The 142,631-nt window shown below is 39.4% G+C and overlaps 12 protein-coding genes across 24 annotated transcripts; 4 read left to right on the plus strand and 8 right to left on the minus strand.

Annotated features, from left to right (window-relative positions):
- Positions 1-13,073: 13,073 nt before the first annotated feature.
- Positions 13,074-22,605, minus strand: LOC143146651 (cytosolic 10-formyltetrahydrofolate dehydrogenase). Its single transcript, XM_076311124.1, has 7 exons — positions 22,420-22,605; positions 21,791-22,130; positions 21,465-21,699; positions 18,659-19,338; positions 17,308-17,722; positions 14,558-15,216; positions 13,074-13,789 (listed from the first exon to the last, which is right to left on the minus strand). The coding sequence occupies exons 2-7, from the start codon at positions 21,924-21,926 to the stop codon at positions 13,212-13,214; spliced, it is 2,703 nt and encodes a 900-aa protein (XP_076167239.1). The 5' UTR covers positions 21,927-22,130; positions 22,420-22,605; the 3' UTR covers positions 13,074-13,211.
- A 796-nt stretch (positions 22,606-23,401) lies between these two features.
- Positions 23,402-25,507, minus strand: LOC143146652 (protein Red). Its single transcript, XM_076311125.1, has 2 exons — positions 24,799-25,507; positions 23,402-24,721 (listed from the first exon to the last, which is right to left on the minus strand). Exons 1-2 carry the CDS (start codon positions 25,288-25,290, stop codon positions 23,660-23,662), a joined length of 1,554 nt encoding a protein of 517 aa, XP_076167240.1. The 5' UTR covers positions 25,291-25,507; the 3' UTR covers positions 23,402-23,659.
- Positions 25,508-25,682: 175 nt separating this feature from the next.
- LOC143147675 (N(4)-(Beta-N-acetylglucosaminyl)-L-asparaginase-like) lies at positions 25,683-28,170 on the minus strand. The gene is made up of 5 exons (XM_076313142.1): positions 27,024-28,170; positions 26,779-26,935; positions 26,472-26,697; positions 26,108-26,406; positions 25,683-26,036 (listed from the first exon to the last, which is right to left on the minus strand). The coding sequence occupies exons 1-5, from the start codon at positions 27,151-27,153 to the stop codon at positions 25,778-25,780; spliced, it is 1,071 nt and encodes a 356-aa protein (XP_076169257.1). The 5' UTR covers positions 27,154-28,170; the 3' UTR covers positions 25,683-25,777.
- Positions 28,171-28,995: 825 nt separating this feature from the next.
- Positions 28,996-32,476, plus strand: LOC143147676 (thioredoxin-related transmembrane protein 2 homolog). 3 transcript variants are annotated; one of them, XR_012992317.1, is made up of 7 exons: positions 28,996-29,507; positions 29,597-29,777; positions 29,861-30,047; positions 30,126-30,321; positions 30,411-30,623; positions 31,686-31,902; positions 31,999-32,476. XR_012992317.1 is itself a non-coding variant. In XM_076313144.1 (5 exons), exons 1-5 carry the CDS (start codon positions 29,364-29,366, stop codon positions 30,507-30,509), a joined length of 807 nt encoding a protein of 268 aa, XP_076169259.1. In that variant the 5' UTR covers positions 28,996-29,363; the 3' UTR covers positions 30,510-31,659. The 3 variants fall into 3 exon arrangements, 1 of the variants encoding a protein (XP_076169259.1); XR_012992318.1 differs by lacking the exons at positions 31,686-31,902; positions 31,999-32,476 and adding an exon at positions 31,100-31,658; XM_076313144.1 differs by lacking the exons at positions 31,686-31,902; positions 31,999-32,476 and having other exon boundaries at positions 30,411-31,659.
- Kz (putative ATP-dependent RNA helicase kurz) lies at positions 30,650-35,854 on the minus strand. Its single transcript, XM_076313137.1, has 16 exons — positions 35,634-35,854; positions 35,380-35,559; positions 35,027-35,308; positions 34,315-34,947; positions 33,900-34,251; positions 33,582-33,819; positions 33,336-33,516; positions 33,037-33,269; positions 32,751-32,974; positions 32,446-32,691; positions 32,183-32,372; positions 31,977-32,117; positions 31,691-31,894; positions 31,401-31,619; positions 31,236-31,333; positions 30,650-31,168 (listed from the first exon to the last, which is right to left on the minus strand). The coding sequence occupies exons 1-16, from the start codon at positions 35,706-35,708 to the stop codon at positions 31,092-31,094; spliced, it is 3,573 nt and encodes a 1,190-aa protein (XP_076169252.1). The 5' UTR covers positions 35,709-35,854; the 3' UTR covers positions 30,650-31,091.
- Positions 35,855-36,313: 459 nt separating this feature from the next.
- On the plus strand, positions 36,314-38,391 carry LOC143147677 (uncharacterized). Its single transcript, XM_076313145.1, has 4 exons — positions 36,314-37,052; positions 37,126-37,261; positions 37,337-37,393; positions 37,579-38,391. The coding sequence occupies exons 1-4, from the start codon at positions 36,694-36,696 to the stop codon at positions 37,729-37,731; spliced, it is 705 nt and encodes a 234-aa protein (XP_076169260.1). The 5' UTR covers positions 36,314-36,693; the 3' UTR covers positions 37,732-38,391.
- Arp8 (Actin-related protein 8) lies at positions 37,361-40,507 on the minus strand. Of its 3 annotated transcripts, XM_076313138.1 has the most exons (9): positions 40,411-40,507; positions 40,099-40,327; positions 39,848-40,015; positions 39,295-39,786; positions 38,875-39,219; positions 38,648-38,794; positions 38,366-38,585; positions 38,165-38,293; positions 37,363-38,085 (listed from the first exon to the last, which is right to left on the minus strand). In XM_076313138.1, exons 2-9 carry the CDS (start codon positions 40,126-40,128, stop codon positions 37,913-37,915), a joined length of 1,704 nt encoding a protein of 567 aa, XP_076169253.1. In that variant the 5' UTR covers positions 40,129-40,327; positions 40,411-40,507; the 3' UTR covers positions 37,363-37,912. The 3 variants fall into 3 exon arrangements, with proteins under 3 accessions (XP_076169255.1, XP_076169253.1, XP_076169254.1); XM_076313140.1 differs by lacking the exon at positions 40,411-40,507 and having other exon boundaries at positions 37,361-38,085; positions 40,099-40,134; XM_076313139.1 differs by lacking the exons at positions 40,099-40,327; positions 40,411-40,507 and having other exon boundaries at positions 39,295-39,789; positions 39,848-39,988.
- A 378-nt stretch (positions 40,508-40,885) lies between these two features.
- 128up (GTP-binding protein 128up) lies at positions 40,886-43,101 on the plus strand. The gene is made up of 8 exons (XM_076313141.1): positions 40,886-41,101; positions 41,172-41,337; positions 41,412-41,542; positions 41,618-41,857; positions 41,934-42,102; positions 42,173-42,302; positions 42,379-42,501; positions 42,573-43,101. The coding sequence occupies exons 1-8, from the start codon at positions 41,060-41,062 to the stop codon at positions 42,673-42,675; spliced, it is 1,104 nt and encodes a 367-aa protein (XP_076169256.1). The 5' UTR covers positions 40,886-41,059; the 3' UTR covers positions 42,676-43,101.
- Dila (centrosomal protein dilatory) lies at positions 41,944-48,003 on the minus strand. Its single transcript, XM_076313146.1, has 11 exons — positions 47,718-48,003; positions 47,564-47,657; positions 47,372-47,474; positions 46,705-46,824; positions 45,989-46,316; positions 44,721-44,938; positions 44,100-44,259; positions 43,767-44,023; positions 43,529-43,700; positions 43,309-43,472; positions 41,944-43,219 (listed from the first exon to the last, which is right to left on the minus strand). The coding sequence occupies exons 1-11, from the start codon at positions 47,976-47,978 to the stop codon at positions 43,081-43,083; spliced, it is 2,016 nt and encodes a 671-aa protein (XP_076169261.1). The 5' UTR covers positions 47,979-48,003; the 3' UTR covers positions 41,944-43,080.
- An 810-nt stretch (positions 48,004-48,813) lies between these two features.
- On the plus strand, positions 48,814-66,026 carry Drep2 (DNA fragmentation factor-related protein 2). Of its 5 annotated transcripts, none has more exons than XM_076311512.1 (5): positions 48,814-49,853; positions 52,501-52,597; positions 56,104-56,340; positions 64,298-64,656; positions 64,984-66,026. In XM_076311512.1, exons 1-5 carry the CDS (start codon positions 49,842-49,844, stop codon positions 65,917-65,919), a joined length of 1,641 nt encoding a protein of 546 aa, XP_076167627.1. In that variant the 5' UTR covers positions 48,814-49,841; the 3' UTR covers positions 65,920-66,026. The 5 variants fall into 5 exon arrangements, with proteins under 5 accessions (XP_076167627.1, XP_076167626.1, XP_076167629.1 ...); XM_076311511.1 differs by having other exon boundaries at positions 48,815-49,853; positions 64,981-66,026; XM_076311514.1 differs by having other exon boundaries at positions 48,816-49,853; positions 56,167-56,340.
- A 16,425-nt stretch (positions 66,027-82,451) lies between these two features.
- LOC143146856 (transmembrane protein 19) lies at positions 82,452-84,740 on the minus strand. The gene is made up of 6 exons (XM_076311554.1): positions 84,415-84,740; positions 84,216-84,326; positions 83,599-83,886; positions 83,387-83,491; positions 83,102-83,317; positions 82,452-83,025 (listed from the first exon to the last, which is right to left on the minus strand). Exons 1-6 carry the CDS (start codon positions 84,563-84,565, stop codon positions 82,871-82,873), a joined length of 1,026 nt encoding a protein of 341 aa, XP_076167669.1. The 5' UTR covers positions 84,566-84,740; the 3' UTR covers positions 82,452-82,870.
- Positions 84,741-87,396: 2,656 nt separating this feature from the next.
- Spoon (A-kinase anchor protein spoonbill) lies at positions 87,397-99,972 on the minus strand. Of its 5 annotated transcripts, none has more exons than XM_076311929.1 (7): positions 99,813-99,972; positions 96,740-96,917; positions 89,345-90,178; positions 88,759-89,271; positions 88,401-88,616; positions 88,198-88,328; positions 87,397-88,127 (listed from the first exon to the last, which is right to left on the minus strand). In XM_076311929.1, exons 3-7 carry the CDS (start codon positions 90,132-90,134, stop codon positions 88,032-88,034), a joined length of 1,746 nt encoding a protein of 581 aa, XP_076168044.1. In that variant the 5' UTR covers positions 90,135-90,178; positions 96,740-96,917; positions 99,813-99,972; the 3' UTR covers positions 87,397-88,031. The 5 variants fall into 5 exon arrangements, with proteins under 5 accessions (XP_076168044.1, XP_076168045.1, XP_076168043.1 ...); XM_076311930.1 differs by having other exon boundaries at positions 96,736-96,917; XM_076311928.1 differs by lacking the exon at positions 96,740-96,917.
- Positions 99,973-142,631: the final 42,659 nt, after the last annotated feature.

Here is a 142,631-nt window from a genome sequence, read left to right on the forward strand (position 1 = left end):
GATTCGTTTTTTAATAATAAATAAGTATCGCGAGTGTAGTGATCGCTAAGTGAAAAGAAAATTTGGAAGATTTTCGTGATTGTGGAAATTCGCGAGAAGAACTTTTACGTGCAGTAGAACCTTCCATATTCGAACTACGTGACAGAGAGACGTATAAGGTGTTCGAATAATAGAACAATCATTCATCTGATATTAAACTTTATTGGAATAATAAAGATTCTTCTAATTTATGGAAACGAAGAGAATCTTTGGAATTGCTGTATCGCGTAAATAATCGCTGTGTAAACGAAAAATTTGTTTCAATATTTAGGAATCGTCTTTTCGCGAGAGCTACGTTACCTAAATAATCGTTGTGCGAAGAAAAAACATTTGTTTAAACATTTAAACAAATCCTGCGTCTTCGAGAAAGTTATTATAGCACGCAAATGATCGTAAGTTGGAGTATTCGGATACGAGATGCTCTATTGTACCATACGAAGTGGAATAAATGCGCGAAGATATCGAAGTCTGATCCATGGAGTCTGAAATAGACACGTGGTACGAATGATCGATCATCGACCACAAAGAACGCATTTTGTCGTATAATAAACAGGAGTGGAACTTGATTTTCAGTGTCGGAGCACATTGGACGAGAATACCAGCTATAACGGCAATAAAACGTTTGTACAAAGAATCCTCTTTTCCCGTCGATAGTAAACAACACTCTACACTGTAATCATCGAGCATCGTCGACTCCTCTGTTCGCTTGGCAAACGTTTGATCGCGCGATCGTATTCCACGCGAGACCTTTCAAATGTATTCGGTCGCCTCGCACAGAGGACCACCTGGTATGTTTGTGTAGAGTTCCCGATAAGAGTCTCCAGCTGCCTCGGGGTTACGAATAAATGAATCACAATGAAAGAAACACTGCGACACCTTTTTTAAGAGCCGATCGAGCTAAAAATACAAGAGGAAGAATCACTTCATCGTGCCACGCGCAGTGATTTTTATACAATCCCTAAGTTAAAACAATCCAACGAGAAGAACGATACGTCCTCTCTTTCGGATCTCGAACTTTTTATATCCAAGATCACCGGTAAGTTTACTCGTCTAACCTCACGATGGTTTTCCGTGGTACAGGGTGTTCGTACTCTTTTCGGAGAAAGAAACAAGAGAAGGTAAACTTGACAATCCAATGAGAAGAAAATCCTCTCTGTTTTATCTCGAACCTCTGTATCCAAGATTATCAGTACATCTGTTGATCTACTCTCCTGATAGTTTCCTCGAGCTCATCGAGCCTACAGTATTCTTTCTCTTTTGGAGATTGGAAACCTAGAAGCTAACACTAACAATCCAACAAGAAGAATATCTCTTTCAGATCTTAATTCTCTATATTCAAGATCACTAGTATATCTATTTATCTACTCTCCTGATAGTTTCCTCGAGCTCATCGAGCTTACAGTATTCTTTCTCTTTTGGAGATTGGAAACCTAGAAGCTAACACTGACAACCCAACGAGAGGAAAATCCTCTCTTACAGAAATCTCGAATGTTTATATTCAAGATTACCAGTACATCTATTTATCTACTCTCCTGATAGTTTCCTCGAGCTCATCGAGCCTAGAATATTCATCCTCCTTTGGAGATTGGAAACCTAGAAGCTGACACTGACAATCCAACGAGAAGAAAATCCTCTCTTTCAGAGATCTCTAACCTCTGTATCCAAGATTACCAGTACATCTGTTGATCTACTCTCCTGATAGTTTTCTCTCTTATTTTGGACGATGGAAAACGTGAAGGATGCGTGCTCGACCATCGTCCGATGGATAGGGATCGTACTTTGAATTTCAAGTCGGAAACGCCACGAAGGTCCCTCGGCAGAGCGGAACGGGAATCACTTCAAGTTAATGTTATTGTTGCGACCCACCATGACTCACGCAGGCCACGCCGCGGTTGATTTTTCTCGAGTGGATCAACGAACCAGCGTCGATGCATCGCGTTATACGCTTGGGGTCACGTTTTCAGCGTTCTGGGCGCAAATCCAACAATGCACGACCGATTCGAAAATTTCGCTACCGAGACTCGTTTAACGAACCACATTCTAGACCAGGTGCGCATTGTTAATCCCCTCGTGGGCGCGCGCAATCTACTTGGCAGTAGAACGATCCAAAAGGAACAAGAACGGTCAGAGGCAAATTGAGTCGCTCACGAAGCCTTGACCTGTCTGGAAAGTTAATTCGTATTCGCGCTATAATTACAACACCGCGACAGCTGCTGGTATCCGGAATCGTTTTCAAACATAATTGAAAACATACGTCGTTGATGTATCGTCCCACAGCACGAGTAAAATTCTAACAGTCTGGAGCGTTGTATTTCGATGCGATAGTGTCTCACGATCGGGAAGTCGAATCGAGCCGAAGAACGAGTTCAGAAAAGAAACTAGAAAAATTGTCTTTTTTTTTTTAATATTTTAACATTTTAACATTTTTAATATTTTAAGTCCGTCAAACGTCACGTTTCGAGATATTTGAAAAAATAATTCTTCGTCGAATGATTAATCGTAGCAATCGTTGAATTGCGTTAACTATATTCTGGATATAGTTTCCAGATTATTTGAAAGTACTAATCTTGTACTTGTTCTAATAATCTTTCGACTCGAATCAATTTTATTTCGGCGAAACACGGCAAACCTGTTGCACCGTTCCGATAGAATTCAAAAGGAATAGAAGATTCCTCTATCGTAAAAGATAGATAGAAAATGTGGTATGTATATTTTTTATATAGATAAATTATATCGAAATCAACGACGACTATTTCGATCGATAAAAGTTAGTTCCAATTCCCTTAACGCTATCTTTAATCGTTGAAGATAATCTGTAATTGTTAATGATTGTCTGTAAGCATTGATTATAATATTATTGAATATACCATTAGCGAACGAATTTTTTATTCAATTATCGAATCAACGACTCGAGGAACGATCCAAGTAAAAAACTACAAACGTTTGAGACGTTTGATAAACTGTTTCTTGCACTCGTTGAACTCGAGAAACCTCTTTTGCGTTATTCTCGATTCCAACGCGAAGTTGGAACATTTTTCGACTAATTTTGAACTCGTCGATTCAACTTATGGCGATCGAAGAGTACCGATTGTGATCAAGTTTCACAAAATACACGGAAATCCGGCTTGGAATCTTTTCTGCGATCCTCCTGCTTCCGAAACTGATGTATTTGCGCGCAGTGAACTTGCACCGGAATAAACATTGTTTATAATTTCCCTTTTGGACTGGTCTCGAGACGATCGAAGCTCGCGTACGCTCCCCGAGCATCGACACATAAAAAATCCTTTCTGGAATCCTAATCCTGCCCAAATACAAAAACTGGGTCAAATTATGAAGCAACGACATTTATGTTGTTCGGTTCCTGTTTAGAACGCGTACAGAAATGATCCAGGTGCTGGAGGATACCATTCCAGAGTAATTTGAGCTTTAAAGAGACTCAAGCTCGCAAAACATCCTTTCTGAACGAAGGATAAACAACGGACAAACTTATTAATCTTTTTTCAAATTTTGCCCATCTTTGTACAAAAACAGGATCAAATTGTACGTGGAATCTTCGCTACTATATTGTTATTTAAGGAAGCATATTAATCAAGAATATTATTTAAGCGTTATTCGAAGCTTCTTGAGCATCCACCGTGGACAAACCTACCCATCCTTATCCCAAATTCATTCTCTCCTGATAGAAGGAATTGAGCCAAACTTGAAACTTTCGTGAGTTTACTGAAAAATACAAAAACATGGGTTCCATATTTTATATTACTCGACGAAGCAAAATATATTATTTAAGAATACTATTTAATCCCTTCGAAGTGACTCGAGCTTACGAAGAGTTCTCTCGGAACATTCACCATGAATATACCTACTCGTGCATTTTCAAATTCATCCTCCCCTGATACAAAAACCGTGTCAAACTATACTCGAAACTTGTAACAAACTATTCTGGGACTTCGTTACCGTGTAAAACGGTTCTCAGAAATTTTCTACCGAATCGTAGATAATTATCAAACCGCCTGCCAGCGAGTAATCGAGTGGTATCATCGTCCACCGAGTAGAAGACATCCGAAGATCGCAAAACGTCGATCTAAGCTTCCTGGAAATATCGAATCTCTCGAAGTGCTTGCCCTCCGAGACACGGAAGGGTGGTTCACTCCGATCGAGATAAACTACGATCGGATCGAGGAGATAAGTACCGTGCTACGAGCAGATATACGTTCCTCGTGGAACACCCGATAGATCGCTTTAACGAACCACGCGTGGCCCACAAAAAGATACTCGTTTCCGCCCAGCGCGATATTCATGGAATCGCAGGAAAATCGTGCGCGCCTCTGTGTCACGATAACTGGCGGCCCGTTTTCCTCTTTCGAATGGATCTCGTTCCAACAACCATTGCTGTCGTCGGTGTTCAATTTAAACAACTTAGACCACCGCGATTCATCGAACGAAACGTACAACGTTAACGAATGGTTTTCGAATTGATTTTATTTATTATTTCTTTCTTTCTTTTTTTTTCTTTTTTTGGTGCACTTCACTTTTCGATCGGTTTCTCGTTCTGTGCACGCGGAAATCGTGAACACTTGGATCGTGCGAAAATGAACCGCAGGAGGTGCACGAGCACCCTGTATGCACGATATCCCGAGGGCGACTGAACACTGAACTTGATTTGCGGAACAGCCGGAGAAGGGAGGATTCCTGGAGAAAGAGAGAAACACGTGGTGTGCTTCTCCGTGAAGAGGGGACCCACGACACTTGTACAGCGTGTACGCCGGTCTCTCCTCTCTATCGTTTACGGCCAATGGAATCGCTAAATAGATCGAGAATCTAACTTTCGGCTTCTCGATTTCGTAGCGTACGCGACTCCCGGGCTCGTTGCTTTTAGCATCGCCCGATGCAAACAAACCTCTTTGCTCGGTCGAGTCGCAGCGTCGAAACCGTGGACTGTTTTCTTCGTTCGCGAACGAAGGAACGAGCCCGAAGGATCGAGCTTTCGTTCATTTTACTTTTCAAACATTATTTTCCCCGTGGAGTGTTACGCAATATTTAACGAATCGATACTCGAGTCAAACGATCGAGAACTTCGCGGATAAAAATTGAAGAAATTCCTTGGGTCGAGAGAGACCCGTTGCGTTCTCCCCTTGCCATCGTTCGACCTTTTATTTATTTTATCTTTCAAACTTTATTTTCTCCGGAGAATGTTACACGATATTTAATGAATCGATACTCAAGTTGAATAATCGTTCTCGAAGAAGAAACAGTGCGCTCGATCGAGAACTTCGGGAATAAAAATTGAAAAAATTCCTTGGGTCGAAAGAGACCCGTTGCGTCCTCACTTTGTCATCGTTGAAACGATCGCAGACAGGTGAAAGTGTCGTAGGCAAAGTTAAATGGTTTAGAACCGTTCCGATATTAATTTTATGCATCTTTATGCATTACGAAGCGCATTCTGATATTAATTTTATGCATTTTTATGCATCGACGCTGGTTGCTTTCAGCATCGTCCAATGCTAATTCATTTACTCGTGGACAGTTTTCTTCGTTCACGAGCGGAAGAACGAGTCCGAAACGTCGTTTCTCGAATCAATTGTACCTCTTTCGTACAATTGACCTTTTATTTATTTCACTTCTCGAAAATTATTTCTCGGTGAAGTATTGTATTATACGACTTTTAATAAATTAACCTTTTGCGTTCGAAGTAATTTTTTTACGCGAGAAACCTCGGAGAAATCTTTTAAATCGAAAGTGAGAATAAATGCTAGAATTACTTGGAATCGTAACTCTTTTCCCGGAATATTTCATACATTGTACAAAGCGCGTTATTTTCAATCTCGAGGCATGAAGTTTTCCTTAATTAGAAAAATTCCAGTGCATTAATTGGCGACCGTGAGTCGCCTCTCGAGTGCAAAAGGTTAATATTCCAGTTAAACAATTGTTTTCGGAGAAGAAAATGTGTGCTAGATCGGAAACTTGGCGAAAAAAAGTAAATCTCGAGTCTGATTCTTCGGGTCTTCTTCGACCCAGCGCGTTCTCATATTATTCTTCCACAGCTGTACCTTTAAAACACTTGTAAATAGAAAGAAATGTCATTAGGTTAAGTTGAATGATTTATAACGAACCGCGTTCTGATATTAATTTTGTGTATTTTTATGCATATAATTAACGCATTAACGCGTTTGAAAAAATTCAACATCTATTTCTTATATCGGTACACTTTCTTCTTCTTTGCAAGAAAGTGTCGAGAACTTGTTTGGAAGAGATATAGAAATATTTTGAGAAAAAATATAAGAAACTTGCCGAAGGATGTTTAATTCGTATCTTAAATATTGTAAGAAAGGATGAAGAAAATGTAGATTAGAGATTTGTAGATAGAGAAATATAGATAGAGATTTGTTCTGTATTTCTAATAACGTCGATCTTTGATGATATCATCTGATACGTGTAAATTAATTTCGTGAGTAAATGATCCAAGGAAGCTTTAAATTGCAACTTGAAATTTCTAAACTAGTAATTTTAAGGTACAAATCCCTTAACATTTTCTTGTCCCGAAAAAAGTGCATTCATCAGTGTATTTCAAAGTATAAAGTGCAATATAAAAACAAGCCCAGTTAAATTTGTTATAAGAATGCATAAAATTAATATAAAAATATCCTTTATTTTAAACCGTTCAATTTTACCTTATGACAATTTTTTAATTTAGGAGCGTTTTAAAGATATAGCTTGTCTCCGTTGCTTGGAGCACCCTTTGTAGCTATTATATATTACTAAATGCGATTAGATGCTTCTGTATTTCCTGTCCCCTCGTGGTATTATAAAGTTAAGAACACGAGTGCCATACATTTGGGACATTTTTTGAAACAACGATTTCGAGTGCGTTGTTCAACGAAATTACGCTTTAAAATTCATTTTCTAACAATTAGAATTCCATGGAGTAATCAGCGTAATTAAACGACGATACAAAAGTTTCTAAAACAATTGTTTTTCGAATGAACTTTGAGTGCACAGTTTAAAGGAATCACTCTTTAAAGTTAATTTTTTAACAATTAGAATTCCATTGAGTAAATGACCAACGTAATTAAACAGCGATACGGAAGTTTTTTAAAGCAATTGTTTTTCAAATAGAAACACAAATGGTACATTCTGCCACATCACAGTTTAGTCTTTCCAGAGCGTTTTATTTTCTCACAGTGTTCTGTATTCGCACTCCATGTCGGCCAACGCGCAAATTGATCAATCTGAACGCATTGGTTAGATCTTGATTCGATACGTCTTAACAACACGAACAAATTTTGATTTCCTCGGCAAATTGTACAGCGGCCTATTTTATTGGCTTCTCGATCGAACATATTATGCAATAGGTGATTAATGGCTGCTTCGTGTTGAGATCAATTTTACGGTTGAAATTGTAGCGAAATCACGAGTTATCATTAGTTTGGACTCGATTTTTTCAATCGTTTAATTCTTTACATTATTTTAATCTCTTGTTTTCGAGATCTTTACGTTCATTCGACTTTTAATGCACAACACTAAATTTGTATTGTAAATTTCATTTTTTTATCATCGAATATACGAAGACGAGCTCGCAAAGTGATTTCTGGTTTCGTTGAAAACCGATCGCCAAATTTTTATCTTTCGTTCGGTTAGGTTTCAATACCAGAAGTAAGTACAATTAGGCTTCTAAAAAATTACAAAAACGAATCGAAGAAATCTTGATTCGCTGTTCCTAAATTTTTGTAATTTTTCCACCGTCAACGACAACCCGCTTTGTAACTTTAGATTCGTTTAAACGTTCTTCGATATTTTTATTTCGTAACCTGTTTAAAATTGATCGCGTATTCAACGGAAGCCAATAATGTACGGTGCGAAGTTAAGAAATTGACCTTTGGAAGAAACTGAGAATTATATCGGGTTAAACGGTGAAATTTAATCGGTCTTGGAAGGCTTGCAATTAAGTATAATAAAAGTTATTCGATGTTGTCTACATTTGCCTGTAACGTGGTACATTCTTTTTAATCTAGGAGTCATTTTTCCAGCTTTCGACTGTACACGATCTACTGGATAGATCACAAAATGAATTCGAAAGTATTCGTGAAATAATAGGTTGCTCATTAAATTTTGTCGTTCGATAAGAAACGGAGCTATTAGGTTCGTCGTTTTATTTCTCCAAAGATGATACTACTGTTTAATAAACATGTGTGAAGTTTCATGTAGATTTGTCGACTCGTTCGTATATTTACAATTTAAAGTTGAAGTGTCAGTATTTTTTTACAGTGGTTAAAACGACAAAACTTATCGAACAACCTATTACCTATACGCTAACGATCCAAACGGTTTAATTCGAATAGAATGGGTACGTATCGGTGATATACGTATATTAGTCGAAGAGTTCACGAATTCCACGTCCACCGAAAAATCAGGAACGTTATCGGGCATCTCGAGGTCCTGCCCGAAAGAAAAGCGTCGCGCGTCGTACGAAAAGAGAAGAAGAAAAAAATGAGGCGAGATAAATTCAACGGGGGAAGGAGAGAAGGAAGCCAGGGGACTGGGAAAGGGTCAGAGGGCACTGTCCTGAGCCAAAGGGGGCACCACGGCCGGGCCACAGAAAAATTTGCATTTCCTGTTCACGATGAATAATGTCGGGCGGAGGAACCGCAGAGCGTCGTCGTCGTCGTCGTTGAATTAACACACCGAAATCCCGAAAAATTTTCCTCGCTTATTGCACCGTGTATCACCTGGTTCGTGACTTCACCGTGAAAAGCGATCTTTTTGTCCCGGAGACGTTTCTTTCTTTTTTTTTTTTTTTTTTTTTTTTTACTAATCTTTTTTTCTTTCCGGTAACCTTTGATCTCCACCTCGAGGGGAGCCCCGAATACGTGGCTCTGCCACTAGGATAACGGTTTTTACGTGCAAAGCTGAATCGTGGCTCACCCCGATGCCTTGACTCTCCCTCGCGTGATATTTCCAACGAACGGGGAAAGAAACCCTCATCCCTTTGACTGCGGTGCACCGTGACCCAGAACCATCGGTAACGTGCAACGTGATATTCGCACGACGGTTTGTACGGTTGTTACGTGACGTGTAACGATACGTTCAATATTGTAACAGTTTAATAAAACGGTAAATGCGTTGTAGCGGGGAAAATTTATCGGTGGTACGTACACTTTCGTGTACACGTATTAATGGATCTATGAGAGCGTATACGAGTATTAATGGGTATACGAGAGCGTATGCGAGTATTAATGGGTCTATGAGAGCGTATGCGCGTATTAATGGATCTACGAGAGTGTATACACGTATTAATGGGTCTATGAGAGCGCATGTGCGTATTAATGGACTTACGAGAACGTATATACGTATGAATGGATCTGTGGGAGAGTGTATAGGGAGATCCAGAAATACATGTACATATCGACTTCAGAGGGTGAATCTGCACGCTAAGATGAGTAAAAAATTGGCTCGTGAATTGTATGATGTGTAACTTTACTCGTCGCTACCGACTCGGTAAATAGAATTTGCATGCTCGTTAACAATTATTCGAGTAAACTAGAATTTTTGGAATGTGAATAGAGGTCAATTTTTTAGCCAGATTTTTTTCCCAGATTGTTAGCTTCCGTTAAATACACGGTAGATTTTAAACAGTCCCGAGTGCGGAATTAATTTTGTATTCTGTATTCGATAGACAAATGTTGCACATTACGGTTAAAAACTAAAGATGATGTATGTCACACAGGTTACAAATACTTTCTTCATAAATTCGTATAATATTAACATAAAAATTCAAAAATTTACTATTGCGTTTAAGTTACCGCAATCTCAGTGACACGTAACGATCAAAATGGATCTTCTCTTTCTCCTGAAAAAATTAGATTCGTGACCCTCGTATTATTTTCTACAAAGACTCTTTAAGTGTGATTCTCGTTCTACTGGTCGTCCCGCAAATTCATAAAAATTGTTATATCGTCATTTTTCTATTCATCGCTTCGGTAATAAATCGATAATTGTTTGTTTCTTCCTAGAGTACGACCACTATACTTTATTTTTTATTCTTTTTTTATTTTCAATCCCCTCCTTGTAATTCGTAATTTCTTTCACAACATTTTCTTTATTAATAGGACCTAGGTATTTTCCCAGTGATCAGTACCATTTATCAACACGTGAAATCTACGAAGTATTTTTTAATTAATCTTCCCAAAATAGGTCGAACATAAATTTTGTTTACGATTACCACGTCGTGTAATTACTTCTTCGATTATAAGTTCTTTTCTCAGATCCTTCCTGATGTAACAAGGTGCGTTTGTTCGCAGTATGATCGATTATAGGAGCCTCCATTCTTTTGATGTGTCACTCTGAACTTAAACCCAGGTTCTCACCTTGGGTCTAATGTTTCATCACTTCAACCGTAGGATCCTCACCACGTGAAATCTGTTCTTTTGGCAAAACGAGGCCAAGGGAGAGCGAACCTTCGCCCATTGCCAGGGGTGTTCCTTGCAGAAGGTTCCGGTGGGATGCGGTAACGGAAGAACGAGGAGGAGGAAAACGTAGAGGGAGAAGGAATGTTTATGGGGAACAGCTGTTCCTGCCCTTGGGGTTGTTGACCATGCACACCTACTTACGTAGGGGCCTTTTATGGAGGTTCTTACCGGTGCCCCCAGGTACAAGCAACACGTGTCCGTCAGCCCTGGGGGGAGGGAGTTCCTTTCGTTTATCTTTTGGTCGATGTTACGCGCGCTGTCTTCGAAGTTATTTTTTTTCACAAAGAGTCGAGTGTTGCACAGCCTAACGAGGACATGACTCGAGTAATTTAATAACTGTTCGTTGTAATCCCGTGAAAATTATCGTAAGTATTCTTCTTACTTGCAAGGATGTCATATAGCCTAACAAGAACATTGACTTGAGTAATTTAGTAACTGTTCGTTGTAATCCCGTGAAAATTATCGTAAGTATTCTTCTTACTTGCAAGGATGTCATATAGCTTAACAAGAACATTGACTTGAGTAATTTAGTAACTGTTCGTTGTAATCCCGTGAAAATTATCGTAAGTATTCTTCTTACTTGCAAGGATGTCATATAGCCTAACAAGAACATGACTTGAGTAATCTAATAACTGTTCGTTGTTATCGCATGAAAATGTTATCGTTGTATCGTACATATTCTTTTTGATTACGAGAGACACTCGTCAACTGATAATTCCAAAAATTCTAAAACGATGTATACACGTAGCGTGAGTTCCCAATAACACAAAACTATTCTTCTTCTGTGCTAAATTTCATTTTAAGGGCAGTGAAATCAAAGATTCCGCATTTTTTAGTTTTTTTAGTATAACTTCGTAACAGTATGACTTACAAACCAGGCTTTCGATAGATTTAACCCAGAATATGTATATATTTTTTTATACTGTAAAAGCTTCAAAGCAATTGCAAGATACTGCTAAGTGTATTTTCAATTCTATACTTGATCAAACTTCAAGTAAGTAGTTTCAAAGTGTTTATAATAATTTGATCAACTACTGTGTATCATAGTTTCGAGTAATTTTTCTCTCAGATTGTTTGAAACAACTTCGATATATTATAAGAAGAGAAAATTAAAAGTTTCGGTAATATATATGAAATAAATTCATGTATTTTTCGATTTTCCATCGCGTGTAAAGTCGACTACTGTCTTTAGGGTCATTTCTGTTTTCTCTTACAAATCATTTGCCGGTGCATGACGAAAGAACTTTTTTATAAATTTTTGTCATTCTTTCTGCGTTTAAATTACCCGTAAACAAGTATAAATTTCCAAATCCTCATTTTAAGAAGCAGCCTCAAACACGCACCTTTATCTGGTGCTTAACTTGTCCTCTGGAGAAATATGTCGATCGGTGATGACCAGGCACAGCGAATTGAAGATTGTGCCTATAAGAAGATTCATCCGAGGAAACAACTTTATCCAAATCACGGTCGATATTCGAGCATGTCCAAGTAGTCCGTTTTTCAATATACTTTCGCGACAAAAGTAGTTCTTCAATGGTAACACGGAAAATTTCACGTTATCGTTGATTAATCGTCTCTGAATAGTTTCACAGGATATATCTGTCCCTTTTTCTTTTAATTTTATCCGTACTTCGGGCAAAGATAATCGAGAATTCGAAGAAAATGTTTCAATTTGTCCTCTTTATTTATCATTTTTCATCTACATTTACTGTCTCATTAATTAAATCTCATTATTACAATTTATAGAGAAGATAAATAATATTCAACAAACTGTTCCTTCATTTTCTTCACTTTACTTTGTTTCTTTCTTTCTTGACAATGGTCTTTTTCATTTTTATTTTTGTATAAATAAAATTTGTGCGATTTTAATCTCGATCGAATAATGTTCTTTATAAACTCATTGAATACATTTCATCGTAGCGTCGAAGAGACATTTTTAAATTACTCAAAATCGTTCGATTTCCAAAAATTGCTTCCTTTCTTTTATAACATGTTTAATTTTTAAATTTCCAAAAATTTGTTTCTTTCTCCTTAGTCAATGGTTTTTTTAATTTCTATTTTTCTAGCTATCGTGACATAGATTTTCGAATTGTACAAAACAAATGTATCCAATTTTGATCTCGAACGAATAATGTTCCTTATAACCACATCGAACGCGTTTTGGTCGTCGGGTCGAATATTTGAAACGAACGTTCGAACTAATTCTATAGCCAGGGGAGAAGAATGACGAACCGTCTGAAATCATCCGCTAAGAAAATAGATTAACAGTAGATCGTGGAGGGGAGGGAGACCTATGAGACGTTTTAGGGGTGAGGGGGAAGAAGCGAGGAAAGTTGAATGGCGTAACGGCCGGCTGCCCACAGAAGCAACGCACACTTGTCTCCGAACAAAAAACCAGGCCCAAGCATCTGGAGTTTCGAAGGGAGACCCTAGGGTCCCGGGTGTAAAAACTGTTTATGTGACTGGCATGCGTGGGAGCGAGATTTCGCGTCCGTCTACACCGTGTCTCCCTCAAAGATAACGATTATCTTCGCCCGGTCGAAATGATGAAATTGGCGAATAAAACGAAACTTACAAATGTGTAAAATTTATTTTTAAAATATAAAACGATTTACAAACACGTACACGGAACATACACGATGAGGGGCGAGTGATGGTTATCAAGTTAAAATGGAATGTACAAACAGAATGAATGCTCAAATTTCTCCATCAATATTCTATGGTAATCGTTTTCACTTTTAGGTACTCGTTCAGTGCTTCCTGACCAAGATCTTTACCAAAGCCCGACATCTTGAACCCGCCGAAAGGCGCGGCTACATCCGTTTTATTGTACGTGTTGATGAACACAGTTCCAGCCTCGATTTTCTCGGCGAATCTCAATGCTTTCCCGATATCCTTCGTCAGGACACCGGAAGCCAGTCCGTACTCCGTATTGTTGGCCCTGGCGATCATCTCGTCCATCTTCTTCGAGGTGAACTTCGAGATTATCATCACAGGACCGAACGATTCCTCTTTCGCTATGTACATGTTGTCCTTCACGTCAGTGAAGATCGTCGGTTCGAAGTACCATCCTAAACGATCCAATCGTTTGCCACCGTACACCAGTTTCGCTCCCTCCTTGATACCGCGATCAACGAATTCCACGAGCTTGTCCAGATGAGCTTTATGGTTTTGCGGACCATGAGCCGTCCTTCTGTCCAACGGATCGCCCACGGTGACCTTCTTGGTCTCCTCGATGATCCTCCTCACGAACTCGTCGTGTATAGACTCCTCGACGAACAGTCGACCTGTTCAAAAGAGCACAAGTGTGAAACTTTACGTCCAATCGAATCAAGAAAGCTTATTATAGCTATTTTTTCATTGATTATCGTATGTATATATTATTTGTACACTCAGCTGGAGCACAGTTATCGCTAGCAGTGAACGTAAATAATCGGACGTATGAAACATATTTTCATCCTGTCGAGAAGAGTAAGTATTTCTTGCAAGTAGAAAGAGTTAAAAAGTTGCTGTATTGCGATGCATATTCGATAAAAGGTACTGTCGGTCTGCGACAAGAAGGCAAACGAGTCCTCACACACACACATTCTAGTCTACCAGTTCCCCTACCATTGCGCGCATCATTGCTATTGGCCGAGAACGGTGAAGAAAATCGACAGCGGCCAATAGGTGCGGTGATAGGGGAACTGGTAGACTCGAGTGGGGATGTGAACACTCGTTTGCCTTCTTATCGCGAACGAACAGTAGATAGAATTAACATTTACAAACTATTGGGTTGTTCGGAAAGTCATTTCGTTCTGTATTTTTTTTTTTGTGAAAATGAAACACGATTTTTTTAGAGTGTATAAACATCTTATTAAATTATATATCCTCCATTTTGGAAAACGAAATGACTTTCCGAACAACCCAATAGTTTACCCGATCTTTTGTATTTTCAAATATTAAAGTTTCCGTAGCTAGGTGCGTCGAAGTATTGGTCTTCCGTAATGGAGGACTCGAGACTCATCTTTCAAGACGAGTGTCAAGTACCTACGCACACGGATGTTAAAACCTACCAGCGGCTATGCAGTTTTCTCCCTTGTTGAAGAACACGCTGCTCATTCCGATCTTGACCGCCTGTTGAATGTCAGCATCCTCGAATATGACCAAAGGACTCTTGCCGCCCAGTTCCAGCGATACCTTCTTCAAGTTGCTGTCGGCGCAAGATCTCATTATCAACTGGCCGATCTGCGTGGACCCGGTGAAACCGAGTTTCCTGATCAGTGGGTGATCGCAGATCGCGTTTCCGGTTATAGTACCGTTCCCCGGGACCACGTTCACCACCCCGGGTGGGAAGCCAGCTCTGACGACGAGCTCCGCGAACTTCAGGGCCGTCAACGGTGACGCCTGGGCTGGTTTCATCACCACCGTGTTCCCAGCGGCTAGGCAGGCCGCCATTTTCCACGAGAGCATCATCAGGGGGTAGTTCCAGGGTGTGATCAGACCGCAGACACCGATCGGTTCTTTCCGCGTGAACGTCAGGTTGCGATTGGGCCTTGCGTGGGAGATCGGTATCGTCGAACCTTGAATCTTATCGCACCAACCGGCGAAGTACCTCCAAGTCTCGATGGACATACCCACGTGGGTCTTCAGAGCCAACGTGTACACAGCACCTGAGTCCAGGCTCTCGATCGTCGCCAACTCCTCCTTGTGCTCCTCCATCAAATCGGCCAACCTACGAACGCATCGGTATGTTAGTTACAAATTCTTGAAGAAACGACTTTTATCGAGGTACTTCTTTAAAGTGTACAGAACGTATCAAAATAGGTGTGCAAAGACCACAACTCGACTTCGTACCGTTGGATCGGTGGAGATTTGTTTGTTGACGATTGACCTTGACCGGGTTTTTTTTTTTCAAGATCGAATTTGTTTACCGTTGCATCGTACACGTCGAAGTGATAAGGCTCGAAGATACTGGGGGGTCAAAAATGACCCTATCTTTCGGGGAAAGGATGTCGTATCTCTAATAATTCTTAAAGTCGTCTTAGATACAGGGTGTTCCAAAATGTGTGGACGTAATTGTGGAAGGAAATTTCGTATACTAAAATAAACAGAAAAGTTTGTATAAACGTATACCCAGTATGACCGTTTTTTTTTCAGTTACAGGTATTTTTGTATTGTATAGTCGTACCAGTTGTTCGACTGTGGAATTTATTCGAAGGGGGTATCTTCGGTTCAAATATAGACTTTTGAACATTTTATTTATCGCAAAAATTATTGAAAGACGATAACGTCTTTAACGGGGAAATAAAATCGTATTGGGCATATGTTTATAAAAACTTTTTTTCTTATATTTGATATAAAGATATACCCATAAATTGTTGCATACCCTATATCTAAGAAGACTTTAAGAATTATTGGAAATAAAAAAAATTTCTGTCATCCGAAGCTGATGATCCTTCCGTAGATAAGTAAACATGTACACACGTACACGCATAAGTACGTACGTAAATTGCATTTTATCTAATCTCAGAGACATTGACATTCTAGCTTATCTCGTAACATATAATATTCACTGTTGCTACATTTCTATTATTTTGTTATATTGTGAATTGTGTCTTATTTTACTGTCAGTTATGGCCGATAACAAAGAATAATAAATAACGTGCGCATTAATAAAATATAATGCATAAGTGTGTACAGTATACAGGGTGTTCCAGTAAAAATTAGCAGTTAATTTTCTTTTAAACTGTAGGAGCAACGGAACAATTTTTCAAACGAAAATGATATGCTATTAAAAAGGTCATCGTATGGTAGTATCGATTATTTTATAAGTGGAATCACTTAATAGATACGACGGTCGTTTCTGTTATTTATAACAGCAGCTTATATTTTTCAGTTTATCGTCTGATAACACCTAAGACCGTGCAAAGGTTTCCAATTCCTTTCACGTTTTATATCTCGAATCTACCGGTTGGAATCATTGGCAAAGCTTTGCCCTTTCTCAGACTATGATTAATTACTTACGGAACCTTCCAGTTCGAATAGTTATTCGAAGGTGACTAGTCGAAGCGATCGAAGAAGTATTTACATCTGCAGCTTGTAACGTACACAAAGTTTCAAGTTAAACACTTATCGTAAACGTATAATATGTAATGAGAATCGAGGTAAAATCCTTGTCAAGGTTAATGTGCCTAGCAATCGACACTTTAAACAAGACTCGACATTTCTAATCGAAAAACGCGTTAGGTCTCGTCTTCTCCGATTAAAACGAAACCGAACACGTTACAATTCGAATTATATTTCGCTTATATAATAACTCGTTAAATATTGTTCGTATTATACAATACATTAGAATATCAAATTCGTCAAATTTTATCATATTCCACCTTAATCTGGATACTAGGTGGAATTATTGGGTCATAGAATATTCTTTGAAAGTTTCGTTAGAAAATAGACGTAAATAAAAAAGTTTCATCGACGTATTAAGTGTCACCTACATATTTCACCGATATTGGAACTCGGATCGGGTTACGTTGCTCGACCGCCGAGTTTTGAGATGTATCAAGGGGAATCCCCTTTGTAGTGGGGAGGGGATGAACAGACAGTTGCGCCGTAAACCGTTTCTCGCTGTTATTCGACCATTGTTGCAAGTACCAGGTATTTCACCCTATTTGAAACCAAGTTATACGTTTCGTTCAACAATTTCAAATTGTCCGAAACTTTTTTTCAAACGTACGAAAATTTTATGTCGATGTGTCCGTCGATCGATCGGACTTCTTCGAATATTTTTTTTTTTCAATTATCACCATACCGCGTTACTTACTTGAAGAGAAGACTGCCACGTTCTCTGGCGCTGATTTTGCTCCACTCTCCCTCCTCGAAGGCTCTCTTGGCAGCTTTCACCGCTTTGTCCACGTCCTCGGCGTTGGCACTTTCCACGGAACAGATGACGGTTTCGTCATGTGGGTTTATCGAGTCGATGGGTTTTCCGTGACCGTTTACGAACTGCCCGTCGATGAACAGTTGTTTCGGGAACTTCAAGTCCATGTTGTTCGCTCGTAGCTCCACAGCGTCGTATTTAACCTCCTTGGACGAGGTGACGCCCCGCGTCACCAGGACCACCGTCGTGGCGAATTGTAGAAAAACGGGCGCCATAAAAACGTCGATGTTCTGCACCGTCACCCCTAAATTGTCCTTGATTTCCTCGACCAACCGGACGACGTCCATGCTTCCAGCCCCTGAACGTGAAACAGCCGTTCAAAATTCACCATCGAATCGTCGCCTTTAACTCTCGTTCGTTGGGCTCCGGGTCAATTCTGACCCCGTGTAATATTTACGCCACAACCGTAGCCAATGACTCGCTTTTATGCTCGTTGAAGTAAACGAACAATGAATTTACGATAATCGTTTGGAAGTTTGGCCTCCTCGCCAATTTCGATTAAATTGAAATACACTATCAAGGTCATCGTTCTGAACAATTCTCTCCTATACACGTTACCGTCGCTCGGCTTTAGTTTCCGAAATATTTGCAAAACAATATTGATGCTACGATATCGAGGGTAAAGTCGAGAAAAGGTATCTACTAGTGGAAATGGGGTTAGTTTCAAAAGTATTTGGAACAATCTAATCAAATTTGATCTATTCCAATTTTGTCCAACGACACAAGAATTTAGAACGATTAGGTCAGGGTGGATCAGATTTGATCGCAAACGGGGATGCAAGTATTGAGATTCTAAATTCCTCTGTAGTCGCTTTAGTATTTACTCAGAAGCTTTCCGTTGGTAATTCGACGAAATAATACGCTTAGAAAAAGTAGGTGTTAAATATCTGAACAAGAATAATAACGTACAAAAGAATTCCGATTGTCCGATGTGTTCGGAACTCGGAACTATTGTAACGGACACAATGCAATATAAACTGTCGCGCGTATTTTCACGCGTAAGTTCGTACGAGAAAAAGTTCTTCGAAACGATGACCTTGACAAGATATCTCAAGGTCGTCGAAAATCGGTAACGAGGATCAACTTCCGAACAATCACCGAACTTACAAATCTAACAAGGTGGAACTTCGATTCGAGACTCGCGTGCAGTAAAATTCAAACCCTCTCGGGTCAAAATTGACCCGAAGCCCGCCGTTCGAGGATCGCAACGCGTACAGATCCATCGTTCGCTCACCGAGCGCGAAGAAATCGGTGTCGTCGTCGATGTCCGTGTTCAGGATGCCTTTCCAGATACTCTTCAAAGTGTCCTTGGTCTTCAGTTCCTCCTCCGTGAACTCTATCACGAGGTCCTCGCTTTTCTGACCGAATTTGCTGGCATGCATCATTTTGGTGCCGATTTTTATCCTCTCCACGTTCACGTACTTGCCGTCACCGGCGTTTATCAACAATCCACCCTCGTGGACGATACCCACTCGATTGTCCACGGTCACCTCGGTCTCGTGGTCCGGCAGTTGATCACCGTTCCACAAAGTGGATCCATATAGACGAACCTCCTCACCGTTGATCGTTGTCCAGGCACCCGGGTTGCTGTCCAAGCCGCGTATGAAGTCGTGAATCTGCTTGGCGGGTTTCGAACAGACCAAGCGTTGAAGCTCCTTTTTGTTCATCATCGGATCATAGGTAGCTCCCTCTTTCGGCTGGGGAATCATTGGCGCGGAACCTTCCGCCACGAGCTCCACCGCCTCACCCATAGCTTTGACCCCCTCGGGGTACAAGAAATTATTGTACAGACTGTCCACCGTGTCGTTCGGGTCCACCGTGCAGGATCTCTGGATCAAAATCGGGCCAGTATCGAGACCATCGTCCGCCCAAAACACCGATAATCCAGCCGTCTCATCTCCCTCGATCAACGTCCTGAAGATCACGGGAGGAAACGTCAACATATTACTGAGATAACGCACTCGGTCGCGCCTCGTCTCTCGAGCGGCTCATGGGTGTGTTGCGTGTATGTATAACACACCACGAATACACCCGTGCTGCACGTAAGAGATAACGTTATCGCTTACGCAACGAATAAATATTTACTCGCCCGTCCTCTGTTACTCGAATAAGTATGTTACTGGTTAATTAGATGAAATCCTGGTCAATACTATTTCTAGCGATCGTAAAGGCGTGTATCGTAAATGTATTTTCGATAGTTCGTATTTAAAGTTGCACGGACGTTATCGTTTCTCTACGATGTTTTATGGAAATAATATCGTTCGAAACGTATGGAAGTATCTATCACGTTTCAAGATTTTTCGATAACTTTAAGAACTTTCGATTTCGGATAATACACGAACCGATTTGAGACTTCGTACTCGCGAAAGATTCGAATCGTTTCGAGAGGGAGAATTCGAACGCCCACCATCACTCGCGAGACAAACCAGTTCCTTAATCCTTGTGTCAATAACCGGGTACCTGGACACTACGTTCGTACGAAAATTTTCTGCGTTCTTGTTGAAATATTGCAAAACCGTTCGTCAATTTTGGGTTAATTTACGTTCGCGGAACAAAAACATAATCGGAAGGTTTTTAATACGAAAACTTCAAACTTATGTACACGTATACTTCTTCGATAACCGGTTACCCGGGTACCCATATAACGAAAGTCATAATTAAATGGACTATAAATAAAAGTATATATATATTATGGATAAATTATACGAAATGCAAAATGCTCAACTGAAATTTATCGATTAATTTATTTGTTTCTGTACGACTTGTTCTCCGCGACTATTCTCTCGATTTGGTCATAATTTTTCCAAAATAAATTTCACCGGACAGTGGATAATAATTATAGGAATCGCGTGTCTTCTATATTTTTATACAATATTTAATTGGCTTCGAAGGAAGTTACCGCGTAAATTTTTGTTCTACTTTTGTAAGGGAGAAGCTGATTAATTATTATTAGATTTGCAGAAAGTTTGTATAATTTTACTAAATTAAAATTTAAGATAGCCCAAATATTTTAGAATCTACTCGAATCCGTACTCGATGGCTATAAAAAAGTGAAGTTACTCCCGGGTAAAGGTTTTTCACGTTTCTGGTAATTATGTTAAAGATCGTTATTTTTTGCTCGAATTTTCGATACCGGCACTTGATAGATTGTAAAACTGGCTAAAAGATAATTAAAGCGAAAGCGTAGAAACAAAATTGTTACTGTGCGTTTGATTTATCTAGGCAGGAAACGCTTGGAGTACTCGGATACAGTAATTAAATTTAAGTAAATCGAGTGTCGGTGTTGAAATTATTGGAGTTATCGCGGAGCAAGTAGCGATTTTATTCCAAGAATTGTTTCGGGCTTGAGTCGCAAGGCTCTCGACACTATGTATGTAAACATAGTGAAAGTAAACGAGAAAGAAATATTGTGCCGAGTGGAGATGGACGATCTCGAGGACTTCAAAGGAACACCGCACGCACTATAATGAATCATCCGATTACAAGGATTAAAATTTTTTATTTTTCCACTTTATCTTTATCGTAACGATATTGGTGGATTACCGAGGTTCTCCCGATCAAAATGAGTCCAAACACAACGTGAAGGAAACAAACTTTATCCCTAATAAAAAAAAAAATTAAAATAAAATTGAAATTTTCGTAAATAAGCGATTTGACGCAACGCGTGCGAAGTTTCTTCGAAGCGTTCCAGTTCGATCGTCGCTGCACGTCATTCCTTTCTCCCTTTCTCTCGCTACGTCTAATCACTCTCTCTGCTCATAGGGATCGGATTACGCTCGGTCCGAGACACCGAACAGTGGGAGAATGGTGATTACGGGTCGTTGAAATTTCAACGAGCATTACTCCGAGTACTTGGTTATTGACAAACGTAGAAAAAAGTTAGTTATCGACGCCAGGATCGATTGTATCCAATTAACATTCACCGATAACCGCGCTCGTACAAATAACCGCATCGTTATGCCCATCAAACTCCCTCCCGTTTTTATTGTATTGCAACTATCGTAAATCGCGTTAATTGTGTTAATTTCGATATGACTGACCAATTTATGGCGCTCGCCCCGCGATGCCTCGGCAGTAACGACGGATGATAGCATATGGTCTTGTAACGGGGATGATTGATCACCTCCATGGGAATAAATTGGCTGCAGAACGGAAGAATGTTCAGATCGACCTCGATGCTTTTGTACAACTCCAACACTGCCGGTAAGGTCACGCCACCGCTCCTCCATGATTTGATCTTGAACACCGGGATGTCGTCTGCCTTCGCTGAAGCAGCTGGGTTCGAACACAACCAATTGCTTTAGCAAACGCATTATTATTGACGAGACGACAATGTTCGATCAAAGGTATTTTCCCGAAAAATTACCTAAAGGATCCTCCCGGTTTCCTTTATCGGGAATAGTGAAAATCCCCGTGATCTGATGGCCGTTTTGCCTAACTAGTTTGTATACCTCACTCGCGAATGGACTCTGTCCGATTATTGCCACCTTAAGTCGTGCCATTGCCGTCTGGATATGAAGAAAATGTCACACAATCTCACCGTGAAGATTTGACAACGCTATCGCACTGGTTTAGCTCAATTCAACGAAAGATAGACCGAACATGCAATATCCGTTGTTAGTAAACAGTGTACGTCTTGTACATATCCAGTTGCAACATTAGTCTGGTTTGTCGAGAGTAGGTGTTTCTCTGTGTTTTTAAGCAAACTGCAAAGAAAATAGATTATGAGGAGGAAAAGGTCGTGAAAAGCTTGTGCAGGGAAGAAGAGGAAAAAATAAATAAATAATAATGCGTGTTGTTTCTACGATGGACATTTTGTATTGTCAGCTGTAAAGCAAGTTCAACGTCGGCACTTCTACCATATGTTTTGTCCGGACTGTCATCCCGCTACTGTCTACCATTGTTACATAGCTCGGAAAGGGTCGTAAACACTACTGGTGACTACAATATTTATGCCATTATTTACAACTGTATAACCTACGAAGAAAATCTTACCGAGTTCACGGAGTACGCCCGCCAAGGAAGAAAGTATTTCAGAAAAAGCATCGGAGTCTGTCCAACGTTCACTTTTCCAGTCACTCTGATCACGAATTCTCTCGCACTTATTTGACACTATGGTGTACTCACGGCTGTGGATTGAACCGTGCTATAATGCGTCACTTTATATAAGCTGACTACACCGCGCACGAAAGCCGAGAACGTCTCGAGAGTACGCCACCGATTCTCCAGGCGACCTCCTCTTTATCTACGAGTTCATCGATTTTGTTGTTGTTAAATGACATGCGCGTTTCGTTGTATTTCCCCACTAGATTCGAAGAAATCTCGTCAAATAGTGGAACTATGACAGAGCATTATTATATATTTTGTATATTCGCGAATCAACACTGATTAATTTTTTATGTCGAATCCGGCACTTCATTTTCAAACATATTAAATTATTAGAAGACTAAGCGAAATATAACATCCGTAACGATAACTTTCTTGTATAGGAGATAATATTGATTTACTTATCGACTGACTAACGAAAATTGATAACACGTTCTAAAAAAACAAACCGCGAGACAATTACGCCATTGGTAACCTTGTCCCTTAATGTAACGTAAAGTTTGTAGTCCTTAATTTTTTCTATAGGTAATAGAGATTTTCCATAGATCGATCAATTAGGTATTCAACCAGAGTATGTACTTAACATCGGCTATAATAGAAACTGATAACACATTCTAAAAATGTACTGTAAGACAATTATATAATTTTACCCTTGAATTTTAACGGTAAAAAAAATTCATTGATCGGTAAGAAAGCCTAACTGGAAAATTCTAAGGAAATGCACATAACGGTTACTTAAGATTTGCGGAGCTGTTTTGCCAGAACTGGTTATCGCAAAATGGACCAAACATAACCAGTATGAACAAGTTTAATAAAAGATCTTCTATCGATCGGTCGTAGGTCATTGATAAGATGTTTATGCGACCAACTTTATTGCTTGATGTTCACGAAAAAAAAATTATGCAATCATATATCACAGTCAAAATATTAACAACGCAGTTTTAGATATGCATAGAAGGCACACCATTTTAAAAATAATGTACAATCTTTATTACATTACCAATTTACATACAGGGACGATATGAAGAACAACGATGAATGTGTTATATATTATATACTACAGCATGTACATTTATTAATTTTAATAAGATAAAATTAATTGCAAATAAATGAACGATAAATCGAGCGTTCAATATCTGGGTACTTTAAATTCCGATGCGCCGTCCAACACGGTGGAAGGTTTTCTCTTGTTCATAATATTTTGTATCTTTTGCCATTCTCTGTCCAACTCTGCTTTCTCGTTTTTTTCTTTGTTATACTTTCTCGTCCTTCTTCCATCAGCCATCTTTACTCCATACTGGAATGCTGCTTTCGGCAGGGCTTCTTTATTGTTCATGTATTCACTGTATTCCTCGGGCGTGTCGAAGTCCCACCTACCGATGGGACCCTTTTTATTACCAAGGTCCATTTTAGTGTAATCTACCTCGTCGTCCGAATCGTCTATAGCATCCTGCATCTCATCCAGGCCCGGATAACATTCTGCATAGCCTTCTGGCTCCGCGGCTAACTTATTAAGAAGTGCTCCTTTTTTGGGAGCATTACTTTCAAGATTAGAGGGTGCAACACTTGGCAATTGTGGAGCGTTTGCTTTGTCGTCCGTGTCTAAACTACTTTCTGGTTTGTCGAAATAAGAACCTTTCTTCTTATCTCTAGATTGAATCGAGTCCTTTTTACCAATCGTGGGCACGTAGTCACCGATATCACCGTAAATGCTCTCATCCTGAGGCCTTGGCGCTATGTCCATGTCGTTCATGTCATCAGGCCTCGATCGTCCGTCCTTATTCTTCTTTCCTTTTTTCCCATGACGATTACCTTGCCGCAAATAAGACAAAATTTGTGCTAGTTTGTTTATTACAATATCGTTTGTCGTCAAGGTAGGCGTGTTGTCTATCGTGGGTACGTCTGCTTTACTCCTGATCAAAGTCGTCGGTATATCTACGTCTGCATTTTCGTCGTCCAATTCTATTACATAAGCCATACGACCAGGTGTAAATAATTCATTTCTCTCAATAGTTTTGGATTTCATAATCATAACAGTTTTGTAAACATTGCGTCCTATCTTGGTTTTGAATTGCATCTCATCATCTTTCTTTTCAGTTTCCTTCTTATCCTTCACCTTATCCTTTGGCTTTACCAGCTTCTCCATTTCTTGCTCCTGTTCGTACTCCTTTGCCTCAATTTCACTGCGTACCTTTAAAAGTAAACTTATTTTAGTTAGCCTGTATTACTATCAACTAACTTAATTCTTCTTTTATTTCAAATTCTTACCTTCTGAAGAAGAGCATAATCTAATCCTTTCACTAAATGAGTATGTTCCATATCACCACCCAAGAATTTTGACTGTTGGATCATTTGTCTTCTGCGTTCGGCTGCATCCATTCCTGACTTCAAATCTGGTGCAACAGCTCTATATGCGCTTGCACTATTCATCGGATCCTCTGCCTGATAATCTTGATTTGTGCCATCTCTACGTTCCCTAGCTCTGTCTCTGTACTTCTCTGCCAATTCTGCCATTTTATCCTCTTCTTGCTTTTTTAGTTTAGCATAGAAGCTTTTTTTCTTTCTGCGGAGCTCTGCTCGACTGCCACCACTTACATTAGGTGTTTGTGCAGTCTTTGCACTGGCATCTCGAGCAGTACCAGGTACAGATGCTGGTGTAGCCGATGGAACTGATGCCCTTGGTGTCATCAACAACTTCCGAAAGTCATCGTTAGTTAAACGAACGGACATTCCCATGTCCTCCTCCGTTGTTTCTGGCATTTTTGCGTTTGTGGTTTGTTCTCTTTAAAATTTGAGGTTAGTTTATTAACGTAAACGAAATTCCTGAGAAAGTGAACGCCCAAAAACGTATTGAAATGCCAGATCGATGTATGTACACTACATACAATTAATATTGCAAAATTCACAATATTCACTTAAGAAAAATTGACAAACGTCATTTGATTGTTTGATACTAATGTCGCTAAATAAAAGTCAGATCCATCAACATAACGCCGTGAATGTTCTGCCATCTAACGGAGGCCAACGATTTAAAATATATATAAGACAGGTCATTTACCTATATTTTATATAGGTAATACTATATTGTTCTAATTTATTATTATAGTAATATAGTAAATTGTTTATTATAATATAGTAAATGTATATTGTATTCTATTTGTTGTGCATACAATTTTATTCAAAGAATGGATTACAACTTTTTTATAACAGTATTTACAATAAAATAAACAAAATTAGATAAGTATCATCAATTATGTACATCCAGAACATGATAATGAACGTCTATGCAGTCTACATATTTCATTGTTGGCTCTCCTAATTGAGGATTGGCAATGTAATGTGCAAAGCGAGTAATGCCATTACATGCAGCTCCATACTCTCCTTTCTTATTTAATGCAATCACTGCACCAGTGAAGGTCGGATAATGTTCAGCAATTCTGTGAACCGCTGTTGTTGCGGCTGCAGTTGGGCTAGCACCATGACGCATCTCTTCCACAGCCAAGAAACTTTAAAAATATTCATAGTTTGGAATTTTGTGAAAGGTCTGTTTAGTTAACCAAATAAAATTGGCCTTTACCTTGGTAAAAAGCGCATCATAATATCACCTTCACCGGTAGCAGCGGCTGCACCGACATTTTGATCAGCGTACGCACCTGCGCCTGCAATCGGGGAATCCCCGATACGGCCAGGAATTTTATTTCTCGCACCGTTTGTCGATGTACCAGCTGCTATATGACCGTTCAAATCTATAGCAATGACACCAATCGTATCGTGGTTTTCCTCGTTCACGTACGACTTGTGCTCCTCAATGCTATTTTCCATTACACTCATTGAACGATATGGGCCACAACTCGTTTTCGGATCTGGTGCTACATTCTGAAACAAGCAGCATGTAGGTTTTATTAGAAAACAGTTTATTAATACCATTTGAGATGCTTTACCTTCCAAAAATTAGGCTGACAGTTATTGTTTCTCCAATTCATCCACATTTTCCTAGATTCTTCTGTCTGTAAAGACTCTTCTTTAAATCCCATAGTTACAGCAAACTTTGTGGCTAGTTCTCCACCAATCAAAGAGTGTTTTGTATTGTGGAGGACTTTGCGAGCAACAGAAATTGCACTCTTAACATTTCTTAAGAGACCTACACCACCTACATCCATTGTGACTCTGTCACAATAAAATAATTTAATATTAATTTGTAGTTTTTTATTTCAGAGTTGACACACTGTGTATAAATAATCACCACACCCGTCCATAATTAGAGCATCCAATGTAGTTTCTCCAGATTCATCTGGGCTACCTCCATATCCCACTGTTTTTCTGCACCTCTGCTGTTCACAGAGGCTGCAACTTTCTTCTACTGCATCCAGAGAACTTCTCTTTTCATTGAACAATACATTCCATGCTAAAAAAAAATTTAAATCATTAATGTTAGTGTAATGTTCATCTATTATAAAGTACATAATTCTAAAAATTTTATAATTCTAATCTACCTCTTTGTGTTGCATCATGATAATCCCAGGTAATGACAACTAGAGGAATGCTGTTGTTCGAGACAAGTACTGCTTTGCAAGTTATTAAGTAGATACTTGCAAAGAAGCAGATGTATAATAGGAACTTCATACTTAAAGTTTTGCCTTAAGACTGTTGGTCAGTATTGATAATTTGCAGTGTAAATGATCTTTGTCCACAGATGGAGTGGGAATATATCTCTAATGTTATTTCTTACTAACACAGACATCTGACATGTAAGTGTATAATCATTTCATTGTAATTTTAACGTCGAAACATTTTCATTAGGTAATCTAAATTGATATAGATAAATATATTGACGAAATTAAATTTGATTTTAACAATAATGTTATCTTATCTAGCTTATGGGAAAGTTCAACACAATAGTGACTACAGTAGATGTATTTGATGAAGTGCAAACACATTCTTATCAAAGATACATTTATACCGTTGTGAGTTTCAATTTACTTATTATACGACAATTTATCAAATATTATTGGAAGTCAGCATTTTAAATTATCGACAAACTGAAATATTATTTTATTGCACACGTTGTTCATTAATCGTTTCTGTATCTCCCGGTGGGGTATGTAAGGAAAGCTAAAATTCAGATCTGTAAGTCACATTATTACATGTTGACTGCGGATTTATGGCCTAATTTTACTCGGCTTTCCGTTCAAGCGACATGCAATGGCGGGATGTACAAAGTATCAACAAAAGATAACACGATTTTGTTTTATTTTCCGTTTAGGCTATGAGAATGGCACGGTCAATGCCAAATATACGAAGTATACACAAAAGATAATTAGATGGGGAACAATAAAAAAGCGATCATCAAAAGACAATCGGTTAGAAAAAATTACGAAAGAGTGAAGATTATTAGAACAGAAAGAAGTTCGTTGCTTATTCAAGTTTTGTTTTACAAACTTAAGTAATGCATTAAAAACGTATATACATATTTTTTTATATTAAATTAATTACAACATTTATTTCTTAATTTTGATACTGTTGGTTTCTACGAACCAATACTGCCTAAGTGGAAAATTTATTGTTGGTCCCTACAGCCGACATTGCGCTCAACGGTTAAACGCTTATAGGTGTTAGCGCTCGTACTACCGAGTCTAACTGAGAGTTTATACAGGCTTACGCTATTCAATCTATTAAATGCTATAATTTGCCAACCAATAAGGTAATTGAATTATTTTTATCAATAAGGATTGTTCAATAACTTAAAATTCTGTTTCATTTAAACCTTTCTCTCTTGTTATATAGTGAAGTACTTAACGAAAGAAAATATTGATCGTACACAACAATCTTGATAACGATTTTGAAGTGTCGAGTAATGATTACGATACTTGCAAATTGTATCGATACGTATTACTATCGAAACTATCGATATATATAAAATGAAATATATCGATATTATCGGTAGTGATATTGTTGATTAAATTATGAAAATAATTAAATCCAAACATTAATAAAAAAAGTTATTTAAAAATATATATATGAAAGGGAATATAATTATAAATAAAACTTAATTTTAAGAAATGACTGTTTTATTCAAAATGCTAGTCATTGACAGATAATGATCTAATGATCTTAAAAATAACACTTGTGCAAATGCTTTTTATTTAAACTGTGTCGTTTTGTTTAGGATTTTACCTGCTTTAGAAAATAATCATGCAGATACCTCTTGCAATGTACGATTTTAAGTGCCATAACACTGTATATAGCATGTGATACTAACTTTATATTAATTTTAAATTAATACATAATATGTAGGAAATTTAACATGCATCTAAAACAATCAAGAACAAGCACAAAATTAAAAATGGCCATTATTACTTTCTCTCAGTTCTTATATTCTATAACTAGATGTTTATTGGAGCAGATTCTTATGTAACACATTGAAAAGGAAGTCAATGAATCATAAATTTAATGGGCAGTTTGTAAGTGATTAATTTTTCTAATGATGTGTTACGCCAAATTGATATAAATATCGAAACAGGAATATATCAACTTATTAAATATCGATACAAAATATCGATATTTGCATTGTAAAGTATCGATATACGTCGTCCATCACTAATACCGAATAAACATGAAAGAAAGTTCCTTGCTCGAGCAATTCGTAATTTGTCTACAGAGTTTCGTTTGTTTTCATTGTAAAATAAATAAATATTGAACTCTAGTAAATTATAAGGAATACTCTGAAAGTCACGTAAAATAAATTTCATTGGAAATTAATCATCGGAACAAAATCATATAATCGAACTCGTCTTTCGTCGTGGTTGTAACCTACACACATTTGTCTCTTAAAAATGCCTTTTAAAAAAGACTTGCGGCTTCTGTTGAAGCCTTATTATTTAATAAACATTTTGCTCAGCGTTTCGTACATCGTTTCGAAACGTATACCATTTGTTTGTCATTATGTGTTTGCACAAGCTGAATGTGAACTTGATGGAGTAAGTGATAAACAGAATATTTAGGTGATAATATAATAATTATTCGTATGAAACATACGCTACATAGTAAGTATTTTTTTTTATTTTAGAGGGAGACAGAAATCTTATTTTTCCTTATGATAGTCATAATGATAAGATCACGAAAAACTGGAAGTGTCACTATGATAAACTATTTATCATCCAGTTTTGTTTACACCAAAGTTGCTAATCTGATTCTTTGGTTTTATGCAGATATTCGTATGGGAATATTGTTTGCCATTGTATTCATTTGTATGTATATATTGTATAATGTACTACAACAAACTTTTGTATAACGTGTAATCTTGATTTGATGTGTAATCTTACAATTGTAGTATGTGGTTTAATATTTCCTGAACCGACATATCAAGGCCCGGAGAATATAATTTACCTGCGTGGTGCGAATGGATTGCAGGAGGAACTGCAGCATGATAAAAGAATTGTTTGGCTGGTCGCATTTTATACAGCATGGAATCCAGCTTGTGTTAATTTTGCACCAATATTTTCTGAGCTTTCTGCAGAGTTTGTTGCATTTATTTCATGCATTATTTATAATTATATATTCTTCCTCAAAGATAATATTACATACAACATTTTTAGATATGCTTTAGAAAATTTGAAATTTGGGAAAGTAGACATTGGAAGATATCCAGATGCTGGGGCAAAATATCATATTAGTGATGCCAGCACTAGCAAGCAGCTGCCCAGTTTAATTTTATTTAAGGAGGGCAAAGAAATAGAAAGGCGTCCTCACGCAGATCATAAAGGCAAACTGATTAAATTTCTTTTTTCATTGGTATGTTTAATGCAGTTTTTTATTTTTAGATGGGTTTATATATATATATATATATATATATATACATAAAAAAATGTATTATTTTGTAGGACAACATAAAGGCGGCATTTGATCTTAACAATCTTTACAAAGATTGTAAGAAAAGTCCTCTCAAGAAGAAAGAAAGGAAAACAGTGAAAGCAGAATGATGTAATCAGTGTTTCTAGATATTTGTTAAAATGTTACTAATTTCATAGCACTGCCAACAACTTCGATTGAAGGATAACTTCTACTATGTAGAAAAAACATTTAGAATACATATGGTCAGTATCTCGCGCAAATTTTAATTTATAACAAAATACAAATGTTTGTAAATATTATACCTTTTATCACCACGCGCAGTTTCATGCACCACTGTGTTCTGTTAGTAAGTATCAGATCCTAGTGTTAGGATGAGATGGTGATTTATTGAAAGGTAGACATCGTTACAAATAATGATATTGATGTCACATAACATAAAAGTGCCACATGTCGAGTATAATTTACACGCATAAAATGTTTTGCATTATAATATATTTATTCAAAATGAAATGTAGCTTCTAGTTACGTTATATATATATATCTTCTGCAACGTTACAATTTTCATTAAATAAGCGATCGTTGAAATATACGCTTTTGTAAGGCTTTCATGTATAAATCGTATATCAAATTAAATTTTCGTATATTACAAAATTCAAAATATGTATATACAAATACACAATCGTAATTACATAATTTATGTAGTTAATTTATTATACAGGTGGCCAAATGACCGTGACTTGTCTATAAGCCGATTCTGGCAACCATTTTTGATAGGCCGATAGAAGAACTGAAATTTATAATAATTTATTTGTAGTTGTTTTAGTGAAATATCCACATATGAAAAACATACTTACAACGTCTATCTGTCTTCCACATTTCTAATAATTTTTCTTTTGACATGATTGCATGAGACAGTAAAGGCTGAATTATTTGGCGCGTCCTTGGTATTAATCTGAAACAATTATTTTAGTTAAGTTCCTATTATTATAATATAATGTAATAATATAGGAAAATCTTACTTGGCCCACGACTTGTTAATGCTCTGCGGTGTAGACAACAGTGACGGGACAAATTGCTTTAGTTTCGGGCAAACTTTGCCTTCCAAAATGAAACATGCAAACCATTTTACTCCTTCCACAGACAGAGGATGTTCCATGTTCATTACTGGCAATTTCCAACCACCTCTTCCTACTGTCCCTGTTATGCAACACATAACTTTTCCAGTCTCTTCATCATACCTATATAAATATGCACAATATAAACGAAGAGCTTTTAAAAATAATGAAAAGTATGTAATTGTACAGTAAACCTTGGTGGTGGATCAGTCAAAGGTTCGCTAAGCTGACACAAAGATGGAGTAAACTTGGGTAACCATTCTGGTTCTATGGCTGTGACGCCTCGCATGTACATTTTATTTGTTTCATATATTTCTTGGTAAATCACCCACTCAGGGCACGACTTTCGAAGAACGCACGAAGAGTGCATAAATACTGGATCTTCCATATCTAAGGTTCTAAACAGGTAATATGCAATGTGTAACTTTGTATAAAGATAAAAGTCAAATAATTAAAGAAGATATATGTTTTAAATCCTACTTATAAGCATATTTCCATTTAGTCTTATCTTGATCTTCAGTAACTTCATCTGGCATAACTTTTCTTGCAACTTGATCAGCCATTCCAGCAAGGACTATTTGTCTCATCAGTTTGGCTTCCATATCGATTGGTGGTTTCAAGCTGAATCAACATATAAGATTAAAAAAATAATTCTTGGATGTAAAAAGCAAGTACCGAATACGTACTGTGGATCAATAATGACATTTAAATCGTGTACGTTTAAATTAATTTCGTTCGTCAACTGTTGCCGAAGTTTCCTAATTTCTACAACAGCTTTGTGTCGCAAACCATATTCTTCGCAAAACGAGAGAAGTTTCCCTTTGGTCCCTGCATATTCTGCGGCTCCTACAGCTCTTATCAAGACCATTGGGTCACCTTTACGAATAGTTTTATTGTTTGTATTTAATAATATTTAGATTGTAAATAACAAGGTATCCAATCAATGTACCAAGAAGTAAACTGTTGGAAGTTCCAGCCCAGTGGTGTCGCATTTGCTGCCACTTGCTTTTGTAACCTCCATCCGTCTCGTATGCTTCCACTAGCAGTTCTTGAACAGAAAGTGCAGCAACCATGCACACTGTGTATTGCAAGAGATTATGTTGATGAGAAAGAGCCAGCATCTTTCCATAACGGGGGGCAACCGGAAATGCAGCGATGCTGTGACCAAGCGCTGTGACTTTGGAGCTATATAAACCTACAAGGCGACGAAAATATTAAAAATCTATATTAAAAGTCAATAACGAATATTCGTACCTTCTTTACCAGGCGAAGGCTGATGCAAAGCACCCAGAATTAAAAGTCGTTTTTCAGCTATTTGCAACTGTACAATATCCGGTGGTGTTGGAAATGGGAAATTCACAACTTTATCAATATTCATTACTTTCATTTGTAGAAGCAAATCATCCACAGGTTTCCTTTGAATTTCCGATTGACTAAATGATTCAAATTGGTCATTGAATACTGCCGATGAGTATAGTCTAAAAATAATATCTGTTAATTTATTCTTGTCATACGTAAAATTATACATATTGATAGGCACCTGTAACAATGGCCAGGACCAGTTCTACCGGCTCTTCCTGCACGTTGATCAGCAGACGCTTTGCTTGTGTAACAAATTCGATACGTACTGACACCCGTTACTTTATCGTAGATTCTTGTTTTACAACGTCCGCTGTCTATCACGTACTTTATATTGGGTATTGTTAGAGAAGTTTCAGCTATATTTGTAGACACTACGCACAACCGACAATTTTCTGGCGGTGTCTCAAATACCTGAAAATGAGCGTGTTTTAATTCTTAATCGTCCACACGTGTTTGACCATACGCATTCTTATTTACTTTTGCTTGTTTGTGACTCGGTAATAAAGAATAAAGAGGTAGAACCCATAGAGATTGTGCACTTGCATAAGTTTTTAAATCAATCATATCATCATTCTCATCATCATCTAACTGCTCTTCTTCGCCGTCTTCCATCCCAATTAAATCCATGTGCGTATCATCGGTAGGAATCACAGAGTAACTATGAGTTGAAGATATTTTATAGGTAACAATTTTGGAGTAATTTATGAGGATACGTCTACGTACTCGTCTAGATTAATGTCCGGCAATTGAATTTGTTTTTTCTGTCGCAATTTTGCGTAACGTGTAGCTTCCTTGCAACGAAAATCATCGGAATCATCACTATTATCTGAAGTGTCTTTTTCTTTCTCCATTGAGTCCACGATTACATACGATTCTTGTGATTTCTTTTGAATTTTCTTTTTGTTTTTTAAAGGAAATGCTTTACGTAATTTTCGTATCACAAAATTAACTTCCCGTTGCCCTAGATATTCATTAACAATAAGCTTTTAAACACAAAAAGATACACAAAATGTATAGGAATTAAAGTTAAAAAGGTTGTACCTGTTAAAAATATTAAGATACCACCATCTGGAAGACAAGTATGAATCTTTATCGCTTTCCGCAAAGAATCAGCAACATAGTTGGTGCTTGTTCTTCGATTGAAATGTATTGTAACTGGAAATTGCCTCGATTCTACCGCCAGTACCGGCGGTTTTACTTTAAACAATTTACTATTTTCTACAAATTCTTCTACTCTCAAAGTAGCCGACATTATCACAAGTTTTAGAGGATTATTCTTTTTATTACGCAGTGGTACTATCCGTGATAATAGACCAATTAAAATATCCGTGTACACACTTCGTTCGTGCGCCTCATCCAATATGATTACCGAGTATTTTGTTAGCAGAAAATCCTGAAAAGATAATTAAAATTAGATCTGAATATTCTTATTTGATTTATAAAAATAATTACATACACTTTGAATTTCTTTTAGTAAAACACCATCGGTCATGAATTTGATTTTTGTCTCTGATGTAACATTTCCTTCATAACGAATCAAATAGGAAATCTCATTCTCTGAGAGATTCATCTCTTCAGCTACGCGTTTACTCATCGACATAGCAGCCACTCTTCTGGGTTCGGTTACACCAATTAATTTATTCTGGGCATAACCAGCCTCATACAGAAACTGAGGTACCTGAGTGGTTTTACCACTTCCCGTTTCACCGGTAATTATTACAATAGGATTATCGTTAATCGCCTCTACGATAATTTGCTCCTCCGCAACTACTGGTAATTTCAATCTAGCTGCTTGAATCTCTGGTTTTCTCTGTAATGCTACAAAAACAGCAGGTTTTTTATTCATTGGTTTCTGTGACTTTAAAGAGTTTTCATTTACAGTAGCAACAGGTAATTCTCTTTTCTCTTCAACATTATTCTTTGTTAGATGATTATTATCTGAAGACTGCTCTCCTTTCTGCCAAGAATCTTTCTCTGTATTTTTTTTTATATCTTTAATCTGGTCATGAATTTCATTCTTTAAAACATTTTCCTCTTGTTCAAGTTCATTATCCTCAGCAGTAGATTTTGAATCACTGTCACTAGATTCCTAGAATTAGGAATATAATAGGTATATTGGTATATACTTATTAATAATTATGACATTTTGACTAATATTATTAACTTACATTAAATCCAACAACATTTGGATCAGAGGAAATTTCACATTTTCTATCATCTGCTAGAATGGTTAGCCTCTTCTTTCTCCTTTTAATAGCATTTACAGTTATGTTCATTCGATCATCTTCATTGTCATTAATTTTGTCATCATACTCTTTTATAGGCAATTGTACTTTTTCTCTGAAATGACGCTTTAAGCCTTTGGTTTGCACAGTTGTCAAAGATGTATATTGCTTCAATTCATGTTGGGGTGCTTGTACCTTTGCTAATTCTTGTAACAATACAGCCCTCTATTTGCAAATAAAATATGTATAAAATTATCAGTCAAAAAGAAAATAAGCAACTATACAAAGCAACTTACACGCAACTTTTTTTCTTTTTTTTCCACAACTTTTTCCAACTGTTTCCTATGTTTTTTGGACAACAATCGTGTTACAGTTACTTTTTTAACTTTGTTCTTTGTTTTTCTCTTCTTACTGGGAAGGACAAGGGCGTTACAATTATCATAATTATCAGCATGGTGTTTGATATCTAAAACAATCTGTGCATAAAAAATAATATTATTCAAATTATATAAGGTGTCTATGATAACATTCTATGTTTCTATAAAAATACCTTTGTAGTCCCTGAGTTATCAATTTCAACTTCTGCAACACTTCTTGCTTTCCAATTGTATCTTTTCTTTCCCATTTTTGTTTCTATTTTAAAATTAAAAAATTAAACAAATATATCCTGTTCGATTTTCCTTTTCATACAATTTAAATATTTATAATTGGTAATTATTTTCATATTTTGACACATGTATTTTTGTATTTATACAGGTTACGTTGATTTGAACACGTGCTTCAAGTTACGGTTCGAAAGAGACATCTAATATTAATGTTTGGCAACAATTCACGGTGACTGAATACGTACAGTCGATAAAATATATTTTGCCTTAATCGTTAAAAATATATTCAATATTTTTTGTATGAATATATTTACGAGCTTTTGTAATTCAGTAGTTGTAAAAATATTTTTATTTATATCTCATCAATGGGGAAGTCGAATACCCTCTGATTTCGTCATTACGATTATAATTGTTATTAGTAATGATACTTTTGATATTATGTACAAGAAAACATTTCACGATTGGTAGATTTCTGAGTTAAAGTAACATATTTTATACACTATTTACATCTTTTGAAAAATTTACTTTGACAACAGAATTGTTTGAGGGAAGTTCAATATTTTAATTAATAATTAATCTTAATCTTTATTTTGTATTTTCTTCTACGTTTAATCAATATTACAAATTTAAATTCATATCATTAATAGAAAATGCCATTTAAAGTTTTCTCCTGAAAAATCCACCCTGCGATGCAACGTCATAAAACTTATAGGACATCCGTTATTTCGTCCTCCATCACCATTTTGCTATAGTATGAGCCATGGCATTGATTATGCTTGAAGTTTTTCTACTATTCGTTTTATGTAATTTACCGCCAATTCTGCTCTAGCCAAATGTTTGTCCGAAGCAGTAAATGTAAATACACTAAATGCAAGTAAATTGTGTGATGTTTAGTTAAAAACGTATTTATTCAATTTCGCGCGGTTTTTATTGGATAATTGTACAGTCTCCGGTTTTAAATATTTTTCATAAAATTTGTACACACGGATATTGTATTGTGTAGTAATGCAAAACAAAATGCAGAGAATGGAGTACACTTTAAACGACGCTTTCCAAATGTTAACGGATGCACATACGGAACGAGTACAGGAAATAGAAGATTTAAGAAGTGTATTGTCAGAGAATCATTCAATAGCTTTTAAGAATACTATTGCATCGTACGAAATAAGGAAAAAACAACACAAATTTTGCCAAAATTTATTAAATCAGGTTCTTAAGGAAAAACCTAAAGATTATCCTGTACTTATGACATCTGATTTACACATTGAAGTTTTGAAAGAACTAGAAGAGGAAGTTCAGTCAGCGAAAGAGCTTTTTCAAAGCATAGAAAAGCACCTATTATTTATCAAAGATGATATATCTTAGTGTGTAAAAAGAACAAGTAATTTGGAAACACTATAATAAATGATCATCTAAAATCTATCACTTTTGTTGCAGTTTAGAAAACAAGAAAATGGGTTTAGAGAAAATGAAACAGGCTTATTTAAACCATAATGAAATGGTAGACAATGCAAAACACGCAGAAGAATATGTTATATTGAAACGGATGTTTCATAGTGTAAAGTCAGATTTGGTAAATTGAAAAGAATATTATTATAATAATATTTTATTTGTATTCAATTTTATAATTTGTATTTAAATTTTTTAGCACAGTGTGGTAAACATACTGTTTCCCGATGATGATAACTTAATAAACTTCTTAGGGGTAAATATAAAATCTATTTTAGCATTAACACGTTAAGCACCAGGCTTGTTTTGTCTTCGCGTCAGTCACCGGTGACTGACACAGACTGAACGAAAAATATAGTGTCAGTTACCAGTGACTAACATGGCGTTTAATGTGTTAATAAAAATTGCTCAGAGGAAAAATTTAAATAAATAAATTTTCAGAATCTAACATCATCATATTTAAAAGGTGGAGATGATTTGTATGTGGATGTTACACCAGATGTTTTGGACTTCTCAAATTTTTTAATTGAAGCTGACATCATTGTGTATCACAGGAATGATAAAAATAAAGTTAAATTAATGGATATGTTATGAAAAATAATATATTTGTAATGGAAATTTAAGATATAATAGCTCTGTAGTTAATATTTTAAGTTTGAAAAGTATAAAAGAGATCTAGTATATAGTATTTACTGCTAGATAGTATGTAAGTGTAAAAAATTAAAGATTCTTTTCTAAATTACACTTACAAACAATACTTTGGTTATTTATAATTTCACCACATGAAGGGTGCTCTTTCTCGCAATACCCTAACACCAATGCGTTCCCATTCTTGCCGACCAATCCATAATTCTTGAGCAGATTCTAAACAACTCAAAATCGCAGCACCCTTCCAAGCCGTCATGCCGGGATCCATCTCTTTAGGCTGTGTTATGATATCAAGTTGTTCTGTAATAATATAGAAAAAAAAAAGGATTTGTCATATATATTTCTTGTAACAGCTAAATTATCATGTAAATAAACATACCAGCTCTATACATGTAAGGAATCTGAAGAGAGATCCTATTGTGTAACCACATACCAATGCCTTGAAATTTCATACCAGAACCCACAACAAGCACACAACTGTACATCTTTCTTTTCAGATCTTCCGTAGCTATGAAATATTAATGAAATAAGGTCTTATTACGTGTTTTCATTATATTATTGTGGTTCGTCAAATACATACGACAACGATCGATGCTTTGTAAAACAGCATGATCAAGACCTAAAAGTTGTTGAGGCCCGACAACAAAATCACGTGGAACATCCAGATCACGGTTCGACAAAGTAATCGGAGCAGAATCTACAGCATCTACTACTACTTCTTCTTCTCCTCCTGCTGTTGGAACAGTTGCTTCCTCTTGCATTTCAGATGTTTGTTCCAGATTTTCTTTAATGCCCCTTCTCTAAAGTAACAAATTTAATATTTAATAGAGTGGAAACAAATCAATATATTCTGCACACTTACACTTGTTTCTCGTAAGTAATTTTCATCATGTGGATCTTCTGGATCACCCATTGATCTCTTCTGTATATGTACACTATGTGTTCCAGTGACCTTGAATAATTCTGGTTGAAACAAACTAAGTGGTGCTACTAAACACTCATCACCAACCTAAAAAAGATACTTATCAAAATTATCAACATTTTAAACAATTTCATGCCTATAACATAACAGTGGAGAGTTGTTTATACCTGAAGAGTATATTTTTCTGTTTGTTGTTTGGGCTTTCTAACGACGAATGTCTTTTCCTGAGAGCCACATACATTCAAATCAACATGACAAAAATCTTTTTTAAGTTGATTTAAAAGTAATGCATCCAATTTATTTGAAGGATCACATGTCTTGTATGGAAATGCACATTTTTGAAGTAACCAGAAAAATGTCTGTGTAATATCTCCTCCTCCATAATCCATACGCACCCTCGTGTTTCTGTGGGAAATTCCATCTTCTACACAAGAAACTGATGTTTTCTGATCTCCAACATCAACAACACATGCATACCCTAATCCTGCACCAAATGTAGCTGCTACATGATCCTTTAAAAAAAAAAAATAAACTAATCATAATAATTTACTTCTTACTGAATATTTAAATTTATTACATATACTAACTTGTAAAAGAAAACATGCTCCAAATCCAATATCGCAAAGCATCAAAGTTGTAAATTCCTTCAAATATTGCCTGTTATAAATGTCTGGTATGATGAGAACAGCTCTGTAATGTTTTAAGTCTCTTAAAGGAATGTCCATTTTCTCTGTGAGAACATATTCCCAAATTGTTTTCAAATCAGCCATAATAGCTCTTAAACTACCACCAGGCCCTGAATGTACATTAAGTTCTCCTCTCCTATATGGAAAGTGAATATTAAAATTATCATCTGGATTTAAAGACAATACATCGTCTCCAACCACTATATCTTTGTTTGTTTTTATCCATTCGACACTACATGGAGAGGATATTTCTGGATTTGATCTACGATTAAAGGCAGCTATCTGCTGTGGTGGTGTAGCATATCTTCTTCTTCCATCAGATTGAAGGCAAGATTGTAAAGTGTGTGACACTTGGAGACGCGATTCCTCCATTGCTTGTGTCAATTCTTTTGTCTACTAAAAGCAGTAAACAATAAGACATCTTTGTAAAAATTTTATCTATGGACAAACTTACACGTGGAACAGTAAGTGGTAATAAATTATCTTTATATGCAAATCCTCCAGGTAAACGTCTTCTTGCAACAGCATTTAATATAGTGCAAGGGTTCAAGTCAGATGCTCGACCCATTCTAAGGTACACAGAGCCAGGATGTATTATAACAATTGTTTGCGCTTGGATTTGCTGAAATTTAAAAAAAAATTGCAGGATATTTGTATACTTAAATTGCATGATGTATGTTAATAGTATATAATTTAAAACATTACTTCCGCGCAGGATTCTTGAAAAACTGGCATGATTATATATATCTTTTTGAACTATGTTATAGTTCGTAAGGTTATGTGTCATTGATAAAATACTCAATTTATTAATTGAGTCTCTATTTCAGTTTAAAAATATGTTGCGTCTTTTTCTGGTGTAACGAAGCAGTAATTGAAAGACTTGTATCAGGTGCATTGAATGGTTTGTGTACTATTAAATTTCAGGTTAACATATCTGTCGAATAAAATAATGTGCTTATATTTCATACGTTATATATTATATATACACAAACATATATACTTCTTTTTATATATTACTTTTATATAATAGTGTATAATTACACCTTATTTAAGACACAAGTGTTTAGTCATATGGTATTATATAGTAATTTTACAAATATAACTTGTAATACTATATTTCATTATAATTATTTTAATAAAATAAAATTTTTATTTATTATATATGAAATATATTTTCAAAGCAACACAGAAAGAGACTGTCAACTTTCCGTGCACATTATTTGATCGAATTCTATATTATACTATAATCTGCTCTTCATTAGAAAGCATTCTAAACATTTGAATAAAGGAAGATTTGAAGGTTTATAAATTAATTGATTTATGTAAATTGATTTATGAACTGCATTCTTTACAATAATGGTTTTTAATAATGTCTCAAATTTAGAATAATTTTAAATCCATAACTATGTATTTGAGAACTAGCTTAAAATTCGGAACAGAATTTTTGTATTTTGTTTAGAGGTAGCAAGATTGCACGTATTTGACCGCTTCACTATGTAAATGGTGTATGATGGTGTGTAACATGTGCATATAACTTGTCAGCACGTGTAAGCCAACGTAGCGAAGTATTCGCGTAAATTTGTAATGGAAGAACGTGAAAGATCTTAAATAAGAACGTATTTTAAATAAAAATTAAAGAAAGTTCAGTAAATCATATTACTCCAAGATGAGTACAATACTGGAAAAGATTGCTTCAATCGAAGCCGAGGTAACCTCTTTCCAATTGTTACATTGTTTCATTTGTACGCTTTTTTTTCAAAAGATGACTTTTTTAACAGATGGCTCGTACTCAAAAAAATAAAGCCACGTCTAGCCATTTAGGTTTATTGAAAGCAAAATTAGCTAAACTGAGGAGAGAACTCATAACTCCAAAAGGTGGCGGAGGTGGTGGTGAGCAAGGTTTTGAAGTGGCTAAAACCGGTGATGCTAGAATAGGTTTTGTCGGTGTGTATTGAGATCTAACTTTGAAGCATATTCATAAATGACTGATCTTTAATTTGGTCTTACAACAATTGTAGGGTTTCCATCTGTGGGTAAATCTACGTTATTGAGTACTCTTGCTGGTGTATACTCCGAAGTCGCAGCATATGAATTTACAACTCTCACAACTGTTCCGGGTTGTATCAAATATAAGGGTGCAAAAATACAGGTTTCTATGCTTGTTTCCCTATAAACACAAGTAATATATCTATTTTATGATTAAATATTATTTATTTTTTTTTAGTTATTGGATCTTCCTGGTATTATTGAAGGTGCCAAAGATGGCAAGGGACGTGGAAGACAAGTTATAGCAGTTGCTAGAACTTGTAGTTTAATATTCATTGTTCTGGATGTATTAAAACCGCTTGGACACAAGAGATTAATCGAACATGAATTAGAAGGCTTTGGATTACGATTAAACAAACAGCCACCAAATATTACCTTCAGAAAGAAGGATAAAGGTGGCATCAACTTTCAGACAACGGTAATTAAATGACAAGTAGAACGATAAAAAAAAATTATACGCAATTCACTTTATTATGTTGATTTTTATTTGTTAGTGTGCGCAATCGGAACTTGATTTAGAAAATGTGAAAACTATTTTGTCGGAGTATAGAATTCACAATGCAGATATTACTTTGCGGTATGATGCAACGTCCGATGATTTGATCGACGTTATCGAGGGAAACCGTGTTTATGTACCTTGTATTTATTTGCTCAACAAAATAGGTAATCGTCGGTTGCGATTTATCGGTTAGAATATGCAACGTTAACTGTAATTGTTCGTATTTTATTTTAGATCAAATCAGTATCGAAGAGTTAGATGTCATTTATAAAATACCGCACTGTGTGCCTATTTCTGCCCATCATAAATGGAACTTCGATGATCTGCTTGAAAAAATGTGGGACTATTTGCAGCTGGTTCGAATGTAAAGTTTCAAAGCGATTAATTTTATTTATTTACAGATTACTCATTTACTTATTCTATTTTGCTATTTTCTGTAGCTATACTAAACCCAAAGGTCAACTTCCGGATTATAATTCTCCTGTAGTATTAAATAGAGAGAAGCGAGCCGTTGAAGATTTTTGTAACAAACTTCATCGATCTATCGCAAAAGAATTCAAATAGTAAGTTTACCGTTTCGCTACATTTATATTTCGTATTTACACTACAATCTTTTTTTGTTTCTTATTTTCAGTGCTCTTGTATGGGGATCGTCCGTCAAACATCAGCCACAGAAAGTAGGAAAAGATCATGTGTTATGCGACGAAGATGTCGTACAGATTGTGAAAAAAGTATAATTCTTAGTTTTATGCGCAATTGTAATAATTCATATAAATGAACTTTTACAGTTCATTTGGTCATTTATAATTGAGAATATCGAAGCTTTTAAATTGATTTCTTCTCTGCTTCTTACAAACCTATACAATATTTTCAGTATAATACAAAATAGAGTGCGCTAATACAGATAATAAATGTATAAAACAATTTTTCACTACATATACAAAATCAAAGAATATTTGTTAGGAGTGGTCAAAAATTAGTTTTTTATCAAATAAATGTGTAAATTACTTCAAAGTTGCGTAAACGTTTGATAGTACTGTGTTTATTTCTTATGAAATAAAAATGCAAGATAGCCGAGCGCACAACAAAATAAAGATAAAAACAAAACACGTAATCAATATATGTTAGTCAACTGTTGACGTTTATAAACTTTTCAAAATGTACTCCCTTCGTTGTTGATCCAATAATTTTTCTAAATGTTGACACCTCGATTTAATGTCGTTGTTCTGTTTGGTAAGATTTTTGATCGCCAATATCTTTTGAGTCATTATCAGTTTAATTCTGAAACGTAAAACGATCATAAATAAAACGAAAAAAAGAAACAAGAAAGAACTGCGTTTAATACATCTATTTAGAAATCGATATAGAACCTGCTGTGCAGCTGAGCCATAGAGGCATTCCTGTTTGAATTATTTCGAGCTATTTCTTGATAAAGCGAGGCTATCTTTTCTTCCAGTTCTCTTTTCTCTACTTCGATTTCTTGCCTCGCCAATTTCATTGCATTATCTCTTTCCATACTTAACCGCATTATCGCCTAAAATTACTATTATTAAAGTATATATACCGATTGAGCTCCGTGAAACATATTACCTCGTTTATGTTGTTTCGGTCGGACAAACACTCTTGTAATTTTTTCTCCGTTTTCTGCAATTGAATTTCGGTTCTGTCGAGTTTATCTGTCGTCTGCGCTAACTTATTTTTGTGAAACTGTTCGTTATCAATCGCAGTTTGCAAATCCGTTTCGAACTTCTCCCGTAAGGATCTAAAATAGTACGAGAGTGTATTCAAAGATCAGTTGAGTGGTTAACTCAAGGTCAATTTTAGCTACCTAAATTTCGAATCAAAATTTTGTTGAAGCGTCAATTTCGTGTCTCGGCAATCTTTTTCGAGACGTTCGATAGCGAGTTCGATATGTCGATCCCTTTCTTTATAGCATTCATCCCGTATCTTGTTCTCGGCTTTTTCAAGCTTTAGATTCTGTTGCCTTTTATAGTCAGCGAGCCAAGCCTCCCATTCCGTCTTTAAAGACTCCTGAATAGCTTTCGTTTCGTTCGAATGCTGTTGTTTCAGAAACTCAATTTCTTGCTAAACAAAATTCCAAGTCTCTGAAATTGATGACCGACGATTCTTCGCTCGATAAATCCCAATTCTCCAGTTCTACCTGACATTGACGACGAATCCGTTGCAACATGTCCTCCTTTTCAGCATCGCGTTTCGCTTGTTCCTTGACGAATTTTTCCCTGTCGCAATGCAATTCCTCCACGAGCTTTATTTGTTGCATTTTGAACTGATTCTCTTGCTCTTCGAACTTCTCCGCGTATCTGACGAAAGGGACAATTCGTACGTTAGAAGTCGTTGCACAAAATGAGGAATGGAATTAAACAGAGAGCCAAGATTTAGAAATTTGATGAACGAGTTGTCGATAGAATCAGAAAATACTGAGAAAAATTAAATCGTCGAGGGAGATGAGTTACAAGGGATAAAAATAATATTAAAATATTTAGAAACTTTCTAGGCGGACCAGAAGTAAGTAAACAATAAACGAAATGCAAACAAAAATATTTCGTGATTTACAGACATTAAAAGAATAGAATATCAAAATTTGATTTAGATTAGGTAATACATAAAAGAACTATAAGCATTACTCAACACCAGTATCGCTCTAAGTCGCAATGTTCTTTCCTTCTGCGGTAGTTTATTGTTTTTCGTTTCAATTTATTTCGAGCTAAATGAGAATAATCGAGTTCTGAGCGAAAGTAAAACGTAAAGAGTACTTCCGTACCTAGAGGACAAGAGATTCTTTTCGTTATTTAGCATCCTGTCGTAACTATCCGAGAGCTCCAATCGGAGTTGTTCCAACTGTTGATTCGATCTGCGTATTATCCGCAATTCCGAGTCCTGCAGTTCTTTCATGTGCACGTTTCTCAGTGCAAGGATCTCTTCGGCGTGTTTCTCCATCATGTTTCGCAACTCGGGTTCCAAACCTTTCACGGTCATTTCCTAAAAACAGGTACCATCGTTTACAAAACGATTCCAAAGAATGCAAAATGGCACGTTTTGGAATTTCGAGCTATCGAAGTGTCTTAATCCTTTCGTTCATAGAGTGTTAAGTCCAGCAAGTCAAATTTCGCGCATCTTCGAATAAAGTCAGATTCGTAAAAATTGAAAAATTGAAAATAATTCTACGACTATTGTCGAAGAAAAATCGAACAATTGAAAATAAGGTATCGGTTCGAAAAAAAGAATACAATTCAAAATGTGGTTATCGCGTGTACGAGTAACATTTTTTTGCGCAATTGATACTATCAACTTCGATGATAACGATCGATCTACATCTGGTACTTCGACATCGTGAGATAGCGATAAAATAAACACTAAATATAGTTTACATTTTTTTTCGAAAAATTATTCCAATACTTCCGATAATACGGAATAAAATTATTTACTTTAGGGTGAGAATGCTCCTATGACCTTGATTTTCGCATATATTGTCAAGGGCACCATTCTGAACACCTTTTTCCTCTAGATCAATTGGCTAACGAGCGGATACCTCATCAGCTTGATTAACACGAAAAAAAATCGTTTCGTTAAAAAATGAACGGTTCTATAAACCCAAATAATTGTATTTTCGTGTGTCAACCAAGTTGATGTTAACCAAGTCGTGACAAAAGCTAGTCAAACCTAAATTTAATACGTAAAGAGTAATATTACCATTAATACTAATCACGCGATATTATTTAGAGCAAAGTACGCAACACGGAATTCAAAATCGAGTATCTCTAGTAAACTAAAGGCTCTGATATTTTTTTTTCGTTTCCGTTTACGTGGAAAGTGCTAATTTTCGATCTTTAGACGTATCACGAGAGTTTCAATGTTTTGAAAATTGTAACACCGTGATCATTCAACGTACATACCTGCACCGGTTACAGGGCGATTATAGAACTGGGATCGGCTATGCACCCGTCTCGAGCAAAGATAGAGAGGAAAGTCGAACGGTTTAACGTGGATAGGACGACTTCTCGCGCGGCCATTGTTTACCGTTACGGATACCTTGATCTTCGTCGTCCTAGCCTCGATCCAACGCTCCCGTTTGATCTTTTCAGCCGCGGCGCAGTGTTCCTTCGCCCGTTGCAGTTCCACCGTGTGTCTGTCGGCAGCGCATTTCAGATCGCGTTGCATCTTTATCTCGATCTCCTTGACCCTCGTCGCCAAAGAGTTACATTTCTCGGTCAGATCGGTTTTCTCCGAGATGAGTTGCTCGACGAACTTTTGATGCCTCTTCACGATCCCTTTGTACTTCTCTTCCTGCGCCAACAGCTTGGACGCGTTGCTCTTACTTTGGGCGTTCAGCTTCTCGCAGGCCAGCTTCCTCTCGGACCTTACGGTGGATGATCAAATTATTACGAACACTTTGAAACTACTACTTATTTGAAATTTGGTTAGTCGAGTATGGAATTGGAAATGCCTTTAAAACGATACTTTGATTATTTTTTTAAATGTGTCGTTGTATTTGTAAGAACATCTTACAACTATTTTAAAGCTTTTAGAATAAAAAAACTTTATATATATATATACACACAACAATAACAATAGAAATATATATAACAATAGTAATAAAACAATATATATATATATTTTTTTTTATTATAAAAGTTTTAAAATAATTGTAAGACGTTGCTACGATTAAGTGTATTTTCAATTTCATTCTTGATCAAACTTCAAATAAGTAGTAGTTTCAAAGTGTTCATAATAATTTGATCACCCACTGTAGTTGTTCCTTTAGAAGCGTTACAGTGGCGATTTTCTCTTCGAGCAGCAATTGCACTGTGGCCAAGTCTTCCTCGAACGCGCGAGGAACGTGATTTGCGATATTGGCGGGAACGGTGCTGGAGAGATGAGAGAATTTGACGTTTTGTCTTGTTCGATTTAAGTAAATCTAGAGATATAACGTTAAAATTATCGCGGAGCAGATGGTGATTTTATTCCAGGAATTGTCTCGAGATTCGAGACTCGGGACAAAGAAAGAGAATAAACACAGCGAACGTAATCGAGAAAGAAATAGTATACAGTGTAGAAGTGGTCGATCTCGAGCATTTCAAAGGTACGCCGCACACACTACGATGAATCATCTATTACAAAAATTAAATTCTTCAATTTATCTTCGGTGTTATGCCCACTTTGAAACCAAGCAAGATCGGTCAGACGTATCTTTTTGATTTATAAAAGTAACCTTAACTTTAAAGCATTTTTCCATTCGATTATACATTCAAGAATTTTATAATACAAGGAGAGGGCTAAGAATAGAATGAAAGGACTATTATAATAGCTTTAATTATAGTAGAACAATACGACTACTTGTCGGTAAGATCGATCGAAGTATGCACCATTATATTTGTTACTTCTATACGCCTCCCACTGTTTGTGAATTCTCACCTGTCGCAGTCAACGTAAGGCAGGGGTTGAGAATTGACGAATATCTCTTGGAGCATCACAGGGTCCACCTCGGGTACATTCACCTTCATTGTGTCCAGGGAACCTGTCGCGTTTCGAATCGATCAGTAGAAACACGAGAAAACGATATAAAAAAAATTCTAACATCGAAAAAAATTAGTGGGGGTCAGCTACCATCTTCCAATTTCGCTAAGAAGGACATTATGTCGTCGTAAGTGGTTTCGTTCGATCCGTGTTTCTCACTTGAGTTGTCTTTCTCCGGTTCTAGCTACAAGAGGGAAAAAAGATTAAATTCACAGCTTCGAAATTCGTAGCATTTCGTTTGAACCTGGAGTCGATCGATCTCTGGAATCTCGGTGGTAATATTCTTCTCTAGATCGTTGATTATGTCGCAGAGCTGCTCGAACGAGCACGCGGTTGTTTCGATGATATTTTGGTTATAGTCGGCTTTTTCCATTTCGAATTCTACTTTTTTGTAAGCGTTGGTTTCGTTCGCGATTTCACAATGCTTCGAGTCGATATCCTTTGCTGGGAAGGTTCTATTGACGGGTGGTTTCCCGTGTATCTTCGGATGACTGATATTGATCATGTTTATTCAAGGGACAGTTGCTTTCACGGACAAGTAGGATTGTACTAAACGTTCGAGAGCTCTTCGTTCGCTAATATTTAACGGTGTGTTTACGGTTGTCCAGACAACGGAAACGATAACGATCGTAAAATAGCTGCACGCCTGTTTTCGAACGCGTCATGCAATCACGTGGTAACGCAACGTAACGTATTACGGAATCGAGTGTTGTGAAAACAGAGCTGGTTACTCTCAACCTGTGAAGTAATATGCTGTAAAAAGTCATCGAGTCAATGCGTTCGTTTACGCGAAGAATGACCAAAGCTAGGGCTCTACGAGCATTTTGCAGGCCACGTGTCATACATCGTGTTTTCTTCACCGAAACAGAAATCACGTGTTTCAACACAGTCGGTTACACGATCGTGAAACACGTTTGAAACACTATAGAAACGCTATCTGCCGCGTGTCGAACGCGGTGCACAAAACACACCCATGGAATTCCGGCCTAAGGTTTATTTACCGGTTTCGATGTGAATTCCCCCAATTGGTGGGGATGGCATTGTACGAGACGTTATTGTAATCGGGCATTATCATACCCGACAGTCCCTACTTTATCATAGCAAGAGAGCAAGTTTTTCCGTCGACCGTCGATCGCAAAGAAATCGCGCAGCAGAGTTATCGACAGAAACTGGTGGGTAACGCGGGCGTGTTAGTTACCTTCCACGGGGTTGTCAACGGGTTGTCAAGTTGGTAGGCAGCACCGTTTGGAACGAACTCGGGAACTGGGTAGCTCGGGAAGTGATCGTGGGGGATACGAGGAGGCAGTGGTCGTCAGTCGGAAGAGAGAGGCGCGCGTGGGGCGAGGTTGTTGCGGGTGAACTCGTGGGGAGAAGGAGAGGCCGAGGGTGAGAGAGCGAGGGCGAGGGTGAGGGCGAGGGTGTCTGTACGTACACCGAGAGAGAATCGATCTAAAACTAGGAGTCGCCGCAGTAACCGCTGGGAGGAAGCCACTGTTACAATTTGCCCCCATATGCGCTAGTGAAATCTTAGATCGGGTAATTGTACGGCGAGGGCAGCTAGAATGAGGTGTTCCCGCGAGGAGGTGGTCGCTCGCGTACGGCCCGCGCGTTGATACCGGAGGCTCCGCTCGCTCGCTCGCTCGCGCGAAACGCCACGCCGATACCACGGGCTGGAACACACGGAGAGTGCCAGGAAAATCCAGAGACGGACTCGGAGAACCGGAGAGCAACCGGATAAGAGGGAGAGAGAAAGAGAGAGAAAGAGAGAAAGAAGGATAGATAGATAGATAGATAGAAAGAAAGAAAGAGCGCGCGAGAAAGAGAACTAGAGTGAAAGAGAAAGAAAGGTAGAGAGAGAAAGCGCGAGAGAGAAAGGGAGCGGAGAAAGAGAGAAAGAGAGAAAGAGAGCGAGACGTCGCTAGCGCGCGAGAAAAGGGGATCGCGGGAGAACAGATATACATATATACATCGGAGGGAAAATAGGGAGAGAACGGGAGAGAGTAAACGGTGTCGCATCGCGAGGTGTTATCGGTGTACGGTGCACGGTACGGGGAGCGAAACGGTTCGCGAGAGGATCGGCCGTTAGGAGCGGACTCTCACGAGAAGAAACGGACGGAAACGGGAGGAGAACGAGGAAGAGACGCACGGAGGCGAGAGAAACGGAGAGAAACGGGCCGCGAAAGAGAGGGAAGCAACGGGCGCAAGGGGGGAGAGGGACACAGAAAGACTGAGAGCGCGAGCAGGGTGGGCGGACAGTAGTGCACGAGAGCATCCCGTCGCCGCGATAATGCGACGTGCAGCTTCTTTGCTCGTTCCTTCTGAATAAGTGCTCGCTGGGACGGTCCCTTACCTGCAGGGATATGACGTAATGGCAAGAGAGGTACGCTATTTCTTTGCATTGCACGTTTACCGTGGAGCTCGCGCGAAACGTACATAACATATTTCCGTACACACGACGAACGTCGCCCGTGGTCTACCGTCCCGTCGACGACCCGTGTCCGTCCACGACGTCGACCGTCCCTGGACGTTTCGTTTCACCGCGACCCCCCTCTGAAACCGGAGACGTTCGTACTCGGCGGTGCCCGGCCGGACGAACTCTCCCTCGCTCTTTCGTTTGCGCGTCTCGTGCCGGACAGACCGCGCACGCTTTGCCCGCGAGTGCATCATCCTCGTCGGGTAGGTCGTGCGTCGGTTCTCTCACGCGTTCGTACGCATCGACGACGGGAACGACGCGGGTCGAAAGTGCCGCATACAACGTCGCGTTACCCGTCGACCGGGGACACTCGCTAGACATCGTCTCGCACGGGCGCTACGCTCGGCTCCTCGACGTTCGTTCTGGCCGTTTCGTAGCGGTATCGTCGAGCCGCTCTCTCTCCCCCACGTCCAGGCTGCGACCTAGACTGCGTTCGGCGCAGCTCCGCTCCTTTTTTTTAGGTTATACGCTACCCGTCCCCGTTGGAAGTGATCGCTCGGGGATCGACGTGGCCTCGATCCACGGTGTCTAGGTCGCTCGTCTCGGCGTATCGCGGCATTGTTTACCCCAAGACCTTACCTACCCGAGGATACCGCATCGCGTGCGTTCCCTGTTCCGGGATCAACGGTGCAAAGCACGTACGAACCTAGGAGAGCCGCGCAGAGTTCCTCGTCGTTTCACGCGTTCCTTCGACGACGTCGCGAGAACGGTTTTTTTTTTCTTTCTTTCGTTTTTTCTTTTTTCGTATCTTTCAACGCGTGTCACCGCGCGTTTCGATGCGTGTCTTCTCGCGAGATTCTCCCCGTTTGTTTGTTTTGCTTTTTGCTTTTCTTCGCTCCTCCTCTGTGTTTTTCTTTCCTTTTTTAATGCCGTCTTCTTTCCTGATCGGTTACCCGAGAATGATTGAATCAGGTCAGTGTTTTCGACCATAAGTTGCGCCCGCGTCTGCGCAACCCCCGTTCGCTTTGCGCCTCCCTGTTGAAAACTAGGGACAACCCAAACATAATAATTCCACTCTTTGGCTCGCGTTATTTTAATATCGTTCGCGGGTTCCAGCGGCGCATCGTGTCTCTCGCTCGACCGCTCCGGAGACCCGTTAACCTCGATGATCGACTGATCGCTGCCCTCTTGACCCCGCGACCCTGGACCACCCGAGCCGTGTTTCGTTTTCTCGGTCGTTCGTTCGTTCGTTCTTTCTTTCTTTTTTTTTCCCCCTTTCTTCTCGCACATTACGGGAGGAAACGAACACGACGAGCGACGAGACCGCTGGACGCTTCTCCGTGTCATTCGATTTCTTCGCGAAAACGTTCCCCCCCTCCCCTCCCCGCCCCACCGAAGGCGTGTATAGCTCTTCGATTTCGTTTCGCGCGACGCGTAGTACCGTTCTCGGTGACGGATCAGGTTATCGGAAGCTTCGACGTGCGCGCAAACGGACTTAGGATACTGTTTTTGGTCCTGTACGTCCCGCGTGTCCAATAGGGACCTCCTCTCCGGTTCGAAAGGACGTAAGGAAGATTTACTATTCTCCGCGAGAGCGTTTCCTTCTGTCTCGTCGTTGCGTCCGCAACGAGCGCCGAGATAGCACCCCTGCCTCCCTACCAGGTGAGGATGCGCGGAAAAATAGCAACGAAAACGTTGAAGAAAGAATACGGGTGAAAAAAACGAACCGTCGCAAGGATACACGGGTACTCGATAATAATTTCTCACTCGAGACGCGCGCGCGGATTGGCTTTTGTTTATAGTACGTTCTACTTGGTTATCGCGTATAAAACACGTAGGGGCGGAGGGGAGTGGATGGGTGAGAGGGGGGGGGGGGTAGAAATTACTTTCCCGTTGACCCGGCGCGCAGACACTCCGGTTCGTTTAACATCTAGGCGATAAGCATTTTCCACGGCGGCTCGAACGATGGTTTTACGGTTTCTTTACACGCAATTACGTTCCGTTTCGAGCTATCCAACGCCCATTGATACTTTGTTTTTTTTTTTTCTTCGCCCCGATACCGTTCGGTCGCTGGGTCCCTCGTGTCCGCGTTCGGGAACCCGCGAGGCTTCCACGCCGCGAGTTTTCCCCCACCGCTCGGTTCCGATTCCGTTTGCACGGAACGTTCGTATATTTTCTACGGATGCTAATTTCGTCGACGATGCGGAATAAACGGATTAATTCGTCCCACGGGGGGACGAAATTTCGTCCCGATCGGGTTTTCCGGCACGAGTACACGTTTGGATACCAGTACTCGCGCAGCGACGATCGGTAGCTACGAATACCGATACTCGACGATTCACTGCACGTACTCCGCGCCTGAAACCGACGGAATAATGTTCGCCGTAAAGTAACGCCGTAAAATAACACCCCTACCCCGCCTCCCCTCCCCACTCCTCTTCTCCTTTAACCCGTAGCTTCTACGTCGAGCGATACACCGGTAGGTAAAAACGCTTTGACCAAGAGCACGCGTCCGCTGGCTGCGTTAGACGCCACCTACCACCGTTTCCGTCTGAACCTCCTACACCTTTCCCCACGGCTCAATCGAAAATTGCAACGGTTGATTTCTGTGCAGGAGTTACGGAGCAAGAGACCTTTTAAGATATGGGACAGCTGGCGTAACGTAAGAAAGGGACTGGTCGTTAGCAATTTCGAGGAACTGATACACCGGGGTAAGGAACGCGTCCATCGATAACGATAACCAAACTGAGAAACCGTAGCGCCCCGCTGACTCCCTTTTGGGGGGGAGCTACGGTGCACGCGTACGTGTACGTACAATCGGTCGCGAAAGTATCCGTGCGCTCTTTCACGGGAACACTCCTCCGAACCGCAGGTCCGATTTTAGCGAAAATTTTCGCACGCTACGGTTGATACACGAAGCAATTTTTTTTCCACGCGGAAAATCTCTCCCGGAAGGTGATATAATATTTCGAAAGTTTTCAGATTTTTTTTCAATGTATTTCAACGTAACTTCCCTTGGAATTACGGAGTACTCGAAAGTGAACATTATTCGCGTTTTGCTCCGTTTCGTACGAGAGCTTGCGAAGAGTTTCATTTTCCTCGCAAACGTGCGAGATAGAGCAAAAATCTTCCTAAGAAAAATGTTCAATTCTTAACGCTTCGATGGTAAAAAGTAGCGGTAAAAATTGTATCGAAGAAACGAAGAAAATTTGGAATTTTCAAAGTGCGATTTCACCCTCTGGAGATCTAATCAACACTGGATTCACCAACCGGTCGAAATGACTATCGATTGCTTTTACAAAGAAATTTACTTTAATTTTCGCAGCATATTTTCACAAGACCTTATCACTTTTTCTATTTTATAAATATAATCAACTTCCATAGTTCCTCTTTTAGAAAAAAAAAAAAAACGCAGAGAATAGAAACTTGGAAAAAAGTTCCTCTTTTTCCTCGATCATCGATTTCCCTGAGTATACGTACGAGGAACGCTTTAACGTATCGAAATCTATCGGTAGTTTCGGTGTTAAGTGTATCCACTGTTGTGCCCTCGGAACGTACAAATTTTCGTATTTACGGGCTAGGAGAGTATCCTTGTAACAGAGCATACGGATACTATCGCGTGCTACTGTATATCGGGGCTAATGCCACGTGTCTTTTTTTTCACCCTCCTTTTTTTGTTCACGAGCCCGGAGTCGCGTTGAGTTCGAAGCGCGTAACGGTATCCGCGCGATCGGAAGTTTGAACGTTACGCGTCCACGTGCACGCGTAACGTTGGAATCGACGGTCAGGCAGGCAGCCAGGCAACCAGCTCGCACAGAGAGAACGGTTTACACGCGTTTGATACCGCGTAACCGAGTACCCACTCGATTCGCGTCGAACGGCTCCGTTGTAAACGACGGCGTATCAAGTTGGCACGGCACGAAGAAGGCGTATCGAATTAAAATAATGCGCGCATTAGAACGTTCTCGCGGCGCTGTAAACACTCGTGCGCTCCGCGAAACAGCCGTGTCAAGGTTGACTCGCTCGTCTCTCGTAACAGGTACTTCAACGAGTAACTTTGGGTATCATTGGCTCGTTCGGAAAGTCATTTCGTTTTCCAAAACGGAGAATATGCAATTTAATAAAATGTTTATACATTATAAAAAACTCGTGTTTCACCGAAAAAAAAAAAAAAAAACGAAACGACTTTCCGAACGACCCGATAACTTTAGTAATTTCACGAGTTTGGAATATGGAAAAGTTTGAGAAATTTGCACCGATGGGTAAATATTGTAATCGATTAACAATTTAACGGTTACACCTCGCGATTCGACGACCGGGTTATTTTAAATCGAAAGTTGGTTTTGGGTAATTTTAAATTTTGAACAATTTCAATCGTTCGTAATTTATCGTCTTGTTTCTTTTCTTTTTTTCTTTAATCGTTAATAATGTGAAGTTTAGATCTATCGTGTGGGAGATTGTAATTGTGTGTGTGTGTTTTTTTTTTTTTTTTTATCACTTATCGCATAAAGACGTAACACGTTGCGTGCTCGTATACTTTATTTTTAGATATCTTGTTCGCACCTTTTATAAACTTGATACGCTCGGTGTAAACGTTGCCGTCGTACGGTGTAAACGTAGTCGAAATAAACACCTGGTGCGCTCTATTTTAGCTCGCGTATAAAAAAATGAGCACGGCGTAAACTATGTCGGCGTGTTCTATTCGAATCGAACCGTATAATCGCGTTCGATGCTGATTCAAGGGGTCTGTTCAGTTTTCGAGTTTGGAGAATTGAACGGTATTTCAAATTTTTCGCCGCAAAGACTGCGGGGAAACGTGTAAATTTCAAACCTCGTAGGGATATTTATTCATACATCGTCAAATGATAGCAACGTGTTCTAGGTACGAATTTTGTCAAATTAATGAATAATATCGTAGAACTTGTTTCTACATTTGCTACGATAATTCTCGTCTCGGAACGAAAAATTCGAAAGGTTCTTAATCCTCGTGAATTGAAACAAAAAAATCCGATCGCTTCGTCAAATTGTGTTGCTCCTTCGAACGGTAAAACTAATAACACTTATAAAGATACAGAGTCCATTTTAGTTCGAGCGATAGAGATTCATTTAATTTCTACCCGCGTGGAATCTCGAATCAATCGGTCTATTGGTTTTCGAGATATCGTGCTCGAAAAAACATTATTATTTCGAGAAAAATCGGATTTAAAGTTTGGCCTACATTACAAGGGTACATATATATAGTGCACGGTCGAACGTCCTATTAATATTACTAATTTTTCCAATTTCATCGATAATCCTTTCGAGCATAACGTTTCCCAAGACTTTAAATTCGAAGAAAGTGTAAAGAGGAAAAAATCCATTTTTTATCTCGAAACCAGGGCAGATCCCTCGATCTAAATCCGTATCGAGTTGCGATCGAGACGACAGCGTTTGCTCGACGATGAAAAATACATAGTGGATGAAAATTTCTGATACAAACGTGGCTAGGGAGATTTCACCCCTCGAAATAAAGTTTTCGTGAAAAATGCATATGAAAATCAATCTAGTACGCGTACACCTAATCGATGATCGACTAGGATTCACTACACACGACTACTGTGATTGTTTTTCTATACGATATAATCTTACACACTGTTTACCGTCAATATTAACCTATTAATACGTTACTTTATTGGAGGATACTTTAAACGTCTACATCGATTAGATGCACGAAATTGATCTTCAAATATATTTTTTTCGTAAACGAAATCTCGGGTGCAATTTCATTAATTTATATTCTCGTCTTATCATAGAATTTCTTCAACTTCATTTGTACCACGAATTTTTACCCACACTGTATATATTTACAATTACGTACGCGTACGTGAAATTAATTTTCGAACGCATTTTTCTAAAAATCGAAGCCTCCGGTGCAATTTTATCATTCCATATCTTCGTCTTATTTTAAATCATGGAATCTCCCCAACTTCATTTGCACCACGAATTTTTACCCACACTGTATATATTTACAATTACGTACGCGTACGTGAAATTAATTTTCGAACGCATTTTTCTAAAAATCGAAGCCTCCGGTGCAATTTTATCATTCCATATTTTCGTCTTTATTTAAATCATAGGATCTTCCCAATTTTATTTGTACCATTAATTTTGATCTACGGCGTGTATTCACCCTGTTGGTAGCAGTTTTGCCCCGGTCTGTATCTACCTTCTTTTTTAGCACTAGCACGAAATCGACGCATGAGATATCTAATCGCTGTCTGGTGCTGTTGTTCCTCTCCAGGCAAGGAGAAGTTGGGCGTGCCACAGAACGAGAATGTCTCTTTAGTGTTGGAGTCGGACGGGACGCAGGTCGAGGACGGCGAATACTTCAAGACCCTAGCGAACAACACGATCCTGTTGTTGCTGCGGCATGGTGAACGTTGGTGTCCAACAGGAGTCGACATCATACGCGCCGGTATCTATTTGTCGAAAGAATTAACGAGTGTACGAGGCTTTCGCGGTCACCCCGATCTCGCGAGCGTGGAAAGCTCGATATAAAGCCACGTTTACGCTGAAAGCGATTTTGCGCGTACCTGTGATCGTTATCGACACGAAATGTCCACGAAGTGTTCTTCCATCGAATTTTTCTGAGAAACTTGTAGAGCGGTGAAAAACAAGAAACACGTATTTTTCTTCGGTCTCTGTAACTCGAGTTTAAGAGGTGAAACTGTTTACCGAAAGTTTCATCCCTGTATGCTATCTGAAAAACCATCGATTGTACGAGGAAGTTTTTTTTAAACAGAAAAATATGGTTCATGGCTCTGTATGGTTTTCGATGAAAAATAACACGTTGTATCGGTGAGATGGTATTAATAGGAAAGTGAAGGTCTCTTGTAAATGTTAGTTTATATTACGCGTGGAAGATTTTTTAATTTTCATCATTTAAAGAAGATTCAATCGATCGTTTTATGTTTTCGATCGTCGATGTACGATAGTGGTAGAGAATAAGGGCATTTGCGGTTAATTGTAAATTCGAAATACACATACTTCGTTACAGTGTGTTTTAAAAAGAGTTTGAGTATAGGGTTGTTGAAAGTGATTTTGAAAATGTATGTTATGTAGGTATACGCGTATAGTAAGACACAAATTTTAATTTACACCGTGCATTTACAAATCGTTCATAATTGTATTGAAAAAGTTATCACTTTCAAAAGGATGGCAAAATTTCCCCCTGTCTCCGATAGTTTTCAAGATAGTATTAGTGGGTGAAACTTTCGAGGGTAGTTTTATCCGTTAAACTTGGATTGTCGCAACTAAAAAAAAAAAAGAAAAAGTACGTACTCATTAATTTTTAGCGTTATAGAAACCAGTAAAGTTTCATTAAAATAGAAGGGGACGGAGAAGGATACTTCGTAGATGGAACAAATTATCCTGTGTTCGCGCGAGATCACGCCTGTCTGAACTTACAATCTTCAATAGCTAGAACGAAACATTGTTCGTATAATCGCGGCAGAAACGAGAACAATTTTTATTCGAATGAAAGTTTCGAATAAAAGGTAAACAATTTTAAGCTAAAACCAATCTACAGTAATGCGGGGTTAACTTTCACTGAAACTTGTACAATTAACTTTCCACGATTTATCTCCCTCAATCAACATTTCGAGCTCAAGGAAATCCGATCTGGCAGAAAAGAAAAGATACATTACATATCGCGTAACACTGCATACATTAAGTCGATCAATGTACTCCGATTTATGCCGTGTTTGGACTCATTTCGATCGAAAGAATCCGAAGTGTGCACCATTTTTAGAAACGGGAAGTAAAATTTTCTAGATTGCACGATTGTTTTTTTTTTTTTTATCATGGCGGCACTTTTTTGAAGCACCGAATCTTGGTCGTCGCAGCTCGACGTACTTATGTCTACTGTATCTATCTTGCTTCCTCTTGTGGTAATCATTCTCTTTGTCGAGCAACGTTCGAGTACGCTTTCATTGCTGGGTCTGAAATTTTTCGAAAGTTAATCGTACATACTGTACAAATTTATTCGTTCAATCGAGTAAACTTTGCGATCGCGAATGTGTCGGTTTTGTTCGTCGTTTTTTATTCGAATTTTAATCCGAAGAGCCACATTTCATTCGAATTTTAATTCGAATCGTTATTTTTCACCGAATTTTAATTCGAATAATCATTTTTAATCGAATTTTAATTCGAATAGTCATTTTTAATCGAATTTTAATTCGAATAGTCATTTTTAATCGAATTTTAATTCGAATAGTCATTTTTAATCGAATTTTAATTCGAATAGTCATTTTTAATCGAATTTTAATTCGAATAGTCATCTTTTTCGAATTTTTCGAATCTTTTATTTGAATTTTAATTCGATTCGTTATCTTTTATTCGAATTTTAATTCGAATAGTCACTTTGTATTCGATCAAATTTTACCCATCTCTGGATCGATGGTGCTGTTTTGTTCTAGGGATCTACGAGCGATTCAAGTGGTGTGGCTGCGGTGTAAGCGATTTCTAGCGAACTGACGATCGCGCGAATAGACGAATGGTGGTTTTGTTTCAGCAATCTATGAGTGTTTGAGCGCAACTTTGTATTCAATCGTATACCGGAGAGTCGAAGAGAATGTCCCTTGGTGTTAGCGATCAGAATCTTTCGAAAATATTTGCATGACTATTGGTCAGGATTTATGGATGACAAGAAGGATTTTAGTATCGGTGTGTAACAATTTTCGATGCTTTACCGGTATTGTGAACAGTAAAGGGTAATTTTAATTGTTATAAAGTTTCAAGGCGACAAGAGTTAACGAAGAAAGAAAAATACGAATAAACGATATATTCAGAAGCAGATAAAAAGAATTGTGAATTGTTCGAAGAGTTAAACAAACAACAATAAAAGAATGTGGTGAATATTTTGGTATGTTTTTAGAAACGTATAATTGTATTATATTCAATGTAACAGAGGGCGGAAATAACAAAATTGTATATTAAAGGAGATATATTCCATCGTGCAAAAAATTAATAACTTAGGGGAAAAGTGTATTTATGAATGACTTTAATTTCTAAAATTTCCGACATATCCAATTAATTGGATAAATAACGAGAGATCGAGAGTGGAATCAGCTGACAACGATCTATTGTCGTGTGTCGTGAATTTGAGAAATTAAAAGAATTATTAATACGCTTATCTTAATGTTATTGCTAATCTTGTTGTGTGACGAAGTTATAATTGTGGGTCTCCAAGAACATATAAAAGTATTCGTACAACTTCTGTTGTTGTTTGCTTAACTCTGTTTAACAACATGTAGCTAAATTGGAGTCAACTTTAAAAACAGTTTCAATGATGGTTATAAAATTTATATATATATGTGGGTAACAAGATGTTACACATACGTATATTTAATTAAAAAAAAATATATTTGTAGCGTTCACTATTCGAGTTAAAATTTCGGAATATATCATTTTCATACATTCTTTCTTTTATTTCTTAACAGCTGTTTTAAATAGAAAGCTTTTTGGTAAATAAAATTCTTCACAGAAGAATTCTTTACTAAAATTCTGGAACAGAAAGAATGCAAAAAAGAATGCATCGTTCGCACTAGTGTATCGTAAGACGAAAGAAAGATCAATCCTGAAAGGAGTTACAACTCGTACTGGGTCAGACGTTTTACTAGTAGTCAGCCTTTTAGTCAGCCTTCTCTGCAACTACGCGTAAATGATTCCACACTGCTCATTAATGGTGTCGCATTCTCTTTAACTCCACTACCAAGTTTGTGTGTACATTTTTGTTCATTTTTTTTAACGAAACTGGTACAGTTGCGTTTTACAGTTAATGATATAAAAACAGTACTCGAGGATACAAATTGATATCTCGAGACCAATTGTTCCGAGTACTATCGTAACGTGCAGTACTTGAGTTAACATCAAGAGAATGCTTTTTAAAGTATATTCCAATCCCTCGCTGTACGATCAACGTATCTAGTAAAAGTAAATTATCGACATATCGACGCTATGCATTAATAGGTTAATACGTACTTGCATATGCAAATTTAGCAGATGTGGATTAGGTCAGGGTTAATTAAGATTGAAGAAATTGTATCACGTTGAAGGAAAGATTCCATTGCTTCGTGAAATTTTGTTGGTTCTTCGAGTGGTAAAAGAACTGTATGCATTAATGAGTTGCCCTAGGTAAGATATTTTATCCGCACTAAAATTCACTATACAAGTGATCGTGTGTCGTCAGTTCGCGCGAATTCGCTTCCACTGTGATCTCACCTGACGCTCGAGCGACGTTCATGTTGAAAAGAAAAAATTATAACATTGTTTTAGACGCATTCACACTAAAGGAGACGCTCCGCTGACGTTATGCTTACAAGGGGAGTCCACGATCCGGTTGAACGCTTTTCGAATGGAACAGGGCACAAATTGTAGTGGTAGATGTATTATAAACAAACTGCAGAGCATCAAGAGTGTTTCTGGTTAGCCGTATACATAGAAACTAGCTTTGAACATTTTTGTCTTCAAGAACTTTTGCAAAAACCGATAAACGCAAGTGGTTCGCAACAATTATGTTGGTTAACGGGCTGGGGTCAATAATTGCCATAAGATTTATCGTTCTAATTTAATTTGAAGTATATCATTTTTTTCCATACTATATGAAATAAATATTAAAATATTTTTTTTTTTATACTATATGAAATAAATATTAAAATATTTTTTTTTTTATACTATATGAAATAAATATTAAAATATTTTTTTTTATATTATATGAAATTGATATGTAACATACTTAGCCACGTAGAATAATAAAATATGTACCCCGTCGATTAATTATAGTGAAATATTGCTGGTAATTTGAAAACGAAGAAATGCAGATTATTAAATTTAAGATGTGTCAAATAGTGAATCTTTTGTTCCGGATTTATTAGTCTATATATGTTTATATTTTATATTATTTTTGTAACAAACAATTTGAATCAGAAGAGTGCATCAGGGTAGAGAATTTGTAGTAAGAAGATGGTTCGAATTTCGAATAGGACAATTATTTTTATTCAAACTTTTCGTTACTTTTCCATTTTCTCGGTTAACGAAGATTATTAACCGATACTATATTCATATTGTGTGAGTTTGTACCAAACAATAAGATATTTCGCCGAAGAATAAGAATTGAATATTATTTTATAATTTTTAAATATTGTGTCATTAAAACAAGAAGGTAGGAAAGTAGAATAATAAAAAGTAATTTGAAGAAAGGTCAAAAAAAAAAACGACAAACCCAAATCGAGATTCGAATCTACAATTTTCTTATTACGAGTATTTGACGTTAATATAGAACCTAACACAACTGTTAAAAACCATGCGAATCTCTCAGAACTCAGGTTCGTGAATTAGGTTCACAGAGACAAAAATGTTTAAGATTAATTTTTCGTAAAAATAGCTAACTAGAAAATCCTTAATGTCACACAGTTTATTTACATTTATTGACGTTTACGATACGAACCCAGTTTCGTTCAAAACTGTTTGTGCGGATCGTAGATTACTGTTGACTGTTGACAGCATGCAATTTGGGTCGACAATCCTGGAGCGTCATTGACAGTGAGCGATACGTAATCAAGATTTCCGCCGATTATATTCTACTGTTTTTTTATATAATAATAATTTATAATTTTCCATTTCATTCTTGGTGCCACAGCCTCGCGAAACCAGTCGGCCCAATTATTTAAGTCGCTTGTTTCAGTTCTTAAAAATAAAACTTCATTTATTTCCAATCGTTCGAAAATATTCATAGAATTTCGTTTCGTCATCGATTAATTCCCACGAAAGAGTGAAAAGCTTCTTTTTCGTCTACGTTTTGAGAAAAACAAAAAAAATTCATTTATCGCTGATAACTTCGCTAAATATTTGAATTTCGAAATATCTTTTTGACGTAACATTCTACACACTTTAAACTTTAAGAAAATAACGGAAAAAAAATACTCTATTTTTTGGCTCGTCAGGATGGTGTGTCCTCCCTTAAAAGGAGGAAATAGTTCGAATAATTTGAAAAATCCAAACGTTTCCCCAGCTTTTGCTAGAACTCGTATAATCGGTGTAGAAGAATCTCCTCCGCGGCTAGATGTCGCGAAAAATGGACAAATAGTGTCCAATGAAGTTGATACGCGCTGATTCGTCGAGAAGCAACCCGCGGCGCTAATATTCCAACGGTTTTCGTCGCGCCATCTTTCATTAAATTCGCGCGGGAGTTCCCCCGTTTCGCGTCGATCGCGATCGACGTTGAAGTGGAATCGGAAGACGTGTTGCGCGCGCATTGTCGGACGACTCGGCACCTCTTCTCTGTGCGCTCGTTCCATCGTGGACGAGCAAGCCGCGGAATAAAAAAAAATAAAAAGAAGAAAAAAAATATAAAGCACAGGAACGGGAACGTGCGACGCGACGCGGATACTTTGTAAGGTATAACGCGGCTCCACGGATTTACTCCCCGGGGCGTCGTGAGGTATTTTTATAGAGAAAAAAAAAAATGGGGGAGTCGTACCTTGGAACTGGTCGCTGCGAAGCGAGCAGCGACAGAGGAGGCGTCTTTGATTGATTCGTCGCTCGGTGCTCGCGTTAGCGTGAAGCGTGAAATTATAGATCGGAGGTATTGCGCGTGTAAGGATAGGCGTATCGAGGGGAGGGCCGCGTAGTCTCGTGATTCTGTAAACAACGTGAAATATGTAATTTCGCGTGGCGCGTTTCCCGAGTAGCAGGTTTACGACGGTTCGAAAAGTGGGCAATTTTTGACCGACAGTCACGTACAGCCACGAAAGTATTCGCTCCGGTATCAGATAATTCTTAATCTTTGTGTATAATTTTAATGAAAGTTTGCGTGCACGTATAGAATGTAGCATCTATAGTTAACGATTTGCCATCTGAATGGTGGTAGTAAACGTGTTAATCATAGTTTAATAGTGTGTTATTTATTAGCGTAAGCTAATGGGGGTTGTCTAATTCTAACAGTTGTTTCCTTTCGAGGCTAACAGGCGTTTGGCCCATAAAAAGTTTGATATATCGAAATTGCGGTGGTATGGTCAGACAATTAGACAAAAAAAAGGGTTAATAAATTATTGGTCAGATTGTCGCATAGATCAGTCGTTTGCCATTCAAACAAGCGCAAGAGCAACAAAGTGAGGTGATTTTTAACGCAGTTATAACCATTTAACGTGACCCTCGTTTTTTCAGTCCTCGCCTTTCCTTCGTTACTCGAGGACAAGTAGAAGTGTCCTCGCCTACGGCCAGACAAGTAGTATTACCCGTATATGACCAGACAGACAGTATTACCGCCTATGACCAGACAAGTAGCATTGTGCGCCCATGACCAGACGAGTAGTATTGCCCGCTCGTGCACAGACAAACAGTATTACCGTACCTAGCCAGACAAGTAGTACTACCCGTACCCGGTCAGACAAGTAGTATTACCCGTACACGGCCAGATAAGCAGTATTACCCGTATGGTCAGACAAGAAGTATTACCGTATATGACCAGACAGGTAGTATTACCGTATATGGCCAAATAAGTAGTATACCCTCGCATATGGTTAGACAAACAGTATTGCCGTATATGGCCAGACAAGTAGTATACCCCCGCACATGACCAGATAAGAAGCATCACCGTAGATGATCAGACAAGTACTATACCCCTGTACATGGCCAGACACGTAATATTACTGTCACGTCCAGACAAGTAGTATGGCCCCGCATATGGTCAGACGAGTAGTCTGCGCAGTAGGTGGCTCTCTTTTCTTTTTTTTTTCTTTTTTCCTTTTGACCATAGTAGGTGGCTATAACATCGTTAAAAATGATCGCATATTATTACTCTCGCGTTCGTTTGAAAGGCAAACGTCTGCGCTATCCGACAATCTGACCAATAATTTACTAACTCTTTTTTTAACCGTTTGAGTCTCAAACAACCCGATCGCGTTGTTCAGATTTTTAATAAAATAAAAGCAGCGCTGTCGCGCCGCTTGGGTCTTCTCGTACTAACTTAGAAGAAGCGCGGTTGCGCTGTTCGGGATTCTTCGACAGTGTTTTTCCAATACCCCCTGGGACTCGAACGATTACACGAGACGAGACGATTGGTTTGCAACGTTCTCGAGCGGATCTCGTGCCTATAGTTGGTAACTATAGAAAGATCGATCAACACGAGACGGTGTTGCTTGTGGAGATTGCGGGGCCCGTTATTCCGATTCTAATATAATTAAAAAATTTTCAGGTGTTGCTATAGCGTACAATGTACCGTGTACGAGCGACAAGAAGTCCCACGGAAGGAATGCGGGTCCAATCGTTCCCCTCGCGTCGCGGTAGCCCCACCCCCGCGAGAGCGAACCCTCACGGTCCCCCGTCTGTACCACGGAGACCGCCCGAACTCACGTTCTTTCCACTGATTGCAGCGATTTCAGCTATACCGAAAATAGTTTGCGAAACGATCCACGCCCTGGAGCTGCACGATGAGACGCCGTCGTGGAAAATCATGGACAATAAGGGACGGGTCACCGTTGTGCTCCATTGGGATCAACGTTCGTCCACGTCCTCGCAGGTGCAGCAACAACAGAAGGGTCCGGATGCGCAGACCTCCAAGTATTCGCCGACAAAGAAGGCCGATCTGAGCGGTATCCAGCGGCCGTCGTTGGTCATACAGACCAGCTTGGACAAGCTCAACCATGGCGGTAAATCGGGACACCTGGCGGCCGAGATCGGCCCGAGTCGCTACACCAGCCCCCAAATCACTGTGATAAATCATGACGACATGGTACGATAATCTCTACCACTTCGAATTGTTTTTCTTTCCTTTCTATTATCACTCCACCCGTCCCAGTTACGATTCTTGTTGACTGATCAACGCGAGGTTTCCGGGTGTACAAGTCGGTACACTCCGACGACGTCTCCGGTTCCGTCTAAACGGGGGTAAAAAAAGAAAAAAGAAAAAAGAAAAGAGAAAGTCACGCCCCCTAGGGATCGGGAAACGGAGAGACCATTCGACGCGCACCCGGAAGCCTCGACGGTGTCTCGCATCTCGCGTTGTAGCCTCTCGCAAAAGCCCCGTCGTTTAAAAATGTCGTCGTGGTAACGACAGCAGCAGCAGCCGCAGCCGCCGCAGCCCCCACAGCCCCCACCGCACGGGATATCCAGCCGCTTGGTGAAGCAGAGCACGAACTCGTTCGACGGCACCACCATCCATATCCACACGCCCGAGTGCTCGAATCACATCCATCAGCCGGTGGTGAGGAACGGTAGCCCGGTGAACGGTGCCGACGGTAGCGCCAGCGGCGAGTGCGACTTCCATTGCTGCGCCCTGCACGAGGAGGGACGCAGAATCGCGGTTCACAAGTCCGTGGCCACATCGCCGATACAGGACGCCCAGCACCAGCAGTACCAGCAGCAACAGCAACAGCAACAACAGCAACAGCAGCAGCAGCAACACCACCACCAGCACCAACACCAACAGCAGCAACAGCAACAACAGACCCAGACACAGACCCCGTCGCCTCAGCCGCCCTCGTCGTTGTCGGACGGAACGAGACGAGCGGGCCTGAACAAGGGTCACGTGCGTTTCTGCGACACTGCCGACGAGGAGTCGAGTCCACGTTTGGCCAGCAACTCGGCGACCGGGTTCCATCTCCATCATCATCACAATCATCATCAGGAGCACGACAGCTCCGAGTCCGAGACCGAGAACACGATCATGGAGGACGAGATCGTCACCTCGGAGAAGTTTTTACTGCTCATCGATCAGCTCACCGTAGACCAGAAGCATCTAAGCATCAAGGACATCGGTATAATCCTCGAACGGCTCAGCTCGAAGATCCTCGACGTCGAGCGTCTCGATCGCGAGAGCGAGAGCGAGGAGTGCTACAACTGGACGATCAAGGCGATCATACGCGGCGACGTGTTACGGGAACTCGGGGTCATTTACAACGGGAACTACTACGCGATCTCCGAGCACCCCGGCTACAAGGAGGAGTCCGAGGAGAATAACGAGGATAACGAGGAGGAGGAGGAGGATAGACTTTAATATGATGCTGTTTTACTAGATAGATAGTTAGATAGATAGATAGATAGATAGATAGATAGATTATACACCTATTAATGATTATTATTAAATATAGTACGTATCGAGCTGCGGGAATGGGGGAGGGTTTGGGGGCGGGGCTTCGAGGCGTGTCGAACGAACGGGGAAAGGACGTGGGTCGAACGACGGTTGGGTAGGGGGATAGGAAGGAACGATCCGGTTGGGTGGTGTGGCACGTAGGGGGGAGGAGGGTGTGGACGAGCGGCGAAACGTGATTTTTTTCAAAATGTTTTCATAATAAAACAAACGGAACGCGTCATAATAAACTGGGGGAAAAAAAGAGAAATCATACGATACCTTATAAACTTAGTTCTAAAGACGGTTGTTGAAATATGTACTTATTAAATAGTATGTATACTTGTAGGAAACGTTTTTGGGATTACGGACGTTCAGTCCGTAACCGTCCACAACACTGCCCTATCTAAAAAAAAAAAACCAAAAAAGACAAAAGCAAAAAAAAAAATTTAAAAAAACGAGAGAGACGAAGAGGACGGGAGAAACAGAGAGAGAGAAAGAGAGAGATCACATCGCGCGCTCTGCTCCGTGGTTAATCGGTCTCTCGATGCCGTTATCGCAAAAACCGGAAACGGGAAGCAATCCCGCGTGTCCTCGGTCCGAACGTTGCGTGGATCGAGCCGAAGAAACTGCCGAAACACATCGTGTCCCCGTAGAGAAGAAGAAACTGAAAGCGGGCGAAGACGAAACGAAAAGACGATCGTAGATGGAAGCTGAACGAAGAGGAGAAATCTCGAGATACACACACACACACACATTCATCAACACACATACACGCACGCAAACAAAACACACACATACACCCATCGTTGATCGCCGACGTAAATTCTTCTTGGTCGTGAATCGCGAGAGATTCGCAGGAATCGTCTCGCGGTCGTCGGAGTCGGGTATTTTTTAATCCTCTCTCCTGCTCGAGGGGTTGTTGTTATTTTTTCGTTCGTTTTAAAACGTTCCAAACTCTTCTCTTTGCGCGGATCTATTTTACCCGACTCCTCGTTGTACGACACGCGTACACTGTGACACACAACTACACGCCGAACACCCGTTGCACACTACGCGCGAACACACAAACAGAGATATACGCACGCGATGCGCTGTACGGTGTACGGTACCGTTTCACCGAACATTTCTCAGTCACTGACCGCTTCTCGTTTTGTTTCGATGTATTCACAGAACACTTGCATCCTTTCGCGGCTGTTTTGGGCGTCGAAGTTAAATATACCACGCGATTTGAAACACAATTGCCCGCTCCGACGCGCGTTAGTTAAAAATTAACTGACCGAATCCAGTATAAAAATCCGCGCGTGTACGTAAATTCGTTCGACGCGCCGTGTTCCGCGTAAGAGTCACCAAAGTGGCGCGAAACGTTCGAAAAATGGAAGTGACGCGAAATGTTCGAGTGGAGAGAAATGAATAAAAATTTGTCGTTTCTTCGTGGACACCGTTTGTCCGCGAAGATCGGGCCAGTCGTTGTACACTATCGGGGAACATTGTTACATTCTCGTAGACGTCGTTGCAACGTGTACGGTGTTTACGAGGCCCGTGGTAATAAAGTGTATACCAATACATCGGTGACTAACGAAACGATAACGATGCGAAAGCGGTGTACGTTTTACGGGTAAATCGAAAATTTATTTATAGATATATCGTATTTGAATTGTTTTCGTTGCGAATTGCGAGTCGTCGCCGAACACTCGCGTCGCGTGGAACACGAACGTGTACAGATGAATGCATAGGTTCTCGATCAGTATTAACGTTAGCAGTATTAACGATGCGCTACGATAAGTGATACAGATAGATACATAAGGGAATCGACGCGCCGCGTACGGGACGCGTCTCCAGGCCGGGTGTGCACCGTGAAACTTTGCAATTTTAATATATTTCTATTGTAAGTATATTTGACACTGCGAACGAGAACACGACGAAAACTATTCGATAACGTATGTAACGGTAACAACGTCGTGCGAAGATGAACACACTTTATACATAACGATATTAAATATACATATATAAATATATACATAAAAAAAAAAAATATATATATATATATACATATATATATATATATATATATATAGAAAAACTACGCTCCGTAGTGGACTCTCGGTGCTCGTGCGACGAGAACTTGGTTCTTTGGTTCGTTTCCTTTCTCGGGCGAGATAGAGTCAACCGTTTCGTTTTGGAACGGTCTTCCCGCAGCCTCGTTCTGTCCTCTCGATTTTACTCGCGCGACGACTCGCGAGGAGGACGAAACGCGAAGGGACGAAAACGGAGAGAGAGAGAGAGAGAGAGAGAGAAAGAGAAAAGATAGGGAGAGATCGAGTGCACGCGCGTGCGAATGTGCGACGAGTGCGTGAAATACTGAGAGAATGACAGGGAGCGAGTGGGTACGATTAAAAAAAGAAAAATGATAAAAAAAGTAAAAACGTGTCTTTTCGTTTGCCAAGAACGTCGCTTTGCTCCTCGAGTCGAAAATGTCGTGACCATTTTTCGTCTTTATCCTTTCGTTCGTTTTTGTTTGTTCGTTCGTTCGTTTCGAACGAACACACGGAGTGTGTGTTTTACAGCTGCGCTTTGACGAATTTAATCCGCTAGACGACGACTTCCACACTCCCGAGGAACGTTTCCACCGTTGAGAAATCCGTTTACAGGTTTTCTCGTAATCTGTAGTGCCACTTTAAACACTAATAACAAGAGGAAGACGATGAAGTTGGAAAGGGAAAAAAAAATACGAATGAATAATTACAAGTGATCAAACAGAGGGATAAATAAAAAAATGAACGAATAAAATAATAATGAATAATATAATAATAATAATAATAATAATAATAATGAATAAAAATAAAAAATAAATAAATTAAATTAAATGAAATAAATAATAATAAATAAATAAATAAATAAATAAATAAATAATAAAAGAGGAATAAAAGGATTGTTATAAGTTGTAACTGTTGTTTTTTGGTACATGCAGATACTATATATCCACATATATGAAAATGTATGGCCTCTGCCGTTCATTTATGTAGCCTTCTCCCAATCATTCTTTTTCGTACGAGTGAACGAAGCTTCGTACCGAACGATCGGAAAGCCTCGGTCGTTCAGCGTTTGTCGGGATACGGGTCGATCGAGCCATCCGCCGGATCGATCGACGCGGAACACGTGTGTGTGTGTGCGAAACTTCGATCAACTTCGAAGAGCGCGAAGAAAGTGGAGCACCGAGACACAGTAACCTCGCATTTATGATATTACCTCTGTGTATCTGCATGGCCACGCGTCGCAGCGAGTCTCTCAAAAACCTTGTGTTCGATAGGAAAGAGTGGGGTGGGGCCTGTGGTAGGGCGGGGCGGGGCCTGAGAGTGGAGGGGAGCCTGAGGGTGGGAAGGGGCGGGGTCTACGCGACGAAGGGGAGGAGCCTGAGGTCGAGAAAAAAGAGAGAATATAAAAAGAGCAGCGAGAACGAACGAGTGAACGAGTGTGCGAAAGAAAGAAAGAGAGAGAGAGAGAGAAAGCGCGAAAACGAAAATAATGTACTAGCTACCAAAATGTCGATGTAGTTCGTCGGTACACGCGCGCGCGTCTTTAATTCTGTACACTTTTTCGTCGTCACTTAGCGTGGTTTTTTAGATCCTATCGATTCGCGTTGCCAATCAATATCAAGGGGCAAGCTTTCTACGAGGTAGCAATGGGTGCGAATCGAAAAAGTAACGAGAAGAAAGAAAAAAAAAAGCAGAAAAGTGAAAAGAAAGATATCGGGGAGAGAGAGAGAGAGAGAGAAAGTGCGAGAGAGTGAGAGAAAAAGAGAAAGAGAGACAAGAGCGTGCGATTCTTGTAAGATTTAGAACGAGTCTTCCCTCGCGCGAGACGAATCGCCCAAGTGCGCGTACACTCGCGTGCAATCGGCGCATACACGCGTGTACGTAACAATACACAAGATACGATATGTAAGAAGAACAAAAGAAAAAAAAAATGAAAAAACATATATATATATATATATGTATGTATTATATATATATATATTTATATATATAACATAATATTATATATATATTATATATATATATATATATATTTATACATAATCACAATTTGCAATCCTACTGTGCACTGTCGAAACGAAACATAAGATGATGTAGCGTGCGAATTAAGGTTTTTTAAGCATTACGAACGATGTACTGACTTTTTTAACGACGTTTTGTCACGTTACGGAGTACTATATATATACATACGAAAGAAATATTAAACAAATATATATAAATACAAATATAAATAAATGAATACATACACACGCGCACACACACATATAAATACTCGCAGCCGTACACGAACACACACACACACACATGCGTACGCGTACGCGCAACACCGCGTACATATAATATTATATAACATACAAGTGACAGCGAGCGAGTGTCTGAACAGTATTTGATGAATGATATGCCAAAAAGGAAGAATGTAAATAATAAAGAACCATATATATAAATATATATATATATATATATATATATATATATATATATATATATATATATATATATATATACATACAATGTATCATTGTAGGGAACTTATTTATCCGTGAGATAAGACGACCGCTAATGAAAAAGAAATGAACGAAGAAATGACCTCGCGTAAGGCCACCGAAGGTCAATGACCCCAGAGGTCACGTGAGGTCACTGGAGGTCATTTACCCCGGGGGTCACGTGAGGTCATTGGTGGTCAAAGTCACCGGAGATCACGTGAGGTTAGAGGGGGAGTAGCCTATTGGGGGTGGGCGGGGCTATCGGAGAGGAAGAGGAGTTGATTGGTGTACTGGGCGGGGCCTGTTGGGGAGGAGGAAGGACCTATTGGGGGAGTTGTCGGGCCTATCGGAGAGGGAGAGGGGCCGATTGGGCGAGTGAGCGTAACGAAGTAACTTATAGAAATTGATTTTGATCGAGATTCGAAGTAGAAACGTGTTTCGTAAAGATTTAAAGCATGGAAAGTAATAAATGTCTATTTGGTACATTTATTTAACATTTGTTCAATTCTTATAATTTACACAATACGCGTAGAAGTTGTATTTTTTACTTAAAAGCGTCACAATTCTCTAGATAGAATTTCTCTAGATAGAAAAATCATCGTGATGAACATCTGTGAGTCGATAATCGATATGTGTAACTTATGACCGTTTAATCTACGGTACTACGACGATTGTTAATAATTATGATAAATAAACATCAAGAAATCGTGCACCTTTCGAACATTTATGTTACAGTATGTATTTTATTTATGTATTGTAAATGATTGGTTTACCTATAATATAAAAATTAAATTTTATCGAAAAATTAAAGTAAAAGTATGGCATTCATATATTTATCGATTTTTTATCAAAATTAACATTTGTAAACTAATTAATGATTTACACTGTAAAAATAGCAAATATTAATGTTACAAAATGCATATTATTTATCCATTTTAAATGATTGATTTGGCTATAGAAATTAATTTTGATCGCAAATCGAGAAACATATCAATGCTAATATTTTGCTTTTATTTTCGATCAAAATCAATTTCTATAAGTCACTTAATCATTTGTAATGCATAAATAAGGTGCACATTGTTCGATTAATATTGGGAACATGCGTAAATGTTAGTAAAAATCACGGAAATGAACAAACAATCACCGAAACCGTTCGCCATCGCAGATTTCGCAATTTCTTAATGTTTATTTATCATATTTATTAACAATCGTCGTGGGACCGTAGCTTAAACAATTATTAACATTGTTCTAGTATAAATAATGGCTTGAAAGTCATCACTTTCGGGAAATATTTGTTAGATCGAACAAAGACAATCGAAGTAACCGTGCGATAAAATAAATGAATATTTCTCTACATATCGAAATTATAGTATGTATATATGCATGTATATTCTGAACGATCAGTGACACACATATGTCACACGGCAATGAAGTGAGTTGCCATCTACTGGAGAACAGGTAAACTATACTTAAAGTGTGAAAACACCTGGCGGAGAAACGCTCAAGTTTGTCGAGGAATTGTTCTGAATTTCATCAATAGATGGCTCGACAAGCATTATCTACCGACATTACAGATAAGTATCTCCTTTCGAATGATATTCCCTACCGTGCGGTAAAATAAATAAATATTTCTCTACATGTGGAAATTATTGTTTGTATGCATGCAAATATATTTGCTATCTATTGCAGAACAGGTTAAACTATACTTAAGGTGTGAAAAATCTTTGTGGAGAAATTTCAAGTTTGTCGAGGAATTGTTCAGCCTTTCATCAATAGAGACCTCCACAAGCATTATCTACCGACATTACAGATAAGTATCTCCTTTCGAATGATATTCCCTACCGTGCGATCAAATAAAAAAATATTTCTCTACATATCGAAATTATTGTTTGTATGCATGCAAATATGTTCTGAACGCGCAATTCCAAACATTTTATAACGTGATAATTACATGGGTTGCCATCTATTGGACAAAGTGCTAGACTACATTTAAGGTGTGAAAACACCTGGCGGAGGAACGCTCAAGTTTGTTGAGGAATTGTTCTGAATTTCATCAATAGATGGCTCGACAAGCATTATCTACCGACATTACAGATAAGTAATTCCATTTGTATGATATTCCCTACCGTGCGATAAAATAAATAAATATTTCTTTACATATCGAATTATTGTTTGTATGCATGCAAATATATTCGGAACGCGCAATTCCAAACATTTGTAACGTGGTAATTATATGGGTTGCCGTCCCTTGGAGAACATATTTGTTAAGTTTCGCGATTGTTACTAACATTTATGCATGTTCCCAATATTAATCGAACAATTTGTATCGTATTTATGCATTATAAATGATTATACTTATAGAAATTAATTTTCATCGACATTCAAAGTAAGAACTCGTTTAGTAAAGTTTCAAAGCATGAAAAGTAATAATTATCTATTTAGTGCAATAGTTTAACATTTATTTAATTCTCATAATTTACACAATACGCGTAGAAGTTGTATTTTTTACTGAAACGTGCTGAATTTCGATTAATCGCTTTTCTATATAGAAAAATTGTCGTGATAAACACTTGTGAGTCGATAATCGATACGTGTAGCCTTGATTTCGAGGTATCAAAGATTTTTTTAAATGTATAAAGGAAGGCTAGAATGCAGAGAAATTTCATTACGCTGATTTCGTTTAACTTTACATTTATTCGAAAGATGATACATACGAAACTTTGTACAGAAATATTTATTTATTTTATTGCACGGTAGGGAATACCATACAAATGGAATTACTTATCTGTAATGTCGGTAAATTATGCTCGTGGCGCTCTCTATTGGTGGAAATAAGAACAATTCCTCAACAAACTTGAGCGTTTCTCCACCAGGTGTTTTCACACCTTAAGTGTAGTTTACCTATTCTCCAGTAGATGGCAACTCACTTCATCGCCGTGTGACATATGTGTGTCACTGAGCGTTCGGAATATATATGCATATATACAAACTATTTTTTCGATATGTAGAGAAATATTCATTTATTTTATCGCACGGTTACTTCGATTGTCTTTGTTCGATCTAACAAATATTTCCAGAAAGTAATGACCTTCAAGCCATTATTTATACTAGAACATTGTTAATAATTGTTTAATCTACGGTCCCACGACGATTGTTAATAAATATGATAAATAAACATTAAGAAATTCCGAAATCTGCGAAGGCGAACGGTTTCGGTGAATGTTTGTTCATTTCCGCGATTGTTACTAACATTTACGCTGGTTCCCAATATTAATCGAACAATGTGCATCGTATTTATGCATTAAAAATGATTGATTCGCCTATAGCAATTGATTTTGATCGAACTTCAAAGTAAAGAGATGTTTCTTAAAGTTTTAAAACATGGAAAGTAATAATTGTCTATGAGATATATCAATTTAACATTTGATTACTACTTGAAGAATCGAAATTTTTGGTATTTTCCTGATACCAAAGGTTGAAATTCAGGCATGAATTTTAGAAAATGTTTGATTTTGGGACTCTTGGTGTCAGTATACGATATGCGAGGAAGTGGCACGATTTCGCGGATTCTTAGAATTGACGTCAAATTCCAAGAATTTCGGCGAATCGAAATTTTGTTGGACTTTCGAACGAATTTCTGAATCATGGATCCCGATTTTCTTTGTATCAGGAGAACATGATAGTCGAGGAGATATAGTTTTAAGTAGTTTTAGCAGTTTGATAGGATCGGGTTAATGAAATGGAAACAAATAATGGACAAAAATAAAGTTTCTGTTGTCAGTGAAATTGATTTTATTTCAATACATCAATTCATCGGAAATACAATCGCTTTTCTTCGATCCATTAACATATTCGCACTTTCATACTCATTACAAAAATGTTGTTCTTTAAAGTACTCTACTGTACCGTAAAAATTACTATTCTAAATTCGCAGCCGATTAGCTCGGTACTACCCACGACGAATAATTATTGTTCGTTGCGAGTAATACCGATTACCAGGTCTCACCACGTGGAGGTTGCTGCGAGCGGAGACCCGGAGAGAGATAGATGGAATCGAAGTTCCATCGATCTCCCTCGACGCGCGATACAAACGAAGATACTAAACCAAAGAGATGGAAGGAATCAATGTTCCTTCGATCTCCTCGTTTAGTTCTGCCAAGCAATTACATTATGGAAAAATTAGGCAAAATTGGAAAAGACGCGACGCGAACCGTGCAGTTGGTCCTACTAGGTCTATCCCGTTTCCCCTCCGTGGTTCCGATTCCAGAGAAAACGAACGACGCCTACCACTCCCCTAGAGGAGTGCCCCGTTTCTCCATCTTTACGACGAGAGGGTCTTATATTGGAGGCTTTCGCAGGGACCAGCAAAAATGCCTGCTCCTGTGCTCGCAACATGTCCCCTCTGGAAGCGGACACACCGGAAGAGACGGCAATAGACCGTTCGGACTACTTACACGGCCGGCCACTTGCTTGTACAAGAAGCAGTGGTGACCGGACTGAGGAACGAGGAAGCGAGCAAAATTAAGCTAAAGTTTGGATCATTGCTTGGCAGATCACAGCCATAAAACTAACTTATTCTAACTGCAGAGATAAAAGGAATCAATGTTCCTTCGATCTCCTCGTTTAATTCTGCCGAACAATTACATTATGGAAAAATTAGGCAAAATTGGGAAATACGCGACACGAACCGTGAAGTTGCTCCTACTAGGTCGGTCCCGTTTCCCCTCAGTGGGCCCGATTAAAGAGGAAATGCACGACGCCGTCCACTCATATAGAGTGCCCCGTTTCTCCCAACTCCGCGTCAGGAACCACGCAAAGCGTGGACCTGACTCACGAAGGATGACGAAGAGAGGGTCTTATGGCACAAGGGCTTCCGCAGGGACCGGTGCGAACACCTGCCCCTGTGTTCGCAGCATGTTCTCTCTGGAAGCGGACGCACCAGAAGAGACGGCGATCGACCGTTCGGACCACCTCCACGGCCGGTCACTTGCTTATGCAACAAGCAGAGGTGGCCGGACTGAGATACGAGCAAGCGAGCAAAAAGAAGCTAAAGATTGGATAATTGCTCGGCAGATCACAGATATTCGTACATGGTGACCTTAAAACTAACTTAGTCTATACTTAGAATTAACAGTCCCGCGGAGGATGCAATACATCAGTCCTCTTCGTTCTTCGTTCTTCGTTTTCCGATATATCTAAGAGAATGTACCTAAAAGAAACCTAAGAGAAACCTAAGAGAAACCTAAGAGAAACCTAAGAGAAACCTAAAGTCAAGGCATAATAGAAAATAGAAACGAATTTGGTTAGTGGAAGAAAATAAACATGTAAAAACAAGTAGAAATTAAAATCAGAGAACAAATGAAATGAATTACACAAAGAAACAATTAAAAAAAAAAGAAAGGATTGAGAGAGTGGTCGCCAGTACTGACCACCGCCTACCGGCGGCCAGTACCGGTTACCAAGGTGGGGGGTCCCCCTTCCATAAACCTAAAACGAAGAGATCCGTCCACCTCGGAGGCTCCAGGAACAATGAAATTTTAAACAACCGGGGGCTCCTTATATACCCTCCGCAAGGTCACTTACCAGTGACTTACCGTTACTTCCATTGTCTTTGTTCGATCTAATCGAATATTTCAATAAATTGATGGCTTTTTAGCCATTATTTATACTAGAACATTGTTAACAATTGTTTAATCTACGGTCCTACGACGGTTGCTAATAAATATGATAAATAAACATCAAGATATTGCGAAATCTTCGAAGGCGAACGGTTTCGGTGAATGTTTGTTCATTTCCGCGATTGTTACTAACATTTATGCATGTTCCCAATATTGATCGAACAATGTGCATCTTATTTATGTATTGCAATTAATTAAGAAACTTATAGAAATTGATTTTGATCGAAACTCGATGTTAAAACGTGTTTCGTAAAGTTTTAAAGCATAGAATGTAACAATTGTTCATTAGATACATTAATTTAACATTTGTTTAATTCTTATAATTTACACAATTCGCGTAGAAGTTGTGTTTTTTACATAAAAGTGCCGATATTCAATTAATCGCTTTTTTAAATGGAAAAATCATCGCGATGGAAACTTGTGAATCGATAATCGATACCTGTAGCCTTGAAAATGTCAGTTGGATCTCAGCGAAAAATTCCTTCGCGAGCAAAGAATATTTCAACGAAATGATATTTTAAGCCATTATTTATACAAGGACATTGTTAATAATTGTCTAAAGTATGGTCCTACGACGGTTGTTAATAATTATGATAAACAAATATCAAGATATTGCGAAATCTTCGAGGGCGAATGGTTTCGGTGAATGTTTGTTCATTTCAGCGATTGTTATTAACATTTACGCATGTTCCCAATATTGATCAAACAATGTGCATCTTATTTATACATTAAAAATGATGGAGTAACTTATAGAAATTGGTTTAGATCGAGATTCAAAGCAAAATGTGTTTCGCGAAGTTTTAAAGCATGGAAAGTGACAATTGTTTATAAGATACATTAATTTAACATTTGTTTAATTCTTATAATTTACACAATACGCGTAGAAGTGGTATTCTTTACATAAAAGTGCCGAAATTCAATTAATCACTTTTCTAGACAGAAAAATCGTCGTGATAAACATTTGTGAATCGATTATCGATACGTGTAGCCTTGAAAATGTCAGTTGGATCTCAGCGAAAAATTCCTTCGCGAGCAAAGAATATTTTAACGAAATGATATTTTAAGCCATTATTTATACAAGGACATTGTTAATAATTGTCTAAAGTATGGTCCTACGACGGTTGTTAATAATTATGATAAATAAACATCGAGATATCGCGAAATCTTCGAAGACGAACGGTTTCGGTGAATGTTTGTTCATTTCCGCGATTGTTACTAACATTTATACATGTTCCGAACATTTATCTTACAATATGCATCTTATTTATGCGTTAAATATGATTGATTCGCCTACAGCAATTAATTTTGACCGAGATTCGAGGTATAAACGTGTTTCTTAATGTTTCAAAGCATGGAAAGTAACAATTGTTTATTAGATACATTAATTTAACATTTGTTTCGTTCTTATAATTTTCGGAATTCGCATGGAAGCTGTATTCTTCAAGTAAAAGCGTCGAAATTCAATTAATCGCTTTTCTAGATAGAAAAATCATCGTGATGGACGTTTGTGAATCGATAAACATTTCCAGCCTTGACAATGTCGGTTTGATCTCAATAACAACAATTCCAACGCGAACAAAGAATATTTCAACGAAATGATATTTTAAGCCATTATTTATACTAGGATATTTTTAATAATTGTGCAATCTGCGGTTCTACGACGGTTGTTAATAATTATGATAAATAAACGCCAAGATATTGCGAAATCTGGAAAGGCGAACGGTTTCGGTGAATGTTTGTCCATTTTCGCGATTGTTACTAACATTTATGCATGCTCCCAATATTGATCGAAGAATGTGCTTCTCATGTATGTATTGCAATTAATTAAGAAACTTATAGAAATTGATTTTAATCGAGACTCGATGTTAAAACGTGTTTCGTAAAGTTTTAAAGCATGGAAAGTAACAATTGTTCATTAGATACATTAATTTAACATTTGTTTAATTCTTACAATTTACACAATACGCGTAGAAGTGGTATTTTTTATATAAAAGTGCCAAAATTCAATTAATCGCTGTTCTGGATAGAAAAATCATCGCGATGTATACTTGTGAATCGATAATCGATACGTGTAGCCTTGAGAATGTCAGTTGGATCTCAGCGAAAAATTCCTTCGCGAGCAAAGAATATTTTAACGAAATGATATTTTAAGCCATTATTTATACTAGGACATTGTTTATAACTGTTTCAACTACGGTCCTACGACGGTTCTTAATAATTCTTAAAATTCTTACAAAGCGACTAATAACACGCGATAATAATCGCGGAAATGATAAATATTCACCGAAACCGTTTGCCCTCGAAGATTTCGCAATATCTTGATATTTGTTTATCATAATTATTAACAACCGTCGTAGGACCATACTTTAGACAATTATTAACAATGTCCTTGTATAAATAATGGCTTAAAATATCATTTCGTTAAAATATTCTTTGCTCGCGAAGGAATTTTTCGCTGAGATCCAACTGACATTTTCAAGGCTACACGTATCGATAATCGATTCACAAATGTTTATCACGACGATTTTTCTGTCTAGAAAAGTGATTAATTGAATTTCGGCACTTTTATGTAAAGAATACCACTTCTACGCGTATTGTGTAAATTATAAGAATTAAACAAATGTTAAATTAATGTATCTTATAAACAATTGTCACTTTCCATGCTTTAAAACTTCGCGAAACACATTTTGCTTTGAATCTCGATCTAAACCAATTTCTATAAGTTACTCCATCATTTTTAATGTATAAATAAGATGCACATTGTTTGATCAATATTGGGAACATGCGTAAATGTTAATAACAATCGCTGAAATGAACAAACATTCACCGAAACCATTCGCCCTCGAAGATTTCGCAATATCTTGATATTTGTTTATCATAATTATTAACAACCGTCGTAGGACCATACTTTAGACAATTATTAACAATGTCCTTGTATAAATAATGGCTTAAAATATCATTTCGTTGAAATATTCTTTGCTCGCGAAGGAATTTTTCGCTGAGATCCAACTGACATTTTCAAGGCTACAGGTATCGATTATCGATTCACAAGTTTCCATCGCGATGATTTTTCCATTTAAAAAAGCGATTAATTGAATATCGGCACTTTTATGTAAAAAACACAACTTCTACGCGAATTGTGTAAATTATAAGAATTAAACAAATGTTAAATTAATGTATCTAATGAACAATTGTTACATTCTATGCTTTAAAACTTTACGAAACACGTTTTAACATCGAGTTTCGATCAAAATCAATTTCTATAAGTTTCTTAATTAATTGCAATACATAAATAAGATGCACATTGTTCGATCAATATTGGGAACATGCATAAATGTTAGTAACAATCGCGGAAATGAACAAACATTCACCGAAACCGTTCGCCTTCGAAGATTTCGCAATATCTTGATGTTTATTTATCATATTTATTAGCAACCGTCGTAGGACCGTAGATTAAACAATTGTTAACAATGTTCTAGTATAAATAATGGCTAAAAAGCCATCAATTTATTGAAATATTCGATTAGATCGAACAAAGACAATGGAAGTAACGGTAAGTCACTGGTAAGTGACCTTGCGGAGGGTATATAAGGAGCCCCCGGTTGTTTAAAATTTCATTGTTCCTGGAGCCTCCGAGGTGGACGGATCTCTTCGTTTTAGGTTTATGGAAGGGGGACCCCCCACCTTGGTAACCGGTACTGGCCGCCGGTAGGCGGTGGTCAGTACTGGCGACCACTCTCTCAATCCTTTCTTTTTTTTTTAATTGTTTCTTTGTGTAATTCATTTCATTTGTTCTCTGATTTTAATTTCTACTTGTTTTTACATGTTTATTTTCTTCCACTAACCAAATTCGTTTCTATTTTCTATTATGCCTTGACTTTAGGTTTCTCTTAGGTTTCTCTTAGGTTTCTCTTAGGTTTCTCTTAGGTTTCTTTTAGGTACATTCTCTTAGATATATCGGAAAACGAAGAACGAAGAACGAAGAGGACTGATGTATTGCATCCTCCGCGGGACTGTTAATTCTAAGTATAGACTAAGTTAGTTTTAAGGTCACCATGTACGAATATCTGTGATCTGCCGAGCAATTATCCAATCTTTAGCTTCTTTTTGCTCGCTTGCTCGTATCTCAGTCCGGCCACCTCTGCTTGTTGCATAAGCAAGTGACCGGCCGTGGAGGTGGTCCGAACGGTCGATCGCCGTCTCTTCTGGTGCGTCCGCTTCCAGAGAGAACATGCTGCGAACACAGGGGCAGGTGTTCGCACCGGTCCCTGCGGAAGCCCTTGTGCCATAAGACCCTCTCTTCGTCATCCTTCGTGAGTCAGGTCCACGCTTTGCGTGGTTCCTGACGCGGAGTTGGGAGAAACGGGGCACTCTATATGAGTGGACGGCGTCGTGCATTTCCTCTTTAATCGGGCCCACTGAGGGGAAACGGGACCGACCTAGTAGGAGCAACTTCACGGTTCGTGTCGCGTATTTCCCAATTTTGCCTAATTTTTCCATAATGTAATTGTTCGGCAGAATTAAACGAGGAGATCGAAGGAACATTGATTCCTTTTATCTCTGCAGTTAGAATAAGTTAGTTTTATGGCTGTGATCTGCCAAGCAATGATCCAAACTTTAGCTTAATTTTGCTCGCTTCCTCGTTCCTCAGTCCGGTCACCACTGCTTCTTGTACAAGCAAGTGGCCGGCCGTGTAAGTAGTCCGAACGGTCTATTGCCGTCTCTTCCGGTGTGTCCGCTTCCAGAGGGGACATGTTGCGAGCACAGGAGCAGGCATTTTTGCTGGTCCCTGCGAAAGCCTCCAATATAAGACCCTCTCGTCGTAAAGATGGAGAAACGGGGCACTCCTCTAGGGGAGTGGTAGGCGTCGTTCGTTTTCTCTGGAATCGGAACCACGGAGGGGAAACGGGATAGACCTAGTAGGACCAACTGCACGGTTCGCGTCGCGTCTTTTCCAATTTTGCCTAATTTTTCCATAATGTAATTGCTTGGCAGAACTAAACGAGGAGATCGAAGGAACATTGATTCCTTCCATCTCTTTGGTTTAGTATCTTCGTTTGTATCGCGCGTCGAGGGAGATCGATGGAACTTCGATTCCATCTATCTCTCTCCGGGTCTCCGCTCGCAGCAACCTCCACGTGGTGAGACCTGGTAATCGGTATTACTCGCAACGAACAATAATTATTCGTCGTGGGTAGTACCGAGCTAATCGGCTGCGAATTTAGAATATTATACTAATGAAATTTCTGTTAATTGAAATTGATTAAAAAGTACATCATATTTTGATGATTGGTATCCACAGAAATATACGAGAAAAAAATGTCATTTCGCGATTTATAATAAAATACTGTTAGCGGGTTTTCAAGTTTTCGTTATTCAGTTTTTTCGTCGCACGTTAGATCGACGTACTCTATATATATAGTACCCAAATGGTACTTGATATTTATATCATATATCTTATTCATTTAATGTATTCTGGACAACATAAACAGTAATGAAAAAAGATCCAACAAACTATTCGATTATATTGCCTTAAAATGTATTTTAAATGATCAATCTTACTTTTATTCAGTTCAGCATTTCCCGTATAAGTTTCCGTTGATTTTAAATATGCTTCAGTCGACATAGCTTTTATTCAACGACAAGAAGACCATTAACACAATTCATCGCAACAGGTGCGTCGCATAATTTTTATATAAAATAGTGGATTTGTAGAAAACATTCACCGTTAATGTGTTTTCTGTAGACATGAATATAGCTAAACCTGCAAGAATGTGTACGAATATTTCTAATAGTTACAGATTTATAGTTCAGACTAGCAATAAAATTAATAACATCCGCCCCGATAAAATGTTTTATTCATAAAAATATTTCCCATTTTCTAGAAAATTATAGTTTATAAATTTATATAATTAAAATAAACGAATATTTTAACAATATTATTATCAAAATACTTTAATCGTACATATTGATTAATACGTACATATCAAATGGACGATTGATAAGAAACACGAATCAATGTCCTTTTTAGGTATTACATACTCCACCACTTACAATAATAAGGATCATATATTGCAAAACTAATTGGAAATAACAGAAAAATTATTTTAGAGTATTATATTACATGTATAAAAAATTTACAAACATCAATACATGACTAATACAAATTTTATCGTAGTTTTTTCAAAATATTTCTTGATTATAATACTCTTCTTCCCTGTTGATAAGAAAGTAAAAAATATACTGTTTCCGTACATTCAAACTCTGCAAAATGAATCACTTTTTGCATTTAACAATCGTAAAACAATTGTAAGCACTTAGAAGTAAATAGATCTATAACATTTTCTGAAGTAAAGATATGTTTATAAATACGTATTTCACTAAATATATAATTAAGTATATGGATTTAATTAAGTATTAAAACAATTAAACAATTTTATATATATATATAATTACAATAAATGCTTATTTAAATATTTAAGTAAAGATTATAACTAAATATTATAACAGGACGATACCCATTACTTCGACCACAATTCGATATTATCGGATATATAAATTAGTGACATAGAATTAAACAGTTGTCTTGTCGACAACAGGTGCCTGTCTCCATTTATTCGACGTACCCAGTGCAATATTAATAGAACATAATAAAATATTATATGTACAACAATATATCTGTTTACGGCCAAATTAAATTTGCTAATCTAGGTAAAGTGAGACCAATCACAACGGTTGATAAAAGATTGACACTGTGATTATCCAAAATTTGTCTACCACAAATATGTTTTATCCCTTTTCCAGGACGTTCTACTACCATTCCATTTTCATTGATCCCTGAAATAAAAACCAAATAATAAAATTTTTTCTACATTATAAAGTTTATGTTCAGATATAAGAAAACATAATTTACCAGAATATTGCAATGTAGCCCCTAGAATAGAATCTAAGAGACTACCAAATAAACCTGCAATTCCTCCGACTATAATAAGAGGCCACTGTGGTGCAGCTAATTCAAGAACAACTGCATCTACAGTGTATAGTACAGTTAAGTAATAAGACAATCCCACTGTCAAACCACCGAGCGCAGAAACTAAAAGACCTACCCAAGAGACGCCGCCATTTGTTCCTGTGAACAAAAAGAAATAATATTCACATTGTACAAAGCCTTTCATAATTACAATTTTGGTAAGTTTACCTATTGGCACTCTTTTTCTTGTGGTAATCAGAAAAGAATTTCCACTACCAACGACCGGTCCAATCTCGGAAGCCCAAGTATCGCCGTTACAACAAGCAAAAGCCCCTATGTTGTAATTACAAAAGATTACGATGTTGCTTCGATGAGTTATTTTATAAATCTTATAAATCTTGTCTGTTCGATATAATATAGATTATCTGCCATACACGTACCTAAAATTCCTACTGATAACCAAGAACCCCTATAATTCTTATCAAAATCGACAGGTCGTTCTCCACATCCTACATCTAATAAGTACAAAAGTGCCAATTGTGATGCCATACCACCATTGCATAAGACTTGAATCCAATTCCTTTGACCACCTTCTTTAAAATCGGCTTCTATTTTTTTCTTTTTGTCAGAACGAAACTTTGTTGCTTTCGTTGAGGTAACAAAGAACGTGAAGAGACAAGCCAGATGAGCATAACTAGTAATTGTCAGAATAAAACCCACGAACAATCCTGTAATATAAAATTTGACATCTTCTTTAAAATGTGTAAGAACTCCTTAAATGAAACATGCACAAAATAATCATTACATATCTCTTTTCTAAGTAATACAATATACTTTACTAAATGTTTTATGATTTATTTTTTACTTTTAACATATTTGTCTCATTGTGTTACATTACAAACAAAGTACTTAGATAATCATTTTGTCTGAGTTGAATTAGCGACTAACAATTATATTAATTGAATTTATACAATACACTTTTCGTCTATAATGTATATTGAAATTGTAGTTCATCTGTATTTTCAGCTCTATTAAAATTGAGAAAACATTTTATTACCAAGAACAGCACCACTGATGTTCACACTTTTCTTTTGCAAACCCCAAAATGACATGAAAAGAGGAATCGCAATTGCAGCTAGCCATCTCCATGGTGATATCACCAAATGCTCTGAAAAAAGGTTATGTCTAACAAAACAGTGTGACTAAAGCAACAAATAAAGAGCAAGGAATAAACTATGATCAAGTATTTAATGTACCTTCGAAATGGTTCTCAGTATCTGGATAAAAAGTTGAATAGATCACGTTTATGATCCAAAAAAGCATGGAAATTGGAATTGCAAAGGCACTAAGGATAACTGGTAATAACACATGAGATTGCCGGTTTTCATTTTTTGTTGACAAAACCATATTAAGCACTCAATATAAACGGTAGTTAATAAATCAGAAGCACTAATTACTATACTTAATAATTTAATTGAATATTAGCTTCGTGGTTAAATGTAAAAAAGTGTTTCGTAAGAGGCTTTGTTTTTGGTGAAATCGTGCAGCCATGAATTAAATTATTTACGTTCTATAGTCTTAGACGCGATATACTGTGCCGGTATAAAGTATGTATAATACGTCGGTATAAATACCGACTGCCGAAATGTTCGAGTCATGATATTAATCGTTTTAATATTATGCAATACAAGACTTAATTAGAAATCAGATATAAAAATCCTCTACACCTCGTCCATAATATAAAAAATACGTTGCAAGCGGTGGTCTTTCATATCACGTAAAATGAGGACTCCTAAGTTTAGCACTTACCATTTTCGTGTCACCTCCAATGTTATCAATTCGAATTGATAATAGCACCCTGATAATAAATTTTAATACACGTATCCAATATTTTAAATACTTTATTTGGATAATATGTACACAAATATTTTAAATTGCAATAATATTATAAAATTTAAATGTCGCTATCTAACATTTCAATAATATAACTAGACGCTTGTTAAAAAGGGGTACATTTGGTATATTGTATCCCTTTCAAAGTGAATTAATCGACCTCTGTATAGGTATGGAAAAGCCCATCAAATATCGTTTAGCAAATTACCGTTGTTTATTTATGTACCATACTGTAAAATTCAAACTTCACAAAAACGAAATTTCGTATTCACTAGCACACTATTATATGCTACTTCTAAATAATCTATTTTAAATTCGATATTAATATTTCAATGACTAAAAATTGAAGAACATTTATTTACATATATCGTACATACTATTGAAAAAACTTTTATACTCACTAAACTTTACGTAGTAAATGTTTCTTGCATGTCACTAAAGTATATATAACATTCCATTTTCCCGTTATTTCGAAAGATTCAGATTTAGGGTAGGAAATAAAGGTAGTGCGATTAAAATGATGCAAATTTAATGAGAACGCCGAAGATTACATTGAGGTATATACAAAATGAACTTAATTTAGTTAACAATGAAAAATAAATGAACACGAATGGAGCCAGATGCTGCGGTCTGCCGTGTTCTATGTACATGTATGCAACGTGAAGATGTTACTTTAGGTTTAAAAAAACGATGTAACGAAACTACTACCTATACTTTCTTTTATTCAGAAATATGTATTTATTATTAAAATGAAATATCCGTATAACAATTTCAATGCGAAACATATTACTGAAATATATTGTATTGGTCAATGTAAAACATTTGAATGAATCAGAAAGTCTTCATTTTGCGGCAGTGCTATTATCAAGCATACACATGGCTGAATATGAATGATGTAATGATTGTATCCTATGTATATTCTAAAAAAGTATTCTATCATGTTTATGTACTAACAACAGTATATATTATCATATAACAGTTTTGAGACGTGCTTCCCATCTGGGTGCATTAAGAAATTACAAATGATTTATTTATTTCTGAATTTTGGTCACCATTACGGTAATTTTTATAAATAATCGTTATAATTGTTTGAAGAATTTAAAGTTAGACAGAGTAAACGAAGCGCTTCAAATAATTCGCCGGACAGTATATAATTATTATATATAAATTATAAATCATATACGCCTCTATATTCTTATCAAAAGACTACCAGCCTTTTCGTAATTAACTCGACAGCATATCGATTAAAATGCGATATTATTTTCTCTCAGAAACTTTAACCGGAATTAGAAAGCGGAAAGATAACAATTTACTTGCCGCGAATCCGGAAGTAAGTTACAGGAAGAAATTATTAATATTATTGTTACACAAGAAAAATGATATAAAATACATTTTATCATTGTTGAAATTAACTCAGTTAAATCGATCAACATATGTATATTTATATACGATAAGCCTCTAACGTTAAGTATATAGATAATATCGATAATACAGTTTTTTTAACAATTTGGAGACAGCTATTCCAATGTCTAGGATAATACTGTCTTCATGATTTTTATAATATTGAATACAACATATAAAAAAAAAAAAAAAAAAAAAAAAAAAATAAAAAAAAAAATTGGAAAAATTGAAAGAACATACTGATATAATTTAGACAAAATAAGTATCTCTCGTATAGCTTAATACGCGAAAATGTTCGCGATAATGAACATGTTTGACCTGCAATAGGTATTACAGTCACATTGGAGCGAATTGTCCGATTCGTCTGGAATTGTTAATGATGAAATTACTCTCCTTCATCAGTGTTTGAAACATGTAAAATATATAAATCAGTTTCTTTATCTTGTCATATTTATCACCGTGTAGAGCTAGCTAACATCTTACAGTTTCATTTTTTTTCTCATTATCATTAATGTATATTATAAATATTTTATAAACGGCGAAGTAATGTTACACTATATACAAACGTATGATCAAAATCTGCCTACGGGAAACTAAATATGCAAACGCAATAAACGATTGCATTTTTCCAGTAACAGTCTTAGAGATTGCAGTACATCCACATTTTTTTGTTATTTTACTTTCAACTTAACGTAACAGGTTTTCGGTTTTTTATGGATTATTGAAGCCGCCTCAGTATCATCTGCAGGATTTGTCCTACGTGTATTCCATACAACAGGAAAGAACGGTAGTTTCGCAAATAAAAGTATCACCGACTAATTTTTGCAATAGAAAAAAAGCTTGCTTGACCTTTTTTCTAAGCTTTAAGAACATATGATACATTATCATACCATAAAAAACCTATTCTTACGTTATGAATTGTTTGAATATTATATTAAATGTACACAGGTCCTCTTTTTTATTTGTAACCCCTTCTTGATAGATTTCTGTCACCAGAATGTTGTGGTCAATAGATTTATCGTACATTTCGATGGCATAAGTACAAAAACGAAAATTTTTTGTTTCATCGATCGCCCCACTATAGTGTAACAACATTCGATCGAAGAACTTTTTTCGTTTTTTATCGTGAGAATATTGTTAAAAAAATGAACTTCATTAACCATGCACATAAAAATACCACATTCTAAACATAATTCACATTTGTACTTGTCATAAATCATACATGAAGAGAAATATTTATAAATGCTTGGTTATTATTACTTTTGTTCACCCTTAAGTGCCCAATTTTACTGAATCTAGTAGGAGGCAAATGTACTGTCGTGTAAATTGATCTAAATTTAATAAATATATGAAACAGAGTGGAGAAATTTACTATTTTAACGATTCTCGGTTAGTAGGAAGTACCTTTTCTTCGATGTACAAAATCATGGAATATGAAACTTTGAGTATGAAAATCACATCCAGTGATTTTATATAGTCACGCGCATATAGTGACTATAAAATTACACGATCACGTATTATCACCGCACAGTTTTTTTTATACAATTCAATAGTTAAACACTAAATTTCTATTCGTACCTTAAGTAAACGATATATCTTCTTCCGGAACTATGCTTTCTAACGGTACCGATTCCGCCAATCCACGAGCTACTAATTCATCAGCAAGGGATATCACCTGCGATGTATAATAGAAATTAATTTACAAAATTATTTAAATACCGGTTAAATGTGCACAATATACTCACTCCGTATTTTTGAATATTAATATAAAAATTAACATATGTGTTTGTGTTTATGTAGCCTTCAATTTGAGCTTGACCGACAGTACCGGAACACAAATGAGCAACTACCTCGTAAGCTTCCCGAGTCCACTCACCTAACACAAAAGGCATGCAATAATTATACGGCCAACTAAAAAAGAAACAATAAAAATACAATGATATTTTACCATTTTTCGGTTGTACATTTGCGAGGAATATTTCAATTGCTTGTAATGGCAATGTAAGATAATCTGACCTAATCTTCTTCATTTCTGTATTACTGAAAAACCAATAACCCCCATGATCAACAAGTCGTACTAAATGTCGTTTACCATGAGGATCTGGTTCTTCAATATATGCCCTAACCCACCTATTGTACCATTTTGCAACGAATATCATACCCTCTGTAAATTATAATACGCAATTTTAGTAAAGATTTGTAACGATTAATAAGATTAATTGTTTCATTAGTTTGTATATTTTAGAATGTTTGGATATTTGAATTGCGATAGAGTAAATAAATGTAATTGTGCAATATAAACGTACTACTAAGTTCATCTGGAACTGGAGGTGATTCTGTCGTGTTATATAATTGTGTCAAGTTTTCATCTAAAATTCGCAAGGATGGGTATGTAGGATGAGTGGGGAGCTGTACGAAGAATCTATTTGGTTTTACTATATGACATACAACAACATCATTGTTTACTCCCGCCACTAAGGACAATTGTATTAATTCCATTAACCACGAACTCTCGTCTAGTGCTTTTAATTGCAAAATTTGCTCAAGAGTCATGTATGGATACTTCTTCTCGGGAAACTTTTGCCGTATCATATCGAGTGCAATATTAATCCCTTCCGTGGTACCTTCTATGGCACAAATTTTCTGATCTCTCAGTGTGGGGTGACGTTTAACGATTATATGTACTTCGGCTTTTTCATGAATGCTTTGTAAGACATTACCATGTCGGCCGATTAATCTTCCAACTAAATTCTGTGGTATGTTAAATTCGTATATCATTGGAATTACATTGTCCTTTGTGTGGCCCTTGATACTTCCTCCTGAAATAAGTACGACGAATATATTAGTTCTACAATTATATTAAGTCTAGTTTAATTAATTATTGAATTTTACCCTTTCCACTGTCCGTGCTCCCTTCGCTCCTAGCTTCATCTGTGACACTGCCTTCTAATACTCCAGAAACTGGACTGTGATTGGCGGAATCTCGTTCGGATAATGCTTGCGATTGTGTCTTAACGCTATCTTTCGTTGGAGTAGTGACAGGTGATTCTTTACTTGGAATATAATCGTTTTCGTTACTTGTGTCGTTTTCATCAATTTTATCAACAATTTCCGATGAGTTGTTTTTACTAATTGCCTCTTGTAGCTCTTCCTCTTCGGTAACATTTTCAAATATCTTCAATACTTTACCGCTGGAATCGGCGGTGCTATCTAAACTGGATGCACTTCTACTTTTGGCAACCATATCGAAATTACTTATTTTAGGATTACTGCCTAATTGTATATCCATCTTGTGCGATGGAGTATCCAGATACCATGCTTGCACGTCCTCGGGTGTTCTCGAGCGCGTGGAGGTAGCTTGAGAGCCGTTCTTCCTCTGAGGAATATCTAAGCTTTCGCTTCTCTTTCTAGGACTACAAACAATCTCTTCTGTTAGTTGACTGGAAGAATTCTGCGAGAACGACTCGTCGATTTTTACGCTGGAATCGTACAAGTTTAAGCAGGATTTTGTTGTGACAGCTTCTTTATTGTAATTAGCAGGACTTTCGTTACTGCAATCTGGATTACTGATTCCACCTGGATCAGTTCTGTCCACTCGCCGACGCTTGTACCACAGAAGGCCGATTATAAGCGCGAAAGCAGGAAAACTCCACTTCACAACTTGGATATGAGTAGCTGACATGTTTCAAGTCCACCGTAGCTGTTGTTATTGAAGAACTTTTTATTCTGAAATGAAAATCGTTTATGTACTTCGTATCGGTTCGAACGACGATTAAAATTATTTAGAATTACTACTACTTCTTCTAGATGTTACACATCAGGCAATTGTTTATTTATAGAAAAGGAAAGAAAATTTAAAAAGAAATTTAAATTTATGAGCTATTTATACAAGTTCGTTCGCTAACGAATAAACGTATCGTTGCCAATCTAATGGTACGTTCAATAATGTGTTCCATTCGAATTGCACCGATAGCGAGAATAAGGAAACGATTGGGAATAACGGTATAACTTTACTCTTACACCGATTGTGTTAAGTCGATGAAATTTAATTCTTGTTCAGATTCTCGTCTTACTCGGTTTCCTTTCTTAATCACCGTTTCGCAACCGTAACTTCCGGCCACGTGAATATTTTCACGAATAACTTAATTAAGAAATCAAATCGAGGACTGTTACAATTTTTATAAATCAAACAAACTATAGAAATAAGTATCTCGCTCTGGAAACGCTAAAGATAGAATGCGGAATGATTAAGTCGTTCGCACGTAATAATATTATCGATGAATTCTGTAAATTATTTAGAAGTATACTTCATGATACTACTTTACAGACAATGAGATCGTGAACATCCTTGATCACGCAACTTCCCATGAAAGAGGAGGAAAACACTTTAAAAATAATCATCGTAAGATATGTTATTTACACAGCGGAATTTACCAACGGTGGAGCAACTAACGAGGATCCTTTTTTTACATTACTATGACTCGATTACAACATTGTATTCATTTCCGCAAAGTATATTAATTGCCCATAGCAAGTGGAAAAGATAGATAAAGAGTGAATAATAATGTTGGATATTTTATTAACACCGAAATTTCATTCGAAACACGTGTAAATTGAATCAAATTGAATAAAAAGTATGTACAATTATCGTGACTGTAATTATCTATCTATTGCATCAATCGACTAATTATCTGTACATTGCATCAGTCGGTAAGCAAGACACGCGTAAGAGTGCTACACTCCAAATTTTTTAATTAGTTCCTGCTATTCCGAACGCATACACGCGTTTACAACGAGCTGACGATGCAATGTATTTTTTCGAAATTAAAGTAACCCTTACGATCGAACGAATAAACATTTACATCTACCTATTAGACATTAATAATATCACGCCCAATTTGTTTAATCGATAGGGGATGGAAAGTTTCAGAAATAATTTTACACGTGCATACGAATCGAATTATAAATTTATACCGGTATAAGATAAGTTAATCGACAACTATGGAAATAGTGTGCAAATAATCAACTCGGTTAATATTTACCGATCGAGACCTTTATTAACCGAGTTTTCGATTAATTTCACAAAATCAAAAGTATCACCATGTTACAAAGTGTACTCGGTATAGAAAAATAATGTGAAACAAATTTTGAACAATACCGGATGTCTCAAAGAACATGGTACAAATTGGAACTATACAGGACGTGCCAAAATACGTGTAAATTTAAATTATAAGAGTGTTCTACAAAGAAAATACACATAGGTACGTATTACACACTGTCCAAAAATATGTGATACAAGTATAGATAACATAGAGTGATCCAAAATGTGTAGCTAATATAAGTTTGAATAATACGGACGTCCCAAAATAAGTATTACAAATTTGAGCTACATGCGGTTGTTCAAAGTATACCTACGTCTGTAGGAAATGGTTACTCTAAAAAATAATATTTAAAATAAAAATTTTCTTTGTAACGTTTTCGGTACCACGTGCTCGTGGTCCACTTCGAAACAAGAAACGCGTAATATTTTACAACGCAAGAAAAATATATCTAAATCTTTTTATGTTTCCTTCGTTTAAATATTTTCGTTCGGTTGATCCACTATGATATATATTTTTCTTACATCGTGAAGTGTTTTGCGTTTCTTGTTTTGAAGATGACAACGAATATATGGCCAAGAACGCGAAACAACGATAAAAAAAAAGGCTCGTTACGACTACGTCTTATTTTGCATTTATTCAAAGAAATTTCAGTCTCGAGAGAATCGATTTTGAAAATATAAGAAGTACGCGACGCTTGAAACATTTATCTAAAATCGAGTGTACTACAGCTGCTTGTGTTTACACACAAACTATACATCACACTTATAGGTCATGGTTACTCGAGAAAATGTAACTCGATCCTATTTCTTCGATTCGTGTATCATTAACGCTTTCAAACGTTCGTAGAATTTCTGTTTAAATTGTAAACCACGTTCAATATTTTTGCTAGTAAAGTAATATTTCTCGTTATAAATTGCAATTTCTACGCATTATCTGTAACGGTACGGCGGACATTTGTAAATCGTGTGTTTCCAAAATCGATTTCCTCGAAAACGAAATTTCGTACAGAACAATTCCATTCCACATTTTCGACCTATTTTCGAGAGGGAGAGAAATCACCTTTCTGGTTTGCCCGCGTACTTTGAGGCGCCCTGTACGGATACATTCGCCTACGCTTGATGCGCGTCGGATGTTTCCATCTGTGATGTCTAAAGTTCAGAGAAAACGTTCGATTGCCACTCAAAACTTTCCAGAAATAATACCGAGGTGAACAGAAACATTCCCGCGAGAGGGAATTTTTCAAATTCCTCGATCTACACGAAACTACATGACACGTTGGGAAGAAACAAACGGTACACATATGTAATGATATTCTGTTCCTCTTTCTGTCTCTATCCATGCCTAGTGATGTTCCTAACACAGAAATAGAGGGAAAACATCCATTGTTGTATCCGGTTTACCGTAAACGATCTTCCGGTATAAAGAGAAGAAAAAAAAACAGAAGTTTTAACGTTAACGGAAAAAAGAAAAAAGTGTGTAACATCGACGTCGTCGGTGAGATAAATATTCGTCGAATTCGTGAAACGAAATACGACACCGACCCGAGAAATCTCCAAGGGGCACCACCGAACACAAGGAAAACAGACCACTGACGACGAAGGTCGAACCGTAAGCGTTAGATTTACGAACAGACGGGACTCACCGACGTTACGTCCATGCTTACTTCCATCTGTGATCGTTGGCTGAGTGAACGGGGCAGTTTGGTCGGTTCGAAAATACCGGGACTGGTAAACGAGAATCGAACGCCACGAAATAACGAAGAATGATCGCGAGTTTTACCGGGGCAACGTGTAATAATTTAGCAAGCGAACCGAAGGCACTCTCGCGTTAACGTGACTGACGCGGCACTGCGGTTTGCGGAACGGCCGCGGCTTTCAGCACGTGGTAACTCTGGAGACCAGTTCGACTGGAACCGCTCACGATTGCGCAGGCGCGATTACGTTAAGCGGCGCTCACACGGTGATAACGCTGATAACGTTCGATTCTACTTTTCCAAGTACTTCAACGATGAAATTATTAGATCAGATAGAGTAGTCGTAATTAACAATCTTGTGCGCGAAAACGTACATCTATCGCTCCGATTTACTCGAAATTATCACTTTAATAAGTCGTACCGAATGAATTCTTTCATCGGGATCGCTAAGAGTTTGTAAGTGTACAGTCATTGGACAACTCGAATTGAAATTTGGAATTTTGATCTCTAGTTTTCGATAAGGTCAAATATAGTCGTAACGTGTCGTTTATTATTTCTGTTCAGAGTTTTCGATTTACGTAATCTTCGGAATTGTTCAAAATGTTACCAACGAGCATGGTAAATGAAAGAGGAACTTTTTGAATTTAAGTGGATACACAATTTGATTGCTTTTATTGTAAAATGTTTCACAATTTCAAAATTTTGAACATTCTTTCTTCTTTTCCAGGTTAGTTTATCCGACGTATTTACATATTACGTATTAGTAGGTATAGATTTCGCTTTTGTATATTCTACTCTCACTCTTCACCGTATTGTATTACTTTATCGTTCTTTCTCGATAGTTTTGAATATGATCACAATTGTGAATCGAAAACTTTTAACAGAAATAATAAACGGTTCGTTACGACCACAACCGACGTTGTTCATTCTCGCACAATTGTTTTATTTCTAATAATTTTGTTTATATTGTTTGGACATTCTCGTAACTAAAATCGGATTGATAAAAAGATCAATTTGAAGTGGGAAAGGCTCTTCCTCCATTCTGCTGGGCGATGACCAATAACGGGATTGAGTATCTGTGCTGATCATTATGAAAGTGGCTTACTAAGTCGTGTATTTTGCCCATCGTACACACATTATCACAATGTAGATCGGTGTAACAGAAAACGAAGAATAGAATAAAATTTTCCGCATTTTTGTTTAAACTACTTTCATAATTACTAACAAATGGTGCAGGTAGTTTTGAAATCCGATCGAACCAGATTTGCTTAACCGTTGGATCATGGATACGAAATAGACCCAATCACTGAACCTTGAACACGATTGCCGCGCGATAACAAGAAAAAGAAATTGGAAAAAAAGATGGAAAAAGAAATTAAAATATGTAAGGTATAAATTGAATGTAAATTTTTCGTATTATTAGGATGGATGAAAATCATTGAATGTTTCTAATGCTACGCTCGAAAATATTGATACCACAGAAGTAAACGAATCTCATTCATGAAACTTCCACTAACAAATAGTTCCATCATAGAGTGGCTGTCCAATTGATTACTCAAATGCTACAATCCGAATTCTTAATGAAAAATTCCCTAAACAGTTAATTGCATATAATGGATAAGCGATCGGCATAACATTATATTTACATATATGTATATTATGTTGTTCAAAATAAATTTACCAGTTAGTTAAAATAAATTAACTATATATATTTACTGAACGTTTAATTTTACATGTCAATGTTCTTAGCGTTCGATAGAAAAGTTTACCAACTGCTTTCCGAAGTGAAATAAATTTTTCAGTTTTTACTTGTGCTTACCAATAATGCGAACAAGTCGGTCTATCTTATTTCTCGTAAAATGTGTATTGAAAGTAAAAGGATTAAAATTGTCGATCAAAGGAAGAGATTACGCAATGCCGCATAAAATTATAGGTTTTCATCACACGGGCGTTAGCACGGGACACAATTCCGAGTAAACAGGTAGTCAGATACGAGCCGGTGGTTTCAAGGAGTTCACGTTCAATCGTAAAAATGTCTATTTTCTAAGTGCAAATATTTTTCTACTTGGAATGCTCGACTAATGAGACGAGAACAAAAAATGGCAGACAATTAAGAAACCAAAATGAAATCACCTTTCATTTACAAATACCATATTGTGGCTGACGAACGACAGATATTGTAATAAAAGCAAGGAATATTTATAAATATTGAAACTTTCTACTCTTTGTTTTTAGTAAAATTTTTATAGTTCGTTAAAATCGTAGTTGCGTAATTGTAGAACGAAATTTATTAATAATTTTAAATACTTTGTACGCGAAGGCAGTAAATCTGTTGCGTCATAAAATTCTACGAATGTCTATTTAAATAATGAATTGTGAACAAAAAATACGTAGTCGATGAATGCACGATTACGATTTGCATTTCCGCGTACAACATGGTAGAATATTTCTTATCGAATAGATTTTGCGAATGTATGTCACAACCAACTTCATTGAAGCGTTTAATATTAAAAAATATTTGTACACATAATTGTAATTTGAATATAGCGATATATTTATGATTATAATAAATAGAATGTTTCCAACTATAGTATAGCATGACTGTAGTAGTAAGGTACTTGCAACTATAGAACAATATAAACACGTACAGAGTAATAATAAAATATATTTAAAAATAAAATCATTTATATCAAGTGTAATGTTCTTTTTCTTAAAATAATTTTGTTCTACGAAAAACAAATCACGATCGTGCTAATATCTATTATCTACACTGTTAGTACACTATCTCCGATCTTTCGGAGAGATACCGATCTTTCGGCACGAAATCGAAAGTTGTTTCAGAAAATTAAATTCTTTTGGTATTATTGGCACATACCAAAGTTGGAAAGCGTTCACTCTGTAATATTTCGCGAATGTACGGTTAAAATCATAAATTATAATAAACATTATAAACACTTCGTTCTTAACAATTACGCAGACCGAACTGATTAATGAACCGGTACGTCAATTATTCTTTACAATACCGTCGGAAGAGCAAATGACCAATGGCCGCTTAATCTTTTCCGACGCAGCGTGCAAGAGTAAGAAAGGAGATCGGCCAAGATGGAACAAGAACACGATTTGAGCTCTTGCCTGCGCTGTCCAAAAGAGAGAAGGGATATGCGCTGGAGGAAAAACAAAAAGTTAAATTAAAATGAAACCGGTAACCGTTGTCCGACAGAGATCGGATCGGTGGAGCAGTCGCTCGAGGAAGTGGGTTACGCGCGGGTTTGACTTCTCGCGAAGTAAAAATTTGGGCAAAAGAGAACCAGGAACGCCGTGTACATTCGCGCATTGCCTGTTCCGATAACTCTCCAAACACTTGATTAAACAATTCGTGCCCGCAAAAACACAAAATTATTCATTAAACTTAAAATTACTCTTAAACCACAAAACACGAAATTTACGATACACTGTATAAGTAACATGATTCCACTTAACACACGTACTTACTAAATGTTCTTAATCGTTTCAGGTTATTGGAGGCCAGTTACGAAATTCGAGGACAGATATTATCTCGAATACCCGGATGCGTATATTTGGATCACGGAATCTGTATCTAGGTCCTTCGGCTACTTTTTCAAGATACAACTGACCGTGTTCCGATTATTTTCAATATCCTTTCATCGCTCTGAAAATGACATACGTGTTGTACACTTACATGTATCGCGATGAAATGCGCGAGCCCCCCTCCCCTCTAAATTTGTTTCGCGCATATTAGTCCATTCGTAGGCAGAGGGAGACACCCATCTAACTGGCGGGTTTACTCAAGCAGGTCGTTACACGACGCATAGATATGCAAGAAACAAAGGTGACCATGGTTCAACGTGCTCTTGGAATGTCCAACCTGTACGCAGAACGATGAAGTAACCGAGTACGGGTAAGAGTATCAAAGAGAGGGAACGAGAAGAAGAGTAGTCCGTGAGAAGGACGACGAAAGCCACAACAAAAAGGGACACATAAGAAACCGTTCTGCTTCTCCTCGAACACGTTTACGTACAAACTTTCCAGCACCCTCTGTGGCCGTTACTGGAACTTAAGATCAATTGGCAATAGCGTACTTTCGAGCTAACCGGTCACGCGTGACTATTACTCTTCTGTAAATAACTCTTAATGTGTAATAATCGGAAAGACAGAAAGGAAAGAAAAAATATGTATAATTCGAGCAAGATATTAAAGATCAAAGAGGTCGTATATCAAGACCTGGTCGAGAGGGATGAATGCATCGACTGTGTTGCAGAATTTAATTGCTATAATATTGTGTAATAATTTTATTGTGATAAACGCGAAATTTAATTATAAGAAATGTGAAATACAGTTATTTATACTGATTTGTAAGACCATGTACAATACTCTTTTAATTGGTACATTTTATTTAAAAATACGAGTTTTTATTGTTTAACAAAATTATTTTGATCCTGCCAAAATGTTTAACAGATGAGTAAGTAAAAACGAAGTAATAAATTTAAAGGTACTCGGATGTTCGAATGTTAGTCCTATTTACATACTTATCAGGCAAACGTAATAACAGAAATGAAAGAAAAAATTGGTTACGTATCGCGTAACTGGTTACGTATGTATATAAGAATGTACATAAGCATATATAAATTAAGTAAATCGGTTGATAACTAAGAAGCCCTTCGTTATCTTCAGCCACTTATGCTTGCGAAGGATAAGTCGACTATATTTCTTATCGCCAAAGATTAAAGTGACTTTCAGATGTCATGTCATATCTACATTGTATCTGTAATGTTTATAATAGATATGCGTGTTGATAATAACCATAATCTATTGAAAATAAGTTGAAAGAAATCTTCCGTCTTCACTTCGTAAATTTTGCGCGCGACCTTGCAGATGCGTATACATTTTCTTGTTTATAAAGCAATCGAACGTTAAGCTGCTATACTAATAATATTCTAGACCGTTTAAATAACAAATGAACAATTCTCGAATATGTAACATTGTATTAATCCAATAGAGTGCTTGTTTCGTAAAACCAGATTTTATTTCAAAATTAAATATACAATATTTAATTATAAATATAAATAATTAATTAATATCGTGTTTAATTAACACGGAGTGATATTATTTAATTTCGATTTTTATTTCAACATCGTGTTTAATTCAATGAACTTCGAAATAATATTTTCGCAAATCATACCTTTTAACGAGTGAAACGCAGAATATTAAAAAATCGCAAGTATTTTGAACGTTAACTCTATCAATATGTGACATTGAAATATTAATACAGTGCAACGTAGATGCGAGTGTATATAATTGTAGAATTCAACAAATGTAATTTTCACTGGACAGTGAAAGTTGTTAAAACATTATTTTTGAGTATTATTATCGTCGCAGCGAAGACAACAAAAACAAAATTCAAATCAACGAAACACGATCAAAAGATCCGTCTTATTTACTAACGCATTCGGATTAATTCGTATCACCCTATATAAAAGGTTCGATTACGGTAACTTTGAACGGCAACGTGAAAATTTTTGAGAAACTAATTTCATTTTCGAGTAAGCTGTCACGTGATTTCACTTGCGAACAATTAATGACGACTCCAGTAACATACGGAAATAGCCAATGCTACATTCAGGGCCAGCTGCCTTAGAAAGCAAGGCGGTGGAATACGGAACGGATGTATCTTAGAAATAGCACGTAACTAAAAGCGCCTCCACAAGCGACTCTCGTCTGTTGACCCTTTAAATGTCCGTATACAGATGGAGGAACAACAGGCCGCCAAAGGTACGTGTGGAACGCATCACGCATGCACGCTTTCGAACACGTTTTTGAAATACTTTATCGACTGCTGCTAATAACTTAAATAAGATAATCAACATATAATATCAAACAGCGCGTTATTTCTTTACATTGAGTATAGAACGTACAGAATAATTTATAAATGCCACTAGCAATGTACATAAATCAGTGTCTTCGATCGTACAAGTGCAATCATACTGTGCCTTACGGATGTCGATCTAAACACACAGAAGGAACGTGCACAAGATTTTAATCATAACATTAACAAGGTTAACGGCCGTGGAATGTTCAACGAATACTGTCTGTATTTGATATCGTCTCTTAAGAACTTCCTGATTATGTCAAAGTAAATCGATATTTCGCCTTAGCAGGGAAGGAATCCGCGTGCGGTACTCGTGTTCTTGAGAACGAATCGAGACACCGGTCACACAAAACGAAGCATACGTCACGTATTTCAAGTAACTGAATTCTGTCCCATTTTTGATGATGTACCCATATTGCGGTCAGCCAAATTTCAGTGAAGCAACTGCGTGTAACGTAGAGTATAACGTGCGACTACATTCTCCGTATGAATCACGCACTAAAAGGATCTTGGTCGATAAACGATCGGATATTTTTAACTGAACATACGGCCCAAATGTTGCAACGAATCAATTTTAGAATCGTAGAAATTTTAGGCAGCGACGAGTAAACGATAACAAAGGAAAACCGCTAGGCGAGTCATACGTACACGAGGTTCACGCAAAGATGATCGACGTACCTGTGTAATTACTTGTCGATCAGCACTCAATTTTTTCTTGATTGTCTATACGCTTCCTATGAACAATTACGATGAACTTCCGGGCACACCGAATAATCAACTTTCTTCAGATTTCGTGGAAAACTGCACCATGAGATCACAATGTTTTTCCTTGCTCACGAGAGACAATATGGCGGTATAAATTCGGGCGCAGTATGTCCGGTATAATGCGACCGTCGCGCCATTTACTGCAAGCAGATAACTAGAACGTGGCGCCAAATATTATTCTATTTAAAATTATGGACACGTAAAAAGATTCACAAATCCTACATTTAAATAATTTGTTAGACCAAGTAAACAGTAACTTGTAAAAATAACCAGCATTTGTTACGGTAAACTCAACAATCGTCTCTAGGTGGAAAAGTAATTTTCCAATTTTTGTCCTCTATTGCCGTCTTCTGGAAGAAGTTGATACTACACCCTAACACGTTGTCGTATACCAACTGATGAACCGACATAAATTTCTTCATTATCGATCGTTGTATTTACAGACATCTAAAATGCAGTAGTAAATCGAGTAGGATAAAAATACACTTTGACGTATAAACGTAGCTACTTTCTACAAGATGGCAGAGTTTCAGATTCGGAAAAAGAAAAACAGAGAAACAAATTTGACAAGAAAAGCTAAAATTTGATAAATTCTTTTACAAATTATTTGTATGTAAGCTCGATGTTCCGTTGAAGAACAAATTTATTAAATGTAAAAGCAAGTATATCTGCTAGCATTGGTAGAAATATGTTAACGGAGTAGCTTAAATACAACGGTGTAAAATATACCCGAATACAGGTTCAAGTTATCGGACGAACTGGACATTTATTTCTAGAAACAGCGCTTAATCGAAAGAAACCGGATATCCTGTGATCTAGTCAAGGAGTTGACCTATATAGACATAGGGTGATGCAGAGTGACCTTGACGTTGAAACGCGTGCGCATTGGTAGCCTATTTTTAACTACCCGTGCTCTATGGCGCTTCTTGAAAGTGCAGTCGGGACTCTATACGGTTTTATTATAAGATTCACCGTAAGGATTGAGTATCGGGTAGCTTATAACATTTGCACACACGAATCGAGCGTTAATCCTGACCAAGGGTGGGTCGACTCTCATAAAAATGTAAATGGTAAAATAAGACGATATGCTTCGTACCCTGCATAATATCAACAACGGTGCCCTATAACGTGTAATGCAAATGTAAAGAGGTTATTTCGTTGGGGCAAGGGTCGTCTCTGTGAAAGAATTTAACGTCGATTTTTTTTACAAGATTAAAAGCACGTGTGCGTATTCGGTCCAATACCAAAGTATATTTAAATGCAGAAATATTTATTGTTTAACCTTGTCCGATGAGAAGTACAGGTATCGTAAGCTCGACTTTTCAATACTATCGTACTCGAGAACTTTAAAAAATCTAAATATTACTTCGTTAGAATCGACCTTTAAAGAACAAATTGTGCATTGCGTTTAAAACTAACTCAAATTTCTCACTAATCCAGAATCATAGATGAGACTAAACGTTAATCAATTCGTTGTTGTGCCCAGTTGTCTGGTTCGATTACTAATAATTAAGTTTCATCTAACCTAAAACTATGAGAATCCTGGATACACGGTGGAGAGATAAAAAAATACTGGTTCCAAAAAATTCTGTGTACGGTCGGCTGGAATCCAACGGTCTCCAGATAATCCGCGAGATGTTTGATCTGGATGCGCGGCGTCGGGACGCAAGGTTACAGCGGTCGTCGGGTCAGCAACACCACGGCCGCCCGTTCCTCCTCTCCGACCCCCTGTCCCTTCATTACCCTCTCTACGGTCTCGCCCTTCCTTCCTTCCTAGCCCTCCTCCTCACCCGGTCGTCGAGCCAGCCAGCCCTTCCTCCCTCCCGTCATTCTCCTTTATTTATCCTCGCGTCGGTCGTGCCATGGTGCGCCATCTTCTTCAGATCCGTCGAGATTCTTATTAACAGTTATTACGCCGGGGGTTTCTTTCTTTTTAGCGGGATCTTCATTTCTTCGGATAATGCGTCTACGTTCGTTGAATGGCCGAAAAGCTTTCGAATGGCCGTCATCATTAGCGATTACGTCGCGTCTGGGAAGCCACGGTGGCGTTATGAAGAGATTAATAGAACCTGGCCGATTCAAAACCGAGAGAATCCCCGCGAGGCGAGTCGTTTCCCTCTTACCAACTGGGAATTTATTTCTACTACTAGACGCGGCGACTCCTTATCTTCATCTCACGACGAGATGGTTCGGAGCACGGATACCGAGATAGGTATCCGAAACAATTTTCTAAATGCTCGTTGTCGGTTTCTTTCGCTCGAAAAGCGTGACGGACGATTGAAATTAATCGATCGCCGCGTTCCTCTTCGATCCTTGTACGACAAATTTATCTTTATCGCGAGACCGTCTTCCAGAAGCTTTTCTCGCTTTCGAAGGTTGCCTCGGTTTCCTCGTTGGGGAGAATCGATCAATTCGAATAGTTAGATTCTGTCTTCCCGTAGACACTTCCTGTTTGGAAACTATTATACAAATACTCGGCAACGAGGAATTGATTTTTATCGTTGGTCACCGGTCTGTAACCTGATCCCTATCGACGATGCCCGCGCTCCGGAGGATTTTTTTCCAATGGTTGCAGCCGCTCGAGAAGCTGCTTCGTTTCGTCCACAGAGGGAAGTCGTTAATTTAAATCACTCGATCGTTATGCAATTCTACGCTCCCGTCCGACCTTGAGTGCTATTTTAATTTTCAGTAGCAGCCGCTCATTCGATTATTACCGCTTTAGCAGTGCATTTAACCCTTCGATTGTTATCCAATGCGGTAGTCGAGCTGCTTCCAAACAACGCGGTGGAGGGGGTGTCTGGGTCACCCCCTTTCATGTTTGTCTGCCTGGCTGGCTAGCTTGCTGGGGTTCGCAACCCCAGCTTTCAACGCGGCGTACGGACCGAGACACCGAAATACACCGATTGTTTACATCCAGCCCACGTGTATTAATCAGAGTATTGATTAAACAACTGTAATGACTAATTACGACCGCGGCCGTAGCTCTGGTTCGCGCGATCCCCATACCCCCGTACGCGAAACTACAAACCGGGATTAGTTACGGGAAATTAGAGCGTTACGAAGTTATTATTCGCGCGCGGTGTATATCTTCGAACCGACATCACCCGGCGACGGTACGAACCGGTTCACCGGAACTAATTTTTCTACGATCGTGACTCGTCGAAACTACGTACACGTTATACACCGATCGGATGACCTTTTTCCAATGGCCGGGGTATCGGAAAGTCCACGGATCGAAAGTCGTTTCGCCGACAATTATAAACCGAAGATGAAAAGAAACAAAGAGAGAAAGAGAGAGAGAGAGAGAGAGAGAGAGAGAGAGAGAGAGAGAGAGAGAGAGAGAGAGAGAGAGAGAGAGAGAGAGAGAGAGAAAAAAGTTCACTGGTCTCCCGATTACGGTACCGTGACCGGGGAGTTTCTGTTTTGTTACCAATCGTTAACCGTGACGCTCGCCAAACGAAAGGGAAAACCAGAGAAAATTTATCACTTTCGTGGGCAATTGAAACGATCATCCCGGCCGCGCGCTCTCTAATAACGCGAACACCCATTAATCTTAATTAACGGAGAAAGTGTAAAGGCTAATTGCAAAACATTATACGGGAGAGCTCCGCGGTTTCGTGTTTCGATCGATGATCTCGCGACGATACGCACGATGGTTTCGCCGGTTCGATTGTTCTTTTCGACGGGTTTCACGAAAAAAGTGAAAATCGTTTTTTTTTCTTTTTTTTTTGTTTATTTATTTTTCTTTCCTTTTTACAAACGCGGAAGCGGTCACGAGCAACGTAAAAAATTTCAGAGGACGTCGGTCGGTCACCTTTTCGCGGATACTTTTCAGTCGCGAACGAATGCATCATATTGCGTTTATCGTGCGTGTGGGCGGTGCAACGGTTTATCAGACAGACAGGGTTTCGCACCCCATACCATCGACGACGGGCCAGGGGGTAGGGTTCTAGGAGCAGCCACAGCCACGGTGGAGGGAGATTCGTCTGCTGGAGGGGGTGTCTGGGGCAATCCCCTCCAGTCTGGGGGTTCCCAAACTCAAACGCATTTCCCGGGGTTCGCAAATCTCTCGTTCGTTCACGCCTACCGGGCCAACGCCGCTTGGAACTTCGCCTTCGATGGCACAGTTTCGAACGAAACTTGGCGTCACGGATGCAAATAGTTACTATCGCGACGAATTGTTGCAAAGAAAGAAAGAAAAAAAAAAAGGTATCGCTCGATTTCGACGAACGGACGGGTAGGAATAATTCTTAAAATCGTACAACGAATATTCGATACGATCGCGATTCGTTTTATCGCAACGCGCGATTTCCACGCGGTATCGATCCAAACGAGCGGAGATGGTAAATATGCGATTCTGCGTAACAAACTCGGCTAGATTCCAGATTCAAGAGAAGTCCGGATGTTCCGGTGAGCGCATACCGCTCGATACGTGGAATTCGTTGACATTGATCCAGCGGATTCGTCGTATAGCTATCGGTGAGTCACCGTGGCTCAGTGCCCTTCAGCCGGCTCTCCGTTCGTTTCCTAAACTGGATGACTCCAGCGCACGGCGGCGGCGGTGGCGGTACGGTGCTACGTTCGATCGGGCTTTCACCGCGGTTATTACTTTCGATCGGGAGTGCCTCTTTTTTTTTCTTCTTTTTTTTTCCCCCCCTTTCCTTGCTTCCTTCTTCTTCTTCTTCGTTCCCTTCCACTTCACGCCGCCCGATTTCGTGTACGTCTGCGATGGACATTGATTTCCAAATATGAATTATTTATCGCGCCGACTTTGATCAGATAGCCACGGCTGGAAAATCACTTTCTAAGCGGCTTTCTTAGTAGAAATTGAAACGCGAGATGCGTCCGATCTGGAAACAAACAACCGAGATGCCGCGGACCGTTTGCCGTATGTACTTCGATCTTCACGGAGATAAGTTTGTATACCTTTTTTCTTCGACGCTAGAACGTTTTTCGAACGAATATCTCGACGTTGAACGTGTTTGGATTCCCCTGGAATTTTAGCCAGCCAGGCCGATCGAATTCAAAGCTAGCCTTGGACAACGCAACGGGGTATCGAAAACCTCGGGTTGATGTACACGGACGAGACAGATCGATGGCTGACTGCTTACTGTACATGAACTTTAGCCGGAAATAAATTTGTATCTTTTTTTTAACGCTAGAATTTTTTCGAATGAAAATTCTTGACATTGAACGTATTTTGGATTCCTCTGAAATTTTGTCGATCCCAGCCGATTGAATTCGAAAATACTCCTAGACAAGGCACCGAGGAGTCGAAGACCTCGATTGGATGTACATAGACGAGTCAGATCGATGTCTGACTGCTCGCGATATATAGACTTTAGTCTCAAAGGAAATAAATTTGTATCTTTTTTGCGATGTTAGAATTTTTTAAATAAAAATTTTTTCGAATAAAAATTCTTGACATTGAATGTATTTTGAATTCCCCTGGAATTTTGTCGATCCCAGCCGATCGAATTCGAAGCTCCAGCCCTAGTCGACGCACGGAGGAATCGAAGACCTCGGGTAGATGCACACGGACGAGACAGATCGATGGCTGACGAGTGCTAAAACCCGGCAAAAATGAGTCGAGGAGCATAGAAGTGGCACAATTGGTTCAGTGGGGCGGTGCCCCTGCGGCCTTGGCTCGGGACAGTGAACTCCGTGGCCATGCGAAACGCGGTGCCCCGTGCACTTCTCGTCCCCCCTTCAACCCCTCCCTATCCTCCCCTTTTCCCCTGTACGCCCCTCTCGCCTCCCATCGTGCCGCTTGTCGTTCGAACGCATGCTGCACCCGTTTCGCACATATGCAACGTCCACTCCCGGTCGTTTCACTCGGAACTAGGCCCCGCGAGGCCGGCAGCCAGACACGCACGATGCTTGCGCGACGCGCCTGGCTGCGTGTGCACTCGCTCGCGCGCATGCGCCCCGCGGATCGCCAGATCGGTGACGAAAGACGGAAAGAACGAACGAAGCGACGGAGGGAACGAGGAAGAAGAATCGATGGATACGCGAACGACCAACCGAAACCGGGGTTAGTATCGAACTTTCTAGTTATCGAAAGGTTTGCTCCCCGGATACCGCGCTTTTGTTATTTGCGCAAGATTCGTTTCTTAACTTGTACCGCGTTTCTATGTAATTTTTTGTACCGTTCTCGAATACAGAGGTTCAAAATTAATTATCGTTAAATAAAATGTCTACGTAAATGTATAAAACTACACATTTGTATCGGAACGGGGCGATTAAAGTACTTTGTATTCGTGTTTCGGGATAATCCCTCGAGTGGAAAATAGCTGTTTTATAATAAGTCGATATCGAGTAGATGATAATTACTTTTGATTAAGGTAATTACTATTGATAAAAATATGCCGCAGAAATGTAATATTAGGTGAGAGACTTGTTGTTTGTAACTGATAACATCTATATAAACGAAAAATAATTATGTTAAGAATACGAGTTCGATATATTCGGGATTTTTTCGACCCAGAGACTCTGAGCGTACAGTCGAATGGACGAGCGCTTTAAGCTTGAGCGCAAGGTCTTCCAATTACCTTGTACTACAGCAGAGACGGGCAAAATTTTATTCGAATAAAAACAACGCGTAGCGACATTCATTCGATTGAACTGTTACTCGGATAAATTTTTGCTCGTTCACCGTGAGATGTAACATCATTCTGTAATTCGATTTTTCTTTTTGTTCGACCAGTGATGGATCGAATGTTTTTTATCTTTTATTCGTTATTCTCTGTCGTCTTCTTTATACCGTGTACTTGTAACACTTTGTAAAATAATATTATACTGTGTATTTGTAACACTTTGTAAAATAATATTATTTTGAACACGATGAGACTTGTATTTACCATTTGTTACTTCTTGAAAATGTACCTTTATTTCATCGTAACAGTACAAGAAAGAACAAGTAAATATTAGGTAGTCGAGAGCCCGATTATGCTACAGCGCATGGGTAAGGTTCAGCAATAGCTGTTTTACAACCTAACTCTGACTTTGTACCCGGTAAGAAATTAACGCTAATTTAACACCGTATTATATAAATATACAAAGCGATTAAAAACTAATTGGATATAATTTAGAGTCGAGATTGGTGCTTTAAGGCGCAATTCGAATCAGTTGGGACGAGGATTTTTCAAGTACCAAAGAGTCGGTCGTAGGGCTCGAGCAGTCGTGCAAATAGTTGCGAGCGAATTAGGTGCTAGGAAGGTAGCCAAGGAACGATGTAAGGGTGGAGTAAACAGACGAGGGTTACAAGAAGGAAAGAGTTAACGAGATGGTAGGCGGATTTAGCCGAGTGGTAAAGGATAAGTAAGATGAGTTAAATGGTGAAAACACGAGCAAATGAGAGGCTTAAGCGGGAGCTCGAGGAGAAAATGGGGGATGTATGCGTTAGAAAATGAAGCAACCTACGAGAAACAATTCGAACACGATAAAAATTTACAACGACACTATTGACAATTTCGATTCGATACCGAAGGAATTCCAGAGAATTTCGAATCGCAGCGAGTCTTCGAAATCTCCGAAAGAGAAACGTCTCAAGTGTTCAAAGATACGTTTCTTCGTCGCAAAATGGTTCGTCGCGACGCGAATATTTCTCACGTGGTCCTATATCCGACCAATCTTGAAGATCGCGTCGCGTCAATTCGCTACAAGGTAAATACGCACTCTCCTTTTCTCTCTTCGTACGTAAGCTTTCGTTTAAATATAACTGTATATCGATACAGCAGATTGGCGCAAACTGGATATCACCACGGAGCGAATCATCGATCGAGTTAAACGCAATCAAGATTACAAGTAACCGAGACACGTCTCTTGATAGTTTTCCCAACTCTTTCGAGATTTTCAGTTGCGCGTCGAAGGTGTTCACGATTGCGAGCTATATGCGGACCGGCTGAAAAGCTTAGGACTGTATTGGGCGTCCATCATTAGGAGGGACGAGCGAGAAAACGCACGAAGAAGCGAGAGGACACGTTACCGAGCTAGACCCGTAGAGAGCGTTCACCCTGCCTGGTGCGTCGGCCCTTTGCAGCGTTTCTCAAACCTAAGCGATACGCCGCGTTCACGGACCTTGGCCCTTGGGGAGAACGGTCCAAGGGTGTCAGAAATGAAGATAAGTTGGGGTTGACTTTGATGGAGAATATTGATGCACGCAACGATAGAGCGGAAAGTGAGAGAAGATTGAGTCAAGGGCGATAGAGAGCGTGGAATCTGAATTTTGCTTGATCGATCCGTGTTTCGCCAAGCTCTCCCGAGGCGAGAGTAAGGGATGATACACGTAGACCAGATTCCCGCGTAGTATGTACTTTTGAAAACGTCGACGAGAAGTCGACACGGTCCCGACAACGTTGCCACCGAATAATCATCACCGCCTCTCACGTACAGAGCTCTCGGGGACGTCACGACTTTTGCCGAAATGTTTACGCCGAATCCTGCACGTATGTACACCCTCGAGGGCCTGGCATAGCTTCACGATCGTCTTTTTGCCATTTCACCGAAGTCGCAAGAATTCGAAAGCCGAAGGACATCCGCGGGGACAAGAACACGCGAGAGCATCCTTTTCAAGCGTATTGACGCGTGCGTCATATACGCGAGCGCGCATTCTTGGTCTTGCATTCCGGCCTCGAGAACCGACCGAAGAAATCGACGCAAAATCGTCGCGAAAAATGGCAAAAGTAGTCGACGACGAACTCGTTGAAAAAAAATTGTTTTTTTTTTCCTTTTTTTTTTTGCGATGGAAAAGAACGTAACTTCGGTTTTAAGATTATTCGTGGCGTCGATTCTGAATGCAAATGGAATTTTCAGGGGAGTTTGTATACGTTATATACAATGTTATCTTTTTGGTGCAAGGTTGAAGAAGTTCGACAGAAATTTTCGTGGAGATTTTTCAAGCTTGTCAACTTCGAGTATACCTATCGTATACTTAAGTATTGTGGTACATCGTGGGTTAATGAAAGAATTGACACAAGATCCAAAAGTAGGTTTTCTTGGTTTAGTTTGAAACACAGGAAACGTACGTTTGCACCAAGAGACGAGAGCTGCAGCCAAACAATATGGCGGGGATATAACCTCGAAGAGGCGGCCTTGAGCGGCCAATTGATTTACTTCCGAGCGTTGTTGCATCCTTCGGTGAAGTTCTCTGGCGCATCTTCCTTAAAGACGATAAAAGAATGTATGTACAGGGTTAAGTTGTAAATGGTACTCGAAATGATTTTTGTTAATGTTAATCGTAAGTTTGTGCGACTTATTCGTAAATGTCGGCGTTCGTTGTCAATTGAATTCATCTTGATATCGATTATACTGTACAAGTGACTTGAACAACCTCGACGACCTTGAAAAGTCTGAAAAAGATGACCTTGAAAAAAAAAAAGATTATGTTTACGATGTACGACACTTAGAATCGTCTCAATTCTGTCTTGTATATTTTTTTGTATTTTCGCTGTATTTCGTGACTCACCTTCTATATACATAAATAATCTGCAAGGAGAAATAGTATTTCTTTTGAAAAGGCAAGCATCGAATTTAAAAATTGCAGTCATCGTTTAAATATAGGTACACGGTGTACTCTCTGAAGTGTTATATACTATTTTCTTCAGAAATATTTTATGCTTCTTAATGTTTTTAAAAATTTGCGATCCAAGGTACTCGTTAAGAAACTGTAAAAAATCCAATAATCGCGTTATCGATAAAACGCTGCACCAAAATTTTACAGACCATTGATATTGAAACGTTACCGTTTGCATTCAATAACGATTTTCAGCAAACCAATAATGTTAATTATGCCCATTAACGTGGAATGTGTTGGTAGATATTGTACACGAATTTAGAATGCTGCAAACGCTGTTTCTGCGTAAAGCGATTATCGGTTCGTATCGTCGAATTTAAATTTTTTCGGAAAAATTGTTTGTGGTTGTAACTTTTTGAATAAGAAAAAATCGAAAAAAGTGTTCGAGATAAATGTTGTTAGAGGTGATGGGAGCTATTTGAAACTGCAAAACTTTATATACCGTTCCATCGAAAAAATTGAAGAGGCGGGGCCCTCCGCCCCCTTGGGGTTCAACAGTAGTGCCGTGTGCGTCATGTAAAAGGTCCCTCTGTATCCTAATGGGGGAAAAAAATCATTTTACCACCCCTAATACTTTTCGAGAAAATACTCTGCAATACTTTGGAGGAGGTACCGTGCATAATACGACAAGTACATAAATATATCACATTACCTTTACATTCGCAAACGTAAAATGAATAATCTAATACTTATATCGTTTATTATTAAAACATTTGTAACTTTGTTAAAATATATTGAATTTACCGAAGCCAATAATTTATTATTTACTCTTCGAGATATCATTTTATTAATTGTAATATAGAAACGGTAATTTGAAAATAAACATTCGCCTGCTGTATAATTGATTAAATATTGTAACGAGGTAAATATAAAACAATGTATATAAGTATACATTGAAGATAAGTATACCGTTTATTGTACAAAGGCTATCGTTAACCCGACCTCGAACAAGTATATTTTTCTTGATGACAAATATCGCAACATAAACATCTATTCGGTACTATATTGTTCAGATAATTGATTACACCAATAATGGTACATTGGTAAAGATAAATATACGTTTACGATGCAAAGGCTATCGTTAACCCGACCTCGAATAAATATTATATTTTTCTTGATGCATAATAAATATCGCAGGATAAACACTTTTTTGGTACTCTTTAGGTAAATGTGTAAACCGATGATATTATTAATCTGTATACATAGATCCAAAAACAAGTGTACATTTACGATACAAAGTCCGTTAACCCAATTTCGAATAAATATTATACTTCTACCGATATATAATAAATATCGTAACGTATGCATTCATTGGATACTGTACATTGTTTAGATAATTGATTACACCAATAACGGTATGGCAGCGTCAGATAAGCGTACATTTACGATGCGAAGGTTATCGTTAACTCGACCTCGAACAAATATTATATTTCTCTTAATACATAATAAATATCGCAAAGTATTTCTATGCTACTCTTCGTATAAACTTCGCACATAATCGATAATGTACACAGACCCAAAGAAAAGGACAGATTCACGATACCATTCACCAAACCTCTGACCAATATACTTTTCTCGATACGTAATAAACATCTCGAAGTATTTCTCCGCTACTGTTCGCGCGAACTTCGTATAAATCGATAACGTACGTAGATCGAAAGAAGAGCGTAGACTCGCGAAGCGAATGCTATAATTAGCCTCGAACCTCGAACGAATATTATATTTCTAATGATAAATGAATATTCGAACGGGCCGAGTGTGTTGTGTGTCGCAATAATCGGATCTGGTCTGTTCTTTTCGTTCATTCGGCAGCCTCCGTTCGTCGCCGTTCCTCGCCGCTCGGCGCAGCTGTTCGCGGAGCACGGCCGCGTGTTCGCGCGGCATTGGGCATTGCACTCGGCGCTTCTCTCGAGGGCGGTCTCCCGGGTTGATGCACGCGGAATGCAGCCGAAGCCGGCCGAGGATGCACGAGGCTGTCTCGGAGCGGAGGCGCGGAGCGCGTCGCGCGTTCGCAGCTGCAACGGTCATCGGGTTCGATGCACTCGCGCTTCTGCATGCACGATTCTGCACGAATGACTCAGCCGACCCCGGCGCACGAGGGATACGACCTTGACCCGGCTGCACGTAGGTGCATCGCACCTTCGTCGGGATTCGCGTGGCCGAAACGCGGCTCGTAAAAAACCACCTCGGGGACGTTCGAACCCCGCGAAATTTATTTATTTATTTATTTCGACGGGACGAAACCGATCACCGGCCCTTCGGTTCGCGCGGCCCGACTAGGAAACTCGGGTCGCACGATCGTGTCTATTATAACTCTTCGAAGTGTTCTCGGTACATCGAGCGGTTTTTTTTTTTTTATAAATACTCGTTGCAATTTTCGAAACGTTGCGTTGTTTGAAAATATATTTTGATTTGTATCTTGAAGGTTGGTACGTTTTAACTCTAATTACTTTTTATTTCATTTCCCTGAAACTTCTTCCGTTATGTATTTCTGTGTCTTTTGGTTTTAGATTGTTACAGTATTATCGTTTGTATTTAGTCTTTCAATCTCTACCAATGATGAGTTGCCTGTTTTTTATATCAACGAGATAAGGTGTTTCTGCATTTCTATCCAATTTAGATACAATTGCACAATTTGTTCCTATTGTCGTTTAAATGAACGATGTTACAAGTGTTTTCAGAACTACCCAAGTGTTCAGTATGATTGGTACACATAAATCGTAGGTTACATTTTTTTTTTAAATATACCTAACTCAGACACTTTACTTTCGTGCAGCACACTTTCAAAACGCGCAAAAAAGGTAGCTGCAATTTCTAACCGTCTATTGGTTTAATCCAAGTGAAAGTACATACATCGTTTTATAACTTAGTTATTCCTGCAGATTTTGTATGAAATCAAAAGGTAGTTTCTACTTTCATTTTTACTTAACAGTTTGTTCACTGGCATTTTATAAGTATCTCGAAGATGAAGAATTGGAGATAAAATTCATTCAGTATTCAAACGCATAATACTACTTTTAACTAAATTGCTAATCTTTATCAGTCATTAGAAAACAACAAAGTTAGCTCTACTCGAGCTCCTTTTATTTCTTTTCACTTCTAAACAATATTTCCCATTTATCGAAGCAAAATCTATTCCTCAAGATGTTTTGCAATTTGTATCGCGTATTCGTGTTTTTTTATTTCCATTTCAGAGCCAACAACATTATCTGTGAACAACAAGAGGTTAGAAACTTGTTAAAAAGAATTCTCATATTTTTTATACGTTCCTATCTGAAACACATTAATATCACACTCCATGTGCTCCAGAATGTAAAAATCTTACCGTAATTTGATTCGTTTAAAAGAGAATGCTGACGGAAATGCAAGAATAATAATTGAAGCAATCATTTTTAATTGAAATAAATATCGATCCACGTATGCACCACCGAACATTAATATAAAAATCTCGCGCGTAACAAATCATTTCCATTATAAAGTCATCGGTGCAAAATTGAGTTTACATAAATGTGTATCACTGTGCACTGTAGGTTTAGAGTAAGCCTCTAATTTATCCAATAGACTCTCCTCAAGTATCTTCGTTACCGAATCCATCCACGTTGAAAGAAAGTTGTCGCGTCACGTTTTGACATAATTTCCCTTATTAATCCCCCTTCCCTCCCCTGTTCCGAGCCTAGGAGCGTGTTTCAATGGAAATAATGATCACACCGCGTCACGCAACGAGAGGTCGCGGAAAAAAAAGAAACGCTTGGCTCAGTGGCCAGGTACGCTAAATCCTTTCGCAGTAAAAGGATCTCGCGGCGGCGCGGTTAATTTATTACATATGCATAGTTCAAAGTGTGTTGTCCTCGGCGATCGGGTTCAACGTCTGCCGGACGAGAATGAGACAAAGGCTAAAAGGCCCTACCTCCTCGGGGTATCTTTATAGAACACAGTGTCATCGACATGCGACAGGGTGTATCCATTGTAAAGGTCAACGCATCTATTGTGAATAACCTCGTCGCGCGACAGGGTCTAGCGAGAAGGGAATATTCAATCTGTTTCACGAGGATACTCGATTGAACGGAATGTCGTTCTTTTATCTTAAGCGCGTGGCGATCGAATGCATTCGCGTTTAATCTCCGTTCGTGTCACCGATGTTTACGAATGCTTCGTTTCTGGGTAACAATTTATTCGCGTTTTCCATACAATTGAGAAACGGTCGGGTCAACGTAACCTTGGACGCGTTCTTCCGTCCGATTATGAATTCAAGATCTTTGAACGAAAAATGTCTCGAATTTATGACATTTCTTTTCTTTTTAACTTTACAACGACAACGACTAAGGAAATAGTCTCTTCCGTTTGTAACAGTTTTAATTTGTGGAAGAATCGTATATTGCGAGTACGCTGAAAATTTTGGGGTGAAAAAGGTCTCGAATGTATAGAACCTGTGTTTTCAACTTTGCAATGTTAATGAGAGAACTGAGGAAATACAGGGGCATTCGGTCGCGTGTATTATAGTTTTTTTTGATTATTGAAAAACGATATATTACGAAGAATCTGGTGGGTTAGGGTTAAGGACGAAGTGGATGTAAACAAGTGATTGTCACGTGATTGGAATCCCATTCGTCTATTGTGTCGAGACGTCGTTCCGACTAGGGGTGTATCGTGTAACTGTACGGTGGATTGAAACGCGAAAAGAAGAATGGTTGAGAAATAAATGGCGAAGATTTTATAGAAAATTGTTGGAAAAGTTGGAGCATTCGAAGAGAACCAAGAATGCGCGTTTATTCGGGGAATAATCTCCTACCAAACGGCCCTGTATCTATCACGTGGTTTTGTTTAGCAGCACATTATCTTCGTGTTGCACGATTAATAAATACAGTGTTATTGTGACACACCAATGACCCGCTGCCTCTTTCCCTTGACTCTGTAATATTCTTATCAGTATTAGAGGTTTGCAAGAGAATGTTGATATTTATTCTACATTTCGAATTATGGCCTAACAGATAGGGACGGGATTTTATAACGTGCAGTAACACGTAAGTAACATTACACGCACTCGGGTTTCAATTTCTTCGTTCCAGAGTGAAAGTTTCACTTCAACTATTTTTAGTAGATAATTATAAAACGAAGGAATTTCAATTATTCATGTTCCCGATACGTAATCCCCCCTATAAGTTATACCACACACTTAAGGAATATAAAAATTTAGAAGTTTCTCCAATTCTATTCGCACCTCGACCAAGTTGAATTTTATTCAATCTATCGGCGTCTTAACGTTTCTTCTCCTACCGATCTGACATCGGAGTACTATATATTCGGTGAAAAGAATTAGTATATCGGTACCTCGACGCGTTACAAATTACGCTAATACATCTTCAATGCCAGAAATCAATGATACACGTAGGGTAACTCATTACGCCCTGGACGATACGCGATACAAGTTGTCGTTTCTTAACAACGAGGGAAATGTGATAAAAAGAATAATAACGATACCACAACCGTCTGAGGAACGACTGTCGATGAACGTACCTAACTAGATCTGAACGTCTCTTGGGCTGGCTGTTGATGCCAATAGGTTGAAGAAACCAAACTTTACCTCCCTCTTTCTTTTTTCCCTATCCTCTCTGTCAATTCTCTTACAAATATAGTATCAAAAATGTCGACGAAGTAACTAACCAAAGTGTTCAATAGCTTTATTTCTAAAAAAATCTCATTCCTGGCATACATCGTTCAAACGTTACAACTTTACCATTGCTCCTAATGTCTACTTTTTAGATACCCAAGAAACTCGGTTACTTTGTGCACTATCCGTTCCGAATAGTATCGAGAAACCGAAGGAAGGGTCACGGGCGCCGAGAGACGCGAATTTCTTCCAGAAGGTATACGTTCCTCGATGCAATTATTTAAATCGCTGCGTCGATTCCGGCGCTTACAGCAAGGTTACCAGGATGCATCGACGATCTGTCGTCCCTCTCCATCGGCCAAGTGCTGCAGCTAAGTATTTATACATCAGCGGAGGGATGTATTTCGGTCCGCGGACGCTGACGCTACCACGCGGTGGCGACGGCCCGCGCGCTCCTAACCTTGAACTGATGAACGTACGCAGCCACCACCCGACTGCCATGTCCTGAGCTATTCCTGGACAGTCACCCTGGAGGACGATGCACTAGCCAGCGTAAACTCGACGTACTTTCGCCTAGATCTATTGGCGACGCATCGAGAGACCCGCAATGCCAGTCATGCAGCCTGGAACTTTCGTTCCGCGACATCCTTCTTTGCCTCGTTTTTTGGCCGACAGTTACGAAATCGGACATCCTTGCTGGACTAACGGTATTCCGTACGATCGAGTCGCTCTCCGCGGTGGAAAATACTCACTGCTCTCGTTCTTTCCTCAATTATGCGTATTAACATTCGCGTCCACTGCAGACAATCGTTGACAACTGATTTTAGAGAAAAATTCTAATCTCAAGAGAGCTTCTTACCGCTCTGTACGATGAACAGCTTCTTCGCGAATCGATTTTGTGTTTGGTCCGAGAATAGGATTCTGTCTTTTGTATTTTCGATGGTTAATGTAGAATACGGTTCCTTTTACTACTACCTTTATTTTTTTTAAATTGTATGTATTTATAAATCGATCATAGACAGTTACTGGCAACTGGTTTCGGCTTCGTTTGAGGTTATTCGATCGATTTCTAGTTTTAAGGGACTTTTTTATTGTTTTGTACGATGAATAGTTTCTTCGAGTTTGAGTAGGACTTTGTCTTTTATATTTTTGGTCGTTGTAGTTGATGTAGACATTAAGGGTGTATTTGATTCCTCTTTCTTTGATTAAAATCTTGAGTAATGGATACAATTGCTTCTCTTGGATGGCAAATGCTCACGTTTTTAATTAATGTTTCATAAAACGATGTGCCAATGTACATTGTACATTTGTTTAAAACGTGTACATAAAGCTGACGTTGAGTACGAAATGGAGAAACGATGGACGATTTGAAGGTGACGACTGTCAAGGTTTACATATTGATTTTGAGAACGACATCCTTCCTCGCGAGTAATGTCGGAAGATCCTCCCTAAACCGGGCTGAACAAGGTTTCAAAGAAGTTTACACATCTCGTTCGAACATTTCCCATTTTTTCTTCCATAATCCTCGTCTTCTCGGTCGTCACGATAATGTCACCCTCCGAATTTGGCCAAGTAAACCGACGAACGTAAAAAAATACGCGATGCTTGTGTTGACATATTATCGAAATGAGAATTTTTAAACGTTGCAATTTTCCCCAATATTAGACAATGTTTCGCACGGTGCAATCTCTCCTAAATTTTCTGTTCTCTCGAGAAGAACTTCGAAGAAATAATCTTTCAAATTCTAACCTCCAATTTTCTACAACTTTCGATACAGTATGTTTCTCGAATAGCTATTATTCTTGTTCCGCTAGAAGCGAAAAATAATGCATCGTATGATCGAAAAACGTACGCAGGACGTTAATTTTTGTATGGATCGTCGGTGCGCCAATTTTTAAAAATGATCCACTCCCATCGTTTATTTCGAAGACACCATTTTACGACGTGAGAGCTCCGTCTGAAAATTTCAGGAAAATCTCGCGTACGCGAACCGTCGTGTTCGAGATCTAAATTGAATCGCAAGTTTTCAAACGAATTGAGCAAAGCGACAAAGATAACGCGTGTTTAATTTCGCGAAAGAATTTCCGCTCGAAACGATCCGCGACGAAGGGAAGACGCACCGAAAGTGAGGTTAGGCGACAAGACTGAGTGTTGTCAACGAGAACAAAGGCGGCCTGCAGAAAGTCAAATTGGCGTATCTAGCGAGCAAGGTCGTGTACCCGTAGAAGTATCTCTCGGTGTTTACGGCCACTCGCTTAGATATACGTGCGTCTCTCCCCTACGTCGCTGCGTCAACCACAAAAATGTAGAGATAACGAGCGAGATCTTAGTGTTGGCACAGTTTGTCGTTGCTTGGGAGCCTCCATATTCCCTGGCGCTGGAAGAAGTCGAAAGGCAGCGTTCTTTGGCAAAACGGACTCCGAGCAATCTTCTATCAGCTCGAAGAGGATTGGGACACGCATTGTTGTTCCGTTACTTGGACAGAATCAATGTGCAACGACTGCAAGGAAAGTTTATGTCCTGGACCATCTGCTTACCAGGACATTTTCCCTTATAGACAATAATTCGCGTTTTTATAGCATTTAGCCCCCAGGTGGCTCGGACTCACGGTTCTAGCAAAGCGCAGGGGGTTGGTATCGTGTTGTCCCCTCTTTTGGGGCGTGTCGGTCAGCTTGTCGCCGAGAAAGGTGACTTAAAGAGTCGACCAATCGATCAGAAATATAGAAAATTAAAAATTGTGCTCCGTTCGTTCAGCTTGGACAAGAAGATCGCATTTTGCGAAGAACAAGTCGAGTCAAGTTGAAAAGTAGTCGTACCAGAAGTCAATACCTGAAGTCTGATCTAGTCATAGTGCGCACGTTTCGTGTTATTTCGTACTGATGTTTCGGTTACGTACTTTCTACATAGAGTTAGTATCGTACAAGTGGTAAGAACTTTCCTCGTTTGTAATCCAACTATTCAGAGGAGGCTAGTTCAGTATGCGAGTTGTTAGTTCGGGTACACGTAGTAAATTCAACAATAGAAATCTGGAACGCTTGTGAAAATACAAGGTGAAATTGGACGCGTGGATTTAAACGAATTATAAAATAAATCGTGATACATCTATGACTGAAATATTTATATCTCTAGAGTGGTACGAAAAGAGTAAAAGTTCGGTGGACGACCCTATGTATTAAATGCACTGTTTAGCTGAAATTCCAATTTTTGTAAATTACACGTCGCAAAGCGTACCAATATCATTGTACATATTCTCAAAATTATTATAATATCTATATACTTAAATAGATTATATCCTCAGCAACGTATAAAGCGAGCCAGTCAATCGTAGAAAATCTCCATAAAACTGAACAACGATTCCCCACCGCATGGTGGACATACACCGATCTTCGTCGTTCCAGGATCCTCCAGGATCCCGGTAGACGGGTCGATCGTGGTAAGAGGGTGATCTTGACTTTCTTAACGCAACGCAGGTTGTCCACCACTGCGTCGTCATCGACATCGACCAAGCCACCCCCTCAGCCGTCGCCGTCGCCGCCGCCGCCATCGTTGTCGTCAGAGGGGTCGAGACAGAGGATATGAAAGTTGGAGGGCAAAGAGGCGAGGGTGGCCAGGCCAGGGTAAGGGAAAGTGCAATGTCTGTCTGCTCCATTCCCTTGGTCGTCGTCGTCACACATCGAGACGGCCTCCAGCTCGTCTGTCGCGCACGGGGGACGCAAAATGCATATACAACGTGGGAGGATGGGCGGGTGGCAGACGCCGACAGCGGTAAACATAGTGCTCTTGAAAAATAGAACACTCGTTAGCGTATTCGAGCGTGTCGTCGTGTCAGAAGGGAGTGGAAGGGCTGACTTTCTTGCCCTCCCGGTTTTTGTCTACGCTCCCGGTCCAGGACTCGAGGCACGGTTCGGTTTTCAAAGAGCGATTTAACGAGGATCCAGATACGCCATTCAGTTACAGTTTTATCCTTTCAGGCCGGGTATGCGCGCTCGCGAACGGACGCTCGCCGCGATATAACGTTAAGCTTCGTTAAAAATAATTAAAGAGCGCGTTCGCGCGAACGGGGACCAATGGAACTTTACGTTTCCTTTCGGTGAGCGCGTTTGTACGACGCGCGAACGGAAGAAGAAGGATCCGCGGTTACTTCGCGTGGATCGAGTTCTCTTCTTTGTGCGATTGCGCGGCAACGAGAGCACTCCTCGCATCGGTATCACGGGAGGGAATACCGACGTCGGTTATTGTCGAGATTATGCGGGCAATAATGTAAATTAGTGCACGGTGAAAATTGTATAGGAGTCTTGGGGATTCTCCAATGGAATTGGGGGAGGAACGAGATAAAATATTAATTTACGACATTAACGTACGCGTTCTTCTTTTGCAAACGGAGCTACATTTGTGTGTGTGTGTGTGTGTGTGTGTGTGTGTGGGTGTGTGTAATTTATGTAATGTATCGATTTCACGTGGAAAAGCGTCGAGCGAGAAGAGGGTCGTTTAACCGTTAGAATTGAAATTATTTTTTTTCTACCCGATACCGAATTTTTTCGATTTTAAAAATTGACCCACTTATGGCGTTTGTGAAGTGTGTTTTCGGACGATGCACAACTTATTGAATTACGTTCAAGGTCACCTCAAGGTCGAGATGGCATCGATTATAAAATACTTTTTCGTTTCGATCGTAAAAGCATGTAAAGGAACACTACGTATCGTTTAGATCGATAAAGACAATTTTAAAATATCAAAGACTGCGAATCTTCTAAATATGTATTCTCGAATTCTCATCCGAATGCATTCGTTCGTCGTCGTTGTCGCTGTTACGATCCAACATTGTCGTTCTTACACGAACGACACTAATAGCCACTAATCGTCGCTATGGTGTTACCTTTTAAGACGCGTTACTCGAACACAACTTATCGAAAGTGTAAAGACGAGAGCTGTGCACAACTTATCGAAAGTATAAATGATGAAAAACGAAGAATCAGTTAGGTATAATTTCATGAAGTCTGTTCGGCACTCGACACACGAATGTGGACGAAACGCGCTCGATTCGAAACTACCTTTCTACGAACAAATACGCCCGTGAATATTAATTGTTCTTCGTCGAGAAATCGTTCAACAGTGGATGGGTATACACATACCGACGGACAGCATTTTTTTCCCCAGAAACGATCGCATTTTCCTAGTCCTTGGGAAATTTTTAAGCGAAAGCGTACCACGGTCTACGAAGTCGGAAGGTAATTCGTCATGGCAACGTGGAAAGCGTTCGAGTTGAGTTTGGAACGGGGGCATTGGTGCCATCCTGGCTGCTGCAACGTCGTGCCGCAGCATCCAGAAGAACAAGAAGATACCAATCGTCCGGGCCCATCTTGGCACAGTTTCAACAGAGTTGAATGCACCGTCTAATTTTATGCACATCCTCGGAACACTGTTTTTCTCTAGGTCTAGTGCAAATACCTCGTCCTTTCGCCGGGTGCTTCGCAATAGGATGCTTTTTGCGGGTTTCGTTGGCTCGACGAATCCATCGTTCATTTTATACCACGTACACCACCGTAACAACGACGATTCCAAGATCGATTCATCGAGGTAAAAGTATCCTTTCCACCGTATCGACGAAAACGCATCGACGATGTATTATTTCGTCGCGCGTAGCTAACTATCGGGTGCCATTTTTGCCATTTTCTTCCGTCAACCTGGAGAACTTATCGATCCAATTTGTCCCGTTGCAACTGGGAGTTCATCAAACTCGATTAAACACAACGGTGCGAAACAAACTTCAATCCACCGATAGTGTTTTCTTTCGTTGGCTGTATCGAGAATCAACGTGGTGGCACAGATCTCGTATTCTTCGTTAGTTGCAAGAGTTACGTTTGTTGTCGTTGTTTCTAACGATTTCTGAGACGTTCCAAAGTAACATAACGCAATTGAACACGTTTCGGTACTCATTGGATCGTAAATTGTTTTTAACCCTTTGCACTCGAAGCTTTTCAGCTACCAGAAACTAGCACCTCGATGAAATCCTTCGAATCGTGTAATTAATTTCAAACGGAGCATTTTCATTTCAACGTTTCGTATACGTATGTTCACATCTTACAAGAAAGGAGTAATCGAATTTTAATTTCGATTCCAAACCACGATGGGTTACCGAATTGGAGAAAGTACACCGAATTAAGCGGCGATCGAGGTACGCTTCTCGAGTGGAAGGGGTTAAGGTACTGGCCGATTTACCTCGGCATCCGGTGCAATTAGCGAACGATCGAGACCAATGGCGAGTACCGGGTGAATCGGATTAAAATTGCAGTCAGAGATTCGATCGTTTGGCCGCGATTTCGTCGAGGACAACAGGCGAGGGCTTCATCGTGAATTGCCGACGCGCTTTCGAGGAATTGCAAAAGGATGCAAATGACCAGGGCGAAGGGGTGAAGTCGAAGAGGGTGCGCAGGCCGCATGCGCGGTCTGAAACGTGTTCTTGTACAGGTTCGAACCGCGACTACGTAACACAAGCATCAGACAGGGACGAGGGAGGAGGGATTAGCGTTCGTCTGATGTGAAGAGCCACGAGAAAGGAGGCTCTCTCTTTTGAATGTCAATGTCTTTGTCTCTTGGCCGCGCCATTGCATCTCGCGGAACCGTTCCCAGTGGCGTAGCCCGGGGGTTCGTTTACCTTCCATGTTTTTCGTTCGGCTCGCGATCACGTAACGTTTCCTCGCGAATTTTTCAAAAGCGGAACCATCGCTACGGATTCTTCTGTACGCGAATTTTCTCGATTTTCCGGGCTCCCTCGGTTTTCCAGCGAGTCTAGAATTTTGGTACACCCTTCCGACGAACTCGCGCGACATCGAACTCGAGGAACGATTTTCCAACGTTTCGATCGGAAAGTGAGCCCGGTTCTTGCGTAAAATTGACAAATACCCTGGAATTTTAAATACGCGTTTCCCTTCGTGACTTCCGGACATTGAAAATGCATTAATATTGTAAACTGATTTTTTTTCACAGTTTCTCGAATCGGAACATCGGCTTCATCGATCATCGGTAGGGGGGGATTGTTTAATATTTTCGTACGTAGCGACACGTTCCGGTCCACGTCCGTGCATCGAATATCTCCACGTTCCCCATCGATTTCAATTAATTACGCTATCGCCGGATGGCGCTGTATCATTTTAATAGACGCGGGAGCATAGAATTAGCAAAGCGTGGCGAGCAGCGGTGTCGATGTCTCGCAGGGACATTTCCAGCCACGCGGGGTAGGGCAGAGATACCATCTACATTGAGCAACAACCCCATGACCATTGATTTTCGCTCCCCGGATAGCCGATATCGTCTACAACGCGGCGGCACCCCCGAAACTCCAATAAAAGCGATCCCTGTCGCTGCATCTTACGATCGTACCTCGTAAGACAGTTCGACACAGAATTCCCATAACCCTTTCCCCGTAAACAAAGCACTCCGGTCCCGAGTGGCAATACAGAGTCGGCCGATTAGACCGAGGGGAGGCGAAAGTAGCGTTGCGCTTCTATCCGTACCGTAATCGTATTCCTGGCAACATGAAAATCGGTTTTTGAGCCAAGCAGCCAAACAAACTTTTCAACCCCGAATCGAGGCGGCGGCGTGGACGTCGTGGTGGGGGAGACATCGCGAAGCTCCGAGCGAAAGGGGTGAGAAGAAACGAGACGGCAACAGAAGTCGTAGAATTCAATTCAAGGGAGTGGGGGAAAGGAAATCGTCTGCCGAGGAGGACAGAGAACGACTGGAAGACGACGCAAACAAGGAAACGGATCCACAATATCCTCCTTTCGAGAAAACGGAGTGCCGCGGCCCTTAAAACGCGGTACACGGGACGTATCGAGTCGCGTTGATTTGCTCGGAACACCGGACCGACACGACCGGAGAAGTCTCGCTTGATTTTCGCGAAAATATACCACATTCGGTTACCATTTAATTTTTAGATGGTATCGGCTTATGCTTATCGATAACTGGAAATATGACATACTAGGAAACCGAGTCCCACGTTTGTTTATCCGTCTCCAATCAGTTGCGTTGACTTACTCGGGACACCGAACCGACACGACCGGAGAAATCTCGTTTAATTTTCGCGAAAATATACCACATTCGGTTACCATTTAATTTTTAGATGGTATCAGCTTATGCTTATCGATAACCGGAAATACGACGCAAACTAGGAAACCGATGTCCCACATTTGTTTAGTCGTTTCCAATGAGTCGCGTTGATTTGCTCGAGACATCGAAACGACGCGACCGGAGAAGTCTCGTTTAATTTTCGCGCAAATACGCAAGACAGTTTCATCGATTCGATCGTTATCCGGAGCGAATTTGTCTCGCCGGACCGATGCGACTGGAAAGCAGTCGAATTTCCATTCGATTTAATTTTTACCTGGAATCAGCTCACGGTTGCCAATAACCGGGAATCCCGCTGGTCCACAATTTTACATTTCAAGGGGCTGGGTGGAGCGGGCTCGTTTCTGACGGTTAAAATACGATCCATCGGTAAAGGTTAGAGGGGAGGGGGGAGTGTCCACGGGTGGGACCATCGGTAGCCTCGGGTTTAGCCACGTCGAAGCGTGACTTTGAGAGACACTGGCCCACAGACAATGAACCACCGCGGTGATCTCGTATGACGCAACCTCGCGATTACTTTCGCGAGTTACGCGAGTGAATCGCGTATCGTCGCGATCGAACGGGGACGAGAGAAATCTCCCCGATGAAAATTACACGATTTCGAAGGTCCAAGGATCCGAGGCATGCCGGCTCGCGTCGAGCATGGCCGGTATACCCAGCGGAAGATTAAACGCTGACCCTCTCTCTTCCCTTCGTTCCGGTGGCCCTCCTCCCCTACCGACCCGCCCCTACCACACGGTGGAATTCGACAAGCCCGAACCGAGGAAAGGAGCGCAGAAACAAAAATAGGGTCCGCGACATTAAGGTTCGGAATAAAAGTAAAAATAGGTGGACAAGAAACAAGGTGAAGGAAGGGAGCCACAGCGCGCAGCCGACGACGACGACGACGACGACGACGACGACAACGACGACGACGACGACGACGGGGCGCGAGCGCGAGCGTGGCCACGAAAGAGAGAGAGAGTGAGAGAGCAGCGGTACGGGCGACGGGGAGGAGGCATCGTCTGGCTTCGGGGTTCTGGAAGGAGATTGTAGGCTAGGGAAGGTAGGAGGTTGAGGTCGTCGGCGCTCGCGGGAACGAGGCATTGACCTCCAGTGAGTTAGGATGTCTGCCGGTATTGATTCGGCGGCGGTGCAGCGGACTCGGGGGCGGCGAAACAGGAATACGGGAGTACCGGGATGTCGGAGAGGGTTGGCGGCCTGTGACGCCCGGAGGGACGACACCCTGGTGGTAGGGGAGGGGCGAGGGTGGGGTGGAGGGGGCTTAGAGCTGCCCGGCGCGCGACAGAGACGTCGAACGAGAACCGCGCCAAGAGGGACCGAGAGAGGGTGCAATGTACTGGGGCAAACTTTCCTCTCGCTCGACGGGGAGGGGGAGGGAGAGAGGGAGAGAGAGAGGGTCGTCCCTCCTCTCCTCGTCGCTCCGCGTTCGCACGAGCAAAAAGAGGAACGAGCTCTCTCGCAGACAGGGCGGTTGCCAACCTGAAAGACCTATTAAAAAATTCTACGGACCCGTAGCCAGTTCTACGAAGATAGAAGGAGGAATCGTAATGGAAGGTCCATTCGGTTGTTGTGCTTTTTCGACCGTCGTTCCGGCCCTCCTTTCTCCCGGGGTGGACCTCGGGTGCCGGTTACTCGGTCGGAGGACCGAGGGGTGCTCGTTTTCTGGAGCGCTGCTCCGGCTGTCAAGGTTGAGATCAATCTTTCGTGGGGTGAAGGGAGGAGAGGGTTGTTTCGCCTTTTGCAGCGAGGCGGCGCGCGGGCATTTAATCAGTGGAAATCTTGTAAACGACGAATCCCGGTGTGTGTATTCAGGGGAGTCGATACACCGAGACGTCGAGAAATCAATTGCCGAACCACGGTCGCGAAATTCTTGCCACTTTGTATACGTACTATATACGCAACTATCGAAAGTGCATCGCGTTATTGTTTTTCCTCTCGAGATGCTCCCGCGAAGATTGATCATTTCTTCGACACGATACGATCGATTTTTAACTATGCGATTCGTCCCGATTAATTTCGATCGAAATTTTTCAATCGAAATTCTATCGTCTTCAAGAGTGGGAATTGGTAGTGTTCAATTGTTTCGAATATTTAATCGGTGTACAAAGGGAGTTTTAAAGACAAATTCAACGATCTGTGATCGAAGATCAAATGGAATATGAAAATTACGAGCAACGAATATACTATGCAATGCGGACAATCAAATCTCGTTCAGAGATCTTCGCAATTATCGATTCGAAATCATCGAAGAACTAAGATCGGTAGAAATTCCCGATCGACGATCAATTACCATAACTCGTCTCCGAAGAAACGAAACATATATCGCGGGCGACACAAAATTAAAATCTTTCCCTCTTTCGTAAACTTTTCGAACTCGTCGAACTTCAGGGGCTACGCAAAACACGTATATAGGGTTTCTTCCACTTCTTTTCCACTCTTCTCGATCTCGGCGTGTAATTCTATACACTTAACGCACACCCTGGAAATTATTACTACCAATTACCATCATCGATCTAAAATTTACCATCCGCTTCTCGGAATCGTCGATTCGTTGTCCAGAAACGTTCTCACGTCGTCGTGTATGCAAAATCTACCCAACGGTATCCTTAAATGATTCCCTCAACGCGTAACGTTGATAAATTCCCTAATGTGACGTACGCGCCTCGTACAAGTCCCGTGTCTCGCACGTAGACTTTTTGTTTTCGCACTTGGTCCGTAGGTTATCCAACAAAAGGAGTCGATTATTCGTCTGTTGTTCGTAGGTACCTGCAGCGGTGGATCTCGTTACAGAAACCGTAGCTGGTTTCGCCTGGACTAAAGGGGCGGTGGTGCAACGGGTGAGATGAACGGTGGGTCGCCCGGACACGGGGGCTGGAATTCTGCAGACAGGATGGCGGCGGCACTGGGGCGAACTTTCGCTCTCCTCGTGGCGCACTACCACTATCCCAGTGTCGCGCTCTGTAACGCGATTGCGACCGTGTGGTAACTTCGTTGTCGTGAACAAGACTCTGTACTCCTTTCGAACGCCCGATCGCGTAATTGCGGCCCATTTAATACCACGTGTCTCGTCTCGAACCGTACACTCCACGAATATTCGAAAGATCGCCCTCGAGAGGATTGCGGCTCGAATTTCTCGCGATCGTCGACATCGTCCACTAACAGGGATACATTTTTCAACGTTTACAACGGTAACCATTGGCGTCGGAACGCGCGTGAACAAAGAGTTGCAACCGTTTGAAAAATTGCTGTGGAATATTTCCAGAATATTCTCTGGTGAGAGACGCGGAGAACAAGTTTGTACAAAGGGTGTACACTTTTATTTATATCCACAAGAGTGGATATAAATAATTATGGAAATTGTGTTTCTCGCGCTGCTTTCGCAATGAGATCTTACGGATGAGTTTTTGTACTTGGAAATTTATACGGAAAGGATTTTGAAAAGGTCAATTTATGTGTATTATTTTTTGTTTCCTTTTTTCTTTAAATATAGAAGACTCTATTTCGAATTGGACGTTCGCTCGAGCGGTTTTGATTGGTAGAATGGTATTATAAAAAGATTGTTTGAATTGTTATTTGTGCGACTTCTGAACACCTGCGAATTATTCAAGCGAGATGGTACGTATCTACAGTTACATCAAAGATAAGATTCATGAAAACTCATCAATGATGCGAATGCGCAATAACAGCAACACGAATTACTCGAGACGTTATCGTATTAGATTATTTTGCAAACCACGCGATAAATAAGATATTGTATAAATCCCTATCTTAACGTTAAATGACACGGAAGCACATCGATATCTTTGTTGAACTTTTCGTTATAAATAATACGAAACAGACTCTCCCCCAGCTGTGCAAATTATTTGTGCACAGTTTCGGTGGAAATGCTTAGAAAATTTCGTATAACGAAAACGAGACAAACAAGATTTTAATCATTGTTCGTTGTATAAAATTTATCGTTTCAATTGTAGAATGAAATGTATTACAACGAACGAACAAAGAAATGTAACTTTCCAATCGAATAAAGTTCGCGAATAAATCGTTGGACGTTGGTTTCATTCGAATAATATTTTTCTAATCTCTGGTTAGAACTTTGGTGGCTTTGCAAACAACGTAAAATTACGTGGACCAAGAATCGCGCAAAAATAAATAATTTCTCTTGGTTTATTTCGCGTGTGGAGTTACCACGTGCAACAGAAGGTTAATTCGCAGTACGTCAGTGTAGGTCTTATACTGTAGGAAATGAAGCTTCGTCGAATAACTGCATTTGAGCGGACCGTGGCTTTCTCGCTGCGTTTGTTACTGCGTTATAATTATTTTCATGCGGTGAAACTGTTCAACATTTTTCAAATTTTATGATTTCCTTTCAGTTTGCTTACAAAAGCGTAATAATTTACATGCTTGCTTTTAGTTCCGATTATTAGAAGCTCTTGTCTTCAATTCTATTCTTACAGCTTTCTCTAACGTTTCAGGTACCTTAGATACGCTCGTTGTTTTTTTACTATTATTATTTTAATCGATACTAGACGTATCTTATTCTTACTACAGTTACACGATTGTATTCGTACCTTTTATATTTTGGCTGTCAGAAGATTTTCTCCATTCATCATATTTATTTCTGTAATCTCTCTAATATTCTAGTATCTCGCATATTCAATTCTTACGATTTCCTGAATAACTTTTTACCATCTACTTTAATTTTATTTTAACTATCGTTAGACATTAACATCCTATTTTTGCCTATATCGATATAGAAACCAAACGTAGAATATGGTACAGTATATTTTCATCTTGATAATCAACGATACAAAAGTAATAGAATAAAATTGTGCAATAGGTTGAAAAATCGTAAAATTGAAATATGCGAGAAGTAAAATATATAAAAAATTACAGAAATGAGAAATAAGGTGGAAAACCTTACATGAACAATTCTAGAATTAAATTTGGAATCTTCTCTCTAGAAAGACCTACAGAAATGTACATCTTTCGTTTCATTATTACTTTTATTAATTAGTACACTATTAGTTTCGTTAAATATTTCCGTAATAACGTTCCATAAACGTGTTTCAGATCCTCCTACATCGACCAAATAGTGGACCAACCCTCAAAATTTATACTTGTACTTCGAAGCTCCAAATACATTATTACACGTTATTTACCATTTTAGCTTATCACCGTTTCGATAATCCCTCGAGTGTTCGGTCCCCTTCTTATAATTCTATAATAAATACTTTACAAAATCAAAAACTCGAGATTTTCGATTCTTTCATCTAGATCGTTCCTCGTCTTTGGTCGCAACGAAGAGACAGAGTAATTCATGGAGCTGGTGCACGTTAAGCCTGCATGAAATATTCCGTCCTGGTAAGACGAATTCCACGGATGATCCGTGCAACGTGTACATATGTTTATGACGGGACATTCCCGGCATTAAAACCGTCGTAACGCCGTAGCGAAAATCCCATTTACGCTAAGCCACTCGCCGTACGAGAATTCGGCCGCGCAGGGGTGGAAAAGCGAGGGTCTGTACTAGCCGCCATTGAAATATAATCTGGCAAGGCTTGGCTCCCTGGAAAATCGTGCCAACGACTGTCTGCCCTCAGACGCTCTTTTTCGACCACCTCTGGATAAAACGCTCCTCCGTATCCACTCCCCTTTTGACAAACGTTTTTCAACCCTCGAGTGCAACTTGGAAGATGTTGCCCTCACGGCAATCGCAAATCTATGGTCGTAATATGCCACGATTGTCGAAGAAACAGCTTCGAGGGTCGTGAATGTTACGTCGAAATTTTCTGCATTTTTGACCATATTTTTTTTAAAATAACTCTTTTCTCTCACGACATTTGTAGAAGTATAATTGTGACATTCTACATTTGTGGAAGAAACAGATTTAAAGGTCATCGATGTTACGTAGAAATTTTCTCTATTTTTGACCATATTTTTTTTACAATAACTCTTTGCTCTCACGACATTTGTAGAAGTATAATTGTGACATTCTACATTTATGGAAGAAACAGATTTAAAGGTCATCGATGTTACGTAGAAATTTTCTCTATTTTTGACAATATTTTTTTTTAGGTAACTCTTTGCTTTTACGACATTTGTAGAAGTATAATTGTGACGTTCTACATTTGTCGAAGAAACAGATTCGAAGGTTATCAATGTTTATTCGACAATTTTATCGATGATTACTCTTCTTCCCTTTTAAAACTAATTTTTTCTAAAATTGTACTCGGTGTGGAATGTTTGTAGGGGTTGTCGATAGGAAAAAACTGTAGATTGATTATCGATTTTTTCGGAATCCCAAGAATGGGAAATGGATCGCACATAACTCCTCAAAGACACAGACCGAAAGATTTCAAGGGGGATGGAAAAAAGTAGTTCCATGTTGGAGGATTTCCAGAGGACATTCAGACAATGAAAATCGTTCTTTCGACCTTTGCTACCCCTTCGATCTTAGGGGATACCCATCTCGCTACACATAATGCTGGAAAGATTGTTACGATGTCTCGAACTTTTTGCTCTATATCGTTTTATCGGGATTCTTTTTAACGCATAATTAATCTTGAATGCTACCGAACGCTCTGTTAATTTAATTTCCACGCCGATGTTTTATACCTCGCTGGAATTCGCAAATTAACGAACCACTGTACCGTGTTTGAAAAGATTAACCTTGGGGAGAAAATACTTTGAGCATTACACGTGTTTCTTAGAATGGTTCTTCGATACTTGAAAATTAAGAGAGTTAAATATATTCTGTCTTCGTAGGAAACATAGAAGCAATGTTTAACAATTTCGTTACTTCAACGTTACATCCACTTTTCCTCCTAAATTCATAATTGTCATTTAGTTTCTTCTTAGGTTACTAATACAATTTCTTTTTCCCAAAGAGAAAACCCAAATCTCATAGATGTCAATACTCTATATATAGAAAAACCTCGTTTAAGACTAAATCGTTATACATTTATTTATCGTAATACCAAGATCAACCCCTTGTACGCGATCACAGAGGAAAACGAGAGAGAAGCGATCTCTGGTTAAAAAATTTCACTGTACATTCCTCTCCACCTTTAATCGATCACGGAGAAATTAATACAGAAAAGAAATCGTGGCAAGTCCGGTTCGCGGGCGATCAATCCTCCCGGTGCATTCGTACGTATATCCCGCGTATAAAATTCACTCGAACGAGAAATATCGAGGAGTTCTAAAACGGCCCGATAAAACACGGCGGGTAAAGTTTGGAATTTCAAATATTCGTGGAACGCGGCGCGTTCCGGGGTAAAATATCGTACGCTTCCACACCCCTGGTCGTCCTCGAAAAGACGGTGCCGGAGCGAGCGTGGCTTTAATCTCGTGCTTGGCGTCGCGGGCAACGTCGGGACGCAGCCAGGAGAGACGCGCGGCCGATAAAAATCAACTTTTCACCCCAATTGTGTGTGCGTAGAATCGACGCGGCTGTCAGACACGGGGCAGAGCTTGAGCGCGGAATAAAGGCGCGACGAGAGAGATCCGACAATTCGAGTGGAGCCTCCGCGGCTGCATACGCGATGAGAGTGTCCTTTGCATGAGCGGACATGAAAGGAGTGCGTCCTGTCTGCATAGGATACGTTGCAACACAGCGGACGACGACCCTCCGCGATCGATGCGCGATTTCACGAGGGTTGTACGCGCCGGTATGCCAAAGCCATTTTTAATTAATCGCAATTATGCGGCGGGCACGAGATTACCGCAACGGGCTGTCCGTCTACCTTGAAACGGATAAACAATCGAATTTAACCTTTGCCCGGTCTCCCCGACTCCTGGTCCCGATCATCGATTCGTTCTGTTTACTCGGAATACAGATACGAGAGATTTCGAATTCGCGCGCTCGAGGGAAATTTTTCTTTTTTCTTTTTTTTTGGGGAGGAATTATTTATTTCGGTTTCTTTTTCACGATCTGTAGGAAAGGTATGTGTTACGATGGAGAGAAATGCGAAGAGAATTATGTTTATTACTTTTACTGTTAGAAAAGTAAAATTTTTAAATTGTGGTGTGTACGTACCTGTGTACGTGCGATTGTTAATTTTCCGAGGACTCGTGGTCTTGAAAATTTTCTTCACGGTCGCGTTTGTACGTTAGGTCGACGACAAGGGCAGATTTTTAAACGATTCTTAAATAGGCGCACTCGTATTTGTAACGTGCGTACAACGAACTTTCATTTTCTTATTTTTTTGTTCATTACGGTTACCATTCTTTACCACAGTGCTATTCTTTTGTTACTTTTGTTGTGGGAGTTTCGTGTTTGGAAATAATCACCAATTTGTATCAAGTAGCAATGGATGATCTACACCAGTGGAGGGTTTCCTACTTACTTAAGTAAGTAAGTGCACTTTTAATACTTGTTAGAACTATGAAATATATTCTATGAAATATAAATTTATGAAACGATCCTTGTTTCGACTTCTTTCATAATTGTATCGATTTTCAAAGTAACGAGTAATATACGTATTTTTATTCTCGAACATCACCCATTGCACTTGCATCATTAAACTCGTTGCACTCGCACACCGATGATTCTTTTTCCAATGTACGATACACAGGATGCTCGAAACTGTACACGTATGTGTATGCTGCACAATTTTACGGTCCAACTCGAAAAGATACGATTCTTCTCGAGGGAATAAATCGAAAACGAAACGGAGTAGAATTTTATAGGAATTTCCATTTATCAGAGAATTTGCACGGAAATATTTGAGAATACTCTCGTAACACCCCGTACGCGAGGAAATTGCCCGTTGGTACGGTATACCGTGTAGTTGATGAACTTAATGACAACCTTGTGACATCTATCGCGATAAAAATATGTTTCCCTTTATCGTTGCCACTCGTCGTGTCTTCGGCGCATTTACAATTCCCTAATTGCCGTTTAAAATTCATGGACACGCGAAATTCCTAACCAATTGTACAATAACGACGATACGTAGCCAGTTACAAGCGTTTTGCCGTTAAATTGTCGTCTCCAATTGTCGTCGTGAGAATACAAATTTGATGCTATTTCAGTTGCGGACGAGCCATGTAAAATGCAATTGTTCTTCCCAAGTCCTTCGCCTCTTTAATCTTCCAAATGACTATACACGTTTCATCGTATAAAATATACGACAATGTAGGTAGGACTCGCGCGTTCACGATTCGCAAGAAATACGAGGATATTGCTGGTTTGTAGCGTTTGATGCACGAGTTGTTTTACGCCTGTGCAGCTTCGCGTAGTCGTGAATACATTGAAGTAGGCGCGCTACGCTAGAAAAAAAAAAAGAAAAAAAAAAGAAAGAAAATAAACGAAAGGAGGAGAAAGAAAAGGTGGAAGGTTCATCCGTGGAGGGCTGTCTGTCTAGACGGATCGTTGTTCGGTGCAAACTGTGACCGTGAATCGGCGACGATGTAGTCGTGGTAGAAAGGGACGAAGCAATAACGAATAGTGCCTGTAGACTGCGTGGGCGACGCATTGTTTTCAGATGCGCCCAAAAACTGCAGCGAGGAACGCAAACTTCGCAAGAAACCACAGGTCTTCCTCCAGTTCTATTCTCGAAACCTTTGTACGTTTATTATCAGAAAATCCCTTCTATCCGAGCTTCCTCGATTCGTCGAAATCTCGAACAGAGAATACATCGTTCTACGATTTCGAGCTGATTTTTTCTATGGAAAAAGGAAAAGTAAACGTTTACGGTGTAAAACGGTAAAATAAGCGTCCTTTTCTAGAATAAATGGCGAATATTGCGGTCCTTCGCGTTTCGATGCCATCCGGTCGAATTTTACAAAATTATTCAACGAATAATTGTGCGAGTAAATAATTCTTGATCTCCGACAGTAGAATACAATATATCCTCGAATTTACAGGGTACGAGGACGATACACGTAGAAATACCAGCGTGAAGTGATTCTTCGTGTAAAAAGGAGTCGAAATGGTGGAATGAATTTTTTTCGTACGTGGCTCGGTTTCCGAAAAAAATCGGATTTAAAAATTCGCCGAGTACGCGTGCACTTGACCATACTCGTACTGCCCTCGAGTGACTGCTCAAGGCTACTTCTCCCACTGCGATCGCGCCAGACGCCTACTTCTACGCTATGCTAGCTCGCGTGTGTCTGTAGGTTCGCACGGAGGGACGAGCTCCCTGGTAAAGGGGTGGGGGTAGGCAGAGAGAGAGGGGGGCGAGCCCCTCGGTAGCCTTGAGCAGCTACTTGATTCTGTTTGATCTGTACTGTGAGAGCCCCGATGCAAAATAGGATGCGTTGTTGTACAACGTTTCGTTGCGACGAAACTGAGTGCACTTTCGCAAAAATTAAACATAGCGATGATTAATAGTACGACACCTGTACGTTGTAGCACTCCACAGCGGTTGTTAGTGTCCGAATTCTCAATGCGTTTTACGCTCGATCGACTGGAGAGTTCTCGATAACTACGATCGCACTGGTATCTTTCTATAGATATTTATTCACAAGTGACGATTCGTACTACAATACATATATACCAGAAAGCGAAATACTTTGCTCGAAACAACTCTCTTCCGAGTTCTGGGAATTCTCGGGATCTTTTCTTCCCGAGTTTTAGAATTCCCAGGAATTCTTTCCTTCCGAGTTTAGGATTCCTAGGAATCTTTTCTTCTCGAGTCATATGCTTCCTAGGAATCTTTTCTTCCCGACTCCTAAGGTTCCCAAGGATTTTTCCCTTCCGAGTCCTAGGACTTCCAAAGATCTCTTTCCACTGGCTTCTAGGATTTCTGAAGATAGGTGATCAACGACTGACGGATAGAAACGATCGTCAATTCGAGTTCGGCCGGTTAGGTATTCCATTTGTTACAATATTTTCCAAGTAATAACTTCGGAGCCCTCTTTTGCTAAATTTGCGCAGCCACGCTCCACAAGTACCATTTCGTTCCCCGTCGCAACCTTTCATCGCTCCATGTTCAATGGGTCACCCCGAATAAATATTTGACATTGTAACTGATCATGCGAGCCACCCTAAAAACTGCCGGGAATTCGAGACTAATTAGACGCGTTCGGAAACGCTCCGTAGTGGGCATTGCCCTCGAAGCTTAATGACCCCGTGACTGTGCACAAGTTGCTTGGCCAAAGGCCCCGCGTATATCGCGTGCACGTACACTTTGCATGGTTATCGCGGGAATAATAATATTCTGCGTACCCGGCGAATCGGTCTAATCGAATCTCTACTCCCGAACCGTGCGATGAAAAACTTTACGAAGTTTGCGGTAATCTTACAAAGCCGGGGCTCTGGGTTCCTTGACCCTGGTAGCGAGTGTCGTGACCTTCTGGCACCGCCTACAAACAAATTATTGTACGCTCCGTGTAACCACGCCGGTCGAAGACATTTTTTTTTTTTATTACACGAGCGTGTCGTTGAAAGACGCGAAGACGAAAGACGAGGGATCGAACGAAGGTGAGGAGTGTGTCCGGTTTCGCGTTAATTAATGAACCTGTCGGTATAGTTGTTCAACGGATCTCAGCTCAGACACCTGGAGATTCGACGGTAGGTTGGCTACTCGCTGAAACGAGATCGGTTCGACTGGCCCTCTGGCGACCAGTACGGAAACTACCGTTACATAGATTAGGTCGAGTACGAACGTTAAGAGTAATCTATTCGATGCGTATTACGTGAACAGATAAAATAAACTTTCATGATTTAATACAGACCACTGTTCGAGACAGCGACAAGCCATTCCGGAGGCAATAAAGCTACGCGACAAGATGGGGAATTTATTAAAATAAAATTAACGATCATCGACTATCTACGAAGACCTAAGACGATCCCTCTCGGCGAGAGTATTTAGAAGTTTTGCAGACATTTTAACTTAGAGATTCCTTTTGCTTCGTGCATCGTCAAACCGACCAATCTGATCGTCGAAAAATCGTTATTGCACCCGATTAACGCGAAGAAAACGATACACGGAACGTGCGTCTCTGATCTTGCCAAGCTCTTTTAATGCTGGACCACGGTCAAAAAGTACTTGTAATTAGGAACGGAAGCCTTTCCGGACACACGACCGTATCGTTTCTTTTTTACACCCTCGAGCTAAGCGGAATAAGCCTCCAAAGTATCGTACTTAATTACCAGAGTGTACCCTGGAGACGAAACATAGAGTTTCTCTCGAACGTGGTCTCTCGTTTTAAATACCCACGAAACCGAGGGAGGAAACTAATATTCGTTATTCTGCTAGATTTCACTCGAACACAATTCCTGGCGTCAACACTGTCCCGATACTGCGACACTCTCGTTAATACCAGAACCACCGAAGGAGTCTGACCCTTTTTGAAACTTTCAAAATCGCTCGATCGTCGACTATCGTTATACTCGGTGACAATTATTAAAATAGAGAATTCTCGGTCCGATTCTAATTTCAAATATACGTACGTTGTTTGATAAAAATAAGAATTCTTTCAACGATTTTTACACGGTCACCAGTCCCAACGATAAATTCAGAGTAGAGTCGGACCGGTGCTTACAGCTTCGAACACGAGTCGACGTTCGAGTCTTCGCGCCAATAGTCGTGAAAGTAAATAAATCGTCGATTCGATAATTTATCAACGATTCGCTCGGATAATCGTCTCGATCGTGATGGTGAATCGAGGCTTTCTTTCGTCGAAGATCCCGGATGCATTACGCGACGTCGTTAGATGTCTGGTTACGTCGGTCCGCATTCAGCGGAACACCCGTAACGGAAAGAAACACGTGGAAGGAGGGGGTGGGGCTAAAATGGGGTGGGGATATCAATGCAGTTTCAGTAGCAGAAGTGCCTACGCGAGACGGATTAATTGCGCACTTCATCCTCCCTGAGAAAAACCCCATGGCATCCCTCCGCCCCTTGGACCCTCGGTCTCGTTGCCACGCAACTCTCTAAAAATACTGCTGCCTCGATTCTCTAATTAGCAAGTAATTGGATTCGTTACCCGGTAAGCGGCACGCAACGGTTACGAGCGGTTACGAGGCTGCCTCGCGAGAGAAGGTTACCATGGATTATCGTGGACCTACGCCGTAATGTCTTTTCGGAAATTTTGCGGCGCTACATCGATATCCATATTGGGATTGGGTTTCGACGGGAAGGGTTCGTGTGTAGCAATCCCGGTGAATTTTTATACACGCGTGTACCTTTTAACGCGCGACAAAGACGCGAAAGAAAAATTGTTTCGAGGACGTCACCGACCATCTCGCGAGGAAACGAAATAGAGGTGCAGGTGTGTATCGAATTTTTGAAATTGGAATTTAGAAAATTTCTAGAATGTTTTTTTCCTTTTTTAAGGAACTCGAGTTTGGAAAATACTGGAGAGTATTTTCAACCGGATAAATAATTGTCTTTTGTATTTAATTTTTCGTTACGTATTCTTACGTTTCGCTCGATAGAGAACGTATTGGCGCAATCTGTCGAAAAAGAATCCTGGTACGTTCTGTACAATACCCTCCACGAGGGTATCGTAGCATTTGTTATAGTATATAATAATAGAATACACGTATAGAGATTGCATCGCGGTAAAATAAAGCGAAATTGTTTCACGAGTGATAAATAAAATAAAATACACAATGCACGCACGTATTTCGCTAATTGCGAGTTTCCAAAATATATCGGAAAACCACCGTGAGATCGCAATTAGTTTTAGTTGCCGCGACGCGAAATTTGAGCCCGAGGATAATTTAATATTCCGGCGAGCAGTGTTCGCTGCACTTTATCGATCAGCTGATATTTGCGTACTCATGGCCCACCATGACGCCACGGGTTCGCACAATCCAGCCGGTGCTAATTACACAAATTTATTATTTCCTTCGTGCGCGCGGGACGAAGATCAGATTTCCAATATCGTTTCCAGCGTCACGTAGCCCGTTGAATATTTTATCCGGTCGGAAATACCGAAAAGCACGTATCATTAACGAGATCCTAATCGACAAGCCTGTAGATGGCCGCTTATCGTAGATGCGGATCGACAATGGCCGCCGAGATAAGGGCGTCTCGACGTTAAATTGCCATGACCTGTCCTGCGTGCCGTGTTTTTACCCCTGGCTCGATGCACCACAGCCTTTTACAACCTCTCTCTCTCTCCCTCTAAGATAATCGAAATAAGATCGAGGTAATTCAGGCTGATGATAGATTTCCTTTCAACTCGAGCTTTTTTGCACGCGTCGAAGCGGAATATTAAAGTATGGATGCTTATTAATTTTTGCGCGTTTTTGTCTCTACCTTTAAGATAGTGGGAAGAATACCAGATTTTCTTTCAACTCGTACTGACTTTTTTTACACGCGTCGAGAGGTAATATTATCTCGTTAATTTCTGCGTGTTTTTATCGAAAGGTAATTAGCTAATACCAACTTATTAATTTTAAAACGCTTTTACGCTTCTCTCGATGCACTACCCTCTATTGCAATTCCTCCTGCCTCTAAGGTAGTGGAAACAAGATCGAGCTAATTTGGGCCGAATGAGCCACAATTTTTTTTCAACTCTGACTTTTTTCACGGGCATCGAAACTATATACCAACTTGTTAATTTCGCAACCGAAACGATTGGAAGAATCGAAGAGTAGCAGAATCAATAACGCGGTAACACGTTTGATATTTCATAGAGCGAGCGATTGTGAATATTTGAACTCCGGAATGCGACCGAATTTAATCACGTGAAATATCTCGCGAAGAGGATCGATTTGTTCCTTTCTAACCATAACTTGTTCCCCGTCGATCGATAAAATCGAATACGATTATCTTAAAACCACCAATAGTTTCTTTTCTAACTAAATCTTAGATTTCACTTTTCAAGACTTCTTTCAACGAGTACCATCAGCCATAATTTAAACAACCGAATGCAATTACACCGAATACAAGTTTACCAAGATATTTTCCAACGAGTACCATCGTCCCCAAAATTTTGCAACCATACTTCAAACAATCGAATGCAATTACACCAAAAACAAGTTTACCAAGATATTTTCCAACGAGTACCATCGTCCCCAAAATTTTGCAACCATACTTCAAACAATCGAATATAAATTTACCAAGATATTTTCCAACGAGTACCATCGTCCCCAAAATTTTCCAACCACCCTTCAAACAATCGAATGCAATTACACCGAATACAAGTTTTCCAAGATATTTTCCGAGTACCATCATCCCCAAAATTTTGCAACCACACTTCAAACAATCGAATGAAATTACACCGAATACAAGTTTACCAAGATATGTTCCAACGAGTACCATCGTCCCCAAAATTTTGCAACTATACTTCTTAGATCGGATACCAAATTCACCGAGGCATTTTCCCAACGAGTACCATCGACCGCCAAAATGTTGCGTTCATAGTTTCTGCAACATCTCTTCGAGTAACGCGCACCCAGATGGGCAGGCGAGCGAGCGGGCGTTCGCGATGTCTGTTCCACGCTTCGTAATTTCTGGCAGAACGGAACAATGGTCGGCCCCAAGAACGAGACAACCGTTCGTATAGTTTCGCGCAGCCACGGGCACCGAATCAGATTTTCGCTTGGCAAAATACTCGGACGAGGTGGTGGCGGCGCAGGGGGCACGGTGCGAGGAGATATCGGATGCAAATTGGAAAGCAGGCTCGTTTAAACACACGTCGCGGGTGCAGTGAATAACGTCTCCGGCGTGTGGAAGTGTTGGGAGGGTTCAAAAGATGCCCGGCTGCCGGGTTTTAAGTATTCTTTGGCTACGCGAAATCGAGCAGGTCGGAGAACGAAGAGGAAGAGGAAGAGGAAGAGGAAGAGGGTAGCGGAGGGAGAGAGAGTTAGCGAGGGGGGTTGGGACGGGGGTAGGAGGAGAAGGTAGGGGTCGAGCAGTCGGTGAACACGTTCGCGCAAAAGCCTCGACCGCGTTTCCATGTGAGGGTGCAGACAGGAAGGGGTGAGCAACCCCTTGTCGGCGTCTGGCGCATAGGCGTAGATGCAGCATTCGTGCGGCTTGTGACCGGGTCAGCGAAACCCAACGAGAATAAACTTTTTCCACACCTGTCGATTCCTCCTCTGTCGCAGGTGCGCCCGGAAATTCCCCGAGTTTCTCCCGCTTCCTCCCCGGAATATTAACGAATCCAAAGACTTGGCCACGGTGCTTCCCGCGACGACGTTTCGAATCCCGGTGAAACTTTTCACGTGAACCGGGCTCGACACGTGGCACGAAATTATCCTACAGAGAATTTTTTCATCGCGCGGTAGGTGTCGTGATAATGTTCGCGATGAAATTATTCAAACGGACGGTCTTTCAGGGCAAATTTGCAAAATGTAAGTTCGTTGTTTGACTCTTCGACCCTTGTTTCGAGTATACACGAGGGAGCTGTTGGTAATTATATTTATAATTCAAGGGAGAAACAGAGCACAGAAACAATTTGAATTCGTAATAATAGCGAAATTAAAGTTCTCCGAGTTGCGGAGGTGACGTTGGAGATCTATATAAATCTTGCGAACCGATTACGAATAATCTCGAGACGATTAGACGCTCGACGGTAAGCGAAATTGGAGTTGGTGTATCAATCGAGACGGGACGATAGCGAGTACGATAAAATACGATTAATTAACGAGATAAACTCTCTTATTGCGTAATTAGTGTTTCTTTCAATTGTTCCTATTTTCAGATCGATTTCTTGCGAACAAAATTGATCGTATCTTTAGAAATATTCTAAGTAGATTTTTCTACAAAGTGGAGAAATGTTGCAACGGAAATACTTTTGGCGTATTCTCGTCTCGAAGAACTGGATTGCTCGTATATAATTTATTTCTCTTTCGTCGCAATTACGTCAGTTTCAAAATTACCATCCAATCGTTTAAAAACGAATCTCCACTGGCTGAAATAATTATCGACATTCCAATGCTACACACCGCCCGCTAATCGATCTCCCTTATCGATCCTCCCGCGAAAAATTCAAAACCTTCGATGGTGACCCGTTTCGTCGCCTCCGAATCGTCCACACCCTCCAACAAAGTCAGAACACGCGTACACCCGCCCTTCCAGAACGCCCGATTAAAACAACGAAACAACTCTCGCGAAGATTCTCGAGAAATCGTAATCACGCGTCGATATTTCCGCGAAAATCGTTCGAAATCAACCCCCTTGATCGACCGTCCGGTTATTGGTCGATAATTAAATAATTAACAATGTTCGTTCAATCAGGCGCAAAGTATCGAACCCGTGCTAATAGTATTCCTCACGGTCGCGTCATCCCTCCGTAACGAAAGAGAGTGGAGAAAAAGGAATGAAAGAAAAAAAGAAAGAGAAAAAAAAAAGAAACGAGCCCTGACAATGCAATCGAAATACAAACCCTTGAATGCCACCCGCCCAAACCCCTCCTCGCCCCCTTCCGCCCCGAAAGTTCACTGTAACCAGCCAGACAATCTTCAGTCTCAAGTAATGACAACCCACGGTCCGTTTCAACCCTCTCCACCGGCAGCGACCAACCGCCTGCATCCCCGAGCGACCACCACCCCGGCCACGGGGGTGTCTCTGTCTAGGTGAGGCTCGTCGCGTGCGCGCGCATCTACGATGCAGTGGAGGTCATCCACCTGAAAGGTCGGGGTCACACTCTTGGTCGTAGACCGCCGCCGTCGGGACGCAGCGGCTGTCGGCGGGGGGTGAGTGGGTGTACGCGCGCTTGGAGGGGCGGTTATCGCCATAGCAACCCCTACGCGCAGTCAAGGCTAGACCGTGGATTCTCAGCGGTGGCGCAGTACAATGTGTGCTATCGTCTGACGTGTGCAGAGACACGTGGAGGGGATCAGGGGTGGGCTGCGGGTGGGGAGGGGAGGGGAGAGAGGAAAAATACCGATTCCGTGGATTCGTCATAGGTGGCGATTTCTACGCATGTTCGAATCGCGAAAATATCTCCGTTCCCGATACGAGGGCAACTTCCATCTCTCGTCTGTACCCTTCAACGACCGTATCGTCGATTTATTTTCGTTGTTACTGCTCGTTCGTCGATGCGTTTTCAATTAATAAAGCGTCGGTTCGCGGTAGTCGCGCGACGTTTCTTCGTTGCGCGTCACAGAGTCCCGGGTGCGACGTACTTTCTCGGTTCGTTGCGAGAAGAAAATGCCTCGTTATGTCGTTTTACGCGATACATCGATCAGCGTGGGACCAACGCGGTGGATTAGTCAGCGGTGGAAGTACACCGCGCGCGAACTACCGGGGGAGATTCGGATTCTCGTACGGTGGTATTTTAGGCGAAAGAGCGGGGGACATCGAAACGATTTTTCGAATTAGCGTATACGGGAGTTGTTTACCGGGAGTCGTTGTTTAAATTTTTTAGTAGCGATTACGTAGGATCGTATTCCGTTTGAGTTTAGACATCCAGAGGATTTTTGATAAAAATACTTTCCGAGTACACGATCGTGTTACGTGTCGTTTTTAATTTCTAACGATTCATTTTGCGTAAACTTCCAGCTGGCATTTAACAGAGTATGAACTTCTTCGATCGTATAGAGGACGATAATCGTGCACTTTAGAAGGGCTGATACGAACGAATTTGTAAAGAAATTTGTTTGATATTCCTGTTTAGAAGCGATAAAATTTGTATTCAAGATTATTGTATCAATTGAAAGATCGAGAAACTTAAGAATTTATTAATTGCAGGATTTCATCAATATATTTCCATCGATCAAATTTATTTATTCGTTTTCTGTCGTTTATGAGAGATCTGACAGAAGTAAAGAGTAAACTTCGGTAACGGATTTAATCGAAGGTTAATAATTAAAGTAATTAAAAATAAAAAGGTAAAAAAATTGTTTTTCCTCCTAAAGAGAATTTCATACATTTCGTACCGTATATTTCCTCAAATCTCTCAAGTGTCTTTCACGTACAAAAATCGTGCGTAGTAAGTATACAATTAAGTTTTATATCGAGAAATAAAATATCTAGAAACTCGTCTCCCCGTGTTTTCTTTACCTAACCTGTAAGTCTCGATTTGTCCGAAACTTGTTTATTTTTCGATTCGTCGAACCATCCCGCCTCAGAGAGTCTACTTAGAATTAGTGTATCACGTACCAGTGTTAGGTAGCGTTCGAATATTGTGTTTTTCGTTCTCGGGGGGTTGGTACCTGTCACGCACCCCGTTTTCGTGCAACGTTTCTCGAGAATTCGGTGAGTTATTAACGGGACGATAAGTAGTCGCGAGAACGTAAGTACATAAATGCGCGACAAATTGCACGGCGTGGTGTTTACGAGCACGATAGCTTTTAAAAATGCAGCTCACAGCCCGGAAGCGCGAGGGCGGCATTACGCTTGATCGCGACGAGGGGGGGTGAGCTGTGAGGGGGCATCGAGACTCTTTCGCAGCCGGGGGACTCCTATTGCGACATGTGACGCCTCTGCGTGAAATCTTTTCCATCGTCGAGTTCTCATCCCCTCGTCAACCACCCCCGAGAGTCGCGTCTAAATTTCATTCAAATTACTCG

The sequence above is a fragment of the Ptiloglossa arizonensis genome, chromosome 5, assembly GCF_051014685.1.
Source record: "Ptiloglossa arizonensis isolate GNS036 chromosome 5, iyPtiAriz1_principal, whole genome shotgun sequence".
Classification (NCBI taxonomy): Eukaryota; Metazoa; Arthropoda; class Insecta; order Hymenoptera; family Colletidae; genus Ptiloglossa; species Ptiloglossa arizonensis.

Excerpts from the sequence above, each read along its gene's own strand:
- Dila (XM_076313146.1), bottom strand. The coding sequence starts at position 47,978 with ATGATCAATATCAGTCATCCGAAGATACACGGGAAACCACCCGTCAAT. Across the intron at positions 43,473-43,528 it reads ACCGAAACAACATAAACGAG|GCGATAATGCGGTTAAGTAT; the intron begins GTAATATGTTTC and ends TAGTAATTTTAG. Across the intron at positions 43,220-43,308 it reads ATGGCTCAGCTGCACAGCAG|AATTAAACTGATAATGACTC; the intron begins GTTCTATATCGA and ends TTTACGTTTCAG.
- 128up (XM_076313141.1), top strand. The coding sequence starts at position 41,060 with ATGAGTACAATACTGGAAAAGATTGCTTCAATCGAAGCCGAG. Across the intron at positions 41,102-41,171 it reads TTGCTTCAATCGAAGCCGAG|ATGGCTCGTACTCAAAAAAA; the intron begins GTAACCTCTTTC and ends CTTTTTTAACAG. Across the intron at positions 42,502-42,572 it reads ATCGCAAAAGAATTCAAATA|TGCTCTTGTATGGGGATCGT; the intron begins GTAAGTTTACCG and ends TCTTATTTTCAG.
- LOC143146652 (XM_076311125.1), bottom strand. The coding sequence starts at position 25,290 with ATGCCAGAAACAACGGAGGAGGACATGGGAATGTCCGTTCGTTTAACT. Across the intron at positions 24,722-24,798 it reads ATTATGCTCTTCTTCAGAAG|GTACGCAGTGAAATTGAGGC; the intron begins GTAAGAATTTGA and ends TTACTTTTAAAG.
- LOC143147676 (XM_076313144.1), top strand. The coding sequence starts at position 29,364 with ATGCCTTTTAAAAAAGACTTGCGGCTTCTGTTGAAGCCTTATTATTTA. Across the intron at positions 29,778-29,860 it reads GTTTGCCATTGTATTCATTT|TATGTGGTTTAATATTTCCT; the intron begins GTATGTATATAT and ends TTACAATTGTAG. Across the intron at positions 30,322-30,410 it reads TTAAATTTCTTTTTTCATTG|GACAACATAAAGGCGGCATT; the intron begins GTATGTTTAATG and ends ATTATTTTGTAG.
- Kz (XM_076313137.1), bottom strand. The coding sequence starts at position 35,708 with ATGGGAAAGAAAAGATACAATTGGAAAGCAAGAAGTGTTGCAGAAGTT. Across the intron at positions 32,118-32,182 it reads AATGTCATTATTGATCCACA|CTTGAAACCACCAATCGATA; the intron begins GTACGTATTCGG and ends ATGTTGATTCAG. Across the intron at positions 31,334-31,400 it reads ATTAACAAGTCGTGGGCCAA|ATTAATACCAAGGACGCGCC; the intron begins GTAAGATTTTCC and ends TAATTGTTTCAG.
- Arp8 (XM_076313140.1), bottom strand. The coding sequence starts at position 40,128 with ATGCCAGTTTTTCAAGAATCCTGCGCGGAA. Across the intron at positions 40,016-40,098 it reads TTCAAGAATCCTGCGCGGAA|CAAATCCAAGCGCAAACAAT; the intron begins GTAATGTTTTAA and ends TTTAAATTTCAG. Across the intron at positions 39,220-39,294 it reads GAGCATGTTTTCTTTTACAA|GATCATGTAGCAGCTACATT; the intron begins GTTAGTATATGT and ends TTTTTTTTAAAG.
- LOC143147675 (XM_076313142.1), bottom strand. The coding sequence starts at position 27,153 with ATGAAGTTCCTATTATACATCTGCTTCTTTGCAAGTATCTACTTAATA. Across the intron at positions 26,407-26,471 it reads GTCAGCCTAATTTTTGGAAG|AATGTAGCACCAGATCCGAA; the intron begins GTAAAGCATCTC and ends TGCTTGTTTCAG. Across the intron at positions 26,037-26,107 it reads ATGATGCGCTTTTTACCAAG|TTTCTTGGCTGTGGAAGAGA; the intron begins GTAAAGGCCAAT and ends ATATTTTTAAAG.
- LOC143146651 (XM_076311124.1), bottom strand. The coding sequence starts at position 21,926 with ATGGCACGACTTAAGGTGGCAATAATCGGACAGAGTCCATTCGCGAGT. Across the intron at positions 19,339-21,464 it reads GGGGCGAGCGCCATAAATTG|GACGTTGATCGAGGGAGATG; the intron begins GTCAGTCATATC and ends CGTGATCTTCAG. Across the intron at positions 15,217-17,307 it reads CGTGGCAGTCTTCTCTTCAA|GTTGGCCGATTTGATGGAGG; the intron begins GTAAGTAACGCG and ends ATGCGTTCGTAG.
- Drep2 (XM_076311511.1), top strand. Across the intron at positions 56,341-64,297 it reads AGTCGACATCATACGCGCCG|CGATTTCAGCTATACCGAAA; the intron begins GTATCTATTTGT and ends CACTGATTGCAG. Across the intron at positions 64,657-64,980 it reads TGATAAATCATGACGACATG|CAGCAGCAGCCGCAGCCGCC; the intron begins GTACGATAATCT and ends TGGTAACGACAG.
- LOC143146856 (XM_076311554.1), bottom strand. The coding sequence starts at position 84,565 with ATGGTTTTGTCAACAAAAAATGAAAACCGGCAATCTCATGTGTTATTA. Across the intron at positions 84,327-84,414 it reads TACTGAGAACCATTTCGAAG|AGCATTTGGTGATATCACCA; the intron begins GTACATTAAATA and ends ACCTTTTTTCAG. Across the intron at positions 83,026-83,101 it reads GGCTACATTGCAATATTCTG|GGATCAATGAAAATGGAATG; the intron begins GTAAATTATGTT and ends TTTTTATTTCAG.
- Spoon (XM_076311928.1), bottom strand. The coding sequence starts at position 90,134 with ATGTCAGCTACTCATATCCAAGTTGTGAAGTGGAGTTTTCCTGCTTTC. Across the intron at positions 88,617-88,758 it reads AGTTCCAGATGAACTTAGTA|AGGGTATGATATTCGTTGCA; the intron begins GTACGTTTATAT and ends TATAATTTACAG. Across the intron at positions 88,128-88,197 it reads TTAATATTCAAAAATACGGA|GTGATATCCCTTGCTGATGA; the intron begins GTGAGTATATTG and ends TATACATCGCAG.
- LOC143147677 (XM_076313145.1), top strand. The coding sequence starts at position 36,694 with ATGCAAAACAAAATGCAGAGAATGGAGTACACTTTAAACGACGCTTTC. Across the intron at positions 37,053-37,125 it reads ATCAAAGATGATATATCTTA|TTTAGAAAACAAGAAAATGG; the intron begins GTGTGTAAAAAG and ends CTTTTGTTGCAG. Across the intron at positions 37,394-37,578 it reads ACTTAATAAACTTCTTAGGG|AATCTAACATCATCATATTT; the intron begins GTAAATATAAAA and ends ATAAATTTTCAG.